The 144,179-nt window shown below is 31.9% G+C and overlaps 13 protein-coding genes across 20 annotated transcripts in view; 8 read left to right on the forward strand and 5 right to left on the reverse strand.

Moving 5' to 3' along the window:
• Positions 1-6,564: 6,564 nt before the first annotated feature.
• On the forward strand, positions 6,565-9,539 carry LOC101210284 (major pollen allergen Ole e 10). Of its 2 annotated transcripts, none has more exons than XM_011658689.2 (4): positions 6,565-6,988; positions 7,506-7,967; positions 8,484-8,514; positions 9,085-9,539. In XM_011658689.2, the coding sequence occupies exons 1-4, from the start codon at positions 6,925-6,927 to the stop codon at positions 9,251-9,253; spliced, it is 726 nt and encodes a 241-aa protein (XP_011656991.1). In that variant the 5' UTR covers positions 6,565-6,924; the 3' UTR covers positions 9,254-9,539. The 2 variants fall into 2 exon arrangements, with proteins under 2 accessions (XP_011656991.1, XP_011656992.1); XM_011658690.2 differs by having other exon boundaries at positions 6,566-6,988; positions 8,484-8,543; positions 9,085-9,221.
• An 8,048-nt stretch (positions 9,540-17,587) lies between these two features.
• On the reverse strand, positions 17,588-20,469 carry LOC101214331 (probable pyridoxal 5'-phosphate synthase subunit PDX2). The gene is made up of 7 exons (XM_004145688.3): positions 20,103-20,469; positions 19,893-20,020; positions 19,450-19,537; positions 19,251-19,324; positions 18,408-18,599; positions 18,076-18,170; positions 17,588-17,997 (listed from the first exon to the last, which is right to left on the reverse strand). The coding sequence occupies exons 1-7, from the start codon at positions 20,155-20,157 to the stop codon at positions 17,877-17,879; spliced, it is 753 nt and encodes a 250-aa protein (XP_004145736.1). The 5' UTR covers positions 20,158-20,469; the 3' UTR covers positions 17,588-17,876.
• Positions 20,470-29,560: 9,091 nt separating this feature from the next.
• Positions 29,561-36,649, forward strand: LOC101214569 (serine/threonine-protein kinase GRIK1). Its single transcript, XM_004145689.3, has 13 exons — positions 29,561-30,149; positions 30,290-30,472; positions 30,746-31,127; positions 31,877-31,951; positions 32,037-32,081; positions 32,247-32,321; positions 32,698-32,785; positions 32,889-33,013; positions 35,220-35,315; positions 35,420-35,486; positions 35,573-35,688; positions 35,775-35,853; positions 36,261-36,649. Exons 3-13 carry the CDS (start codon positions 30,810-30,812, stop codon positions 36,455-36,457), a joined length of 1,281 nt encoding a protein of 426 aa, XP_004145737.1. The 5' UTR covers positions 29,561-30,149; positions 30,290-30,472; positions 30,746-30,809; the 3' UTR covers positions 36,458-36,649.
• A 2,501-nt stretch (positions 36,650-39,150) lies between these two features.
• Positions 39,151-41,546, forward strand: LOC101214815 (F-box/kelch-repeat protein At5g60570). Its single transcript, XM_004145690.3, has 2 exons — positions 39,151-39,427; positions 39,639-41,546. The coding sequence occupies exon 2, from the start codon at positions 40,090-40,092 to the stop codon at positions 41,218-41,220; it is 1,131 nt and encodes a 376-aa protein (XP_004145738.2). The 5' UTR covers positions 39,151-39,427; positions 39,639-40,089; the 3' UTR covers positions 41,221-41,546.
• Positions 41,547-42,750: 1,204 nt separating this feature from the next.
• LOC101215053 (zinc finger CCCH domain-containing protein 24) lies at positions 42,751-47,574 on the forward strand. The gene is made up of 14 exons (XM_004145691.3): positions 42,751-43,420; positions 43,754-43,846; positions 43,932-44,237; positions 44,328-44,400; positions 44,565-44,697; positions 44,778-44,931; positions 45,037-45,120; positions 45,258-45,380; positions 45,488-45,658; positions 45,744-45,878; positions 45,981-46,076; positions 46,229-46,663; positions 46,805-46,848; positions 46,951-47,574. The coding sequence occupies exons 1-14, from the start codon at positions 42,845-42,847 to the stop codon at positions 47,195-47,197; spliced, it is 2,670 nt and encodes an 889-aa protein (XP_004145739.1). The 5' UTR covers positions 42,751-42,844; the 3' UTR covers positions 47,198-47,574.
• Positions 47,575-48,932: 1,358 nt separating this feature from the next.
• Positions 48,933-52,176, forward strand: LOC101210532 (probable E3 ubiquitin-protein ligase MARCH10). 2 transcript variants are annotated; one of them, XM_011658692.2, is made up of 8 exons: positions 48,933-49,395; positions 49,513-49,974; positions 50,074-50,236; positions 50,461-50,758; positions 50,973-51,045; positions 51,115-51,211; positions 51,447-51,526; positions 51,700-52,176. In XM_011658692.2, the coding sequence occupies exons 1-8, from the start codon at positions 49,330-49,332 to the stop codon at positions 51,946-51,948; spliced, it is 1,488 nt and encodes a 495-aa protein (XP_011656994.1). In that variant the 5' UTR covers positions 48,933-49,329; the 3' UTR covers positions 51,949-52,176. The 2 variants fall into 2 exon arrangements, with proteins under 2 accessions (XP_011656994.1, XP_004145807.1); XM_004145759.3 differs by having other exon boundaries at positions 51,121-51,211.
• A 355-nt stretch (positions 52,177-52,531) lies between these two features.
• LOC105435793 (proline-rich receptor-like protein kinase PERK9) lies at positions 52,532-53,535 on the reverse strand. The gene has a single exon (XM_011658693.2). The coding sequence runs from the start codon at positions 53,423-53,425 to the stop codon at positions 52,928-52,930; it is 498 nt and encodes a 165-aa protein (XP_011656995.1). The 5' UTR covers positions 53,426-53,535; the 3' UTR covers positions 52,532-52,927.
• Positions 53,536-63,101: 9,566 nt separating this feature from the next.
• On the reverse strand, positions 63,102-64,498 carry PIP2-4 (aquaporin PIP2-7-like). Its single transcript, NM_001287452.1, is given in 3 exon segments — positions 63,102-63,578; positions 63,666-63,806; positions 63,902-64,498. Coding segments are annotated over 3 exon segments (852 nt in total). The 3' UTR covers positions 63,102-63,464.
• Positions 64,499-78,230: 13,732 nt separating this feature from the next.
• LOC101215539 lies at positions 78,231-79,259 on the forward strand. Its single transcript, XM_004145693.3, has one exon. The coding sequence runs from the start codon at positions 78,433-78,435 to the stop codon at positions 78,928-78,930; it is 498 nt and encodes a 165-aa protein (XP_004145741.1). The 5' UTR covers positions 78,231-78,432; the 3' UTR covers positions 78,931-79,259.
• Positions 79,260-98,071: 18,812 nt separating this feature from the next.
• On the forward strand, positions 98,072-105,224 carry LOC101215773 (homeobox-leucine zipper protein REVOLUTA). Of its 2 annotated transcripts, none has more exons than XM_011658694.2 (18): positions 98,072-98,981; positions 99,312-99,471; positions 99,792-99,880; positions 99,986-100,076; positions 100,178-100,273; positions 100,348-100,461; positions 100,553-100,636; positions 100,816-100,971; positions 101,063-101,137; positions 101,731-101,837; positions 101,913-102,096; positions 102,271-102,459; positions 103,186-103,266; positions 103,350-103,484; positions 103,790-104,115; positions 104,305-104,410; positions 104,521-104,673; positions 104,777-105,224. In XM_011658694.2, exons 1-18 carry the CDS (start codon positions 98,749-98,751, stop codon positions 104,924-104,926), a joined length of 2,529 nt encoding a protein of 842 aa, XP_011656996.1. In that variant the 5' UTR covers positions 98,072-98,748; the 3' UTR covers positions 104,927-105,224. The 2 variants fall into 2 exon arrangements, with proteins under 2 accessions (XP_011656996.1, XP_011656997.1); XM_011658695.2 differs by having other exon boundaries at positions 98,217-98,981; positions 104,524-104,673.
• A 2,279-nt stretch (positions 105,225-107,503) lies between these two features.
• On the reverse strand, positions 107,504-113,591 carry LOC101216015 (CASP-like protein 5A2). The gene is made up of 3 exons (XM_004145695.3): positions 113,103-113,591; positions 112,698-112,830; positions 107,504-107,999 (listed from the first exon to the last, which is right to left on the reverse strand). Exons 1-3 carry the CDS (start codon positions 113,312-113,314, stop codon positions 107,808-107,810), a joined length of 537 nt encoding a protein of 178 aa, XP_004145743.1. The 5' UTR covers positions 113,315-113,591; the 3' UTR covers positions 107,504-107,807.
• Positions 113,592-122,547: 8,956 nt separating this feature from the next.
• On the forward strand, positions 122,548-132,625 carry LOC101216252 (serine/threonine-protein phosphatase 6 regulatory subunit 3). Of its 4 annotated transcripts, none has more exons than XR_004217391.1 (20): positions 122,548-122,824; positions 124,536-124,639; positions 124,851-124,937; positions 125,055-125,130; positions 125,243-125,317; positions 125,501-125,554; positions 125,727-125,786; positions 125,876-125,992; positions 126,093-126,187; positions 126,283-126,491; positions 126,873-126,970; positions 127,182-127,285; positions 127,451-127,616; positions 127,914-128,036; positions 129,625-129,707; positions 130,204-130,345; positions 130,481-130,510; positions 130,710-130,780; positions 131,202-131,365; positions 131,453-131,595. XR_004217391.1 is itself a non-coding variant. In XM_011658696.2 (19 exons), exons 1-19 carry the CDS (start codon positions 122,786-122,788, stop codon positions 132,270-132,272), a joined length of 2,553 nt encoding a protein of 850 aa, XP_011656998.1. In that variant the 5' UTR covers positions 122,552-122,785; the 3' UTR covers positions 132,273-132,625. The 4 variants fall into 4 exon arrangements, 2 of the variants coding, with proteins under 2 accessions (XP_011656998.1, XP_004145744.1); XR_004217390.1 differs by having other exon boundaries at positions 131,450-131,592; XM_011658696.2 differs by lacking the exon at positions 131,202-131,365 and having other exon boundaries at positions 122,552-122,824; positions 131,453-132,625.
• Positions 132,626-140,521: 7,896 nt separating this feature from the next.
• Positions 140,522-144,179, reverse strand: part of LOC101216500 (auxin response factor 18-like) — a 3,857-nt gene continuing 199 nt past the window's right edge. Inside the window, exons 1-5 of one of the 2 annotated variants that reach the window (XM_011658005.2) lie at positions 143,924-144,179; positions 142,601-143,730; positions 141,162-142,072; positions 141,009-141,074; positions 140,522-140,919 (exon numbers count right to left, since the gene is read on the reverse strand). The exon at positions 143,924-144,179 is cut by the window's right edge and continues 199 nt beyond it. In XM_011658005.2, coding sequence (XP_011656307.1) covers positions 140,838-140,919; positions 141,009-141,074; positions 141,162-142,072; positions 142,601-143,692 — 2,151 coding nt within the window. In that variant the 5' untranslated portion in view covers positions 143,693-143,730; positions 143,924-144,179 and the 3' untranslated portion in view covers positions 140,522-140,837. Of the gene's footprint in view, positions 140,920-141,008; positions 141,075-141,161; positions 142,073-142,600; positions 143,731-143,923 lie in introns of those variants that run through there. The other variant, NM_001288596.1, reaches the window with a different exon arrangement.

Genomic DNA, 144,179 nt, shown 5'->3' on the forward strand with positions numbered 1-144,179 from the left:
CACTTTTAAGTTGTAACATTGGTGACTTTAATAAAATTGACTATTTTGTTTAAAGTTATGTTTATGTAATTTAATCTTAATCTTGAGCTAACTATGAACTCATGTTCACATTTCTTAAATTTGTATAGGTGAGAGTAGCTCATTAACGTTGGTCCAATAAGCCTCCCATTTTCGGATAAGACAAGTGGATAGTTGAAGACATATGGTGCAAGACGAAATTCACTCCTACTCACTTTATAGTTAGTAGATAGATTGTTTTCTTAAGAACTGAATTCAAGTCTTGAACAAAAGACCCCACCCTCTCGTTGGCCTGAGAGGGATCCAATTTACAGGTTGCGTCTAAAACCAATTGTTCAATAGTGGATCATTGGGACCTAAGGAGCAAGATGTAGTCTCGAGGGTTAAACGACACTTTGACCCAGTCAAGATTACGAACACTTGTAAAAGATTAACTTACTTATCATGGTTATATCACATAGACACAAATATATCTATAGTGAGGGAAGTGCAACTACAAGACTTTAGTGGAATGACCTGTTAGTTGCCAAATGTTGATTAGCTCAATCTATAAGGGTTTAGCCAGTTAATCTCGGATCATTGCAGCCCACGATCTATAGGTCCATTAGGTTCCTTTGTTAGCTCATAATGAATACACTTAGAACAATATGTTGGAATAATTTGTATTGTTAGAATTAGGTAAAGAGAGAGAAACCGACGAATATATGTGATATAGTCATCGGTTATAAGTTTGAGATATAAATTTATGTTTAAATATAATTGAATATTAAAAATATGAATATGAATTCATATTCAGAAACTCATAATTGATGGAAACGGTTAAAGTTGACAAAAGTCAAAATGTTGAATTTTGACTTTAAAAAGTCAAACTTTGACCAACTTTATATTCAAATGTGATTTGAATTTTAAACAATGAATGTGAATTTATGCTTGGGAGGTCAAAATTAGTCAAAATGGATAAAATGGTAAAAAAGTCAAAATGTTGACTTTTGACTTTGACTTGAATGGTCAAATTAACTTACTTATCATAGTTATATTGAACTTTTACTTGACGCGAAAAAAACGTCAAGTAAAAGCTAATGTAAAATAGTTCGGAAAACTGTGTGAAAACTTCATTTTTTTTGAAGCTATACTTGACATATTTTCTTTAAAATGGTTAATATTTGACGTTTCTTTTAATAAAATCGTCAAATATGTAAAAGAAGCTAGTGTCAAGTAAACCCTTTTTTTGTAGTAGTGATAATCAAGAAAATGTTTGTGCTAATCGTTACTTCTAGAAAAAGTCTACATCTTTGTCACCTTTTATCATGCTAAAAAAAATATGAATATGGCCCAACCTTTAATTTTAAAATAGAAAATAATATTAGATTTTTTCAAATAAATAATAGTAATACTAATAAAATCAAAGCATGAAGAAATGTAGCTAGCTTTATGAGTGATTTTGTTGATCCATAGATTGAGTGCAATCTTGATTGAAATAGGTCAAAAGTACAAAAGAATATTGGAATATGGAATCACACCTTTAATTTTATTCAAAATATTGAAAACTAAACTTTATTTCCCATTTTTTATTTACTATATGTAATATAATTTTTTTAAAAAAAATTAATTCATTTTCCATGCTTCTAGAAATTTCGTTATATTCTTTTTTATTCAATTCAAACTTATTTGTAGTTGTTGTTTAAAAGCAAAACTCACAAAATTGTAATAAAACATTACTCGTTTAATTAATTCAAAAAACAATACTACCATTTGATCATTTTTAACTTCTAAGTTGTAACGTCTTAGACATCCTTTCTTTTAGTTAGTTTTTAAAAATATTTGCCAAAATGTTAATGTCATAGAATTACATGTTGATTTATTTGATGAAACTTGACCACTAATGTAATTAAATTATAGTTTAAAAAGATGCAGCTTGACTGCTTGAGCATGACTATATGTAAGAGGTTTTATTTTAAAATTAAAAAATTGATTAAGATTCAAGATATTCTTCTAGCAAATAAAAAAGAAGACTTAAAGAATGAGAGTCCATGAGATGGTTTTGAAATGAACAAAGTGGGCACTTATTTAATATTTTAGGGTTAAGTGAAAAGGTTGGAATTGGATAAATTTGATAAAGACAAAAGAATAGCCAAATTCTTAGTTTGAAGTATTAGGCCACATTAACCATATGACCATATTTCATCACTTTCCAATATGTTAATTAAAGTGAAAATGACACCATCTCTATAACCAATGACCATACACTATTCCAAATTTAATAATAATAATTTTTCTATAAAAGAAATAAAATTAAATATTAGAAAAGGGTTGGTAAACCAACCATATATACTTGCCTAAGATTAAGTTTTTTTTTCCCTTGAAAGAGATGTGCAAGCAATGAAACAATAGCCTTTATTTTCCTTTGCTTTTAACTTTTTTTTTTTTTCTAATTCTTTTCCTTTTTTAATAAATACTATTCTTCTCTTTATTTGTTTAACCTTCTTTTGTTGAACAAGATGTTGATTGCATTACCTCTACCCTTTTAACTTCATTTCTTAATTTGATGTTTTATCATGATGAGAATAAAGATGTAACCACAATCTTTTTTACTTTTTGTCTAATCATCATATTTTTGAACAATTATAATGTAATAATTATTTTTAATGAAAAAGGAAACAGAGAAGAGGTTTAGTTTGTAAATATGTTAGGAGATGAGTTTTGATGTAAATGGAATTAAATATTCAATTCATTAACTTAAAATTTTTGTAGATATGTGAGGAAACCAACAAAAAATAATCATATTAGGGTTGCTGGACATGACTAATAACTATTTTAAGGGTCTTTAACGCTAGGATTTTTCAAAACCATAATAACCATCTTTTTCGCTACAATGAATACAATTTTGTACTCTTCCAATAGCTATAGTTAACACAAATCAAAACCCTCAAAATACTACATTTTTTTACTAATTTACATTATAATTCTTTTATTGGCTACATGGTATACTATTTCTTTCTCAAACATATATTTAACGTTATCATTTTACATGTATTATATGTATTTGGATAGGTAAGATAATTAAAGTATAGAAGTTAAATATATGTTTGATTTACCCAATTTAATATATATATAAAAAACAAGATTATAAATCTCTCAGAAAACAAAGTTACATAGTTAACTAATTAAATGAATGAGAATAGTCATAAATTAAAATTAACATTATTGAATGTATTATCATTATAGTCCTAAACATTAATTTAATTACTAAAAATAATTAAATAAACACAAATTGCTCATAATATCAATAATGCATTTTAATATTAAATAGTTACGATAGTAAAATATTATTTGCATATATATAAGTTAAATTTATTTATAAATAATATATTTATATTTAATAACAAATGAACGAGACATTCATCTTGGCAAAAAAGAGAGAAAAAAAACCAGAAATTTATGATGTCTATCTCTTCTTGGGGCACACATGAAGTGTACTGGAAAATCCATGTCATAATCGTACAAGTTTTTAAGTTCTATAGAGTAGGATAATAGTATCATAAGAAAAAAAAAATGGAATTATGTCAATATTAAATGTAGCATATGTTATAAATAGATTATATAGAATCGGTAGATTTCAGTGTTGAGTTAAGTATCGTATTACCATCTGAATTAGCTTAAAGTAAAAGAAAAACTAGTGATTAGTATGATATGTGCTATATAAAATGAATAAAAGTATTTTTGTAAGGAAAGGATAAATGGTTAATTTTAAATATCTAAATGTTAATAATTTTGATTAGTAACCCATCTTCCCACGTTTTAAGGATATTTATCTTGATTGAGGAGATTAAATTGTTGATTTTTTCTTAAATCTATTTTTTAAAAAAATAATTAGGTGACAAAGTTTGATATTTATGTTTGTTTATTTATTTTTAGCATTTTCTTGAAAGAAAAAATGTTAATTTTCAGTTTAATATGTTTACTACTCTCACCCTAAATCAAAACAATTCTATTAAAACAAGTGCTATTTTTGAAAATGCATTAACAGTTATATTTTTATCATGTAAGAAGATATATTAGTTTGTACATGATATATTTGAAAATGCATGTAAAGTATAGGGTTTTGTTTTAAGAAAATAACAGTATTTACCTTGTCTAAAACAATTTTGAAAACGAAAAAAGTTCACAGACTCACAATGAAAAATGTCAAAAATACCTAAGTCAACATATGATTAATTGACCACATGCACACATATAATTCTTCTTCCAAACGATCATGAACCAAGATCATTTAGATATTGGTACACGATCGTGCACTAAGAGCTAAACAATCATGTACAAAATCTAAAAGATCATGGTTCAAGATCATATACTAATATCATTTATGTTTAGTACAAGATCGTGTACAAATATCGTTGAGATTTTGTACACAATTATTTAGCTTTTGGTACGTGATCGTATACCAAGATCTAAACAATTCTTGTTCAATATCGTGTACCAAGATCTTTTATATTTGGTACACGATCTTGACCCAAGATTGTTTAGATCTGAAAGTGAAAATATATGAGAGATGACGAAGATCGTTTACTAAGTGTGAATTTGAATAAGTGAAAAAAGAACAAAAAAATATGAGAGATAACGAAAAAAGAAGAAATTTTAGAAGAGAAAATGAAGAAATCACAAACAAGAACAGGTGAAAAATGAGGAAGAAGAAGTAATAACACGAACAGAAGATGAATAAATCACAAAGAAGAAGAAAAAAATGAAAAAAAAATTGTCTGCATTAACAAACATGGAATTTAGAAAAATATAATGAGTTTTATACATATTTTTTTATTTTTTTATTTTTATAAAAAATTAACCTATAAAGAGTATTTTAAAAAATAGCAAAATATTAAAACTACCCACAAAATATAGAAAAATTCAATCAACCCTCTCTAGTTTTTTTCATATCCATAACAGTTCCAAAAAATGGAAGAATAAAATGGTTTTATATAACTTTTGATGGGCAACTTCATTACAAGATCGAAGAATAAGATTAACACTCAATACGTGGGTCTGACTCATCTGATCTCCCATTTCATCGAGCTAACAAGAGAGGCAAAATAAAACGTTTTATTTTGAAAAATAACCCAAAAAAAAAAGTTCTAAAATTATTAATAATGAATAAATGTTGGACCAAAATACTACTAGCTATAATTCAAAAATTTAAGATTCACATCCTAAAAACTAAGATTTTACTACTAACTAAAAATTCTAATATTGTAAAAATATTTTCCTACAAAAACTATGGCAAAACATAATTTTCAAACATCAAATTACTTTTCATAAAACTAAACAATACACAAATTTTATTTTTCTTAAATCAACCGTTAGTTCTCACAAATACATTCTACCAACAAAAAAAAAAAAAAAAAAAAAAAACTAAATTGGTGTGGAAATCAGAAAAACAATTTAAACACGATTACCATAATTACATTTTATTTGCACCTTATTTAAAATACCAACATATAACCCTTAGTTTGTAAGTCTTAGAACCACATATACAATATATTATATAATAATTAAACACACCTATACTAAAGAGAAAAAATAACAAAAGGAGGGAATAAACTCAATATATGAGTGAGAAAGTTTAACATGAAGTAATAAACTCACTGAAAAAGTTTAACACGACATATGTAATAAACTCAATATATTACAAAATCATATGTTCGTGAAAATATACTTAAACTTTAAATTAAGAAAACACGTCAATCTATACTAGAGTTATACCAAAATATAATTATAATTATACTGTATTTTTGACAATTCAACTATTAAAAAAACTTACAGATTCATTCATTCAATTTAATTGATTATTTAAAAAATACATATGAACTTCACATTTACAAAAACAATGAGGGTAGACATTTAATGAAAATGGCTTGAAAACGTGCTTTATAAAATCGAACCACCAAATAACAAATACAAGAAAGAAAGAAACATTTTTTTAATCTCTACTCATATCCAAAATCAGTTGTTCGTTTTGTTAGATTATGAGTAATTGAACTAGTGGGTGAGTTCCAAGCAAAAACCAATTGTTTCAATTTGATCAAAACATAGGTTGTTTTGGAGAATAATTGTTAAAACTATTTATGACGAGGTAGAGAAGTTGATATGAGAATAGATTTGATAATGAAGAATAAATCTAAAAGACTTTAAATATAAATATATGGAATATACATTTTAAAACACAGAAATTAAAACAAAATTTCTGGAATGAAATCTTATTTAGGGGGAAATGAGGAATTCGCAATTTGTGGTAAATACAAATGAACCCGCAAAACTTGTCATCGCATCCAATTTCCCATTTAATCCAATGAAACCCCAATGAAGGAAGTTTAAGCTTGTATATATATATATATTTATATATATAAATCCAAATTGAGCAAATCCATCACCCCCATTTGAAACCTACAGTAAAAGCAGGAAGAAAAAGCAAAAGCAAAAGCAAAAAAAAAAAAAAAAAAAAAATCCACATCAGCAACATCATTGCATAGATCACTTGCCACCACACCCCAACATACCCAAAATTCCAAAATAATCTCCCATTTTTCTTCTTTTCCTAACCTCTTCCCCCTCTCTCCTTTTCTCCATCTTCCATTGCCTTGCACTTTCAAAATCATCCACTCAACTCTCTCCCTATTCCCATATTAAATAAAATCTTTACTGTCGTTTCAAATGTTCTCTCACTCTCACCCCATCAAGTTCCAAAAACCCCCTGTCTTTCATCTTCACTACTTCTTCTTCTTCTTCTTCTTCTTCTCTCTGTGTTTCAATCCCACACATACCCAACTCTAGAATTCCGATCAACAACCGGCCAAGTTCCGCCAACAAGTCCTCAGAGGAAAGATTTTGACGGAGGAACAAAGAGAGTTTCTTCAAATGGATGGGAGGTTCCTTTGTAGCACTCTAATTCTATTCCTATTCATTCACTGGTTTTGCCCAGGTGAGAACTAATGAAAGGACTTCTCTTCTAATTTTGCTATCTTCTTGTTTCTTCTGTTTATATTCAAACAAGGAGTTCTTTTCATGTTTTCTTGAATCAATGAACCAATCCATAGAAACCACGCAAGTTTGTTTCTTTGTTTCTTTGCTACTGTGGGAGTATTTGATTTCGTTCTAAATAAAGCTATTAAAGTAGTTCTTATCATTCTGTCTTGAGTATCTTCTTTAATGAGTTTTCATGTTGTGGAGTTAAGAATTTTGAATGCTTTTTTTTTTTTTCATTCTTCTTTATCGAAATCAGAATCTTTCACTTTTGACTAATTGTTCAATTTCTTCAACATTTAAATGATGCGTAACTAGAAAGCAAGTATATCATATCAAACACATTACAAGAAAAACAAAACAAATCAAAGAATTTCAATTCAATTCATCAATAAAGGGAAAAAAAAAAAACTAAAATCAATTTGTTTATTATGTGTGTGTGAACGTTTTCTTTTTTCCCCCCAATTCGAAATCAGGTTCATCAAGGGCAGATCCTACACAAAAACAGGGGAAGCAATTCAGAGCAGCATCAAGAAAATCTTCTACAACTCAAAAGGACATCACGACCCCAATAACAACAGTCCCAACAATCAACATCCCAACCATCCCCATCATAAACCCTGCCAGTTCCAACCCCGATACCGTCTCCCCAGCCATGACGACCCCAAGCTTTACACCGTCAACCACCATCAGCGGTGGCTCCAGCTGGTGCATTGCGAGTCAGAGTGCGTCGCAGGCGGCGCTGCAATTAGCTTTGGACTATGCGTGTGGCATAGGAGGCGCCGATTGCTCGTCGATTCAAGGCGGAGGAAACTGCTACAATCCTAATTCGGTTCGAGACCATGCTTCTTACGCGTTCAATAGCTATTATCAGAAGAATCCGCTTCCGAATAGCTGTAATTTTGGAGGCACTGCCGTGATTACTAGCACCAATCCCAGTAAGTTCTCTTTCGAGCTGTTATTCTTGCTTGCTTGCTTTTCCGTCATTGGGTTTTAGGGTTTTTCTTATGAATTTCAATGCAAATGAATTGAGTGAGCAAGCAATTGGGCATTACGCCTATTTTAAGATCATCCTCGTTTCTTGGTTTTTTCCCTTAAAGCATAGAGTTAAAGTGATGCACTAGATCTTTAATGCAATTCCTCCATTGTTTCTATTCTTCCTTTTTGCTTTCATTAAGACCACTCGCATTTCAAATCTCAATACTTTTTAAAAATAATTATACTACAATAATAATTTTGAAACATCCATAAAATATGAAAATGTAACATTACAAAATATGAAATAAATAGAGATACACTGGATGGAATTAAATAGATTTATTTTGTTGGTGAGGCAATCAAGTCATTTACATATGCATATATATGTTATTTCCTTTTTCCTTGAATTGATGGTATTGTTTTAGGTGAGTAATAAATGTAAAATTGTTTCTTTTGTCATAAAATGTTCACTGCAGGCACTGGCACGTGCGAGTACCCATCAACAAGGTGAACCCCTACAACCAATTAATATAAAGGTTTAAATACTGTTTGGTCATATATTATTTTTCTTTTCTTAACTTCAATTCCTTTTACTCTCTTACACTTCCCAAATATTTATCTTACTTCTTTTATTTTTACCTTGCTTCACTATTCATCCATATACATTTCACCCTCATTCCTTTTTTGAATTCACATTTTTAAAATACTGACTTTTGTTTCGATATTTTGCATCATTATAATTGAATCCTTAACAAAATTTTAAAAATGAAAAACTTCTTTTTTAGTTTTCAAATTGGTTTTGATTTGATATTTTAAAGCATGAGCAAAATGTAGATAGCAACCCAGAAAAAAGTTAGGGGGAATGTAGTGTATATAAACTTAGTTTATTCAAAATGGAAATGATTAACAAAGATCAAGTAAGAAAAAAAAAATAGTTGTTTTTGAAAAATAAAGTATATGTATGTATAGATAAAAATGAACCAAAATCATAAATGGAGGTAACAAAGTAGTATTTTAAATAAGGATAAAAAGAAAAAGAAAAAAAAATTTATTGAGGTTTTTGAATTTATTTTGCAGCACAAGTTCATCGGTTTTGAACACTACAAATTCAAGTGGCTCCACCGTGTTCGGCGCCGTTCCTTCCGGCCCTTCCTCCTCCTCCTCCTCCTCCTCATCGGCACTCATTTTTCCTTCTACCCAATATTTTTCCTTATTTACAAATTTTCTTCTTTTTATTGCTTTCTAAAAACTTCTCCCTAATTTCTAATCTCTCCACCATTTTGTAAATTGGGTTTTTTTTGTTCTTTTACACCACAAAAATAACTCCACACATTATATTCTAAGTCCATACCACAAACACACAAACACCCTTTTTTTTTTTTTAATCTACCTAACAGACTTAAGTAATCTTTTTCTTTCAAAATTTTAGACATGAAATTATATGATTGCTAAAATGGGTTTTCTTTGGAATGGTCGAGATCGAATCTCGGGGTTGATTATACACATTTATGGCGCTGCTCAGGTTGGTTTAATGGGTTGTTTCTTTTATGGTCAATGTATTGTGCAAGAAAAAAAATAAAAAAAAGTATGTAGTGAAAAAATAAAGGTAATTACAGTGAACATTTTAAGAATACTAATTAAAAATATAACAATATTTAAAAAAAATTGCAAATATAACAAAACTATCGCGGATAGATTTGTATGATCTATCAATCATAGAATTTGACAAATTTTGTTATATTTGTAATTTTTTTAAATGTTACTATATATTTAATTATTTTACATTTAATTGCTAAATTTGCAACTATTCCAAAATATAATGTAATACTTTTTTTATAAAAAAAAAAACTACAACAAATGGGATAATTTAGAAAATACAAAGAATATGACAGAGTGGTGAAATATTTGTAAAGATAGTAAAAATCAGTCAACTGACAATTTTTAAAATGTCTAGTTTGCCCCTTAGTGCACAAAAATCAGTCATAGCTTTCAATTTGAGAAAATTGAGAAGAGACAGTCATAATTGTGGTAAATAGAGAGTTTTCACTATCACTACTATCAATAATAATAGCTTTCATTGTGAAAGTTGAGAAGAAAAGCATAAAACTATTTACAAAATATAGTAAAATCTAAAAACTTTTGTATTATATATGAAATTATTTTATTCTTGTGTTATATATTATTCTAGGAGTTTTTTCAAAAATAGAACAAAACACAAAAATATTTACACTGTATAGAACAATTTAAAAAAAAAAAAATTTAGTTTTTGTACACAAAAATAACCACGATTAATAGGCACATATGCGTGAAAAAATGATTTTGTACCTAGTCTAAACGATCTCCTAGTCTAAACAATTTCGTACCCAGTCTAAACAATATCTTAGTAATGATTGTGGTAGCAAGTCTAAACAATCTTGTAGCGAGTTTAAATGATCCCCCTATTAACTTCTTATCCATATCATTTAATTAATCCTAACTTCCACGAAATCAAACCATTCCACCAATTATCTAAAATAACACCCAAATAATTTTAACATAATTACATTGAACTAAGATAATTAAATTTAAAATTACCCTTAATTTTTAAGGTGTTACAAACTTCTACTTATTCATTTCCACCAAGAACATGAACCATTCTCACGCATAGATTTGTGATTCATTTCACCAGCATCAAGACGTATAAACTAGGAATTCACTTCACCAGCATCTTGCACTTAGACATGGGATCACGATAAATATAAATACAACACAAGACTAAAATAGAACATTTAATCATGTATAATCTTAAGATTTAACTTAATCATGCTTAGCTTAAACACTATACGTGGCCCATTAAAAACACTTAGGAAATTCCTGGGAAGCTTCCTTACTTCTTCTCACCAAATCTTTTATCTCAAGTAGTACCTTAATCACATAGTAACACTTAAATGCCAAGAAGTCCTATCGTGTAACCTTTCCTCAACTCATACATGACTAAGTTACCAACTTCTTATCACATAAACTACTCAAAATGTCCTCTTTAAAACAATTATCTAACATTTCAGTCTTTCTTAGGTGCAGGTTTTACAGAAGGACTAATACCAATCGTCAAGTTTAGCTACATCACAATGAAAGTGAACAACACGCTCAGTCCGAAGCTCATCACAAAAGCTCTCACCGTCCACTAGAGATCGACGTAAACAAGGAGATGGTACAATAGGGTTTCAATTTGAAGTAGGGTTTTTAAATGAAAACTCCCGACGTCGACCAGCGCGACATCGAGAGTTATTCCAAAACTTTTGACGCACTACTAAAGGCGTCAAGAGTACTCTTATATCTTCTGACGTCGTGCATGTAGGCATCAAAAGATGGTTACTAAATGGAGACACTTTTTTTTTGCGTTGGGAGAAACTATATCTCTGGACATCGTTTTTTTTTTTTTTACGGTATGAAACTGCATCAAAAGATCCAGAATTTCTTGTAATGAGAATGACTTAGCTAGGGCCACAAATTATGAGCAAGGTTTAAGGTGTATACGGTCAACCATTTTAAATTGATTGTATCTGTAGATTTCAACACGCTTAAAAAAAATGGTGGGTTCGTCGTTTTCGAACAAACGGTGTAAACAATGTTGGTCAATGCAACATATGAAACAAAAGCAAGAAGTGTAAAGAAAGAAAGAAATGAGAGTAGAGTTGGCCATTTCTGCAATGAATCTAATAAATTATGATAGATTTTTATCTTTCATTGTTATTTGGATTGTAATTTTTTTTTTCATATGAATAATGGGCCCTTTAAATATAGATGGAACTTTGAAGAATACTTTATGTTAATTATCCAATGTAATTACTGTAATTGTGAAGTTTAAAATTACATTTATTTGGGAACATGTATAAATCCATAAAATTCTATAACTTATTGAATATTTTCCTTTTCGTTTCATTTAATAGAATTATAATGTAGTGCATAATATTAATGATTTTCCTTTCTTTGTTCTTGGAAGTTTAATTAATGTAACTATATTGGTTTAACAAATTAAATAGGTTATTTATTTCAATTTGATTTGATGTTTTGTATTTGTTTTGAATTATTATTGCATTATATATAACGAGTTTTAGATACATTGATAGAAAAATCACAAAAATAGCATACTTTTTTGTTTCATTTTCAAATGGAGTACTGTTTTTAAATACTTGTAAAATTATTTTCCTTTGATTATAAATGTATAAGAGTTATTTTAAAAAATATTTGATGGGTTGATATTTAATATTTTCGAGCCAACTAATAGATTAATTGTTCCATTTACGCACACACAAATTTCAATGACATCTTAGAAACATTCACTAAATAAGTACTGTCTTTCTCAGCAACCCAAATACAAGAGTCTCATAATTGCATTGTCTATCAACCAGCAAATTATAAATGTCGCTCTGACCAAAACACATCAACGCGCTACTCTTTTCTTTGATTAACTTGTTAAATCTCCCTAACCCAACCCATTTACACCCATAGAAGGAAGATCATATGATAACCCGTTTCTACACCAAAACCGAATGTTTGAGTTTGCCAAATTTCCAACTCAATTAAAATCTTCAACCCAAACCGAAAATGCAAACAAGGTTATTTATTTGTTTTCTTTTTTCTTTAACTATACTTTTGTTAACTCAAAATACTTAAATTTGTCTGCCACACATATACTAATAATTAAAACTTCATAAAACTCAAATATTAAATATGAAAATAAAACATATCAATTACAAACTTCATAATAATATAGATGAAGTATAATATTTATAAGTTATCGTGTATATATTTTAATAATATTAGAATTCTTCGGGTTGGATTGGGTTAACCCAAAATTTTAAAAATGTAGCCCCACCCAATCAAACCCTTACAATTTGGGTTGGTTAATCAGGGTTGAGTAATCAAGTTGTCGGATGATTTGAACACACCTTACTTCCTTCAACCTCCCAGATAGAAAAAGATAACAAAAAAAATAAAAAATCCTATTGTTGATATATTTTAGGTAAATTGTTTCAAATGAGAAAATCATAGAAAACGTCTACAAATATAGCCAAGTTTTTATCAATTAGTGATAGACCGTATCGCGATAGAATCAAATATATATATATATATATATATATATATATATATATATATATATATATATATATATATATATATATATATAGTAAGCTTATTGTTGTATAATAACATAGAAAAAGTATTGATTGATTTTTTTTTTCCTCAGTTTTATTTTACACACCCTTCATTATCGAAATAGAGCTAGATACCATGCTTGAATTTAACACCATAAAAAAGAGAAAAGATGCATAATGGTATATATATTATTTATTAAAAAAGAAAACAAGAGAAGTATTACATGTCACGAATATGAAAAGATTAAAGAGATCGATTTGAAGGACAGTAGGTGATAGGGTTATAAGGAAGTAGTTAGTGTTCCCAAGTATGCACAAGTTCGGAACCACCTTTAGACAAGTTTTGAATATAAATCCCTGAAGTTCGAACAATCCAATAGCAATACCTGAAATTGCACCTTGAAGCAAGCCATTCTCCCCTTTCTCTCCAAAACACTTGAAAAGCAGCATGATAATTCAACGGATGTGTGTTAAAGGTGCACCAATACAGAGTCGTTGATATCAAATTCTCTTTGAATTCCCATTCAAAACTCTGCCCAACATTGAGATTGCGTTCACCCAAATCATCATCCTTTGATTTGCAATGAATTGTTAGTGTTTGGTTTGGACCTACCATTTCATTAGAAATCCCAACTTTCCATTTACTCAATGGATGCTCGTATTTTGAACCTTCTTCCAATGATAAAGAAGCTGATGAACATGGCGTGGATCCACCTATTGCTAACATTATCAATACAATGCTACATATCGTCATAAAGCATTTATTTACCAACCCACGACTACCCATTTCTTTTTTATTCTTCTTTTTTTCTTTATGTTTCTTGCCTTGTATTGTATGATATATTTTGAGATTCACGTCTCAATTTATAGTCTAATTTTGTTCTTGTTTATGTCCAATTAACTAACTCTCAGTTTTAAACTTCTTCTCTTTCTTTAATAACAACCGTATGTTTTCTACTGTTGTAACACATGGAACAATTTTGAATGATGGTACCATCCCCAATTAATTAAATAAAAGTTTTAAATATATTATGTGCATTCAAATATATATAGTTTCGAATTAAAAACATAGAAGTCGATTTAACACTAAGTGTATACACTATTAAGAGGTTAGAGGGTTGATGTTTTTTTCTATTTCCTTTATAATCACCAAAGTGTTCGTATCCAACTTATTTGCAATTTGACTAATTTTACGGAACAACTCGCTCAACTCTTTAACATTTTGGTGTTAGGTTAATTAAAAGGTTGAAAGAAAAAAACCAACTATCCTTTTTTGTCTTGTTCTTGTTCTGTGGGGTCTTAACTAAAAGATATCATTATTACAAAAATATATTGAAAACGTTTAATAGTAATTAAAAACATATGATAATATTAAAAGTCTTAATTTGAAGGTTCTTTTTTTTTTTTTTTTCCAGTTGTACAAGAATTTGAATATTTGGTACAATTGAATGTTTTATTAAACTAAAAACGAGTGTCGATTAATTAATTGCACGATTTGTAATTAATTGAAGGTATTATTGAGGCATGCTATGATCAAATATGTTACTTTTAAGTTATGTCTAATTGAGATAAGATGTTGATGTTATGATAAGCATGTATAGGCTATAGTGTTCGTTTAGGTCTACCTGTGAGAGTCGTATTGTATGGGAGTCCCTCGAGGTCACCACCTATATATACATATGTGTGGCTAGTTTGAGATGTGATTCCACATAATCACTTACAACCCAACTCTCCTCTAGGGTTACTCCTTCGGGATCATCGAGAGCCCAAATGAGTCCCTACGGGATCATTGGATAATGTGCGTTCAGGGGCACAATAGTATGTGGTATCTTATTACAGGACTCTGACGAGAGGTTGACAGACACATAGTGAGACTAGTATGGGTCTCTTACGGATTATAAATTTATACTTACTCTTTTAAAAGTTTAATTTTCAGGTACCGGTAGAGGCAAGGGCAAGTTGGCGAATGATAAGAAGTGATCGGGGTTCGTCATAGGGAATAGTTCAATTTTCTTCCACATTTATATTTCAGTAATTATATTTTCAGAGGTTTATTTCAGAACTCAAGTTCAATTATTTTAAGTATTTCTTCTATTTTTATGCGTTCAAACTAGTATTTTGATTAGTTATTCTAATTATTTATTTACTTTTATTATTTAACGCTTTTCCTTAATTTTTTTAAAATTATTTTCTTGTATATTTAAAAATAAAAATCTATATTTATTTAAATAGTAATGACTTCAACTTAGTAGGAAAGTTGGGTCGTTACAAAAGTATTGCACACTATTGTGCTCCCGAACGCACACTATCCAGTGGTCTTATGGAGACACATCTGGACTCTCGGTGAACCTGAAGGAATCACCCTAAAGGAGAGTCGGGATGATCTACGATTGTATATTTTAATAATATTAGAATTCTTCAAGTTGGATTGGATTAAACCAAATTTTTAAAAATCTAACCCCGAACCCAATCTAAACGTTACAATTTTGGTTGAATAACCAGGGTTGAATAATCCGGTTGTTTGGTTATTTGAACACACCTTACTTCCTTCAACCTCGCAGACATAAAAAAATAACAAAAGAAAAAAATCTCACTGTTGATATATTTTATGTAAATTATTTCAAATGAGAAAATCATAGAAAATGTCTACAAATATAGTCAAGTTTTTATCAATTAGTGATAGACCGTACTGTGATAGAATAAATAAATAAATAAATATATATATATATATATATATATATATATATATATATAAGCTTATTGTTGTATATCACATATAGAAAGTATTGATTGATTTTTTTTCCTCAGTTGTATTTTACACACCATTCATTATCCTAATAGAGCTAGATACCGTGCTTGAATTTAATACCATAAAAAAGAGAAAAGATGCATAATTATATATATATTATTTATTAAAAAAGAAAACAAGAGAAGTATTACATCTCACGAATACGAAGAAGATTAAAGAGATGGATTTGAAGGACGGTAGGTGATAGGGTTAGGAGGAAGTAGTTAGTGTTCCCAAGTATGCACAAGTTCGAAACCACCTTTAGACAGATTTTGAATATAAATCCCTAAAGTTCGAACAATCCGATAGCAATACCTGAAATTGCATCTTGAAGCAAGTCATTCTCCCTTTTCTCTCCAAAACACTTGAAAAGCAGCCTGATAATTCAAAGGATGAGTGTTGAAGGTGTACCAATACATAGTGGTTGATATCAAATTCTCCTTAAATTTCCATTCAAAACTCTGCCCAACATTGAGATTGTGTTCTCCCAAATCATCGTTTTTTGATTTGCAATGAATTTTTAGTGTTTGGTTTGGACCTATCATTTCATTAGAAATCCCAACTTTTCATTTACTCAATGGATGCTCGTACTTTGAACCTTCTTCCAATGAAAAAAAAGCTGATGAACATGGTGTGGTTCCACCTATTGCTAACATTATCAATACAATGTTACATATCATCATAAAACATTTATTTACCAGCCCACAACAACCCATATATTTCTTTTTTATTCTTCTTTTTTTCTTTCTATTTCTTGCCTTGTATTGTATGATATATTTTGAGATTCTCGTCTCAATTTATAGTCTAATTTTTGTTTTTGTTTATGTCCATTTAACTAACTCTCGGTTTTAAATTTTTTCTCTCTTTAGAAAAATAGAAAAATTGCATTAGATAACAAAAAAATTTAGAAAAAACAGTTCATAACATTTTTTTTTTCATATTGCAAATTTGACAAATATGATAGTAATCAGACAGTAATCTAGTTTTAAATTTGTTATTTTTACAATTTTGAAAATGTAAGTGACATAAACTCTATTATCATAAAAAAAAATTATGTTTGCAAACTCCCCTAAAAAATAACCACATGTTTTCTATGGTTGTAACGCATGGAACAATTTTGAATGATGGTACCATCCCCAATTAATTAAATAAAAATTTTAAATACATAATGTGCATTCAAATATATATAGTTACCAAATGAAAACATTATTTAAGAGGTTAGGGGTTGGTTTTTTCTTATATTCCTTTTATAATCATAAACTGTTTATATCCAACTTATGAACTCGTTAAACTCTATAACATTTCAGTGTTAAGTTAATTAAAAGGTTGAAAGAAAAAACCAATTCTTCTTTTATTTTTCTTTTTCTTTTGGGGTCTGAATTAAAAGATATCACTATTACAAAAACATATTGAAAACGTTAATAGTAATGAAAAGCATTTGATAATATTGACAGTTTTAAATTGAAGGTTTTTTTTTTTTTTTTGTTCAGATGTACAAGAAATTGAATTTTTGGTACAATTGAATGTTTCACTAAACTAAAAATGAGTGTCGATTAATTAATTTCACAGTTAGTAATTAATTGAAGGTAGGAGATAAACGGAGTTTAGTTAACTATTCAAATTTTTCCAAATTTAAAACTTAAATACAATTCGGTAGATAAATCACCTCCATGCATTCATTCGTATTCTAAGTTTTACCCTGTTTAAGACTAATTATATTTTAGTGGTATATGAGAAAGGAGATGAATCTTTTCAAATGAAGACTCCATGTACAGCATCTCCTACACAAAGTTATAGCAAAATAAACTTAACACAGTAGAAGAATGTTGTAACTTAACGTAAGGAAGATAAAACATGGTGCAAACTACAGAATAGATAGATTAAATCTAGAATGAAACTTGAAACTGTAGATTTAGGTTGAGGAGGCGTTCAATTGGTTTAAACTAAATAAAAATCGGAAGGTCGCTCTTTGATCTTTCGAATCTTGAATTGTTAACTCCTATGCTTTCTATGCTACTTGAGGATTCTTCGACATCACCAGCCATCTTCAGGAAGTAACTGTGCCTGCATAACCCATGGTTGCAATTCACTTGAGATTATCATCACAATATGATAGAATTTCAAGTTAAAACTACATCATACCATCTATTATCTGATGTTAATTCAGGATGGAAGGCAGTTGCGAGCAAGTTCCCTTGCCTCACTGCTACAATCACTTTACTTTCTGAATCTTTTTCCTGAGATATTCAAACCACAATGTGAAGGGGTGGGAGGAAAACATAGGCAAGACGAGCAAACTCCTGTATGCCAGTGAAAACTATAATTCTACTGAACCGTTTCACAACCAACATACATACAGTTTGAAAGTTCCGGCTCATACATACAGATTATAATAATTTAGGTGTTCAAAATAGAGGCACTATCGGTATACAGATGATATGGATCTGTGAAAGCAGAAGAAAATACCAACAAACCTTTTTGCCTTCACCAGAGGAACTTGAATGCAAGTTAGAGTTTGAAGAGACAGGGCAGCGAGCCAGCACTTGGACTTCTGGTCCCACATCAAGAATTGCAGGAGCTCGGATGAAGACTCCACGAAATGTTTCTGGACCACCTTCGGAAGACACTAGCTCTGGTATCGAGAGCTCTGACTCAAAGCTTTGAAGCTATATAATCATGATCTTCTTAAATTAGGAAAATTTGAACTATAGAAATGGAAAATTAATATAAAGTGAACTTCAACGTTGAGTTAAATGGGCTTGCTATACTTATTAGTAACACTGCTAAATATGTAATTGAGGGGAAAACAGAACATCCGGAATCAACATCAAAGCAGAAATTCTTAGAATATTTGTGTTTGGATCAGCTTGTGCAAAAAAAAAAAAAAATCATCGAGAAATCTGCATTTAAAACTCCATGCTTCAACTAAAACCTCAATTAAGCAGATCTCACAATGCTTGTTACACGGAGGACTTTAAATGAAGTATGAAACTTTTCATTGGGGAAAAGTCATTAGTTGAGCCAATAGACAGATAGATTTCATAGTAACGTGGTTCAAAATTCCCAAAGGACCGTAATGACCATTAGCAAGGATCTTAGCTCCCCAAATTCTTGAGGGCTATATATTTCCAACATGCAATGGTTCAAAAAAACTTTAGACGCCAATTCGTAGGATGACCGAAAGGGTAAAGTCACGTCTGCTACAATGTCACACGAGCAGAGATAGCTTTATGCAAATTTGATCCCTAAACAAGTTTCTTCTCCAGTTATTTTCATGCATCTTGAAAATCAAAATCACAACTCAAAAGGAGAGTTACCTGACTGCCAAAGAAGTTCCTGTGAACAGTACAATCCAGACCTCCAACAAGTCCCTGTCCACCAGTTTTCTGTCCTGAAAATACATGTCCCCATATAAAGTTTAGAACACACTTCAATAATTTATTGATGTGTTGGAGGTGGGGTTTGGGAAAGAACATCCAAAGTTGAGATGTTGAGGAAAAAAGGAAGGAAATCTACCAGTAGCCTTGTTTGCCAAAAAGATAAGTCCTGCACAGGTGCCCCACACAGGCTTCCCCATTCTAACAAACTCTCGCAAAGCAGGAAACTGCAAACATACAAAAATACCAAAAGATAAATACTTCACTCGATTCTAATTCTAAGCTACATGAGAATGAGCTCAACCAAACGAACATGAGCGATTATTTCCTAAATTTGAGACGTCTGATATATCTAATTCGAGAAACAGCTTTAGCGGGTTCGTAGAAACGAGCCAGTTTCGCACCAAGTTTTAAAGATTGCATTTCTGCTTATTACACGAAATTGAATACTAGATGTTTGAACCTTTTTTTGCTTATTCATGTGGAAGCGTTTATGTAGCTATAGATGCTTGGAACAAACTAAAGAAAACCTTCAAAAACGATTACGAATGCAACATCTAGAGGAAGAAAAGAAGAACAAACCAAATTATGGAGCTCCGCAAGTTTGGCCATGGTGGTACTTTCCCCACCAGGAATAATCAGAGAAGCTACATTAAGAAGCTGCTCGGGCTTCCGTATCTCTACACCCTTCACTCCCAACCTTCTCAAAGCTGCTTAACACAAAGATAATCAGTTACTACAAAAAGGAGATAGCGACAGCGAAGAAGAAGGAGAAGGAGAAGAAGAATATGCCTGCGATGTGTTCGTTAAAAGAACCCTGCAGAGCAAGAACGCCGACGATCGTCATGGTAGCGAATTGGAGCGTTGAGTAGCCCTAGAAGCCGGAAACTCCGGCTCCGGCGAAGCAATTAAAAAGGGGGAGAAATTGAGAGAGAATCAGAAGCGTGTGTCGATTGAACACTTGGAACCTCTCATTTCGAGTGGCGGTAATTGGAACAAAGCCTCGCTGCAGCCGAGGCTGGCGGCTCGCAATCCCCACTTTTGGCAAATTGTATTGTATCTTTCAAAAAGATGCTCAACTTGCAAATTCAATCAAAACTATATTTCATTGACTATATTGTAAAGTTATTACACTACAAAAAGTATCTTGTGTAACAAAACTATAAGACTCGTACAGTTTCAAACTTAGATTTAATAATTATATTAAACTTTGAATATATTTCATTGATGTGATATAATTTAATAGTTAATAGTTTAATTGATAGTCATACATCCAAAACTTAGGAATATAAATTTAATTTTCTCTCTTCAACTATTCTACACATATATTCATAGTATAGGATAAACATAAAAAAAAAAAAAATCTATCAAACGAACTTAGTCTTTAATTATCATTAAATACAAAAAAGCTATCCATTCATGTGTTCGTATGAGGATCCAATCCTATCTTTTTAGAGATTTAAAATATATTTCTAACTATAAAATTGACTCAAACAATCCTATTTGACCAGTGAAGAATTTTGACACTAAAAAGGTGAAATAAATAACAATATATTCGTTAATAGTTTAAATTTAAAATGTATGGTTGTGGATAATACTTCCCTCTATTTATTTATACTAGTAATGTAAATATCAAGGTTTTATTCAAAATTTAAAACAATTTTTTTCAAACAAAAATTATAACTTTATTTCTTTTTTTATTTATAGCCTACTTTTATTTTTAGGTTTTGAGTTAAAAAAATATAATAAAAATTGTGTTAAAGAAAGAAAAGTTTGTGAAAAATATTTGTGTGTATTTTTTACATATTGCTCATGATCTTTTTTATACTAATAACCATAAGTTATTTATTATCTTTTTTTAGAAACAACCCATTATTATGAAATACAATAAAAAAAAAATCATAGATTCATCCCTGCCTCAAACAACTTTTGAGAGAATGATATTTTTCTAATGGACTTTGTACAGTGAATTATATTTGTAGTATGAGAAGAGAATGAAAATCATCTATTAAAATATTGACTTCACCCTCTCCGATCATCTCCTCACTGAACGACTATGGGGACATCAAAACGGATTTCGACAAAAATTGAAAATAAATCCTTCAAAACGGATTTCGACAAAAATTGAAAATAAATCCTTCTCGTGTGAGTTTGATTCGAATAGTAGAGGAATGGTGATTCGCCTAACCGAAGCTCATTTGAATAAGTCTTATACCCTTTTAGGAGAGGAAACTCTTTTTGGCTGGTTGGCTGACTCCTTGGAGGAAGTTCTGCAGACCCCGAAGCCCCAAAAATTTTTTAGAAAGACATTCTGTAATGGAGGTTTCACCTGGATTCAAAAAACGACAAACAAGAGAGGAAGCTTTTTGGAGATTTCGAAGGTGCTGAAGTAGGGAAAAAAGGAAACATAGTGGTCCCAGCTGGTGTTGATTTAAAAGGCTGGGAAAGTTTTAGGCGCTTATTGATGGATTTTTTGAATGATGAAGTCGACTCTAGGGCCTTTCACTCTGAGAAGAAATTAACCCATAAGCCTTCTTTTGGAAAGAGACTGGAAACTCATTATCAACTTCGTCATCCTTTGCGAATTTCTAACCATGGAGGGTATCCAAGGGTAATTCTTAGTCAAGAGGAAGGCAAAAGCAAAGAAGAAAAAAGAGTTAGAAAGATTTGCTGGGAGGACACACTGGTGGTCACTAAGCGCGATTTCCATGACGACTGGCAGAGGATTTTGGATGTCCTTCAGAATCAAACACAAAAAACCTTTATTATCAATCCGTTCCATGCTGATAAAGCTTTGCTCAAATGCCCTGATCAGATGATAGCTAGACTTCTCACGATGAACAAGGGTTGGGCTACCTATGGCCCTTTAACCTTGAAAATGGAATGGTGGGATCCAAAAAAACATGGGAGAATGGCGCTTGTTCCATCTTATGGAGGATGGATTAAACTAAGAAATTCTCCCCTGCATCTGTGGAACGAGGAGGTGTTTAAGAGGGTTGGTGATAAGTTTGGAGGCTTCATTGAGTTTGCGGAAGAAAATTCGAGCCTCGTTAACTGTTTGGAAGTGAATATCAAAGTTAGAGGGAACTACTACGGCTTCATTCCGGAGGATTTTGAGCTGATAGAAGGACCCGATTCTTATCTTGTGCAGGTGGCTTCCTTCCAAGATCCCAATCTTCTTATTGATAAAGTCGCCGGAATCCATGGATCCTTCTCGCCGGAACAAGCTGAGAATTTCTTCAAAGGTCCGGGCGGCCCGAATCCGAACCCGATTGATATTTGGCGTGTGGAGAAGTCGAACTCAAGGCTGGCAGTTTTCGCTTTTCAGAACTCTGAGATGGTGAGTACGGCGACAGAAGAAGCTGAGAACATCTGTCCTTCTCTGCAAACTGACGGAGATATTAGAGGAACTAATTCAAATTTACCGCCCAAGCAAACCCTAATGGATTTAACTAATAAATTGGGCTTAACCAATGAAGTGGGCCTCATTACAGATGTGGGCTTCCCTGATTTAAAAGGGAAAGGCATAGCAGTAGATGAAGTACTTACTCAACAGCCCACCAATATTAAAAAGTAAACTGGGCTTTTTATTAGAGAAAATTCCCAAGCTACCCGTGCCAACCAACCCCTTTTACTAAAATTACCCAAGCCCACCAAAATTAAGTTTGCAGAAAAGGAAGAAATTCGACCTTTCTTTAAAAACAGTGTGATTTGCTCCACAAACCAACCTGGAGGCTCTTCAACTTCAACGTTCATATCAGACCGCATTCATGGAGAAATAGATCCAACTTTGGACGTTTCTATTTCTAGCCCGGGCAGCCTCATCTCTGAAAACAAATTTGCTCCTCTTGAAGCCGAAGACGTGCAGCACATCTCGGATTTTTCTTCCGACGTCCAAAGACTCTTCCACGAGGTAAGCACCACGGAAAGAGGTAGGGAAGAGGGTCTCCAGATAATAGCTGTTGAGGATACCAGTGAGCTTCCTTTATCCAATGAAGAGTTATTTGAAATTGAAAGCGTAACCGAGTTAGAACCAGCAGCTTCTATACAGAATCCTTTTCCATTGAGTAAGGAGGTGATAGCGGCTCTACTTGAATATGATTTATGCATTCGGGCTGTAACCAGAAAAGGGAAACAACATAGGAAGGGTGGGGCATCCTCGAACAACAACAAAAAGCTTACTAGAGAAGTCAAAGCACTGCTAGGTAGTTGGGAAAGAGAAGCCCAAGCGAAAAAAGATAACAATAAGTCGGGCTGTGAGGGTGATCCATGTTAATTATCTCTTGGAATGTAAGGGGTATTAATGCTCGCCCCAAAAGAGCGCTTGTGAAAGAGCTGCTTGCGAAATTCAATCCAGATGTGGTAATTCTACAAGAAACTAAAGTAAGCAGTGTCGATCGTCAGTTGGTGAAGTCCGTTTGGAGTAGTCGGTTTGTTGGTTGGGCTTCCTTAGAGGCTTATGGTTCGTCGGGTGGTATTCTTATTTTGTGGAAAGAGGATTCACTCACGGTAGATGACTCAATTCAAGGGGAGTTCTAACAGGTGTTTACGGCCCCTCGTCTTATAGACGTAGAGACCAATTCTGGATGGAGCTTTCTAGCTTATATGGCTTGTGCAACGATAACTGGTGCGTAGGGGGTGACTTCAATGTAGTCAGATGGTTAAATGAGAAGAGCTCTAGCACTCGCCCGACTAGAAGTATGCTTCAATTTAACAACCTGATTCAGGAGTTGGATCTGGTGGATATTCCCTTCCGAAACGAAAGGTTCTCTTGGTCCCGATCAGGGGTTAGGCCCGCTGCTTCAAAACTCGACAGATTTCTTATATCCAAGCCTTGGATGGAGTTCTTTAGAGAAGTAAGTGTGGAAAGACTTCCTCGTACCACATCGGATCACTTTCCGATACTTTTAAAAATGGGGGCTCATTCCTGGGGTCCCACACCTTTTAGATTTGAAAATGCTTGGCTGGATTATCATCTTTTCTTTAAAAATGTTGAGAACTGGTGGGGCAGCTTGGAGGTTGATGGCCGGCCTATATTCTCTTTCATGGAAAAGCTAAAAGGTCTGAAAGCCATACTAAAAAGTTGGAATAAGGAGACTTTTGGTAACATTTTTCCCAAAAACAGGTGCTGATTGATAAGATTAACTCTTTTGACTCACTTGAAGAGTCAAGCTGCCTCAACGAGGAAAATGTGAAGGAAAGAGAAAACTGTAGAGGGGCTCTGCTTGATTTGATTGTGAAAGAACAGAAGTTGTGGATTCAGAAGTCGAAGCTTCACTGGCTTAGAGAGGGGAGGAAAACTCAAGCTTCTTCCACAGATGGGTTTCGGCTCGTAAAAGTAAAAGTATTATTTCTTCCTTGGTTAGTATTGATGGGAAGACTCTTGTCACAGAGAAGGAGATTGTGGATGAGATCCTTAGCTTCTTTTCAATGTTATATGGCACAAGGATCTCCTCGCTGTTTATTTGTGACGGTCTTAATTGGAGAGGCCTTAGCTTACAGGATTCGAATTTACTTGAGGCTCCCTTTACCGAAAAAGAAATTAGAGAAGCTGTCTTTGACTTGGGTTGTCTCAAGTCCCCTGGCCCTGATGGCATGACTGGAGAGTTTTATAAAAAATCATGGAACATTCTGAAGCCCGACCTCGTAAGGGTGTTCCAAGATTTTTTTAAAAACGGAGTTATTAATAGAAGATGTAACGAGACTTATATTTGCCTCATCCCCAAAAAGAAAGAGGCGGGCCGTGTCAGTGACTTCAGACCAATTAGCTTGATTACCTCCTTGTATAAAATTATCTCCAAGGTGCTTGCTTCAAGGCTTAAAAAAGTTCTTCCATCGATAATTAATGACTCTCAAATGGCTTTTGTGGAGGGAAGGCAAATCCTTGATGCTATTTTAACTGCTTCCGAGGCTGTTGACGAATGGTCTTTAAGAGGCAGAAAAGGCGTGCTTTTGAAGCTCGACCTGGAGAAAGCTTATGATAAGGTGGATTGGTCTTTTCTTGATATGATCATGAAACTTAAAGGCTTTGGTAAGAGATGGAGGAAATGGATTTGGGGATGCTTGTCGACAACTAATTTCTCCATAATTGTCAATGGGAGGCCTAGAGGAAAAATTATTGCTAAAAGGGGCATTCGTCAAGGTGATCCTCTTGCTCCTTTTCTTTTTACGATTGTGGGAGATGCTCTTAGCTGCCTTATCCACTACTGTAATGAGAAAAGGAGTTTAAAAGGCTTTCATTTTGAGAACCTGTCAGAAGATTTAACCCATCTTCAGTACGCAGACGACACGCTTCTTTTTTCTTCCTGGGAGGATGGAAATCTGGAGAACTGGTGGAAGGTGGTTAATATCTTCCTTATGGGAGCCGGTCTTTCCCTTAACAAAGCTAAAACCTCCCTGATCGGTATTAACCTTAGCAATGATGACTTAGCTCCTTTTAGTGAATCTACGGGATGCTCGGTTGATAATCTTCCCTTTAAATATTTGGGCTTCTCTATTGGAAGGGGTCATAATAGAAAAGAGATGTGGAACAATCTTGAAGAGAGATTCAGACACAAATTTGATAGGTGGAGGAATGTATCCCTCTCCAAAGGGGTAGACTAACTCTGGTGCAATCAGTTCTCAACAGCCTCCCTTGTTATCTCTTCTCCCTTGCTCAAGCTCCAGTTGGCGTTATTAATAGATTGGAACAGATGATCAGGAAGTTTGTTTGGACAGGTGGATCTACGAATCCAATTGCTCATCTCGTCAACTGGGAATGCACTTCCACCCCAACTTGTTACGGTGGTCTTGGGATTGGCTCTTTTAGGCAAAAGAATATTGCTCTTCTCACTAAATGGTTTTGGAGGTTTAGTAAGGAAGAAACCTCATTATGGAGGCGATTAATTGTGGCCATCTATGGTTTAGATGAGAATGGGTGGTCTACCAAAGATCCAAACAGGGGAAAATCTCATAGATTATGGGCTGGTATTTTAAAGCATAAGGAGATATTCTTTAATTTTTCTGCTTTTGTTTTGGGAGAAGGAACAAAAATCAAATTTTGGAAGGATAAATGGTGTGTCGCGGAAACACTTGCAGAAAAATTCCCTAACTTATTCTCTTTGGCGCTGAATAAGGAAGCTTATGTGGCTGATTGCTGGTGTACTGCTACTCATTCTTGGAATTTGGGCCTTAGAAGAAATATGCTCGACAACGAGATTGCCAATGCGGCCTCAGCTTTAGAAATTCTTCACTCTTGGGCCCCCACTGAAAGGAATGATAGTCTTAAATGGATTCCTAACATGAATGGCAACTTCACTACAAAATCTACTTTTCTTAACTTAACTAAGAGATCCCCCAACATTGCCGTTCCCTTGATTCGTCAGATTTGGAAGAATAAAATTCCGAAGAAGGTGAAGTTTTTCTTATGGTCGCTTGCTTACAGAAGCCTCAACACCCATGAGAAACTACAAAAAAAAATTCAGAACACATTGCTTAGCCCCTCGATGTGTTGCCTATGCGCTAAAGATGAGGAAACCTTGGATCATTTATTTCTACATTGTCCCTTCACAAGAAAAGCTTGGAACACTCTGTTTGGTATTTTTGATTTGGAGCTTTGCCTTCCTAGCAAGATTGATAGATGGATGATTGAAGGTCTTAACATTAGAGGTTACAGCCCTAAAGGAAACATCTTATGGAAATGTGCGACGCGTTCCCTTTTGTGGAGCATTTGGAAAGAAAGGAATAGCAGAATTTTTGAAGATAGATTTAATTCTTTTGATTCTTTTTGGACTGTGGTTCAACACACAGCCTCTTGGTGGAGTACGAATTACACCAAACACTTTTGTAATTATAGCCTTTCTATGATTTTCAACAATTGGAAGGCCATTATGTCTTAGTTCCATAGCTTCTTCCGGGGAGGGCCCTCTTGTCCCTCGCCCTTAGGATGTTCTGTTTTGTTATATGAATATACTTGTCTCTTATAAAAAAAAATAATTAATAAAAAGAAACTAAAAGAATTTTGAAATTTAAAAGAATAAAGTGTAATTAATATCTAAATAATGTATTTAGATTTTAATTGTCAATTAACTTCACAACTCATGTGACTTTACAAATTTTTTTATTATTTTTTATTTAACGCTATTCTTAGAATTACCATTTTAAAATTTAGAAAACTAGAAAAAATTTTGAATTAAAAAAAAGAATAGCAAAATAAATTAAAATATTTACAAGTTATAATAAAACTTTGGATTTTATCAATAATAGTATTCTATCACTATAGCATATCAATGACTATAAGTGATAAAATTTGTTATAGGTTGTAAATATTTCTGTAAAATTTGCTATATTTAAAAATTATCCAAAAAAGATTAAAGTGTAATTAATATATGATCAATGTTTTTAGATTTTAATCTTTAGACTTTACAGATTTTTTAAAATTTTTATTTAATAAAATTTTAAAATTATCATTAATGTTATATTTGAAATTACTTAAATGAAAGGGCAAAAATGGAGAGAGAAAATTGGCCCATTTATATATAATATAGATGTATGCATCCATTATCCCCAATTACATAAAAAAAAATATTAAAATATTGAAAGAAAATGTTAATAACAAATTGAACGTGGAATGCATAGAAATAGGTGATACCTAAAATATACATTATTTTATTTACCAAATTTGTGTGAGACAGAAGTCATAGATGTAAGTGAAACTCATTTTGGGCTTAAATAAAATATTAGAATGGATAGTAGTAAATTTAGTAATTAAATTTAAAATAATTATGTATATAGCAACATTTTAAAAAAACGGTAAATATAACAAAATTTGTCAAATTCTATTAATGATAGAGTCTATCACTGGTAGACCATGTTGTAAAAATTGGTCTACCACAAATAGATCATACGAGTCTATCAGTGATAGTTTTGCTATATTTGTAATTTATTTTAAATGTTGTTATATCTTTAATTATTATTATTCAAATGATCATCTATTACAATTACCCATATTATAAAGTTTTGCTTTAGTAATTATAAACATATTTTAAAGTCGGTAATGTACCAACTTTTAGTTAAATATATATTCATATTACTGCTTTTTCTACGGAAACGGCCATGTTTATGTAGCAGTACATAATATTATCATAGCTAAAATGATAATAAAGTATAAAAAGTAGACATTGTCGTAAATGTCAAAATTGCTGAAGATATATAGAAAATATAATAAAGTTTTAGATTTTATCATTCATAGATATTAATAAAAAGTGATAGATATATAATATTGTTTATCAATGTGATCTATCATTTACATAATTTTTATTTATTTTTTTAATAAATATTTTGATTTGTTTTGCTATATTTAAAAAAAAAATGAGATAACAACCCACAAATGGAGGGTATAACCTTGATATCAAAGGCTAAAATATCATGAGCTCAATTTATGGTAATCTATATAGAATTTAATATCACAAGGGTTTCTTTGATATTCAATTAATCGAGAGTTAGACAAATTGTTCTTTAAGATTAGTTGAGTTACACGTAAACTAATTTAAATAAAATATATAACAAGATAAAATTCATGGGTATAATCATTATATTATATAAAACAAGTAACAAAAATTTGGGTGATTTTGGAACGACTTAATAAAGATGCTTTCTTTCAACAAACTTATCTTTAAAAAAAAGTCCTTTTGATAAAAATTATTTAGATAACACCTGAAAAGCTATTTTGATTATTTACCAAACACTCTAGTCTTATTTAAAATTAGTTGTTTGTTAAATTAAATACTTCAAAACATATTTCAAATTAAATACTTAAAAACATATTCCAAACATACAGTTGTTACAAAACTCTCTATATTTGATATTCCATTTGCTCACTTCATTTGAGAATTTGAGATGGATGGTTTGAAAATGGAGTATCCATCTATTTGTAATCCACATAATGTTGGCATTGGAGCAAACCAAATGGTTACAAATTGAACAATGAAATATTGAATGATCATGAATTGGTCTCAACAATGTGAAGATTTTAATAGTCAACAAAAAGTATCAAAGGAGGTGTAAGATTCAACAATTAGGTGCTTCATATATTACATCTAATTAAAATATGAGATGAAAGTATGGAAGAATGTAGAAGTTAATAGTTAAATATATTGTATCAATTGAGGTACGTTCTTAAACCATATATTTAAGTTTTAAGGAAAAAACAAGGTAGTAATTTTGTAATTTAAGGAAAAAAGAAAGAAAATAAATTTGATGAAGAAGAAGGTGTGAATGAGTCGGTTGGGCACGAAAATAGTTAAAAGCTTGGGGGGTTTGGATCATCATCGGAGAATGGGGAAAAAGAGGGAGAAAGGGAAATTATCATCATCTGTCCTGTCTTTCTGTACCTCTCTCTCGTCTTCTTCTTCGGACGCGTCTTCTCTTTCAGCGTTCTTCTTATTATAATTCATATTTTAAACCTTTTTCGCATATTCCGTCAACTCTCTCCCTTGATTCCCATTTACCCATTCTCCATTTTAATGTAATTTCTCCAGAAAACAATAAACAATAAACAATCAACCCCCAAAACTCTATTTTCTTCTCTTCCTTTCTACACTCCTTCTTTTTCAGGTTCAGATTTCTGCAGATCCTTTCCATTAACCCCCTTTACACATTCCCATTAGGGTTTTAATTTCATCCCCCCCAACTCCCCGATCGTGATAATTGTTCGTGCTCTGGGATTTTCTACGTTTATTGTTGGTGGTGGTTGAATTCAGACCCCGTTACTTGTCGTGTGGCTCTGCAATTGCTGAATTTGATAAAGGGTGTCTAGGGTTTTCCGCCGGAGTGTTCTCTTTCAAGAATTCGTCTGATTAGGTAAGGGTTTGGATAAAATTTGTACAAATTGTATTGGGTTAGCTTTGTATTTGTTGTTGGGGTTGATGACGTTTGCAATTTATTTGAAAGCTTGACGTGGGTATTTGTTTGTTGTTTCTACCATTATGTTTTCTGATTAGGTGAATGGTCAACGTGTAAGGGTTTTGGATACAAGGCTACACTGGTTGCCCATATAAGCGATGTTAGGTCTGAATTACAACGCCTTTGCTACTACCAGCTGTTTCTTTCATCGGGCTGAATGGCATCCGTTGGAATAGCATACTGTACTTGGGCTTGCTGCCCTTCATCCCGTTGTAAATCAGGTGCAGTTCATATCTGAAAGCTGGAATGATGCGCTAGCAGAAGCTTTTTCCTTTATTTTTTTTAAATATAAACATTCCATTTCTGTGGCTTTCTCATGAGTATCTTAGAATTGTGAACAGCTTTCAATTAATATAGTTTTGTGGTATGATGACAGCCCTTCCTATTTGTTGTTTATGTCTGAAGTCGTTCTTTTTGTCCTCGTTTATGGATTATAATCTATTGAATTCGAGGGCATGTTTCCAATGAGATATTTTTTTTTTCTGGGGTTTCAGGATAGGGTTGTTTGGTTGCGGATAATTTCAATAACTAATTCAAAGTTGAGGTTCTCAAAATCTCATGTACAAAAAAAGTTTCTCTATATCCAAAATGATGGGCTGTTGTGGTTGCTTTGGGTTTACCAAAAAACCTAAAAGAGTGCTGAGACCTGCTTCTGGTTTCAACCGCCTTTCTGAGGATTTTTTGTTGGGTGAAGACATGGAAGATGAAGAAAGCTGCTCGTCTAATGATGATATGACCAGTCCTACACATGAAGAAGAAACTGAATCACATAGTCGTGTCAAAAATTCTGAAGAGATTTTGCAGCATAGAACACAGAATGGTTTGATTTGCCGGCAATTTCCTGTCAAGGAGACAAATAGAGTTATTCGCTCAGAGGTGATGTAGTAATTAATATGTTAATCTATTGTATGAAATTCAGATTCAACTTTATGCAACTTCTAAGTTCTAAGACCGTTTAACTTGAATGTGAGTCTACTGTTATTCTAGAAATTATTGCAGAATATGTTGAAGGAAGAAATTGCCCTTCCTAGACAGTTTTTAACACAAATATGTTCTGCATTTCTTTTACATTTTTAGCCACATGGACTTTGATATGGAACGATGTTTAGTTAGTTTGAGAATAGAGGGAAAAGCATAAGCTGAACTAGCTTTGAATTTCTTCTATTGCTCGCAGACGGAGGGAAACTTATTGTACCGTTCTGTGTTCATGACCTTTTGCTTCTTGTAATATCACAAGCCTCTTGTCAATACTGTAAAAGGTCCAGTAAGCAGCTCTTTTCATTTTTAAAATGAATATCTGGTCATTAAATTTTCTAATGAAGCCTGACTTTAATTCTTGGTTTTCAATTTACTGAGGTAGAAAGTTTCTTGGGTTGCTTGCAATTTATAGACAGAACACATAAAGCCTTACTTTACATAGCTCCTTGAATTAAAAGATTTGGGTAGAGACAATGCCTTCCCTCAGTTTTTGTGGAGCTTTGAACCAATCTTGTAAAGGAACTCAGCCCCATAGTCACCTCTAATTGTGTTTATGGTTTTTGTACTCCGTAGTCTGTAGCTTAATACTACTCCTGGTACTATACTATCTGTTCAAGTTATGTTTCATTTGTTGCCTTGATGTTCAGGATGAAAATGGAAACAAGATGGTCAATGAATATGTTCGTGAGTATAAGATTGGTGCTGGCAGCTATGGGAAAGTGGTAAGCATTTTCTGATAACATCATTTTGTCACATTTTTCTCAATTGATACTATTAACTAGCATTTTCCTCTTTTTATGTAAACAGGTTCTATATCGAAGCCGTATGGATGGAAAATACTATGCGATTAAGGTGTTCCTTCTGATATTTCTTTTCATTGCTTTATGTATTTGAAATAATTTGGAGATGAGGGGATTATTCTATTGCCAAGTGTTTTTTCTGTCCTTGTGATACTTACTAGAAGGTTGAGATATCAGGAGGTTTCTTTTAATCAAACTGTGCTATACATACCTGTAGGCATTTCACAAGTCTCATTTGTCAAAGCTGCGAGTTGCTCCTTCAGAGACAGCTATGACTGATGTTCTTCGTGAGGTAATGTGAATCTAAATTAGTTAGTTTCCATTTGATGTTTGATTGTTACTCTTACTTGTATTAACCAAGGGTTTTTTCCTGCTTAATGATATCTTTTTGAGCATGAACCACTAAGGCGGATAGCTTTTGCCTGATGGTGTGTTGCATTTTAACATTTTATTGGGTTTGAATGCTCAGCTCTTATTTGCATATCTTATTAAAACTAAAAAAATAAAAGAAAATTCTTACTTGCATGCAGTGTATATTTTAGTTCTTTTTCTCATTCACACAATTACTTTTGAATATGCTTGGCTGTATCTTGTATGTATATATCTTCTTTAACCCTTAATATTAGCGTAGCTGTGTTAGAATAAAATATCCTTTCTTCATTTTACAGGTTTTAATCATGAAAATGTTGGAACATCCCAACATAGTCAATCTGGTTGAAGTGATAGACGATCCGGAGGATGATCGCTTTTATATGGGTATTCATGGCATCTTTATTTTTCTGTATGGACTTGCTTGAATCATTGAAAGTACTATCTGCTTGAACATAACCTTTACTTGAGTAGTCATTCTTTGGTTTAGTTCTTGAATATGTGGAAGGCAAGTGGGCTTGTGAGGGTTATGATCCACCACGTGGTCTAGATGAAAATATTGCTCGGAAATACTTACGTGATATTGTCTCGGGACTGATCTATCTCCATGATCATGTATAATCTCGATTCTTACCTTATACCTCTTTTCATCTTTGTTCACAATAGCTTATTTACCTTGCTGGATTAATTTTGGTGTTTCTTCTTTTATTTCTTTCTTTATTTCTTTCTTTTATATAAATAAAAAAACGTACTGATGTGGTAGTAAAAGGAGTTTATATTACATTTGATAGTTATATATGTTAATTGGTTATATTATCTAGACCAAATGGCATTGAATCTTACTCGCACTGGTGTAATACCAAAGTCTATTTTTTATTTTAATGAAAATCTATCTCTCAATGTGAGAGGAGAACTTTATTTATTGAGGAAAACTTAATACAAGTTAGTTATTCAGTAACTAACTAGTCAGTTATAACGAACTATAACAGTAAAATAGTAAAATAGTAGGCTTTAGTTGTTTAAGCTGTTTGTATTACATCATTCCACCCCCTTAGCTTTAAACTCGTCCTCGAGTTGGGTTAGTAAGTTGGAATCCATCAGGAGCAATGGAGTATATGACCAAACCAACCTCCTACATTTTGAACAAAAACATTATGATCGAAGGGATAAAATTGAGACAAAAAATCAAATATGGCCACTAAAAGATGAACCTCTCCATCAGCCGTAAACCCGAAAAAGATGTTTCATTCAATCTCATTTAAAACCGTATACAAAGAATCTATTTTAAAAGAATTAACTTTCGAAGAAAATCCTTCAAGAATCATATTTCCTTTATCATTCGCTTCAAGTTATTCGACGGTTTGAAGATTAATTTCCACCGCAATCAATGTGTCGTTGTTCTTGTTCAATTTTTGTTCGGTGTTTGATACTTATTTTTCATCTTCTTCGTTGGATTTTTCATCACTTGTGACCATTTCCAAATCAATATTTCAAATTCTTGTTCTTCAATTTCATCTTCATAATTTTCTATTTGAAAATTTTTCAATCGTGATTCTTTTGTTTTTTTCTTCTTTATATGAAACCAATCCATTCCTGAACTCTTGCAAATGAATTGATAGTTGATCTACATGTTGAGTCATTTCCCCCATGAATGTTGATTCCTTGGAAAATGGGTCTGATTGGATCGTTGGGCCACTTTTCGATATTGGCGTCTTCTTATTCCGTCCTAAACTGCCTTAGAAACATCATCGGAGTCACTAGAATCAAATTTCCAATTTGGATAATGATAGGTTCTTTGAGAAAACCGAGCATGGTCAAAATTTGAATGTTGAAATTCTTCTTCCAAATCACTTGAATCAGAATTCCAGCATTGTTTGTGGAAGTAAAATTGATTTTCTTGTCTATACCAACAGCTGGTTTTTTTCTTAGACATCTTCTTTGATTGATAGTAGTCTATTCTTGCAAAATCTTGAAAGCAATCTTGAAATCTTGGGGAAACTTCTTGATACTCTTGATTAGGTCTCCTATGTTCTTGAGCTTCAAATCTCTTTTCTTGATAGATTTGTCGTTATTGTCCAGCTCCCCTAATGCCACGTTCAGCCCCATTCTTGAATAAACTCCAGTCGTTCTTCACACACAACTTGAGGAGGAGCTAAAGTTTCCAATCATTGTAGGACTTCTTGAAGTGTTGCTTCCATTCTGTCCATAGAGGCTTCCATGGACAGCAAGCGATTCATGGTAGATCTTGGAGAGAGGACATGGTTCATGGCAGCCTGATTTTGAGCAGGATGCTCTGCCATTGCCAGTTGATTAACTCGTCGGACAGCCATGGTCCCAAGAGCTTATGGTGCTCTGATACCAATTTGGTGTAATACCAGAATCCATTTTTTATTTGAATGAAAATCTCTCCTTCAATGTGAGAGGAGAACTTTATTTGTTGAGTAAAACTTAATACAAGTTAGTTATTCAGTAACTAACTAAACGGTTCTAACAAACTATAACAGTAAAATAGTAAAATAGTAGGATTTAGTTGTTTAAGCTGTTTTTATTACATCACGCACTTAAGTTAATTGATGCTTGGGGACATGGTAGCTCAATATATTTTCTTAATGGTGTGATATGGGTATAATAATGATTTATTATCTAAAAGTAGAATTTATAGGGGCGTACAACTCATGAAGTATATACCGACTTATTGCTGAGTCAGTAAAAATAGGGCCATCTACTTGGTTGGGTATAAGCTGACTGTTTACTTGATTTTGTTTCCTTTTGAGTCTTGATTGGTTTATTTATATATTTATTTCTCAAATTTTGGAAACAGAATATAGTGCACGGTGATATAAAACCAGATAATTTGTTGATAACCCTTGACGGTACCATAAAGATTGGGGACTTCAGTGTTAGCCAGGTTTTTGAGGTAATCAAAGGATTTCCTTCATCTCTTCATAGTCGATTTTTCGATGTGTAGTCGGGGTAGCATTTGAGCTTCCTGTGAGGATTATATTGATTTTTCTTTTGCAGGATGAAAATGACGAGCTTCGCCGTTCTCCTGGAACCCCTGTTTTTACTGCACCAGAATGCTGTTTAGGTCTATATTATGTTGACTTTTTATGCTTCTTAAGTAAGGTTGGGTTTACATTATGTGTCTCAACTCTTAACTTCCTCTGTTATTAGGTATTACTTATCATGGCAAAGCTGCTGACACGTGGGCAGTTGGGGTGACACTGTACTGTATGATACTTGGTCAATATCCGTTTCTTGGAGAGACACTGCAAGATACATATGATAAAGTGGGGAAACTGTTTATTTGTTCTATTGTGGCTTCATTAAAATTAATGCATTCTGATGTTAAATAGACAATGCATTTCTTTTTCAGATTGTCAATAATCCATTATTGCTGCCTGATGATATGAATCCCCATTTGAGAGATCTATTGGAAGGAATTCTATGTAAAGGTACTATGTCTCGTTCATCTTCTTTTTCTTTTTGATAAAAAACAAAGTTCATTGACATATGCTCCAACCAAAGGAGTTACAAATGACTACTCCAGTTGGTCAAAAGAGAGGAAAGATTATAAGAATTATAGGAAGATATACATCTGCATCACGTCATAGCCAGATAGATGATATTCTTTTTTTTAAAAAATGTCAGAAAGTGATTTCTTTCTCATTATAGAGGCGGCTGTTTCTTTCCTTCCACACTTTCCATAAGAAAGCAGGAATCATATGCAGCCACATAATCTTTGTGTTCCTTGAAGGGGTTACCTATTAGGAGGAGGCCCAATTAATTGTCTGATTCATTTTCAAGATCTTGGTCCCAGAATGTTGTATGGTTCTAAAATTGTTAGCCTTGTCTCTTACAGACCCTAGCCAGAGGATGACACTGAAAGCCATATCACAGCACAGCTGGGTTATTGGAGAAGAAGGTCCAATCCCACAATATCTATGCTGGTGCAAGCGCAAGAGTTTGGTGGTGGAAGAACAACAGTCAAACTTACAACCAGAAGAAAATGGGAGTAAATACAATGATTTTGACGTGGCTCCTAATTTGTCTATGTAGTGATTGGATTTGTTGGTGTAAATTAAAAAAAAAAAAAAAAAGCTAGAATAGTTTTTTGACCATTTTATTTTACAGTCCTCATCCCTTCTGTTGTGAACATGGAGTGCAATTTTATCGCCTGAGAAATTATGGGGTTTTTATGACTTCAAAATTGTTGCTTATTTTAAGATTTCTTTGAGACATTTAGTTTCATCCATGTGTATTGTTTTCTCTTAGCTCCAATGTTTTTGTTTTTTATACTACCAAATCTTTATGGTACATTACTAGTATGAATTCTTTTAAAACTTGAATAACTTTCTTTTTATATGGAAAATTGAACTTTTAACTCTGAGATAGATGATACAAGTAGGTACTCAAGCAAGACTTTGAGTGAATGAAATTGTTTTATTTGCTTGAATGAAATTGTTTTATTGCTGGCATCTATTTGCATTAATTTTTTTAGTTTTAACAAAAGAATATGAATGGATTTTTCAAGTTTTTTTCTTTCATTTACTTAAATAACTTCCTTTTTATCTTACATCAAACTTCGACAATGTGGTCTAGTAATGCAATCTATGTGTTAGTAATAGACACTACAATATTTATAAATTTTTTATCCTATGAGAACGGAAATCAAACATTCAATTCTAAATTTGAGACAAGTGTTTTAGAATAGTACAAAATCTTAAAAATTTCTTTATTCTAAAGTTGGAGTGGAATAATGGAATGACAAAGCAGGAGGTGGTAACATTATTTTATGAAGGAATAATTTGGAAGTATTTAAGTTTGATAGCAAGAAGCATTAGCACGTAAAATTTGTAGTGAAGAATATTAATACAAAGAACAAAAAACATATTATGTATTAACACATATCTTACAGCTTACTGACACGTCATTAAGAAAGAGGAAGATGCCGATTGCCAACCAAGAAAAAGGTCATATTTTCTTTTCTTTTCCTTTCCTTTTGCTTTTTGTAAGGTAAAAAAAACAAATTATTATATTATATATACCTAAAAAAAAAGAAGAAAGAGTTTATTATTAGTAAATATTAGTGAGCAGTGGCAACATTTCCCAATAAGCAAATTTGGGCCATTTTTGTGTCTTAGTTTCATTATGAAAGGGGTCCCAAAGCCAACTCATCTGATGGAACACTAACAAAATCTCAAATTATTTAAATCTCATCTTATTTTAATTTCATTTTCTTTTCCTTCTATGTATTATTTATAATTATTTTCTTTTCCAAAATAGAAATATGTAGTACAATTTCTAACGACACCATCACTTTTGTACTTATTGTTATTATTATTTATTTATTTAGATTCTATTTCTTGCTTTGCTTTTTGTATTAAACCCCAAATCCTATTGTTTCTCTTTCATTATTTTGGTATGTTCATTTTAGAAGAAAACGTAATTCAACTATACTGTAATTTGAAAAATGAGACGTATTTAATCATGATTACACCAATTTTGATGACGGGTTGGTGAACATGGCCATGATCGACCAATATTCCTTTTAATCATTTACTTTTAAAAAGTAATTATTTTTAAGATTAAAACAATTCACTTTCTCAATACTATAAGAAATTAACGAAATAAAATCAAAGTTAAAAGTACTAGACTAAAATGAATTGCGGGTTAATATGGTATAAAAGATGAAACTATGTATTCATTTTAAACAAATAACATTTAAAACCAAAAGAATCAATAATCAAAACCTAAACTGCGTAACACTGTAACTCGTTGCTAATAAAAAGATAATAACAAAACAAGTCAAAGTTGATAGATTAGAAGCAGACATCTGCTTTATTTCATCTGAAAGGATTCTTTATGCACAAAATTTGAACATTGAATTAATCCAACTAATTTGAAATTTCATAAAGTAAAACGTGGAGGCTGTGGAATAAATACCCTTTTAACGTGTGGTTTTAAAACACAAACTCCTAAGTCAAATTACACCCAAATTCTTACTTTATTTGCCTGTTGGTCATTCACCTTTTCCCACTTTTTTTTCCTTTTCTTTTTCCTTTCTTCATTTTCAAGGATTTTTATTTATTTATTGCTCATAATAATCTTATAAGAAAATTTGCAATTTTTTTAATTGCGTCTACTCATTCTTCATTACCCAACATCCCTCTACAATTATCACTTCTTTTTATTTATTTATTTATTATTATGGCTGGTAGTACCAAATTTTGAAGCTAAATGATGAGTGATTTAGTGAACTGTTTCTAGTATAATAATTATGAGATGAATAATGTGTTAGAAAGAAAAACATTTTCTCACTTATTTTCGAGCTAAATTCTTTTGTAACAGTTGATTCGACATATATGTAAAAGAAATTTGCATTTATTAAATTTGGAAGGCATTTAATACAGTAGTGGATTTTTATTTATTTACTGTTTTTCAGATATTTAATTACCATAATGTGACAATATAAAAAGAAACAAGCAATACACAACCCTAAGAAGTATTAGAAAAACACTAATAAAAAACGTTTGGAGATTGAATTTTCACTTTGTGTTTAAGCATTTGTAAATTATATATATATATATGTGTGTGTGTGTGTTATATAGAGGTAACAAATGTGTTTTTGTAAAAGAAATATAGGTATATGTATGTATATATATATAGAAACTCCAAAGTGCAAAATGGAGAGAGGGGTTAAAGTACAAATACCCAGAAGTACGGTGATGTCTGGGAGAATTTACCATATTTACTTTCTTTCTTCTTTCAATTCTTATTATATATATAAAGATTAAAAAAAGAAATTACATCAGATTGACACAACACGGGGCCGCCCCACCAATGTGATCTGGTACCGCTGTTTTGCTTCGCCAAGGCTGACTCCACTCTTCTTCTTCTTCTTCTTCTTCTTCTTCTTCTTTTTTTTCATCCGACTTTCTGTGCGACATGTTCGTCGGCAACTCTTTCAGGCAACCGCGTACATCAAACACCCAATCAATAGATCCCTCTTACTTTCCCCAATTTCAGGTTTGCCTTTTTTTAAAAAAAAAAAAAAATTATCTCTTTCTAATATGCTTAATTAATTTCCCTGTTTCTTTCTTTCTTTTATTTTCGATCCATTTCCATGCAATATCCTTCACAAATATATGGTTTTAGGAACTTGTGGATCTTTTCTGATTGTTTTCTTTCTGGGTTTTGGATTTCTCGCTAATTTGTCTTTTTAAAATAAAATTTCCAGATCGTTCTATTTGGCGGTTGGAATGATATTCAGATCGTTCGTGGTGGTTATTGGTGATTTGATTACTATTGGGTTTCTGTGAATTGGGTTTATTGGTTTTCTTAATCTGTTTGCTGAGAACTGCGAGAACTTCTCTAATTTGGTATAAGTTCGAGCGCGGAATATCTTATAAATGGAATATTATGAGTATATATGCTTCACAGATTCACACTCTGTTTTAATAAATTAATGGGAGAAGGAAATAAATGTTTATTGATTGCTGCGTTCAAGGATCGGAATTTGTTCCCTGGGTATTGGGAAGATAATCAGAGGCCGCCGGGATATTGCATTTTGAGATTGGTGGTCTTTATTGGTACAGCTTGTTGATTATTCTTTTGTTTAAAATTTAAAAATATCAATTTTTGCTGACATTGACAAACAAAGTTTCTTTGTAATACCTCATTTGGAGGAGATGGAGGATGAAGAAGTAAGTTACTCTTCAAGTGTAGATTTGATAGAAAGAACACTTGATGGTTCACAGCGCCGGCTTATATCCACTGATTCTCTACTGCCAGGGCTCAATGATGATGCAGCAATGAATTGCTTTGCGTACGTTCGAAGGTCAGATTATGCTTCTTTATCGTGTGTTAATTCAAGGTTTAACAAGCAGATTAGAAGTGGTGCCTTGGCTGAGTTGAGGAAGAAGATAGGGATTGTGGAGTACTGGGTGTATCTGGTTTGTGATCTGAAGGAGTGGGAGGCGTTTGATCCTGATAGAAATAAATGGATGGCATTACCTAAGATGCCATGTGATGAGTGTTTCAACCATGCTGATAAGGAGTCCTTAGCAGTAGGCAGCGAGTTATTGGTTTTTGGTCGGGAGTTTTACGATTTTGCTATATGGAAATATGCATTTTTTTCTCATTCTTGGGTAAAATGTCGAGGAATGAACCAGCCTCGTTGTTTGTTTGGATCAGGCAGCCTTGGTTCAATAGCCATTGTAGCAGGTGGGAGTGATAAAAAGGGGAATGTTCTAAAATCAGCAGAGTTATACGACTCATCAAAGGGTCGGTGGGAAACGTTGCCTGACATGCACATCCCACGTCGCTCATGTTCCGGTTTCTTCATGAATGAAAAATTCTACGTGATTGGTGGGATGTCGAGTCCTACAGTATCACTAACATGTGGAGAGGAGTATAATTTAAAGAAGAGAAAGTGGAGAAAAATAGAAGGCATGTATCCGTACGTGAATCAAGGTGCTCAGGCTCCTCCTCTAGTTGCAGTTGTGGAGAATGAACTATATGCAGTGGAGCATTTAACAAATATGGTTATGAAGTATGAGAAAGTGGGGAACACATGGAATGTGTTGGGAAGACTTCCAGTGAGAGCAGATTCTTCAAATGGATGGGGACTTGCTTTCAAAGCTTGTGGGAAAAAGCTTGTGGTTGTAGGAGGACAAAGAGGCCCAGAAGGTGAATCCATTGTGCTAAGTTCATGGTGTCCAAAGTCAGGAGTCAATAATGGGATTTTGGATTGGAAGATAGTAGGAGTGAAGGAACATGTTGGGGTTTTTGTCTACAACTGTGCAGTTATGGGCTGTTGAAGGAAGAATCATTCATAACTTTGATTTGACAGAAGCTAGTTTTTTTCTTGGTTTCTCTTCTATAAAAGGGATCTTCTTAGTTTTTGGTTTTCATAACTGTAGTTAATAATTGTTTACATAGTTTCACTCTTTTCTGGATTTGGCTTTTACTCAATATATGGAATTACATTATCTGCCTTTTGCTGCCTTCTGAATTGTTAAGTTATAGGTAAAATTAACCCCCCACCCATTCTCTTGTGTTCTATCTTTCTTGTAGGCAAACATTTTATGTAAAAGTCAGTTTTCAATTACTGTTTCAGAAATTAGGTACTTTCTGTTTCTGATGATATCTATTTATCGTCATTTTACAGTTATTTTTCTCTATCAAAAGAAATTCAACCCCTTCTGACTTGCTATCAACAGTGCTTTCTTGAAGCAAATGTTTCTGCTCTCTTGTTGAATTTCTGCTTTTGCTCTAAACAGTTATTGGGGGGTTTGTTATTGCGCTATTAGGTCTTTTTGTTGTGCAACTCCTGGTCTATTTTGGATTATGGAGTCTAATCAACAAATAGGTTCTGTTCAAGCGCATTAAGATGAATAAGCTTGGTTCGAGCGCAGGTTAAGCTAAAGCTTGAACCGATTGGGTCTGAACAAAAAACTCATTTGAACTGTTGCGTGATGTTTATTAATGACCATCATAACGTGCATTAGAAAGAAGTTCGCTAATTAAAGTTGTACACTCTTTTTAAATCTTCAATTCAAGGAGATTTTCAAGAGAATTTGGACGAATGGGGCTGTGAATGAGATGATGAGCTTTTCTTTTCCGTCTGTTTTCAAGCATCATTAACAGGCAAACAAAACCACTCTCATCTCTAAAGCTAGAGAAATTCCGTTCAACACATCAGTATCCCAAAAAAGCGAGAGTTTCATCTTCCAACGGGCACGAAAAAGGAAGAAAAGAACAGAGAACTGCCGCTCGAACAAGCCAGTGAGCGGCTAAGTTGCAAGAACGTGAGCACTTGGAGAAAGATTCTTGCTTCATGTCAAATCTTTTTTCATAAGCTAATTATATAAATATCTTAAGCCATATAACATTAGCTTAGCAATTTTGGGAAAACAATTTAAATCTATATAATAAAAAATGGACTGTAATATCAATGAACATGACCAACAAGAATTTAGTTTGGTTGACGTTCCAATGTATCCTCAATAGAATTTCTGATGTAATAAAAAAAATATGTCACCGTAATATTTTGTTGAACTCAAAATGAGGAAAACCTGACGAGATATATAACAAGTTCGAACGAAATTTGTCTAATTTAATATCTAGCTCCTCTTACTTATTCTCCTTATTTATTGAAACCCTTTTTTCTTAAACACATTGTATAGCAGTATGAAGAATTCAAAGAAAAGAACAAAAAATTACATTAATCTATTGGTTAATTTCACTTGTGAAAAAAAGGGAAGAAAATGTGTGCGCGAAAATTTCGACGAGTCGGTAAAAATGGGAACGTCACGTCGTAAGATAAAAACTGAATTCAATGTAAACTGCCCTAATCGAAGAATGCGTAAACAAAATAAAACGACCCAACACTTTAACTTCAACTGAGCGAACTGATTTTCTCCAGTTTTTTGGTTTCCTCCAATGGCGGCCTCTTCAATTGAAGAAACCCTTCCAACCCAGCCCCAAAAAACTTCTGACGATCATCTTCAAACCTCAATGGACGCCCAAGACGATACTGAGAACTTACCAGTCACTACCGCTCTGCAGCCGGAATCTTTAACGGACCAATCTGATTTACAATCCAACGGAGCTAGTGTCGCAGGGGAAAAGCGGAAGAGAACGGACCCCGATTCCGATGCTGCAAAGCCAAACCCGGATCCGTCTACGAACCCTCTTTGGAAAACCAGTTTATGCTCATACTTTAGGCGTCATTCGGGGTCGTGTAGCCATGGAATTGAGTGTCGCTACGCTCATGGCGAGGAGGAGTTGAGGCAACGCCCTGATAAGTCCTGGGATCCCACGTCAGAGCGGGCTAAGAAGGTGATGAAAGTGGGGGAGGAAGTTAAGGAAGAGGAGGTTATGATGACGGAGGTTGTTGTTGACGACGACGACGACGAGGTTGGCAATGATGGAAGGGATAATGAGCTTACCAAATGCTTAGTTCATTTGCCGACAAAATGGAATTCTGATAATCTGAGGAACTACTTGAATGAACTGGTTAGTAGCAACTACTTGAATCTGAGGAATTCTGCTTGCTTATATCTTGTTTGATGAATTGCAAGCCTCTCATCTCCTCTCCTCCTAGTTATCATTTGTGGAACCTTGTATGGCTATGTACCAAGTAGAATTAAAAATGTGTTGGACTTGAATAGTGTTAGAAAATTGATGGTTCATTTCAAAAGTTTATTTTTTGTGCTGTCGTTTGTTCTGTTGCTGATTTTTTTCCTTGTTGGGGTTTATGGGAGGTCTCTCATAAATTGTTTATCTCGTTGTCCCCTGGCACTGAATGTATTTTTAACCTGGTGGCACTGCTTTGTCTTCTTATTTCAGAGTGTTCTTTTTAAATCCGCAAAGAAGAAGAAAGGCATGACTGTAGGTTTTGTTAGTTTTGAAAGTACAGAACAGTTGAGAAGTTCTGTTGAGGTATCACTTGTTACAAACTTCAACTTCTTCAATCTATAAACTTTAATTGCATTTGGGATGATTCTTCAAAGTTTGGATCAAATAGGAGTTGCAAGGAAAAATTATCGGCAAAAAGAATTTGAAGGTTGCAGATGTGATTCCCAGATCATTTGAAAAGAAAATTAAATCATCGATAGATTGTGATAATAGCTCTGTATCTTCTGCGGCCTTCTCTTTATCATCAAATGATGGTGAAGATGCTGGTAATATAAACGATGGGAGTTCTACTCCTAATGATTCAGTTTTGAAGGGAAAAAGTGCCCGTGAAGTGGTGGCTCCCCTTGCTCACATGTCATACAGTGATCAATTGGATCATAAAAAGAACTCATTGTTGCATGTTCTCAAAAAACTTGTAAGAGCTTTCATCCTTTACATTTTGTATTCATTTTATAATTAATTCTCTGTCGAATATAATTCTTGACCATTCAATTTATACTGACAGACTAGGAACGCACGAAAAGCCTGTCCACACGGTGTTTCTCTTCCTGAATGGATATTGAAATCAAGGGATATAGGTACATACAATATTAGGTCTTTCTAAAAGGCTGTCTCCTATTTATACAGATTGTTTAGTCTGCATAATCAAAATTTTGTGATTGTATTGAAGTGTATGCATTCTTTCCTCTCCGATTCTGTTTACTACAAGTATAGACTGATTCTAGCTTTTTGTACCTTCAAGGTGGTATTGCATGCAGTTTTGAGGGAATCATTGAATCGCCAATTATAAATGGTTACCGTAACAAATGTGAGTTTTCGGTTGGATACTCTTTGGAAGGCAAGCCAACGGTGGGGTTTATGTTGGGAAATTTCAGGTCAATTGAACATTACCTTTTATTTGTACACTTTCCTTTTGACCTTGGAATGATTTGTGATGGATTACAATAACGGGCAGGGAGGGTGTTACAGCTGTTGAAGAACCTGAAAATTGTCCCAATGTTTCTAGAATTTCTTGCAAATATGCATCAACTTTCCAGGAATTTCTACAATCTTCAAGCTTGCCAATTTGGAATAGATTCAAGAATATTGGGTTTTGGCGTCAATTGACGGTAAGGTTGAATTGATGGATCCTGGAAAGTTTAAGAAGTGTAATTTCTGTACATAACCATCCAATCTATTTGTTGTTGACAATTCTGTTCGGTAAACCATGGAAGGTTCGAGAAGGACGGGCTCCAGGGAAGTTGATTGATTCAGATAATTCTGATGCAAGCATCAGTGAGGTCATGCTCATCGTCCAGGTTTTTTTTCCCTCATAAATCGTAACAAAAAATCTTTGCCTCTATCCTCAGTTTTCCATTAAAATGGGAAAGAAAATGAAAAACGCCTGCATCTTGCATTTTCAATCATCTGTTTTTTGTTGCCCTTCCACGTGTAGGTCTGCTCTGTAGGTGTTGAATCTGAACTAATGACCAGTGAATTCAAGAGACTTGCTCAAGCTTTTGCTGAAGGATCTGTTGCAAATTCACCACCGTTGCCACTAACTGCATTAGTCATTCAGGCATAAATTTCTTTTCTGGAGTAACTCGTTCTCAAATATAACTTAAAATATGTCACTACTTCTATGTTTTCCGTTTTCTAAATTTTGTATTCATTTCTCTTTGGCAGCACCACCAAGGAATATCAAATGCAGCACCTGCCGATACTCCACTTCAGCCCCTGACCATTCCAAAAGTCCATAGCACTGAACTGGAGGCCACTAATGATGCTGTGGAACCTAGAATCCACGATTACATTAGCAACCTTAAGTTCTGCATATCTCCAACTGCCTTTTTCCAGGTATGGCCATTAATCTTCCAGATAAACTGATTGTGTTTCTTCTTTCTGTTCATGCTGTAGTAAGTAGTGATTCTTTTTGCCCCAGGTGAATACACTTGCTGCTGAGAAACTGTATTCACTTGCTGGGGATTGGGCTGAGTTGGGCCCTGACACTTTGCTATTTGATATTTGCTGTGGAACTGGAACAATTGGTCTGACTTTAGCACATCGTGTTGGTATGGTAATATTCAAAAAACCGTTTCCCATCCAATTTCCTTTATGTGTACTCTGATTGTGACTTTCTTGATTTATTAATAGCTTTTCTGCTGTAATCATATTTCAGGTCGTTGGTATCGAAATGAATGCTTCTGCAGTGTCTGATGCCCAGAGGAATGCTGAAATCAATGGCATAAATAATTGTAAATTTATTTGTGCAAAGGTGAGTCATCCTCAAAATTTATTTGCACTATTAGCATTGATTTCATCTAAAAGGCAGCAACCTCAAATTTTTTAAACTTCAATCATACTTCTGGATCTAATTCTAAACGTGGCATTCTATTTGTTTTCTGCATTTTCTCAACGAGGGAACAGGCAGAAGATGTGATTGGATCTTTATTGAAAGAGTACCTAAAAGGAACCAAGAAAGAAGAGGAGAATGTATGCCACAGCAATGGAAATGATGGAACTTCAAGTGCCTCTAACCAAAATGAGGAAATTTCTGGGGCCCCCGAGAAAAATGAGGAAACTCCAGGTGCTTCTGAAAAAAGTGGAGAAAATCAAGGTGCGAAAGAAAAAAGTGACGAAGTTTCTGAGACTGGGGAACGAAATGCCTTAATGAGCGACAAAGATCAAGATCCTGTAGTGAACCATGTACCTGAAAATGATGCGAATGGACTCGAGACTTCAGAGGTTGCCAGTGAAAAGAATGGAAGCAAACACAACTGTTGCACTTCTGAAAGTGGGACTAAGCAGTTCAAAAATGTTGTGGCTATTGTTGACCCTCCTCGTGGTGGACTTCATCCCATCGTTAGTATTCTTTTTTATTGTCGAATCTTAAACCACAAACTGGGTTGTTAGATGTACTCAAGTCGTAATTGGGAACTTTTCAAGTGCTTAGATTTTATTTCCATCAAATTGCTAACTGTTGGTATTATGGCAACAATGCAGGTGACGAAGGTTCTGAGAACTCATACACATCTGAAGAGACTAGTGTAAGTTCTAATGACGAACTTTCTTTGCTCTTCAATTCATTCTCTATTTCTCCTTTTTCTTTTTTCGTAAGATCAACAAATATATATTACAACTTGGTGCAGTTACATTTCATGCAACCCTGAAAGTTTGATGGCAAATGCAATAGAGCTGTGTACTCCATCATCCGAGAAAATTGAGAAAGGAAACAAAAACAACCGAGGGTGGAGAAATATGGGGTGTGCTGGGCTTGCTCGTCACCGGGTCAAGTCCATGCCGATATCCGAGCCTTTTCGGCCTGTAAAAGCAATGGCTGTAGATCTTTTCCCTCATACACCCCACTGTGAGATGGTGATGCTACTGGAGAGGTAGATGAACAAAGATGCTGCCATCTTCAAAGAGTTTTGTCAATCGATTATGGAGGAAGACTAGATGATTAGTTTTGAGATACATGCTCATAGAAAATTAACAGTTAGATTCTTCCAGTTAGTTTTATTTATGTTGAGGATAATTTGTCTAATGTGATTGGATTTCTTCAAGTTAAGTTAAGAGAGCCATTGGATAAAGTATGGCTCCACTAGTCCCTTGGCTGACACCAAAGTTGAGTTTCTTTAGAATGTTTTCTTCATTACTTTTTAGTTGACATGATATGCCCCTACGGTCAAGAAACATCAAATGAAAATTGTTGAATGCTACTCTTTATATTAATAATTAAAGAAAAAGCTGAAAAGCAATTTAGATTCCTGTAATTTGAAACGCGATTCCATTTTCGTTTATCCAGATTAGGGGTTGAACACTATAACCAAACCGAACCCTTTTGAAAACTCAGTTTTTATTGAAGCCTTGTTTGGTTAAATTTAAAATACCCCTAATGGAATAATTTTTCTGAACCATGCTATATACTTTCTTTCTTTCTTTCTTTCTTTTTTTAAGGTATTACAATTTGGGAGAAAGATTTGAATCTGAAAGTTAGTTAAGCCCGTTAATCTAAACTCATATTGAGAATAGAAAGAACATAAACCAAAAGGGTTAATAAATTATACAAAATGACGAAAGAAGAGAGTTATTGGAAGCTTGAGGAGTTGAAAATGTTGCCCCAGAAAAAATATAAAAGAAATAAAAAGGTGATTAGAGATAATACTAATTCTTTCTACCTCCACCAGGAATTCTAATAAAACTTAAAATAATGGAAATTAAAATGTTTCTACCAAGAAATTTCACAAAAAAAAAAGTACTTCTACTTTTTTCCTTGCATCATATTTAATCAAGCCAAATTGAACTTGATAAAGTTGCGATTTGACAACTTCTTAGCCTTTCAAATTTGGCTTATTTATTAATTTGTAACTAATTTAACCATACACAGCTGAGAGCTCTACACATTTTTCTAATTAATATGATTTTATAGGTTATTTTTCTCAACAAAATAATATATATCAATCGAATCTTAATAAAATAAATATTAATCTTAAATTCAAGAGTGATATATAGTTGAAAATAAGTAAATGACGAAGAAAAAGAAAACCCTAAACATAAGAATTTGTCTGAGACATCTAAAACTCTCTGTGTCTTACATAAAAGCATCCTAGAATACCACAAAAAATAATGCTTCCCTCCTTACCTAGGACGTTTGTAAAACAAATTGTCCATAAAAATAAATGATACAATAATAATTTTAAAACATTTACAAAATTTTAAGAATAATATTACTTTCGAATAACAGGATCATAATTTTTTTTGTAAGCTAGCCAAAAATCTTATAGAATATATAAATGTATATATAGTAGTGACGAAGAATAAAAGAGAAAGGGGGAAGAAAGAGAGACAGAGCATGGTAAATGCCATTTGATTGGACAAAGGTCAACTATGAAACTCAATCATAAGATATGAATAACGTCTCCATTTTGGGTTACAAAATAAATATTTAGAGTTGATCTTATTAATAATAATGTCTCTCAACTCAAATCAAAAAGAGATTCCTTCCATTTCCCCTTTTTCCTTACTTTATTCATTTCATACCACTAACCAAAAAATTCCACCTCATTTAATATTTAATCTCTCTATATCTGAACTAATTCACACCTCATCATATTACTACAAAAACCAGAAAAAAACTAGAGGGTCAGTCAGTAACAGTGAAAAACTATTCAATTTACACTGCAAAGGATTGAAACCTACTTCACAAGAAAAGCTTAAACAAGCTTAATTAGTAATTTTTCAATCAAGTAAGCTCCCATGTAAAGGAGAGTACCTTGTTTTAGAGAAGAATCAGATTCTAAAGGTGGGTTTTTTTTTTGTGGTTAATTCAGCTAAGAAAATACCAAGAACAAGCTGTGGAGTGTTTTAAGGGAAGTGGTGGTGGTAGTAGGCCACCATTTCCCACCATGCTTTGCGTTCAACCCTCATGATTATTCCTTTTCCTTTTCTTTTTCCTCTTATTTTCTCTCCAAATCTCCTCCTCATCTCCATGTTTGTGTTTGCTTGATTGTAAGGAAACATATTTGAGAATGAATTTTGTTGGGGGAAATGTTATGAGTTCAAGTGATGGGGCAGTTTCAGAACATCTCCATAAGGTATTTTTTAAGTTTCTGTGATTTTTTTTTTTTTTTTTGTGCGTGTGTTTTCAATTGTCTTGTGTGTTGTAAATACATTACCAACGGTTGTGGTGTGTTATTTTGGGTCTTTTTCAGGCCGAGGACTCGGCTGGGACTAACCATTGGAAGAAAAGGAATCTTTTCCTTGAGATACCGTCGCGAACGACAGATTTTGTTGCAATAAAAATGCCGCCAACATCAAGTCCTACACCAAGGAAAGTGAATTTTGTGTTAACACCTACTTCTTCAGATGCTATAGCTAGTGGATCTTCAGGGCCATCTTCATCCAGAGGCAAATCATCTATCAAAACTCTCTTCCCGAAGCTTAGCTTCATTTACCGAAGTTCCTCGGATGTTGAGGCAGTGTCCAGTCTTGTTTCTGAGGCTTCTTCGTCTTCAGGGACACATGAAAAGTCTCAAGGCTTAAAGCCCTTGTCTGTGGCGACGATGTTTACGCCTAGGTCGAAGCAGGCTTCATCACTACCTGTAACTCCTATAGCTCATTGTAATTCAGAATCTACACATGATGAAAACAAGGAAAGTGAACAGGAATCAGTAGTAAGCACCTCCTAATTTGAGTTTTACTAAGTGGTGAAGGTGACCCATTTGACTTATTATAGCAACCACCTGACAAAGCTGGCAATTTTTTTTGTGCAGAGAAGAGGATCTCAGAAACGGATATCTCGCTCGCTTTCTCTTCCAGTCAATAACAAGTCTAGAAGTATAAGGAGAACAGATTCATTTTTCCGTGTAATTCCTTCAACTCCACGACCGAAGGAAGGGGATATGAGATCGAGTACTTCAACAACGGTAGAAAGAGGTAATTCGACTAGACTTTACACTATTTGTCCCCCATTTAATTACAGGAAAAAGGTGATTATATATTTATGGATCGTATAGTATCCAATGATCTTGCTGAGAAGGAAAAAAGAATGTACTATCAACATTCAAGGGTAAACAACTCTTAAATCCAATCTTAAGAACTAAAGCTTCTATTCTTCAATGAGTGAGTAATGTCAGTTTGATTTCAACCTCATGGTCCAGAAACTAAAGAAGCCAATGGTGAAGACATCTCTGAAGAAGACGCTATTTGTAGAATCTGCATGGTTGAATTGTGTGAAGGAGGTGAGACTCTAAAGATGGAATGCAGCTGCAAAGGAGCACTTGCTCTGGCTCACCAAGAATGTGCAGTCAAATGGTTTAGTATCAAGGGAAACAAAACGTGTGAAGTTTGCAAGAAAGAAGTTCAAAACCTTCCTGTAACTTTGCTAAAGATCCAGAGCATTCGAACTCAAGTATTTGGGGTCGCTAGAACTCAGCAGGACAATGTTAATGGATATAGGTCAGCAACTATCTGTTGTTAAAGAATTTAAATTGATCTCTATCTACTATAGGTATATTGTTCCCGAGTTACCATATGCAAAATGTTCCAAGTACTTCGTCCAATTGAGAAGAGAAAAAAGCATAGAATAGGGTTGGAGCTAAACATAAACTCTTCATCTCTCTGCCTTACATGTTAAAGTAATGTTAATATCTAATGTATTTGAATAAATCAGGGTCTGGCAGGAGTTTCCCGTGCTCGTCATTGTTAGCATACTTGCCTACTTCTGCTTTCTTGAGCAACTACTGGTAAGAGTAGCAACTGTAGAGTTTTGATTTTAAATCCATCAGTTATCATGTCTTCTGTAATATGTTCAGATGCAGGTTGCAAAAATGGGCACCAGTGCAATTGCTATTTCACTTCCTTTTTCTTGCGTTTTGGGTCTACTCTCATCAATGACCTCTTCAACTATGGGTATGTTAGCAAGATTCATAAGAAAATTTCAAGTATTTTAAACTTATTAGTGCTATAACAAAACAGAACCGTTATGCTAAAATAGAATGACCAATGGAATGATACTGAAGTAGCATCTGATATACAAGCCCCAAAAACGAGTTGTCTGATATGTGCACAGTGGGATTTACTGTGACTATCTGTTGCTATTGTAGACTGTTTACTTTGTAATCCTAAACAAATTTTTTGTTTGTAGTGAAAAGAAGATTTATATGGGTATATGCAACAGTGCAATTTGGTATGGTGGTTCTCTTCTCACACATATTTTACACTGTGGTAAGAGCTAAAGCCATCTATTTTTCCTATTAGTTCAATTGGGTGTCTTTTGCATCCACTTGTTGTATGGCAAAATCCGAAAACTAAATCTAAGAATAAGATGCTTCAAAGAATAAAACCAATAGTCATTTACATCGCTCCCCTCTATGCTAAGTTTTACAATGGCTCTACAGGTTGGTGTCCAAGCAGTTTTGGCTATCATATTGGCTACATTAACTGGGTTTGGCATCATCATGAGTGGAAGTTCAATCATTGTTGAATTTTTAAGATGGCGATCACGATGGGGGCTACCAATGGGACAACAGCACCTTGACTCTCAAAGATTAGCACAACCGGTACAACCACCTATAGCTATAAGTTCACTACATAATGCTATACCCCGCCAGCATCACCCAGTTGTCGAATCATTAAGCAGAAGTTGAATTGAAACAGTGCTGGCCAAAGTGAGGTATTCTATTTTTTTGTGCATTGTATATGGGTTTTCGATATATGTCAAGAAGTGTAGGTGGTGACTTTTGTGAACCGTAGTTTCCTTGTATAGACTGTATGCCGTGGTTCTGGAACTTATCAACTTGACACAACTTTGTGAATGTAAAAGAAACATAAAAGAAAATCACAGAATGAATTTGAGATTGATGTCGCTTTCACAAGGTGGAGACCATGTTTCTTTTTTTCTTTTTTAGGAACAAAAACATCCATGTGTCAGCCCCGACACACCCGGCCAACCAATCCGGAAAATTATCAGTCCAACACAACGCATAATGGCAATTCAAAGCAAAATGAGCTAATAAGTGCAAAGCCTCAGCATAGTCCATGTTTCTTAAGATAATATAAACAATGAAATCTAAAAGTTATGTTAGTTTGCAGTTTGCATTATTAAATCACAGGTTCTCCAATGTGAAATAGGAAAAATATTAACCCTTGATATAGATGGAAGAATGATTCTTAATTAAAAAAAATGAAAAACGCAGTTAAAAATTGAGAAATCCGAATCCACACAGACAATTCAAGTAAGAATTATAAACATATAATTCCTCAAATGTCTGAGCAATTAAACAAGAGATAAATGAGGCAGGGAGAAGATACATTATATATAGTAAGGAAATGTTTGGAAACAAAGCAGAATGACAAAGAAAGCGGCAATGCCGAACTGATTGAGCAAGAAGCTAAGAACTATAGTATGGAAAAGTAATCACACTACTACACAAAATCATCTAATAAATCGAAATGCTACTAACAACCTCCTCCTAAACAATAGGACTGCCATCCGTTTCTGATAAAACGAGTTTACCAAACTACGCAGTCAAAATAAAATGATAATGCTGTCTAATCAATAGAACTGCTATCCGTTTCTAATTAAGCAGAAATTTTCCGTACCATGGCGATTCCATTCCAAATAACTTACAAAAACGAAGACCTAGCAGCATTCCCGTACTGAGATCGACGAATGTTATCCTGACGCTTCTTGTACACAAATCCTCCTATTCCAACAAAACACAGTGCCGCAATCACTCCAACTGCAATTCCAGCCTTCTTTCCTCCATTCATCCCACCTTTAGAGACTTCGGAGTCTTCTCCACCGCCACCGGAAGTAATATTACTGGAATCACTATCAGCCGCTGGTGAAATAGAAGGAGAGGATACAGGAGGAAGAAGAGGCGCTGGAGATGGAGTATGAGGGAGATCTGAAGGAGGAGGCGCAGGAGGAGAATGCAGAGGAGATTCGACCGGAGAACTGGCTGGAGCGTGAGGGAGTGGAGTAGGAGAAGGTAGTGGAGGAGAATTTACAGGAGATGGAGATGGAGGAAGTTGCTGTGGTTGTTCCAAAGAGAAAGAGACATTGTTGAACAAAGAAACAAAGATGAAAAGAAGACAAGAGAGATGAATGGTTTTCACCATTTTCGTACTGAGAACTGAGAAGAAGAATAAGAGAAGATTTTGAGAATCTGAAAAGAGAATTATTGTAAGTCGGTGAGGGAAATTTGAAAAATGGAGATAGATCCAAGCAGTATATAAATAAAGCGGTTGAAATATATAGAGAAGAAGAGATGAAAGAGCCAATGAGAGAGGAACGCGTAAGATGTCATTTTTTTTTTTTTCTTTCTTTTCGAAAAATAAATTCGATAGTGATACGTGTACTGGATCCGCGCTGGCAGAGGAAAGCCGTGAACCGCGTAGATAATTTCTTTAACCAGAAATATAATTGACTTTAAATTTTGGGCCGTTGATTTTATAATCGGAAAAAAGAAACTTCACTCTCTTTCTTCTTCTTTTAAATAATAAATATATTATTAATGACAATAATCCCAATATAACCAATTTGGTTTTTTATTTTCTTTTTTTTCTCTATTTCAAATTTATGCAACGAATTATATTCTACTATCATCATTTCCATTTATGGTTTTTTTTTAAAAAAAATTATTCATTTTCTTTTTTATTTTATTTTTCAGGAATTTATATCTCGGGATTGAATTTTTAACTATTACTAATGATTGTAAAATCTTATTGTATTTATAGATAAATTAACCCATTTTCATATATTTATAAACATCCTTATAACCTAACAACCTAACATGTTTGTAAAATAATAAAAAAGAAGAAAAAAAAAAAATATAGAGATTGCTTACTTCTTAAGCAATCAATCAAAATTGTCGACCTAAATCGATTATGGAATCACACATAGCCGTTCTTTAGACCAGCTGAATTTTGTTTTATGTTTTCATATTCATTAAATTAGAGTATATGTATTTGACATACCATCTCAATTTTGTTTCTAAAAATATTTTAAAATTTTTGTGATTCAAACGATATAAATTCTCAAAATAACACTTTTTATGTTTTAATTGCATCCAAAATTTAAAATACAAAATTATATTAAAAAAAAACATTTAAAAATAGTGGATTTTATAAAATATTTACAACATATAGCAAATTCTTTCGATAATAGTCAATGATATGTATTATGATAGAAGACTATCCGTGATAGAATCCAAAATTTTGATATAGATTGTAAATATTTTAATTTATTTTGCTACTTTTAAAAATGTCCCTTAAAGTCCTGATTTTAACTCCATCAAAAAAAAATATTTAAAATATGTATTTATTATTATTATAAGATTTTTAAAATACCAATTTTCATCTATATGGTTTGGATAAGGTTAAAAGTTAGTCTATATAGTTTTTAAATTTATAATTTAATTCATACAGTTTGATATAACTTTATATATAGTATCTAGGTGTGTTAAATTCTCTTGAATAGATATTATATGATGTTACATATAATAATGCTATAAATTTTGTAAAGCATAAAACCATGCACACAAACTAATTATTATTAGTTTGTTGTCAACTAATATTTTGTGGTAACTACAACCAGTCTAAAAACACGATATACAATTATGCTTTCATTTAATCTATTGTTTTCAATTTTTCTATCAAACAAATTCTACGTTTTTTTATTTTTTCATTATACTTTTATTTGAGGTTTGCTTTTGAGAGCGTCGTAAAAAAAATAGTCACCTCAAACGTTTAACAAGACTAATTGTGAATATAGAATTATAATAAAATAACCACTTTTTCATACACTTAGAATGTTCGTTCTCACTGTTTTTATAGACTATTTCCTATTAGTTTTTAAAGTATTAATAAAAAATATCGATCAATCACAATTTATAATATTCTTAATTTAAACATAAATTTGAGGTTAATTACAATTTACAACTCTATACATGTCTTCGTGTTAAATTAATCTATACTATATATAAAAGTATGGATTAGGAGAAACTTTTTGTTTCCAAGTTTATCATTCTTCTTATTAGATTTGTTTGTTTTCTAATTTGGTTTATTGTAATTTGCTTTTTATTTATGTTTTAATTTGAAATTAGTTATTAATAAATAATTGGGTATTAATAATTTTAACTTTTTCTCTCCAACTAATTATATCATTAAATTTCTTTAAAACCATTCATATTCATCTATCTCCCACCTATTTACATTCTCTTATCTCATATTAATTATTTTGTATTTATTTCAATCTTTCAAATTCTTTCTCTTTTCAAATATTTAGGTATAAATATTCCATTTTTTTTCTTTTCTATTCATGTTCAAAGTCATAACAAAAAATTAGGGTAGAAACAAATTAGTCTTCCAACGAGTTCGAATGAAGATTTGTGAGCCAAAGCTACAAAAGTCCATGAACCTTTATCATATTTTTGCGATGACTAGAAACAAGCACTCAACCCAATAAAAAAGTTGATAAGAATTCAAGGATAAAGAATGTAAAAGTGGAAGACTGAAAAGAGAACGGTCAAAAGCTTCATTTTAAAAATATAACAAAGTGGCATGAGTATGCCAAAAAACTAGGTTTTTTAATTTCTATTTATTGCTTTTTAATTATGTTTTTGATCATGTAAAATGTAGACTGTGCTTATCACAATAGCATATTATGGATCTTATAATTGAGAGATAAAATGAAGAAAAAAAAATTGTCTTCTCTATCCGTATTATTTCAATAATATATTTTCATTTAAATTTAATTATTCATTTCAAAATAATAACTAAATTATAATTGTTGGAAAATTTGTTAAATAATTATACTTCTGGAATGTGATAGAAATACATAAAATATATTAGAATGATCACAAATGTCCAAATAATAATCAAGTCAATGTCGATGTTTAAAATTTCAATTCATTTAAATATTTAGTATGTAATTGATACATATAAAAAAAACTCTACTCATCAATCTAAAGTTTGATTGAATTGGTTGTTACATAGTCATACTGTCAAATTCATTATATCTTGTAGCTTATTCGATTTCTACACGCATATAACAAGTCTGGAGTAAGAGATCTCCCTAGAAATGAAGCTGAAAAATGTATTTTCAAAAATCATTTCCAAACATCAGGAGTAAAAATAAATATGACTTCATACTATTTGTGTGAAAAATTAATGTGCATAGCACGTGTTACCAACTAGTAAATATAAATGATGGCAATATTAAATAATCTGACTTGTCCATCCAACAATATTAGATAGTCTCATCAAATTATGTCACGTGGCAACGTGGAACTGAAGTTAGGTTAGTGTAGAACTTACCTAATGGGTTTGATTAAATTTAGATAAACTTATTAAATGGTATTAGATTAAGCTTGAACCTAAATACTAATTAAGTTGGCTCAAGTCCAAATAAGGTCTTCCAAAACACCCTTCATCTGGGCATTAAAAGTCAGGAAATTTCAACATCAACCCAACAATCAATCCTACCCAATCAACAAGCAAGCAATCCATTCATCTCGATCAACAAACTCAATTGTATATCCAACCTAAGCAACAAATTTAAGGTCAGTCAAATTGAAAGTCATTCAACCTAAATGTCGATCATCCAAAAAAGTCAATAACTTTAAGAATTAAAGTTTACTAATCAAAGAAAAATAGTCAAATTATGAAAATTAGAGATAGTAACATTACACTACAAATCAATAAAATCAAGTTGATTTTGGCAAGAGGAATTCATTATCATTGAAATCTGGCGTGAAACCTATATTTTTTTTTATATATTAGTTTCTTTCACGTACGTTACACGTGAATGTGAATGCTATGTTATTTTTTAAAATATAAGATTAATCATATAAGTTATAGTAGCTTTACTCATAATTATATTTTCATATTTATATAATGTAGAGCTATAACTCATCATTTTTCACTTTTATTTAGAACTATATTTCATTTTAAATTATAATTAATGACTCAGATGTTTTAAAATTAATTTCTATAAAATAGTAAATACAAACTTTTATTTTTTAAGTTAGTCTATTTATTTCAAGTTTAGTTAGATATCCTTTGAGCAAGAAATTTCGGTCACGTCATCACATCAAAATTGTGAAGTCTATAATTTGATTGAATTTTGGTAGTCAAGTTTTTCCATATCCAACCCAATGCATGCACTGATGAAAAACCGAACCAAACAAGGGGCTTGAGCCTGCCAAGAAAATTGGCCCAAGTCCAAGCTCAAGCCCAATAGGAAAATGAGTCCAAGCCCAAGCCCAACAAGCAAATGGGCCCAAGTCTAAGCCCGCCAAACAAATGGACTCAAACCCACCTAGTCCATGAAATTTCTCTATAAATAGAGACATTTGTCATTCATTTGAGAAATATTTGGTTGAAGAAAGAATTGAAACTAAGAAGAATTGAAGATTCAAACTTCTACAAGCTCAAGACGTGCAAGTTCGTATCAACCTCGAGATCAACATCTTCTGAAAGATTGAAGACTTGAATTATTAAACTTTCCTTGGATTTCAGAAGATCGAAGTTCAAATCGGCTTACAACTACAACATCCTTATTTTAATGATATCAAAATGTGATAATATTTAATTTATTTAAAAAAAACTATATTATATCTCTAAATTATAAAATGTTTTTAAATTATATTATATTATTGAAATAAGCCTTAGTTACAAAGAAGAAAGAATAAAATTAGATTTGAGTAATATATAGAAACATGAGAGCAATTACTATTGGATAATTGATGTATAAAATATCCGTATATATAAAATGTTAGATTTTTATGAGATTAAATAGTTAATTTATCATCTTTTACCATTTTAAAATTTGAATGTTCATAACGAATATTCATAAGTCGTCCATAATTGATACATATAATATAAAGGTCATATAATAAGCTAAGCTAAGAATTTGAAAATGTGTAACTAAAATCATTGATTTGAAATGTATTTTAGTTTCCTAACTCTTTTGGTTATGTGCGTATGTCTAGGTATTAAATTTTTATCATCTAAAATAATACTAATTTTTAAATTTAAAAACACACTCTAAAAAAATGTTAAGAAATTTTAGAGTGTTGGTCTAGAAAAGCATAACAAAGAGACATACTAATTTAAGATAAAATATATATAAAAAAATAAGGTCTTATGTCATTTTACTTTCTCATTTTAGCTAGAAAAATAAAAGGAAGATATAATAGAAAAGATCATAGAAGAAAATTTTTCATTCTACTCATTTATATAACTAAAAGAAAAATAGTTCCAACTAAATAGAAAAAGTGGATAATATTTACAAAGAAATGAAATAAAATATTTGCATAGTTCTTTAACACCAAAAAAATAAATCTTGTCTTCTTGCATTTTTCTCTTCTCCTATTTGATTATGTGATTTTCTAGATTCACTATTGATCTTCTCTTCTCATATTTCTTGTCTGCTTGCACTTTCATCACCACTTAACAACGATTTGTTGCTCAAGGAAGCAAAAGATATCGTACATTTATATTGAATTTTATTGGTAGAAAGTATAGGTTAGAGAAATTTAAAAGACTTCATTGAATTTATTATCATGTCGATAAAAATTCTTTCACTACCCATGAAGTTAATTAGGGTAATATTATTTTTGAATCAAATATTAAAATGATTAGAGAAATGAAGAAGAAGAGTTAAAATTCACCCAATATTCATGCACTATCAGATCAATAATAAAAATAGTTATAATTAAAGGAGTAAAAAAAAGTTCTCCATGAAAACAAATATAAAACGTGAAGTTGGTCGAACTCTATGCATCCAACTGCAACAAAGTGCTTATATCCTATGGAGTGACTAGTTATTGGGCTTATCATTACTGGGCCACTTCGTTTGATGCATCCCAATTCACGTAGGCCTAAAGACACGTAGTATGGACACTTTTCTTCGTTCTTTCTTGAAAAGTAATTCATGAGGATCAATATTTATATACCAACGTTTAACAAATTATAAATATAGCAAAGTTTAGTGTAATAAACTCTTATGATTTATCATTTGGAGGATAGTTAACTAAATATTGGTATACTCAACGTATTTATAATTATGTATTTAAAAAATGTCTGAATTTAAAATGTGTCGTTTAATTGAACTTTAATTTGATAAAATGTGTGTCAATAAATCTTTAGTCTAAACTTGAGTTTAGAGTTTTGTTAATTTCTCGAGTTGTCAACTATGTCATCATGCAGTTAACTTTTTTTTTTTTCTTTTCTCAAACTTAAACTTTATTGTTTATGTATTTTGATTGATATAATTTACATTAAAATATTATTTTGGTTTATTTATTTTGAATTTGGTTATATTATTATCATTGTTATTTTCAATACATTTTTCAAAATAAAGTCTTTATAATTAGCTTGAAGTTGATTTTTATTGAGATGGATTGAATAATGACTATTATTTTGTTCAATAGAATATACAATTAAACATATTTACAAAATTAACACAGTGGTTTCTATAGTAAATAATATTTAAAAATTTTAATTAGTTATAATAAACACTATTTAAAAACTCTTCTTTTTTTTTACAATTTTGCTAGAGTTTGTAGTATTATACTATAAATATATATTATTATAACTTAAATTAAAATAACATATACTCTAAATATAGAAAGTTGTAACTTAACTATAATAACTTACTGTTTACCTCTTAAATGTTTTTATAACATTTGTGAGAAGATGTTCGTTTTAAGAGTTTTAATGAAATTATATAAGTACCAAATTTGATATTTTAAGGTACAAAGAATAAAAAGTAAAATAAATTTAATGCACTAACTAGTGAGTACAACTTAGTGAACATAAATTGAACGAAATTATATTTCATCTTATGTATTATATAAAAAGTAGAAGATAAAAGAATAAAAATCTTTAAAATTTAAGAATTAAAATAATTTTTTTAATGTATAATTTTACATTTAATAATTAAGTTCTTGATGGGTAAAGATTTCATCTCTAGTCTTGGGATGAAGCCATAAAGATGACTCAAAAACTACCTTCAATAGTGGTTGAGCCCTAAACAAATAATTCAAATACAACATCAAACAAAAACTTTTGAACAAACAAAACAGATAACTCACATCCATGTTTCGTCTCTAGTTTTATTTTTTCAAAATTTATATTAGTTTCATTTTAATTATTATTTTTACACTCTAAAAATATATGAGACGTTCGTGGGTTGGGTTGAGTTGACAAACTTTTTAGTTTTTATAGATTGAACCACATAATGTAAAAGTATTCAACACAAATTGTCTTTATTAAAAAATGAATCCGACTCAACACAAGCATAGAGCAAGTGTAGATCACTCGAATCATTTATTTAAAATTTTATTTCAAAAATATTTAAAGTGCTTATGTGTAAAATATATATTTAATCATTTACGAAATTTGCTTTAAAAAGTTGATAAAGAATAAATTAAATAGGATTCAAAACAAATGTGTGTATATATAATTATATCATAAATGAAAGATATAGTTTTAAAAAATAATAATAAATTGGAACCCATAAATAAAAGAAAATTCCATTTATTTAAATTAAACCCAATGGAAATGAATTTAGTAGTCATACGGTAAGGATTGAATTTTGAAGTTATAGTAAAAAAATAAAATTGAAAAACAAAGAAGTAGTAATGTATGATAAATTGGAAAGGACACATTTGTATTCATAAAAGGAAAGGGTGAAATATTTGTTATTGTAAGTCTAAATAGAGAGGAAGGGGAGCCACAGATGAGCTGGCAGAAAACAGTGAGGGGACACAGTTGAGCTGGCAGAAATAGTTGATCCTAGTGGACCATGTCCCATCCACGTGAATCTTTAGGGCATGTTTGCAATGTTTGGAGGGCACTAACTCTACTAGGCCTTCCTTCCTTTTTAAACTTGTGGCTTTGGCTCTTTCTTAACCTTACCCTTCATCTATACTTTTAATTCTTTATTATATCAATAAGGATAAAGGAAGAAAATATTCTTTTTTCCATCAAATCTAATTTCTATTTCTATTTCAAATTAGGGAATTTGTCGAAAATAGCACATAAACTATTGTTTTTTTCTTTTTTCTTTTTTTCTTTTTCTTTTTAATTCTTTAGTTCTGTGTTTTGATTTAAGATTGGCCTATAAACTTTCAAATATTACAGTTTTATTTTTAAGTTTATAACTTTTATTTACCTTAATCTTTTTACTAAATGCTTACTAACGTCTATTAACTAATTCAACATTATTTGGAATTTGGAATCTTTTGAGTTTAATTTTGGAGTGAAATTAGTTATAATTTTAAATTAGCTAATAGACATGATAACTAAATAAAAAGAATGGGTATTTAGTAAAAATTTGAGAAGAACATTTGAAATATATAATTTAACCCAAGATGTGAAATTGTAATATTTCAAAACATAGATACTAAATTAAGATCAAACGCAAAATTTATGAAACTTTTGAAGCTTTGAGTTTGTTGTTATATTGAGTGTGAGTTAAACTAATTGTTGGTTATAATGAAGTGCAAAATATTAAAATCTAACTAGAAAATAGTACACCTTATAACGAATTTAATATAATAAATAGAGTAACAACTAAGAAATTAAAAATAATAATATTTAGTTAAAGTTGGACCTTAACCTCAATATTGATCAAATAAAACGTTTACATCCAAAATTCGGATGGAATAAATACTTTTTCCAAAAGGAAAAAAGGGTAGAGGAATTTTCTTGATCCTGCATACATTTCATGGGCTCACGTTTGATTCATACATATTTCCAAAAGTCTATAAGAAAGGGATATTCAGAAGTCCTAATTAGCAACTTAGTATAACACAACACACAATTGTTAAGTGTTGCGGTCTAACATGGGCACTAAGTTCGTAAATTCCCTCTCCTTTTTTCTTTTTTCCTCTCTATAAAACAAACATATTTTCTCTTTAGAAACAATAATGATTTGAAGAGAATTCTAGAGAAAACAGATAGATTAATAAATACTTCAAAAAGGAAAAAAATAAAAGAATATTAAAATGATTTCCAAAATGATAATATAATCATAATGTTTGGGGGATTTGGCTTTATCTATAGAAATGTAGGAAAATAAAATTTAAAGCTATGTTGAGAGGAGAGGGTCCTATAAAAGGAAACTCAACCACTAAATTAGATAATCAAAATTAAATTTTGTCTATTTTGTCATTGTCTTTGCTAACCAAATACAAATAATGTAATCACATAAAGAATATTCTTGAATAGCCCCCTCAGAAATAAAACCAAATTCAATACCACATTTATTTTTTTTTAAAAAAAAAATTATTATTATTATTTTCTTCTCTATCTGTTCTCATGCTCAAAGTCCAACATCAATAATTCTTCCTTTTAAAAGAAAAATGTGATACATAACAGCTAGACCTAACCTACTAAAATGAAATGATGATGTAGAACCATAAAATAAAAATATCAAGATAAGATTAATTAGTGTTCCATAAACTAGCTTTAGGAAAACTTAATGAAATTGTAGTGAGCTAACATTTTTGGGGTTTTTTTTTCTCTCTCTTTTGTACATTTGCAACCACTCTATAGGATAAGAATTCTAGAACCCACTTTTTATTTTGTTTGTTTGATTCAAATTTCAAGATGCCACATCCACCACAGATCCCTATCTATTGTAATCTGTGTGCTGTCATTTTCACTACTTTAATTTTAAGCTCAAAATTAATAAACAATCACTGCATTATGTTCTCTAATAATGGATGGATTAATATTAATGAATATTTACCATTGAAAGAGAGATAAGAAAGAGAGGAGATGATGAACATAATAGAGGAGATTCTTTTATTAAATAAAAAACAAAGGATAAGGATGAAACACGAAAGAAAAATACATGAATAACAGGAGCCCCAATTCTTTTCTTTTTTTCTTTTTCTTTCTTTTTTTTAGGGGAGAGAAATGGAAATATGTACAATTTCCAGGGCCAATAATTTAAACTTCTTGTAGAGCTCAATTCCATGACGAACAAAGGCAAGATGAGAGCAGAGCAGCAGCAAGAATTGAGTTCTGATTCAACCATTGAAAGTCTATTGAGAAGAGAGAAAAAAAGAGAACCCCAAAAACAAGAAGAAAACAAAACACAATCTGGGAGAAACCAATTAAATATATTTCCATTGAAGGATTTTCAAGCGTTGCTCCTGAAAGATCCCAGAGCTTTAATGGCGCCAGCTCTGAGCACATACTGATGGTAAATTGCAGCAATTGCAGCTCCAATAAATGGTCCAACCCAGAAGATCCACTGCCACAACACAACAAATTCACATAAGCAACAAACTCAATTAATAAATCAAACCAAGAAATCAAATTAAGTAATTAGTGAAATTACTTGATCATCCCAGGCTTTCTCTTTGTTGAAAATGACAGCAGCTCCGAAACTTCTAGCAGGGTTAATTCCAGTTCCGGTAATGGGGATTGTAGCCAAATGAACCATAAACACGGCAAACCCAATTGGGAGAGGAGCCAAAACCTTGGATTAACACAACAAAGAAACAGAGTTAATAAGTTAACCCAAGAACAAAAGAAAACTAAAAAAAAAAAACTAGGTAGGTGATGAATACATACAGGAACGTGAGAATCTCTGGCGTTTCTCTTGGGATCAGTAGCAGAGAAAACAGTGTAAACAAGAACAAAAGTCCCAATAATTTCAGCACCTAACCCAGTTCCTTTGTTGTAACCATCGCTAAGCATGTTAGCACCACCATTATATCTAACATAATAAGCAGATTGGAAGGCCTTAACCAAGCCACAGCCGCAAATAGCACCGGCACATTGAGCAATGATGTATAACAGAGCACGAACCAGAGAGACTTTACGAGCCAAGAAAAGGCCGAAAGTGACAGCAGGGTTAATGTGGCCACCGGAGATACCGGCGGTGCAGTAAACAAGAATGAAGATCATACCACCGAAGGCCCAAGCGATACCGAGGATGCCAACGCCGCTACAGGGATCAGCGTCAGTGGCCCTTCCGTGGGAGTAACCAATAACGGTCAAAACGGTGACGTAAAGGAAGAGGAGAGTGGCGATGAACTCGGCGATGGCGGCTCTGTAAAGGGACCATTTGGTGAGCTCTTCGGGATCGATAAGAGGGGCGGGAGGTGGGTCTTGGTAGTCTTTGCTTTGGAATTCACCTTGCTCAGCAACTTCAACGTCTTTCCCCATTGTAGAGGATTTAGAGTTTTTAGGGTATGGAGAATTTGGGGATGAGAAATATTTGGAGTGGGAGAGTAGTAGTGAGGAAGAAGAAGGGGGAAGAAAAGGGTATTTAAGGAGTGGGGAAGAAAGTACCAGAAGGAAGGAGATGGATTTGAGTGATGATTATAATTTTTTTTAAAATTTAATTTAGTTTTTTTTAGTGTTGAAGTGTATAATGATAAATGAAATTAGAAGGGGGGGAAATGAGATTAAGATTATTAATTATGAACCGCCCAATGAGCTTGATTGAGCTAGCAATGGGACCCAGTTCCCGCCACCAACGGCTCTTGATGGAGTTATTGTTTGTTTTGTTTTTGTTTGAGAAATTTTGGAAAATGGTCCCCTTCCTTCTTATGTTTTCATTTTTACTATTCATTGTTGTTTATTCAAATTACTATTTTCCCTTTAAATTATAAAATCAAAAACTTGAAGTGAGCCCTAGAGACACCTCACCACAAGCACTATCCCTCTTCAGTTTTTTCTTTCTTTCTTTTTCTTATTAAAACAAAACCAGTATGGTGGTTTGAGTTCATTGTAATTATAATTTTTAAGTTAAAATAAATTAAAGATCAAAGAAATTAGTATGGGTTAGAGTTGAATAAATAGTAAAAGTAGGAAGGATTAGAAATCTTATAATTTAAAGGGCTATGTGGCTATCTTACAAAAACCAATCCAACGGATCTTTGCTGTTTTACGAATGTCTTAATCACTTTGGGGGCAAAATGGCGATTTCACTCCATCCCCAACCCCACTCTAACGAATATCAACTTTAACCTAAACACAAAACAAACATAAAAACAAAACCCTCTCTACTTTTTAAATAACTTCTCTTTTTCTTCTTCATTCTTTTGTTTTTAAATATCTTTTCATCTTTTCCTTACTATTAAATTTAATCATCCTCACTCTATCATATATCTACACTACCTATAATAAGATTGCAACCTCAATTCTTTTATCTTTTCTATATACATATATTTACTTTTTTTATCTACCATCCAATTTTTTATCCTTCAATTATTATAATGACGAAAACAACTAACCATTTATATATAGCCCTAATTCAATTTTGACTTACTGAAAACAAGTGAGGTATCATTGTCAATAATTAATTGATTTGATATAAACATAATTTATTTACTCTTTTAATAAAATTTAATAATTGAAATGACTCTTTCAGGGAAAAAAATTTAAAAGGAAAACTATTGGAATGACGAATAAGATAAAACCATGTTGTATTGTATTAAAATCAATCTAAACAAAATTTAATTATATTTGATTAATAAAGAAGTACAGATTTCCACCCATATGTTTGCATATTCAAATTACCATTAATAAACTTATTATTCTAAAAGAAGAAAATTGCATTGTTTGCTCTGAAAGTAATTAAGAAGTACAAATTTCTTTCATACAAAAATTGATTGATTGATTTACTTATTTTTACATTTACTTAATTATTGATATTGGGCACTCAAGGTCTCTCTCTCTCTCTTTTTTTGTCTTTATTATTATTAATTTTTTAAAAAAATGACAGCAAATAAAAAATTAATTAATATATCACAAAAGGATGATAATCGTAAATAATTGTTAGGTGAGGATTAAGCCAGAGAAACTTATCTGGATGTGCACCTAATTTCTAATTCTTCATATTAATATTTAATTCCTATGTTTTTATGAGCCAATCATTGAGTCCAAACCATTACTCTACCCTATTTCTATTTTGCTATTTTATATATATAATTTTACTTTTCATGTTAACGATAATGAAAATATTATAATAAATGAAAACCTAGACAACAATTTACGTAAATAAAATATCCATATTTAAATGTGGAATTGCATAATATATATTATCATGATCATATTATATATTATATTTTTAAACCACAAAATTTGAGCATCTAAAGCAACAATAAATAAATAAATAAAAATAGAAGACTTCGCTTCTTTTATAAATAAAATAAGGGAGGACTTCTTCTCACTATGTAGGTAAATTATTTAAATATTTTCTTTTCGTATCCATATCCATATTATTAATTAATTTGTGCTCAAAACATGCAAATTAATACTATTTGTATTTTACTTCTTTTAATTTACTTTTCTCAAAAAAAAAAAAACATATATTCTTTCGGTAAATGGTGAGTTATGATTTCAACTCTTCATACACCTCAACACGTAACAGTATTCATATATTATTTCTCTCTTACAGTTTGTGTGTAATTCATCGTTTTGATTTGATTTGTTGTTTAAAATAAACGTTAATATTAGTTTTAACATGTTTATTTTCTGAAAACTTTAATTTTTTAAAATATTTTTTTCTTGTTTAAAAAAATCTTCTCTACTTATTTTTGAGGATTTTATGCTTTTTTTTAGCATTGAACAAACTATATTAGAATTGTTTATGTGATCTTTTTATTGTGTATATTTTAAGAGTTAGCGGATTTCATTTTTTGTTTTAACATTTTGGTTTATTCTTTGTTGTTTTTTGTATTGTTGTAACATTGTATTTAACAAGAACGTTGTGTTAGATAGTCTTAATTTCACACTAAATTTAACGAAGGTATATTTGATAGGCAACCCAAAATCTTTTTATTTTTTTAATTTGTTTTCTGATTCTTTATTCTAATATACTAACATTTCAATTTTTTTTATTGTATGTATTTAAAATATTAAGTGCAGATTTATATCAAACAAAAATTAAATGAAAACATTTGGAAATACAATATTATATAAATCATGTTTATAAATCCAATTTATTCATTATAAATTAAAATATGTATTAGGTAGTATATTGTATATTATAAAATAAAAATTATGCAACATAATCAAAGTTTATTGTCAATTAATATTCGATTATCTATAACTAGTTTTATAATTTATAAATAAATATCAAACATATTTTAAACTACTATTTAAATTATATTTAAGTTTCTAAATCTTTAACCAACACATGCATGCAAAAATGAAAACTTATTTTCACATTACTTATTACAAAAATTGTTAGAAATACTTATAAGTATAGCAAAATTTCATAATCTATTAGTATCTTGATAGATTATTATCATTTATCACTGGTAGATGTCCATCGTTAATATATGATATTTTGATTCATTTTGTTGTATTTAGAGATATTCATTTCTTATAACAGTACTATCAAATTGGAAAGATAATTTGGTTTATTCACAAATTCACTGATCAACCCATATGTGTTCACATTAAATCTCATAACATTAGGGCTATAAATGCTAATTAAGCTTTTATTTTTCATAATTAAAACAAAAGTACTTTATTATCCAACCTATTATAATTTATAAACTTTAAAATCTATAGTAATTTTAAGACTCAAAATTAAACGTTTGTAAGAACTTCTAAAAACATGCTTTTGTTAACTAAAACCATATTTGATTATCCTACTTCTCTACTTCTTTATATTCTCACATTTTTTTGTTGTTGTCTAGACAATTCATTCATTATTGGTACTTACTTTTAAAAAAAAAATTAAAAACTATGTTTTTATAAAAATGAATTTTAAAAGTTTTATTTTGATTTTGAAACAAACATATATAACACTTCATGGAAAGGCACGAAATATACTTAATTTAAAAAAAGAGGGGAAATGATGTAACTAAATATACTTGATTGTAAATTTATTTGTGGTATTTAAAAAGTGAATTTAGTTTTTAAAAAAATAATAATGTTTTCCTAAAAAGAAACCACATAAATCCATCATTATTAGTAACATTGAAGTTCGTTTTCCAATAAACTCGTGATAGAAAAATGCATAAAGAAAACGTAAAATAAGAGAGAAGAAATGATATAAAAAGGTTGAAATGAAGAGAGAAAAATGAATGATACAAACCGACTTTTGATTTAAAAAAAAGAGAAGGTTGAAATTGTTTATATGAGAAAATGGACCATTGGTAGCCGCCCACTCAACAAATTCCACACATTAAATCAATCTTATCCACAAAATATAAATCAATATTTTCAACTCTTTTTTCTTTTTTTTTTCTTTTTCTTAAAAGGACTCTCACTTTGGCTTCATGCAAAAACAAATAAAGTTGTGGTTCATAAACTGACACGTGTCATATGCAAAATACATTTTGAATACTTACATTCATATTTCATATATAATGAGTGCTAAAAATAGACCAAATTGAGTGTGACATATATATATGGTCGGTTGAGCAAGTTTAGTATAGTTTTCTGAAGTATATAGTCTAACTCATATTTTGTTTTATATATTTAATTCTATCATTATTGTTATTATTGTTATTGGGAGTTCTCTAAAATATTTGTCATAATGTGTTATAATTCACTCTCGTATTGCTTCTTCCCCTAGGCTAGCTACCATTTTTATCCAAATTTATTGCATCAAGTCTATTTATTTAGTTTATAGGGTGATGAGAAATATCATATTTTGATTATGACATATAATACATTGTTTGGATTTATTTGTTCAAAAATACTTTATTTTTCTATTGGTTGAAAGTTTTTAGAATTAAACAAGTTGAAAAGGATAGAGATGATGATATTTTGAACTACAATCAATCTATAATTATGATCATTATTATACTTATAATTGATTTGTACTTTTTTTTGTTTCATTTATGTATTTTAATATTTATTTTAGTAGTATAAGTGAAAAGGGAAGGAACCAATTTTTGTCGACAATCATATTTTACTCCAAAAAAGATTTAAATGGTAATCGACACGTACTTCTCACGTTACCATTAGATTGTTTTTGTATATAGTTAATATGATTTTAGTTTAAATGGCCAAGACACATGTTATAACATTGACAAAAGAAAAATGACGTTAAAGTATTCGATTGAGCATTATTATTGAAATATGACATACTATTATGGAAAAAAAGAAAAAGAAAAAAGTAAAATCAGCTATATTCTTAATTGATAATGAAAATTCAAATGTGCCATCACATAGCTTAACTAAGTTTTTTATTTTTTTATTTTTTTGATATGTTTTTTCAAGAACTTATTTTTTTCAGTTAAAAAAATGACATTTATTTTCTCTTCTTATTTTACTTTTACCATACCAAATTATTGGGAAATTGGACAAATTTGAGGGGTTAAAAACTTAGAGGATGATTTTATAAAGTGAAGAGTTGTTTGTGATAAATGAGTATGTGAAATGTCTGATATACCCATAAGTCATAAGCAACATCTTTTTATTAACACAATTCATGTTGTGCCTTTCAATTTCATCATTCTCCCTCTTCTCTTTTCTCCAACTTTTTTTCTTTCAATTCTCTTTAGTCATTTCCAATACCTTCATAAAAAGTTAGAGCATTCTATCAAACTTAAACTTATATTCTTTGTGGTAAGTTTTTATGAATTACATTTATTATTTATATTTCTTTTAATTATCTTCTACTCTCATTCATATTTTAGATAGGTTAAGTCTTTTTTCTACAAAATTTTTAGCTATCCAACAAAAATCTTGATACCATTTCTCTATTTTACGCATGTAAGAATCATTTTTTTTCTTCATTGCATTTCTTTTAATTCAAAATATCGCGATAGAAAAGATTTGATTTTATGTTTGATAGATCCAAATAAAATTGATAGCATAAGAGGATAATTGAAAGAAGTTCTAGAAAAGAGTAAGACGAGATCGAAGGATGAAAGTCATTTTATGTCACAAAATGTGTACAGTTATAGAAAATAAAAAGATGAATTTTCTTTTGTCACCTAAGAGCATAATTAATGGACAGTTTAAATGTTGATTCATACTAAAACTCATTATTTTGAGAGACTGTCAAAGAAATCTAACCCCCTTGAATCTGTCCTTGTTTTTTTACAATGATCCAAAATTATGGGGTACTGAATATTGACATTTAAAACGAACTTTAACTTATACAATGGTTCCAAAATATTGTAATGTGTAATTTTGAAAAACAAATATAGAAAAAAGTTGCTTTCGAAAAATAACAGTCTTGGTTTGCTCAACCTTTGCAAATGGATAAGCTTTTCATATTTCTGTTTGGCCATATTCATACTATATCTATATCTTTCTGGGTACACTAAAATACTACGGGTAAACATAAAGTTTCAAAAATCACTACAATCTCGAATGTATTAGTTTTGACAATTTTCCAAGTTCAAAAGTTTAAATTAATACAAAACAGAAAGTTTAGGTTAGGTTTAAGAGGGAAAATATTAGTCTTAACCAAACACTAAAATAAACTTCTTTAACGAATTTTCTAAAATAATTGTGATTGTCCAAGAAGATTCTTGATCTAAAATAATGGGTTTTGGCCTCAATCAAAATTACTTAAACTGAATCCAAAAATCAAAAACACTCTACACATATTTGTATTATCTCAATCAACATTTTCAGTTTTGATATATCATCCCAATCCTAATTTGAAAAACGCAACAAAAAATCTCCATAAACTCCTAATTTCCTTATCTCAAAACCATTCGCTTCACGATTCTGGACGGTCAGCTTCACTAACAAATTGGGTTGGGCAAGACTCCGAGAGGCCCGATCTTCGGAGGAATTGAACTCCCCGCTCCGACTTCACCTACGGTGACTCTAATCAAGACTTCGACGAACAGCGGCGCCGGCGGATCGAGCTTCGGCAGCCATGTTCTAATCTAATATGGAAGAAAGCGGGAAAAGATTTTAAGGAGGAAACGAAATATTTCACCAGCAAAGGCTCCATTTATGACAAAAGAATGGGGGCCTTTTTCTAATTTCTTATGGGCCCAGCCCAACTATAATCAATTATTGGGCTTCTCGTTTTGAAGGGGTCCGGCTTTTAATGAGCACAGGCCCAATTCAACAATTTACTGGGCCTATTTAGGTATTTAAGCCATAGCCACGAATACCATCAGATTTGTAATTTTAGAGATAATAATAAAGTGTTAGTAACATTTTAATTTTTTTTAAATATATTAAAGTCCATCAACATGAATGTTTATCGATAATAGACTTGTATGGTCTATTAGTTATAGACCATGATTATAAGGGTTTATAAGGATATAAAAGTCTACGGATAAACTTTACTACGATCATAATTTTTTAAACATGTTGTTGTGTATGCTAATAATTTAATTATAATTACTATATTTGCATTTGTATCCAAAAAAAAAGTGTATGCGATAGATTTCTCACGTGAAAAAAATCATTTATCTTTAAATTCTACCTATATGGTAACACATTTTATTTATTAGACATCTTACTTATAAACATGAGAAGCACATATATTTATGACGGAGAGAGAAGTTGCAAGAGATAGGGAAAAAGTTGAAGATATGATTGATGGTAGAATAAGGGATGAAGGATTTAAGAAAAAGATTTTGAAAAAATAGCAATTGAATTGAAGTATGATGCTTGGAAAATATGCTATTTATAAAAGAGTGGATAACCCTAAAATAAACTAAACTAAAGTAAAGTAAAGAGCATGAAAATGAAATGGGGGAAAATAGAGGCAATAGAGAGAGAGAGAGAGGAGAGCATAAAATGTCAAATCAAGTCCTAATTTGTGATGCTATTATTAAGTAAATGGAAATGATGAAAGTGAAGGGAGCTTTCATTGTTTCTAATGCTCTCTCTCTCTCTCTTTTTTCATTGGATTAAACAGGATGGGTTATATTTCTTTTTGTTCATTTGATACTTTAAAAAATAGTTATTTTAGTTACTTTTTAAGCACGACGATGTTCCAAAATTGAAACTAAAATGAATATCCTTGTTGCAAGAACGAAAGTAAACCAACGTTAAAAGTGTAGAAACTATGATAAACATTTTGCCAAAACGAAAGATAGAGGACCAAAGTGGTGTTTAATACCATTTTTTTTTGGGGGGGGGGGGGGGGGGGGGGGTAAGCCCACTTCCAAATATCAACTTCATCAAAAGTCACCATCTTTGTTTGAAATAAGAGGATGAGGAATTGGCCAATTGTGTATTGATGATGTCCCACCATTCCAAAAAAGAAAACCATCTCAATACAATACTCCCACTTTCCTTTCTTAACCGCTTTGCCCCTCCATTCTCTTGAGTAGCCACATAAATAACATATAGCACACATTACATCTCATCCTCTTTGATTCCATTGTGCCATTTCAATTTCTCTTTTTCTCTCCTAGGTTGGTTACTTCATATTTTCATGAATTTAGATCATCCTTGGCAAGGATTAAGACATATGTTTCTTTTTATTATAATAATAGCTAGTAAGTTTGATATATATATACCCTACGTCTATAAAAGAAAGAATAATGCTTAGTTGTCTTCCCTCGTTTTATGTATTTTTTAGTTCATGGTTTAGGCTTACACGATTAAAATTGATTTTTATTTCCATGATTAAAATTAAACTTTTGTTTGAAATGACAAACTAAATGACATCTAGGTAGGTGGAGTGGATGAACAGGCATTTATCACTTGAATAAGACTCTAATTTTGAATTTTATTAAGACATTGAAGTAAACAAACTCCCAATTTTATTATTAAATTGAGAAGAGAAAACTCACGTAAATATAGTTTTAGTTAATATACCACAAAGCCTAATCTCAACTTTGTACGTATAATTCATTAGAACAAATTTAGCCATAACTGTTTTATATCTAATAAAATTTCTTATTTGTACAAATATAACATAAATGATTGAGATGTATAGTTTGAATGAGGTGTATCCGATCAAATCTAAAACAATAACATATACACGTTAAGAATAAGTTTGATTATAAATCTAATAAAGTAGTTAGGATCAATATTACATCATTTTTTTTCTTTTTTTAAGATAAAATCACAAAAGGCTTAATTAAATGGTAAAATAATCATACAAAGAAGAAAGAGAAAGAAACTTTGATTTGATTGGAATAGACATAGTCACATTATGGCATTAACTCCCCTTAACCTTTTCCTTTTGACATTCATTTAATAATAACAACATTAGGTAGTTGTCATTTGGTACATAAACAACTTTTATAAATCAACAACTTTACATTACTAAAAACTACACTAGTATTTAAAAGTATAGAATACTCTCACAAAACCCTAATATATAAGTTTTTCAAGGTACTAATGTATGGTTTGATGCTACGTTGCTATCTAAATTATTATTCACTCAAGTGAATCCCAATTTAATGTTGAAACGAACTATAGAATAAAAAATAATGTTTACCTCAAAATAACTCTCTCTATATAAAAAAATAATACTAAATTGAAATAAACAATTCGAAAATTTTCACAAACAGAAAAATGGACAAACTTTGACTGGAAGATAAAATTAATGAAGTGTTTATAAACGTAATTTTAAAATCGGTTGTTCGTGTTCTTTTTCTAAGTATTATTTAGTTTATAATATGTTTAATTTTAGTTTTGTACTTTTAATTTTTTAATTTTAGCAATACGCTTTTAATACATTTTAAATTTAGTCACAACTATTGATTTTTTAAACAATTTTATGATTTCTTATAGCATTTTTACTATAAATCTTGAAAACATGTTCATATATTTCATTCCCTTCATGAAAATTACTATTAGTAGTAATAGTATTAATAGTTTTTTCAAAAACAGAAAAAAATTAAATTATTTAATTACACTCCATAAAAAAATCACTAAAAAACAAAATTTATTATAGGGATGTGTAAATAGTTTTTCTTTTTTTTTTCTTTCTATTTATTTGACGATTTCTCTTATTATAGTAATTATTATTTAAATCAATTTGAGTAAAAAAATTTGGGAGTTGAATTTAAATTTTATTGAAGGTACAATGATTAAAATTAATTAGATAATTCGAGGGTGTTTGACACATTAACATGAGATGAGTTGATTTAGTATAATATACCAACTCATTGTTTAGCTCCAATTAACTTTACATGTTGGTGGAGAGTTGAGTAGGTATATTATACTAACTCCTCAAAGTTTCCAATGAGTTCACCTATCAACCGCTATTGCAACAAACTTTTGCCTACAACTACAAACTTTGGCAAAAAATACATTTGATAATCAACTTCGACAACCATTTATAACTTTAGTCTCCAACAACTATCTCTACGATCAACTTCAACGAAAATCACCTTTGATAACCAACTTCAGTGACAAGTACCAACATTCACATCTCAAGCAACCAAGAACAACAAATACCACATCTAACGATCAACTTCAACAACGATCACATCTAGCAGCTAACTCTAACAAATATCTTAAGCAACTAACTTGATCCACTAATTTTGTTGTTCACTTTCAACGACTAACTTGACTACTGATACATATATATAAAGAACTTGGCTAGCAAAAATGCTTAATATAGTCGCCTTTTATAGTAACTTGAGATTGAAAAGTTGTCTAAAGATGGTCAAGTCATCCTTATAGACTTATTGTCTAACCATCTAAAAGATGGATTACTTCTTAACAACATCACCACAATTAGTATTGTTTGTGCTTACTTGGTAGGACTAAGTATTTTTATAAACAATTTTAAATATTTAAATAACAATTCTTTTGTATGCATGAATTTTTTTTTATTATTATATACACACTATTATATTTTTATTTAACTGAATTCACATCTCAAATAAGTGTTAAGAAGGTAAAGCATATATGTTGGTGAATGGTGAAACATAAAACAAAGCAAAAGCATATAAAAATAAAATATAACAAAAAATACCCCATAAAATAAAATGGAGAATTTTTAAAAAGCATTTTCTAGCCAGAGTTAGTGGAAATGAAGATATGTTCCTTGATGATTCTTCAAATTTAGAGGAATTGAATCCGAAATTGTTGAATAAATGTGGTGACATTCCACCCATTGCTAGGACGACGGAAGAGATTCAATTAAAAGAATTCATGAAAGAGGAAGAATATAAAGCAACTATAAGAAGAAAAAGGAAAATATGAGATTTGTGAAGAAAAATTAGGAATCAAAAGTTTTGATTTCTTTTTTGTTTTACATTTTATTTATTTATCTTAGTACAAAAAAATGCAGTCGTTTAATTGTCGTTCATTACAAAAAAGAAAACATACAAAAAGAAAAGAAAAGAAAAATGCAATTCATATTTTATTCCAGCAAAGATAGGGAAAATGAATGAATAAAAAATTATTCAACAAAATTAGATATAAACAAATTATTTAAAATTTTAAAAAATGCATCAAATACTTGTGACATATGAACTTAATTATACACCACACGAACATATGAACTCAAACAAAATAACATCACATAGACATATGAACTCAAACAAAATAATTCTACACTACAAATATAGACATATACATGAATTCTCTAAAAATATGAAATCTACAAATATATGAACTTCAGACATCCTATGATCTCAACAAGAGTATAGAAAGATATAAGTACTAAAAGAAAGTATGAAAATCAAAATGACATTTTAACCAAAATGTATATATGGTTGATGACTTGAAATGATCGTCCCATCGAGCAAAAATAAACAAAATATCATTTTCAATGTCGATTACTTCAAAGTCTTAATAATGTGAATATATAAGTTAAATAATTGGTCCAACCCTATGACACCTTTACTTTACCATTGAATTTGACTTGACATTCCAACATCTTAAAAAATAACCATCTTATAAACATAATTTTAAAGGTGGTACATGGGGTTGTCTTCCGCTCGTGTCATAAAGTGTTGAGCTAAGTCCCACAATAAATGCATGCAACCCTCGTGTGAAGTTGTCGATCATCGAGAGTAGAACTCTGAATAGACTTTAAGTGATAAGTTTTAAAAAGTGAAGGTGATGTGTCAAGTTACCATGCCCCTTATGTCATAGATATAAATTATCTCATAAGATTTGTAAAGTGTATTGTAATTTTCTTTTCATACCACCACAACAAAATTGGTCTATTTCATTAAAAGCATACATTTATTTGGCCCCAAAGCTTAGCTTAAAACAAAATTTTATTTGAAATGAGTTGGTGCATAAATAAATATGGATTGCCTAAAGGAACATTACTATTCCCAACAAAAACACAACTATTCAAACTTTTGGTATAATGGCAACAATTTCATTGTTCAAGAGTTGTGATTGTAAATACATATATACATATATAATACATACATACATAAATTATTGCAACAAGTTCATGTAAGTTTGAAGAGTGACTCAACAAATTAAAAACTCACAAATACGATTTTATTGGGAATTCCAAAATTAAAATATGTAGCTTTTTTTCTATCCATTTAAACAAAGAATACAATTTTATTATATAAAATTACATATTGTCTATCCTCAAATGATTGACATTAAAAAATGATTGAGAAAACAAAAGTGCAAATAATTATAGGATATATACTATTGCCCTAGGAAAAAATTTATTAAGGGTCTAAAATACGTCTAGATTAACTGGTAAAGGAACTCACACATGTCTTTATACGACATGAAGTCAATCATATCATGATATTTTGAGTTAGTATATAAAATGTCTAGTCTAGTTAAGCATTCAAAATATTGTTGTATCCCATGAAGTAGATGTATTAGAGTATTTATAAAATTCAGCGACTAACATTTATTATTTAGGACATGAACAGTATCGAAAACATAAACATAGATGATGGTGCAAGTTTTCAACTAGACTTTGATTATTAAAAGGTAAAGTAAATATTTTTTTAAAGTTGGTAGATCAAATATTAAAAAAAAAAGAAGCTAAAAGAAAATTAAAATAGAAGTGTAAAGGAATCCATTATGTAACAGGATGAAGAAGAAGAAGAAGAAGAAGAAAAAAAGAAGTATATGGCGAGATGAAAAGAAAATTAGAAAGAGATATTGAAAAATGGAAGAGAGAAATTGAAGTTGTCGCTTGTGAGAGGACAAGAGCGTAACAAAGCCAACTGGCAAGCAAACGCACGAGATCCAAGCGTGGGGCCTACTTCACGTGCAAATCATACTTCTTCCATTGCCTCTTGCCACGCGTCCTCTTCTCCCACCCAATTATATCTTTTCTCTTCAACCCCTCCCCCTCCTCCTCTCTTTTCTTTTTTTTTTCTTTGGGATACTTTGATTTATTCTTCAACTACTAGTCCATTTTTAACAATTTTCAACTGATTTTGAAATGAGAGCATAAGTTATGTAGTATTGGTAAGACACAAATCTTCCTACAACTCTATTTAATTAATTAGATTGAGAAAATAAATTTAAGAGGATATTTTTAACAATTTATTATATTGCATTAATAAATTGTAATTAATTGATTGTATGAAGATAAATAGAGGTGGATTTATTCCCTGGATATATGTACATACGTAACTCGAGATACAGCAAGTTTTAAAAAAGAAATTAAGAAAAAAGATCTCTCGTCCAATGTCCAATGTCCAATGTCCAATGTCCTTTTTACCTTTCCTCTTTATCCAAATCTCAAGTCTTGAATACCCCATCCCCCACCCAGGTCACGACAAAAATTGACTCCACCCATTTTCCTCTTCCCATAATACCCATTCCCTAATTGCTCAGCTTCATCTCCATCTCCATCTCATACGTGGCAACCATCGCCTCCATTCAATCTCCATGACGGTTGACACCGACGAACCCTCTTTCCCTATTATCATGGGATGCGATACACTAAATCCTCGCTATTAAAGAAAAAAAGGAGACCATTTTTTTATGGATAAATTGAAATATCCAACGTGTCATTTCCATGAAAATCGCAAGAGGGACACTTTAGTAAATTCATACTCACAACTAACTTAACATAGTGAAATAAATAATAAAGCCTTATCCATTATCAATCAGTAATGAAAAAAAAAAAAAAAAACCCTTTTCCTCTCTCTCTCTCTCTCTCTAACCCATCCCCCAAAAAGCTTTTATAAAAAGCACTTAACAAAATCAACTCCAAAAACCCTCAACCACTTTCTTCTCAAATCCTTTCCATAATCCCCAACTACTACTTTGATTTACATTAATCATCTTCTCTCCTTCTTATGGCGACCGGAAAAAGCTGTTACGGTCGTCGTTCCAGTTACCGTTTCCTCCCCGGCGACATCTCCGGCCACCACTCCTTCACTTCCGATTTCTCATTTGAACTAAACGAATCTGACATTTACAACTCAGGTAGTACGGCGAGATCTCCTACGCGAATCGCGAAGAAGAAAGTTTCATCGAAACGATCGGTGGAGGTGGGGGGAGGTGGAGGTGGAGGTGGAGCGTCTTCGTTGCCGGTGAATATTCCGGATTGGTCGAAGATTTTGAAGGAGGAATATAGAGAGAAGAGGAGTTTGGAATACGCGGACGATATGGAAGAGGATGAAGAGGAAGAAGAAGAAATGAGAGTTCCACCTCACGAGTTCTTGGCAAGGCAAATGGCGAGGACGAGGATCGCATCGTTTTCGGTGCACGAAGGAATTGGGAGGACGTTGAAGGGGAGAGATCTGAGTAGGGTAAGAAATGCAATTTGGGAAAAAACTGGGTTCGAGGACTGAAAGAAAATAATTATATATATATATATATTGGATGAGATTAATTAATTTAACGCAAGTAGTTTTCTTTTTTTCTATTTTAGGACGTAAATATTTGTTGTTAAAATGAAAAGGAAGGAATGATACATATATGTATGTATGTATGTAATTTCTTCCTTTTCCAATGTCGTTTTTCTTTCTTTTTAATTTGTTTTTCAGCTTTGCCATATTGGCGTAACGCTGGTTGAATTTGTGGGGAATGGATGGATGGATGGATGATATATTCCACTATATTATTAAATGATTGTAAAATATTTAAAATACTAAGCTAATTAGTAAATTTTGTTGTGTTATATTTGTGCGTGTTGGTGTAGATGGAGAGGTTGGATGTAACGTAATGGAAGAGTAGGGCTTAGGGGAGGGTCGAGGGTCGAGGGTGATGGGTACCTTATGCTACGAAAATGAAATATATGGGTCCCTTCTAAATGATTGATTTTCTTTTCTTTTTTATATATATTTATTGGTGGGGTATTCTAAGTGAAGAATAAGTTAAAAGTTTTGGGTGGTGAATTGGTTATTATATTATTATCAACATCAATCATATATAAGCTCTCTGCTTTTATATAATATGGTTGGAAACATTAACTATTATGGTTCGTGTCACTTAAATAATAAAATATTTTTTTAAAGGGGTGTTTGACTACGGTTAATATGTTAATGTTAGTAAAGGAGGTGTTTGTTACAATAAAATAAGAGTGTTGTGTTGGGTTGAAGTTGAATTGGTAATTATTGTAATAATCAATAATTCCACCATTTATGCAAATAACTAGGGTTGTTTGATAACTTTTGTAATTTTGGAGGGTTGGGTTGGGTGGGTATAAAAAAACAACCCCACATTTATTACTTCATTATTCACCTTAACTCATATTTCGATCGTTGTTTATGTTAACTTTCTGTAATTATTATCAACTAACTCATTGTTTTTACCCTTAACCAAATGTCTCAAGATGAGAAATGTGAGATAACACGAAAAACTAAGTAATGGATCTCTTCAACTATTAATTGGTGGATTTTTTTACTCAATCAATCCAACTCTACTTAAAGCCGAAGACTCTTTGTGTTAGTGCAGATTCAATGGGAAGTTCGAATTCAAAGTTTTTCAATAATTGTGAAAAATGGATTAAAAAGTTTGATTTAGTTTATTATGGAGATGGCAGTAAAGATTAATTGGACCGTATTTTCAAATGATTAAATTAAAAAATAAGTTGTTTTGAAAGAAAAAAAATAATGTGTTTGGCAACCATCTAAAATAAATTTTAGAAAAATGAATTTATAAAATAATGTGGTTTAGGATAAACACTTAAAACCAGCTTTTAGAAAAATAAATTTTGTGTGTTTAATAGTTAATCTCCTTAATTTGTATGAAACAATCCGATTAACACCTTTAGCTATCACCACCAACCGATTAACCTTCAACAATCATCTATGTCAACTGTCGTCGACCAACTTTCTTTCACTATTTTTTTGTGGTCGTTGCCCATCAGCTTTTGTTAGTCATTTTTCTGTGACGGTTATGTTGTTGACTTATTTAATTTTGTCAATTGTTTTATAGTAACCATTATCGGTCAACTTTTGTCAATCGTTTTTCTATGACTGTTATCGACCAATTGCCAACAACCTTTTTTTTTTTGTGCTTGTCATCATTTGACTTTCAATGACCACTTCGCCAACATCCGATTATCATTTTACAATGAATGTTCCCGACCACCTCAAACCACTATCTTTGATGATCTTTGTCGAACTTCTAACAAAATCTTCACAGTAAAATTATCTCTCTCTAAATATATATATATATATATATAAATCTTTTACTCTATCACAAATTAAACAAATTTTTACCAAATAACATTTATAGAAAAGAAAGTTGTGAAACACACGTGTGGTTTTCTTTCAAAGAGTCTTTTAAGAAAAAAAAATGTTTAAATAAAAATACATTTTTAGAAAACATTTGTTTTCTTGGAGTCATTCTAAACTAAATTTATTGGTAGATGTGAAAAGTATTAAAAAAATGAAAATTTGATATTGAGTTAATAAAAGTATTAATAAATGTGCTACTTATTAGCCGGAAGTTATTGAGTTGCTTACACCACATCAACCTATTAATGGACCAAATGTTTGTTTAAAAATTTGATGGTATTTAAATTTATCTATCATACTTTTATGTTAAATATTTGAACATTTTTTAGGGTCAAATTTCAACAATAAGTATAAGTTTTTTCCCCCTCAAAACCCACTTTATTATTACTCAATAATTAATGATTAATTCGCATATCAATAGATAAAGATAATGATTATAAGCTTTGTATTAAAAATAATATAATCAATGCTTATCAAGCAAGATTAACTTTTAATTTGTGTCTTGGTCATTGAAAAGATCTGTTGGATCTCAAATTTATGTTATTAAAAAGAAAAAGAAAAAAAGTCCATCTAGTTGACAAATTTGAGTGCCAGTTTCTCCATTTGAATAGAATATTTTTGAAGTATTTCGTAGGTCTCATTCTAATTCTTCTTATGCCAATAATAATGTGATCAAACCAATTTATATATACATGAAAAATAATTTTAAATCATAATCATATATTTATTTTCTAACAACAAGAAAAATTCTAGTATTATCGGGTACATACTACTTCTATTCAACATTTCACATGTCAATAAATAATCTATTATTTTATTTCACGTATAATTTTTTATTATTTTTTTTTACTATAAGTAATGAACTATTCTCCACATAAACCATATCAATAGTTCTAAAAAAATTTCATGCATAATCTTTGTTTAATTAAGTCACTCGTCCCCCCCTCTTTATCTCTATTTTTTTGATATGTTTTGAAAAGTATATTTATAATTTACCAATTGAAATGAACTTAGATTGAGGTTCAATTACCCATCCCATGATTTTTTAAATATATGTTTATATTAATTTGGTGGTAATTATTCTTTAGTTTGCTTTCTCGATATCATCATATGTCTCTGAAATTTGAGTGAACTACAAAGTTCGTTTTTTACTTATTTTTTATATAGTAGAGTATAACATTAATTTATATTAACCTGATATGGCTTTAGTTTGAATGATTAATACCCTTCATCATTGCTCTTAAGTTTAGTTAATTAAATAAATGACCTACGCTTTGGTTTATTAATCAATAGCTGCTTTTAGATTAAACAACAGACTCATAATTGAAACTTTCAACTTGTGGAATATAGATTTTTAAACTTTTAAAGGTGCTTCATGTAATATTTTATATTTAGTGCAACTTCAAACTTTAAGAAATGTTGAGTATAATATTTATAGGCTTTAATATTATTTTTATAAAATTGTGCTCCAATATAGTATAGTTCATTTTCTTTGTTTATTTTAAAATGTCTTTTTTTTTTTTTTCTATACTTGATTTTTTATTTTTTGCTAAGATTCATTTGAGTCTTTTTACTTTCAAGACATTTTTTGGTGATGGTTATCCTATTTTACACAAATTTTTATACCCAACATATATAACATAAGCCTTTTAGTATAAAGAGAGTTGTGGTTACATTTTTTTTTTTTTAAGAAAGCAATATTGGGTGCCATTGTTGTATTCAAATTATGGTGTGAATTAAATAGAAAAAATAAGAAACAAATTAAAATAGCCATTATTTACGATGGAGACATTCAAAATTACAAAAAATTATATTGAGAATATTCTAATAAAAGTGCATGCCTTGAAATAATATAAATGAACATATATTGAATGTAATCTTGAATTACTTTTGTTTTATGAAAATTAATCAAACATAAAAGTGTAATTTGAAATTAAGTAAGAAGGAACCTGCCAATTGATTTAAAAATCCATAAAATTAGCAAAAGGTGAGTCAAAATTGTGTTAAAGATAATTGAAGAAATGTAAAGAAAATTAATTTGATGTTTTGTACCAATTATTTTCCATCTAGAATTTAATACAAAGAGATCAACTTAAAAAGAGAATGGTAGTTCAAACCAGTTTGCACTGAAGAATGGAAACTCAAAACTTGAGAAACAAAAACACACCCCTTTAGTCCTATTGCTACTATAAAAGAGAGAGAGATATTTTATAGCATTGGTGTGTGTTAGATGAGATAAGACATGATTAAATGATCTAACGTACTTCACCTGTTAGGTTGGAAAAAGAGAGAGAGAGAGGGGATTGAAAAGGAGGGAGAAGAGAGTGAAATGGATGAAACTGTTTAATCTGATGATAACACCAAAGCAAAGCACAAAATGGGTAACAGAGTAAATCCCATACATAAACACACACACAAGAATGAAGCTTTTTTATGAAAGCAACAGATATTGGTGGATCTTTGTTTGTTTTTTGGGTAAAATTGGTGGAGGGCCACTAATTGGGACCAAAAATATTTAATTAATTTACAAACTTTGTCATCCTCGACAACCTTGCGTTTTATTCAACATGCGGCGTCGTTTTCGACCTTCACTTCACCCAAACCCCACACGACAAACAAATATTATTTCTATCTTCTCTTCTCAACTTTTTCCTTTTCCTTTTAATACCCTCACCTATAGTTCACCCTTTTTTGGTACACTCAACCACTTCATTCTTATTCTTATTCCCAACATTTTTTTTTTTTTTTTTTTTTTTTTTTTTTATTGTGAATCGTCTTCTCCTATATGGACAAAATGAGTTTAAAACTAACTCTTCAAATCCTTTTAAATTTCAAAATATCTATTGAGACATTCAAAATAATGAACCATGAACATGCTTTTTTATTTATCAAAGTATATGTTTATGGTTTTAAATATTATTTTGAAATTTTTGTTTTTATAACTTTTTTTTAGAATTGGATATTGATTGTTTTTATTGTCATTTTTGTAAAACCGAGACGTTGATATATTTCTTTCTACATCCAAAATCAACGTCTCAGTTTTAGAAGCTATACAAAAAGTTTGCTTCTTTTATATTTCTTTCCCCTATTTTACTTAGTTTTCATTTATATAATTTTCTCTCTCTTCTAATTAATTATTAACATTGAAAGATTTGTGTGCAAGTTACACACTAAAGACTTAATTTTTGGTTTTTGCGAGAACTTTGGTTGTTGATTTTGACGAGTGGGCTCAACAGCACGTGCTTCAACATGGATATCCCTATTCCCAAGTTTAGCACTAACACGATGTTCTATCTTTCAAGTTTGATGCGTAAGTTGATATTAACCATTCCTTCAATGTAGTTTCAACTTGAGCTTTTGATATTACATTTCAATGTATGGACCAAATGTTTTACTCAAATGTACATGCGTATGACAAATGAACTTTAAGATGATCTTGATCTTTTTTTGTCTAATATGGTCTTAGCTTGGATTAGTCAATGATTTTACTGAAGCGACAAATTGTGAGGCTTAGGATTCAAGCTTTCCTTAGGTACTTCAACTAAATATTCATCTCTACGTGGGCTGGCATCTTTCCACATGACTCGAAGTTGTAGGCATTGCGTGCACTATAAACACAAAATAAGAAACCTTTTTTATAATCTAAAATTTAATCCTTCTCACTTTTAAACTTGAAATATGATGAAAAATATATCCAACAAGTGGAAGTCAATATTAATTGGAGAGAAAATAATCCTTAATACTATATTGAATCGCAAATTGACACAATAAAACTTAAATTCACACCATTCAAGATTAAGTTTTGTTTTAAAATAAAATGTTTTATCAAAACACTGATAAGTCAATCAAGATTGATTATCCATATTTGTCAAGGCTACTAATTATTGCTCCAGTTTACTTCAAATAAAGACACTGCTTTTTATTTGATGTGTAACGTATATTAAATAGAACCCAACTAATGCCAAAGAATAATGTGTTGCAACTTTAGAAAAAGATAAATCCATCTTTAACTTTGCTATAAACAAGGAAAAGAAAGTACTTTGTTTCAAAATAATAATAATTTTAGGCACTTAAATTGAATATGTGTCTTGATTATATTGGCCATCCTTCTACATATGGAATGTAGTATTCACTATTCAATATATATATATAAACAAAGCAAAAGAAAAGCTCATAGGTTGCTATTTCCAAAGAGTATGATTGATATATGTGTACATAAGTTTCTTTTCCCAAAACTAAATTTTTAATCATTTTTTTATGATTAATTATAACTATCTTTACAAACTAAACATGCTCTTACCATTCTTTTTCATCAGCAATTAATAATATACTATTATACCATATGTACTTTTCTATGTGCTATCTATTTGTTTTTCTTCTCATCCTTAAGTAGTTTAGAGTGATGTCACTCCAAAATCTTTAATCAATGTTTATAATATATATATGATTGACGAGCCTTTATTATAATGTAACATCATACGAAACAATTCTAAAAAACTGATCATACGTAACAATAACAACAATAATATATACTTTAAAATCACTAAATGCATTCTTATAATCAACAATAATGATATATTTTATCCATTTTTATGCAAGAAAAACCAAAAGAAGAAAAAAATTAGAAGAAAAAAAACATGAAACCCAACCCTTTGAAGAGTGAGAGTTGGAATCCACGTTGAAAGAACGTTTTTTTTTTAAGAAATAAAAAAGAAAAGACCAAAAGTGCTAATTTATAGACATATTTATTTGCATCTCTAAATTTTACAAAAACCGTAAATATTAAAAGAAATCGAAGGTTTAAGAATGGAGATCGTGTCAATAACGGTGGAACTAAGTTAACTTTTTTTTATTATTATTTGTTTGTTGGGAAGGAAAAAGAGATTTAGAATAAGGAGAGATGTTTAGGAAGTGAAAGAAAGAAAATATTATTGGTTGTGAGGCAAGCAGGTAGGACATATTGACTATCAATGGTAAAAGAAAAGGCCTTCAAAGTAGGTTTATGTAAGCTTTTATCTTTTTTATCATCACGGAAAATGACTAAAGAAAATGGCCCTTTGCCCTACCTAAAGGCCATTGATTGGATTGCAATAAACAAAAATAAAATTCCTGGTTTTGGATTATATATTATATATTATATATCAATTATCTGTCACAATCTAACTCTCAATTTCATTTCCTTTTACTAATTTATTCTAATTATAACTTCACATAAATTCTGTAATTTAAGGAAAATCCATCAATATTATTCAACAATTATATTGTGCATGTACATAATTGCTTTTAGTTTTTCATATAAGAGAAAAATATTTCTTTAAATATCATGTACTATGTGTCAAAATTTTAGCATTTGTAGATATTGAAAACTGATGCAACAAATCAACTAGAACAACCTTTGAATTCAGTCTCCAAAATAGAAAGAGCTTAGTAATATAATGTTAAACAATGGTGAATAGTTCAAATCTCGAGTTCCACTCCACCAAATGAATGAGGATAGGAGAAGGCCAAGGTTTTGAAAGATAAGGCTGTCACTGACGGGCCCAAATAGCTATCTTTTGGGCTTCGTTAATTTCTCTTTAGCCCTTCGAGAGAAACAGGCTCAGCCCACTACACTTTTGTTTTGTTGAGAAAGATGATAGAGTTTCGAAGTGTCTTTGTTATTGTCCAATAACCAAAACCAATAAATATAAATATTTGGACAAAACTTACTCCCCTAAAAAAGAAAGACACCTTTCCATATCGAAAGAAGGATCTAAACAAAGAAGATTATAAGTAATTTTGTTATTCTATCTAGGGATCGTGTAAATATTACAAATATTTGCGAACAAAACCTTTCCTACCAAAGTATTAACTTCAAACAAAATAAATTAATGTCCAAAAGGTGGTTTAACAATCGAACTACCTCCACACATAATCAATCTAGTCCACCATTGGTAAAAATTTTCCATGCGGATATCTTGCCATTTTGATTGAGAAACTTGAGTGTCCAATCAATGGAAGAATTTGAGTTAAAAATTTTTGAGAAGATAAAGATTAATTAAAGTGTAGAATGATGATAAACAAAAGTTTTGAAATTGTTAAAGAAACTCACATGTAGTTTCATAAATATGATATTAAGCTCAAGAAGAGAAAAAAAAAAAACTTAGAACTATGGAGTAATATATTAAGGAGTGAACATTAAAATCAGTATTGAAAAGTAAAACAATAAAGTGACGAATGATAATTATGTCCCACGATGGGAAATGTAGATCCAATACACATAGAATAAACAAAATGGGATTTCAAATTTCAAGTGTCATATCAAATTCGGTGGAAAAAAGAAAAAAGAGAATAATTTGACATCAAATTCCCTTTTCCTCTCCTTTTTTTTTTTTAATATTACTAAATAAATAAATCTTATTTTTTTTCTCTCTTTTTGTACAATTTTTGTTGAAAACATTCTAATTGCCTTTGGATTAAAAAAAATCTCAAACACCCATTTTCTTTTTGTTCTTTTGCCAACGTGTTTGAAATGTATATGCAATGAATTATTGAAGAATTTTTGCAATGGGTGGCTATGGCTAATATCTTTTTGTCCTTTTCTCAAAGAAAAAAGAAATTTACTTTTCTAAGTTTAATAGTGAAAGATCACTAAGTTTGAAATTCGATAAAAATCAGATAGAGGTGTATATTGAGTGATTTAATTCAAAATAATTAAATATATATCAACATTTTTTAAAATACAAATATAATAAAAATACGTCAAAATTTATCAGTGATAGACTCTTACTAATCTATCACTTATAAACTATAAGAGTCTATTAGCGATATAATTAGTCTATCACGCATAGATCTTGCTATATTTGTAATTTTTTTAAAATATTGTTATTTATTATTCTAAAACTTGTTATCCATTATAATTATCCTAAATTTTATCACTTACATTTCATCAAATTTGACCCTAAACTTAAATAAGTGGGGGTAATGTTTACTTAACCTATTTTAACACAAAAATGCATGTGAACTTGTTAATCTTTTTAATAGAATATAAGTGTGAACAAAGGTAAAGTTATGAATGTTTTAAATATGTTATGTGGTGTTTCAAATGACCAAATATTGAGTCTTCCATGGTATATTAACTCTATAACAATATCGTGTCTATAGCTATAATATGTAATGTAACATATCGATTACCTCTAATGATAGATTTGTCTATTTGCTTATGGATGATGACTTTATTGACAAACTATTGGTGAACCACGTAAATTTTTATATGATTTTTATACATTTCTCACGTTTTTTGTTTGTCACTTTCCTAACAAATAAGCTTGTCAGTAAATTAACCATGGAATATTCAACAAAATTTTAGCTCGATGTTGTTTAATTCTAGAATTTTATCCATTTATGCTATATGATTATGTAACTCATAATATATTTTCTTTGAGAATATTTTGAACTAGAACTTATTAGGGGTAACATTTTTAATGTTGAAGATAAAGATTATAATGTGATAAATTTGAAATGCATAATTAAGGGTTGATTCAACAAAAAGTTTGAAGATAAAAAAGTTGATTGTTTTTCCAATAAAATAATTTAATGGATTTGACTATTATGTTAAAAGGTTGTTATTTTCTTGTTATTATCTTCATTCTTCCGCTCTAAATCATTCTCAATCAATAGGTAAAAAGAAAGACATATATATGTTAAGACAACCAATCCTCCAAACATCTTTACAATAGTATGATATTGTTAACTTTGAGTATTCACCCCATAACTTTACTTTTGATATCATCCCCAAATACCTCATATCAATAAAAATAGTTGTTCTCACTTATATGTTCAAAATTATTCATTTATCTAACGAACGTGGGACTTTGATATTTTTTAAATAATTATATTTTGTATATTGGGTCTTTTTTCATATTTTTAATTAATTATATTTTGTTTAATGTGAACTAATAATTTGTAGTTAGAAATAAGAATTTAGATTATTCCAATCTAATTGGCATGTGATAGATTTTAAATATAACAATATATTAGTGTAGGGAAAACATATATACATGTAAGTTTAATATTCTATGATTAAAATTTAAATAATTACATATAATGTTTATTTCACAAAGATATTGATTTTTTAATGCGTGAAATGAGAGAATTAAATTTTTGATTTCGAATTAAAATAATATATTTATTTTATTATACAAAATAAATTCAATTTTAAAAAATAGTTACAAAACAAGACATTAGTCGTTATTAATTTTAATTATGTGACTAATAGTTAAGACTAACCTAAACAAATACACTAATAGACCGTTTGAGGGAAGGAAAGGAATAAAGAGGAAAATGAATATAGAAAAGGGGATTAAGTTGATGAAATGATTATTATAATCTTGTTTCGAGAAATTAAGTGGAAGGATTTTATTAAAAATTATACTATTTTTTTTTCATTTGTATAAAATTCTTATTTATTTTTTTATCATAAACATAATAAAAAAAATTGTATTAATTTTTTTTCATTTGTACAGTAAACCCAATACAAAAAAGAACTGTATTGATTTTTTTCTTTTTTTTTTTGCATTTGTGTAAGAAAAAAACTTGTTCTTAGTGTAAACCCAATGCAACAAAAAGATGACACTAATTTTTGTTTCATTTGTGTAAAATAATGTTTTTATTGAATTTGTTTCCTAACCTCCTTTTGTATAAATATTTTTTTTATTGGTACTAAAAACCCAATATACACAATAAAAGTGTATTAAATTTTTTTATTTGTTACAAACAAATTATATTAATTTTTTTATTTGTGTAAAATATATTTCTTAAATTTAAACAGTAAATCCAATACACAAACAATGTGTATTAATTATTTTTCATTTTGTCTTGAATTTTTATTTTAATTTGTACAATAAAAAGATTTATTACTTTTTTTTCTTTTCATTTTAAAAAATCTGTACCGTATTTTAAGTTTACCAAAAATTGAAAATTTTATCAAAAAAACATGTTCCATTAGTTCTTATAAATACGATATCAATTTTGAACGTTTTGTACGCAAGCTTTTCGTGCCAATTAACTTATTGATATCTTTCATGCAAAAGAAATTATATCTATTTATTAAAAGCGATGTTGTAAGTGCAATATCATAAAATTGTGTATTATTAACAATTGATTTAAACAACCGACGATGAGCATAATAGCATTGAAACGAAATGAAATACGAAAAAAAAAAATATTTGAAATGCAGTTAAACAATGAACGTCGATTACATCGTACATCAATATAATGCAAAATAAAAAAAAACAATGGAAACCGAAACAAAAAAACGGTTTACTTAATTATTAGAAATTAAAATTATAGTTTCGTGGAATTAAAATTAATTAAATATTTAAGGATCGAATATTTAATTAATTATTGGATTTAGATTTTGAGGGTTAGTTGAATTTGAATTTAATTAAATTAAAGAGTGAAATTTGGTTAAAAGTTTGATCATTATATGCATAGGTGGATATATATAATATATATATATATGTTGTTGTAAAAAAGTGAAAAGATAAATATAATTATGAAAGGGAAGGATATTTATATTTTGAAAAAAGAAAAAAAAAAGTTTAGTGTGATTAGAAAATTATTTATGTAAGAAAGAAGAGATTGAGAGGAAGAAAGAGAACAAATAAGAATGAATAAAGGGAATAAATTTATTGTTTTTTCTCTTCTTAATCTTTGTCCCAAACGTGAAAATAACTTATTCATATTCTTTCCCTCTCTGAACAGTCCCCAAGTGTGATGTTTCTTCCCATAAATATTAAAATAGTGAGAGAGAAAACAAAAAAAAGAGGCAATCAAAAGGAGTTCTTCAAAAATTCAATGGTAATTGTGTTAGAAAGTGAAGATCAAACTTTGAAATACTTTAAAACGTTTTTTCCTTTTTCAAAACACAAACCATTAACAATTCTATCTTTTAAAATTGACATGAAATTACCTTTTAAATAAAACATGTCATTAAAATATTTCTTTTGACATTGTTAAAACTACATAAAAGTACCATCTTCTAAAGTCATTTCAATTTGAAACAAATCGTAATATATGTGAATGGAGTCAGAACTTAAGAAGGAAGGAAAGAAAATGGGAAAGGGAAAAGGGAGAAATGTAGATGATGAATAGAGAGTGAAAGAAAAAGTTGGTTTAATTTGGCACAACAATTTCCCCTAACTACCAATAATCGAAAAATAAAAAGAAGAAAGAAAACTCTCCCATCTCTATCCACTTTGCATTTACCCATTTGATTTTATTTTTTAACTTTTGATGGTGAAAACAACAGAGCATTGAAATGGGAAATATGATTATGGGCATTGCATTGGCCTTTTTCTTTTTTGTTTATTTATAGTTATAGAGTGTGTGTGTGTGTGTGTGTGTGTGTAGAAATAACAAAATGGTATTGTGGTTATTGGGATAAAAGTGTGCCAAAGAAGCAAAGTTAGAAAAATGTGTGGGACCAATTCACCACTAAAAATGACACCAAACTTCTCAAAGCAATGCCACGTCATCATCATCTCACTCACTTCTTTCATTTTTGATTGCATTACGCAACCCACCATTTTGTGTTGTATGTTTTTCCTTTTCTTATTTTATGGATCTTTCATCGACATATTGGGCCCATAGGCCCACTTCGCAATATTATTCCTTTCCTATGACAAAAGCAATGCCCTTCTTCACCCTAAAGGAGATGGAGAACCCTCCACCATCTCTCTCTCTATGTGTATATATATAATATTTATGTTTTTTCTTTTTTTTTTTGTTTGTGTTGAATTGAAAAAGAAATTAAAAAAAAAAAAAAAAAGTAAGGAAAAGAGGAAAGATGGAAGAGAAGTATTATAAGATTGTGGGAGGGGGGGACAAAGTGGAAGAATGTTAATCCCATCACCTAAAGTTTTGTAAAGGAAAATATACCCCATTTGACTTTCTTCTTCCCTCATCATTTGCCCTTCATTCCCTTTCTTCCATTTTCATCCTACTTTAACCTTACTTAACTCAAACATAAAACTATATGTAATTCTTAGCCTTCTAGGATTCAAAACATGAGGTGATTTGTTTGGACGAGGATGAATAAGCTAATGTCAAAGTTGATGAGTAATACATAAATGGAATGATGTCAAAAGAAAGGAAAAGTATGGTTAATAAATGCTTAAAATAGTTGAAAATTCCCACTTATATCAAAAAGATGTGTTTTGAGCAATTTTTCGTTGGAAATATTTTATATAAAAACATGTGAGCGAGAACCATGCATATTGTTAAAATAACCTACATTGGTTTGTAAAGACAGAGAGAGATGTCGTTGTCGTGTTAAAACATATGAAAAAGGAAATGACAAAGCCATAGGTACACCTTGATTCATAAATTTAGATCTAGACGTTATGAAATATATCAAAGTGATTATTTGTGGAAAATGAATTTGAATATGGTATGTAAGTACAAACATCCCTCTTTATAACGTGGTTTCTATATTTACATTTTAGAGAGACAAATAAAAGAAAAACAGTGGTTTGAACTTGAAGGGATAATCTTTCACAGCCACACATGACAATGATTTTTTTGTTAGTTTTTTTTTTTTTATTATTATTATTTTCTACTTTCCTTATAAAAACACACACACAAACAAAAGGTTATGGGGAATAAAATAGAGACAATGATTGTATCAAAAAGATTAATCCCAACCTGATGTGTAAAATGAATAAAATAATGAATACACACACTTCTCTCTTCTCTCCCCATGTTGCTTGTAATCCAATGCAACCCCCCTTTTGAATTGGATGCATCCCTTTGCTTTATTTTCCTATTCAAAATATACACAAATTCAATTCTTTCTTTCTTTCTTTCTCTTTGCTTTTTCTTTTTCCATTCTTATTGAAAAAAAAGTCAAAATTTTCCCTCTTTTTTTTTGTCCTTAAACCTCATTTTACTTCATTAATTAATATAATTCCTAACCCTCATTCCACTTTGAATCTAAAGTGATCACTCCTCTCTTTTTTATAAACATTTCTGAAATACCCCATTTATTATTTATTTATTACTATGACATGTAGATGTAGTTAGCCTCTCCACTTTTTTCTTCTCCCATTGGTTTCCAATAAACTATTCCCATTAAAAAAAAAAAAAAAAAAACAATGGTTGATTTTATATATTCAACCATGCTTTGAGATCTCCCTTTTGCATCTCATCATCCTCACTTTCTTTATAAAAAATAAATAATTATCGCAGTAACTAATTCCATTGTTATACAGTATATCTAATTAAAAAAAATGACCTGCTCCAGACATTTTAAAAGAAAATCTATAATTAACCTCAGTTTCAAATCATTTTAGTTATAATATTTTAAATTTAAATATGTTGATTGTAGTTAAAAAATTTAATTGACTTGAGTGATACAAAAACTTTAGAGAACGCTTTTGTAGTTGAGATGGAAGAGCAGAGAGCAAACAAATTATATGTGACTATAATAATTTTTTATACAGTAAATTTGTTAGGTTGGATGAAGAAAAATTTTCATAGAAAAAGTAAGTGATTTTTTGTTTTTTTTGTGAGAGGAAGGAGTTTTGTGTATTGGTAGAGTTAGAGTAGATATTGAATGTGGGTTAAGATGAAGAAAATAATAGAGAGGTTAGAAGAAAATAAGAAAATGTAATTAGGCAGTAAAGAAGACTAATTAGATGAGATTAAAAGTTTGAAAGAGGATAAAGATTAAATAAAAGAAATATATATATATAATGGGAAAAGGAAGGTAGAGTTAGTTAATTGAGAGAGAGAAGTGGGGAGCACGTGAGGTTACTTTTTGCGCGTGCCAAAAAGGAGGAAAGAGGTGAAAAAATAAAATAAATAAGCATTATTAATTTTTAAAATTGATTTGTGTGTGTTGATATTAAATATAATTTATTTATTATTCCCATAGAATAAATTAGTGGAGGAATTGGGGGTTTTATTTTGGTGGGAAAATGATAAAATAATAATAATAATAATAAGGAATGTTGGTCTGGAATTATGAAACCGCCTTCAAACTGCACATATTTTCGTCTTTATTATCTTCGGAATTTGTCCATTATGTCCTTCACATTCTCCATTTTGCCATTCACCCTCCCAAACCCCAATATTCTTTTCTTTTCTTTTCTTTTCTTTTTTTTATACATTTTGTAGATAAAAGCTATCTGATTTAATACCAAAAACAAAATTTCCAAAGTGGACTCTCTAAGTCTAAGGTGGTGTTGTCACATTATATATATATTATATGTGTGTGTCCAATGGGGTTGAAGCTTAAATTTATGTTTCTAGAAGCCCATTCTTTTTTTAAAAAAATAAAATGAATGGAAATTACAATTTTGGTTTTAAAGTTTAAACTTGTTTTTTTTTTTTTTCATAAACCCAACTAAATTTTAAAAGATTAATGATTTTTTCTAAATTTGTTTTTTAGAGTGTTTGTTGAAATTTAATGAGTGATTAGGAATAATGATTATATGAATGATATAGTTTTACACAAATTTCGATAATAAAAGATAACGATATTTTGTCTCTAATTTTTTGTATGATCGTGAATTTAAGTGTTTTTTAAAATAACTCAATTATGATTATTAATCCATCCTAAATTTATGAATTGTGAAATTGTTATTGGTTGGTTACCAATTTTTAATTAGAATTTTGCATTAATAAAAACCGTAAATACATTTTAAAGAGGAAGTTTGCATGTATCTATCATAATATAGAATTGTTGTTTGTCTTTTTAAATTGTTTGTACAGAGTTATTATATTTATATGCTTCATTTATTGTTCAATATATATGTTAATAGTTGAAATTTAAATGGTTACATGTTTTATTATAACATTATAATGAACAAGTTAATAAAATTGAGTTTGTTATACATAAAAATTACAATTGTATACATGTAACTATGTAAATTAAATCAGAATTTATGTATTTAATTTAATTATGTAGTAGGAAACAAAAGAAAAAATGTAGTTGTACTTAATAAGAGAATAAATATTTGGAAAAAAATGAAAAGAATTATTTGTAATTTAAGTAGAAAATTGTAGATGTGTAATCTAATAGTTAGATTCCAAAATTTGAAGCACCTAACTTTTTTTTCTAATATGTTGAATTATAAAAATACACATGCATTTACACGTAGTAATGAATTAGTTATATAAAAAGCATAAAGTTAAGGAGGAGCTCGAACACCGTTGGACCTATACTGAATTCACATTTGCTCATATGCTACAAGTGTATCTAATCTATCATAATAGTATATGTTATATGACTTTGTTGTTTATTTATGTTTATAGTTGAAAGAAAATGAATTGGTTTATACTCTAAATTTTGGTTATGTACGTATTATTTATGTTACAGATGTGAAGAAGAAGGTCAATGATAAAAGAAGCGTCCACATAAGGTGCAATAAGGTGGCAAACAAAACGTAATTTCCAATTTGTTTACCAACCAGATAAGTCTCAAAGTGGTTGATGCTGAAATTTCCGAGAAGGGTAAACTGAAAGTGAATTTTCATACCTTCCATATTTTTCTTAAACTCAACTTGATTCTTCCAACTCTCGTAGGTTTCCCACAAACAACCTTTGCTTTGATAACACAACCTCTGTTACTTCCTCACCTTCATTACCTCTTACTACTTAACCAAAAACTTCATCCACAATCTAGACACCATACCCTAGCTTCTTCATCTCTCACTCCAAAACTCAATTCAACCCGACCTACCTTTCATATCCATCTTCCTCAACACCGCCTCACAAAATATAGTAGAGAGTATTACAATTCACACACTTCTGTCGAAAGAAAAATGAATTAGTTTATATTCACAAATTTCTAATTTTCATTCACGTGAATCTTGTACGTAAGTAAATGTTTATAAAGCACGACATTTATTTTTAATACAATATTGCAAAGCTCACAAAAACGTCAACAAAAGTTCTAAAATTTTCACATCTAATGTCTATTTTCTTTTATAGGTCATATTGTTTTTATTTGAGGTGCCATAGTTCAACATTAATTATAATGTTAGGATCACTTTTAAATCATCTCACCACCAAAAACAATAACTACAATTACATTTATTGCTTCAAACTTAAGAATCCGTATGTACTTTTTTTTCAAGAAATAAGTTTGTTATGTCTAATTTTTTTAAAATTTTTTTTATTATCTACACCGTATAAATTGTTTAAAAGAAATCAAGTCTATTTTTTAATATTTAAAAAGTACATTTCAAATAAATCAATTATTGTAGGTAAAAAAACTTCATCGACGTATTTAAATAAGATGAAAAAATTTACAAAAATAAATAGACAAAATGGTTACCGAACAAATTCCCTTAACATTTTTGAATAATTTACATTTTGGATAGATTAAAATTGTATTATAACCATTAATATATATAGTTATACTATAGATTACCCCTTTCATACAACATTATAACTAAATATGAAATAAATCATATATATATATATATATATATGTGTGTGTGTGTGTGTCTGTGTATGTATGTATGGATTATGTATATATTTTAAAACATATATTTATATTTAGAATAAAGTAAAAATAAAATAAAGAGTTTTATAGGATTGAAAATGAGTTTGGGTGGAGAACGGAACACAATAAACTAACTTTGGATTATTATGATTGGTTTATGTATGGGCATAATTGTTTGTTCAACTCTCTTAACCATCTATATATTCCTTTTTCTAAATGGCTTCATTCATTCAAAAATATGTTATTGGACTAATGAATTTGAGTTTAACTAAAAACACTTTTTTTTTTTATAAATAAATTTGTAATTATTTTAGTTCAATTTTATTGCAAGAGAGATTTCATAATTTATTTGATATTTAATTTTTTTTAAAACTAAAAAAGTTTGACAAATCATTGACACGACTGAGCACAACCACTCACGGAATAAAATTTACTGATTGAGATTTTTTATGTGAAGGGTAAGTATTTCGTCAAATTTAATTTGATAATTTACTCATTAAAAAATGATTTAGTTCAATTATTTTTAAATCGAGTGATAAATTCATTAATATCTAGTGGTTAGAGAAACTTTCACATGTTTCTTTTAGTTAGCTTTAAATTTAGATTGAGATGAGTTGATTTCTTATAATGTTTTTTCCGAGATGGACTAGACTTGAGTTGCACTTTTTTAAAATTAGGTTTATCAAACTCTACCATTAGTGTATGCTCTATTTTAGTGATTTAAGAATCGTAATCTTAGTATGGAATTTATTCAATTATAGCAATTGCACCTTGTTATTATGGTTGTTATTTTGACATTTTGAAACATAATTATTTATTTGAAATTAAACTAAAAAATTATGGTTAATATTTTAAAGCCTAAGGATCAAATTGAAATAAAACTTAATTTTAAAAGAAAAGTTATGACATTTAAAAGATTAAATTAAAATCGAACTCAAAACTCAATTTAATATTTTAAAACCTAGTATCATATTTAAATAAAGGTTAAAAATGTGAATGATTTTGATGTTTGTATTCCAAATAAGTTACACATTGTATTTCACAATTCACTGTTGGGTTTTCAACTTATGTTGATTTGTAAATCTTTTCCAACTTAAAAATAAGAGGAGAAATGTTGAGTCTCCAACTTTGCTAAGTAGGTGTTGTGATGGATATGATGATTGAAAACTTTGTTTTCATATGAATCATAATATTATATGTGTATATCTTTATATATATATATATATTTGTAAATACGTAAGGTAGTTTATGGAAATTTTAACTAATTTTAGGAGAGAAGTTAGATTGATGTTATAATAGTTGGAGAGGAAAAAAGAAATGGGTAGAAAAGTATTTTAGTTGTTAGGAAGTGAAGAAGTGAAGAAGTGAAGAAGTGAAGAAGGAAGGGATAGTTTTGGTTATGGATTTGGTTAAGTTAGGTTAAAAGTAAATAATGAAGAAAAAAAAGGGGAAATGCTATAAAACTGACAACTCCTAGTGGCCTAACACGTCATTTCATCTCCAGAGAAGGGACAACGACGTAAATGCGCCTCCCATAAATATTTATATATATATTAAATATTAAAGAAAAGAAGAAAAGAAAAAAAGAAAAGAAAGGAAAAGAAAGGAAAGGAAAAGAAAGGAAAGGAAAGGAAAGGAAAGGAAAGGGAGGAGGAGTAGTAGTAGTAGTCCCACTGGCAAGTTTTGTCGATATGCGTGCATTTCAATTTCTCTCTCTTCTCTTCTTTTTTCCTTTTCTTTTATTCATTTTATTCTCATTTCTCTCTCACACACTCCTCTGCTCCATCCCCTTCCTCCTCCATTTCTCCTTTTCTTTTCTTTCTGATCATTAGGGCTATTTCTCTCTTTCTCAATTCCCTTCTCCACCATCTCTCTCTCTCTCTCTCATGTTTCTTTCTCTCCTCCCCCTCTCCTCCTCCTCTTCTTTCCTCCTTCTTCCTTCTTCTTCCTCCTTTTCTTCTCCCCCTTCATGTTTCTCTGTTTCCCCTCCCCATTCTTTCTATCTCCTCTGAACAATCCTCTCTTTTCTTCTAATGCTCTTTCTCTTTCCTTCCCCATGTTTACCTAAACCACCCCCCACAACCCACTCTTTTACTTTTACCTCCTCCCACTTTTCTTTTTTCTTCTACTGCTTTCACTCCCTCTCATTTTCTTTCATTTCTCGAACCAGAGTAAGGGGATAGGGGGGCGGGCGGGGTGCTGTTCTCAATTTTCTCCTCACTTTTTCTTTTACCCCTCTTCATTTTGCAACCCCATTTCCCATTTTCCTTCTCCAAGTTCTGAAGACTCAGTTTTGCGGTTACCCATTTTCTATTTGGGGGTATTTCTAAGCTTTGTAATTGAATCCCTATCAACCTCTTTTGGTTTCTGTTTTGGGGTTGTCCCCTTTTTAGCTTGGGATTTTCGATTCTACGTTTTGGGTTTTGGACCAAATGGCCATGGCTATAGCTCATCACAGAGAGAGTAGTACTGGGAGTATAACCAGGCATCTTGATAGTTCTGGGAAGTACGTTCGTTACACTTCAGAGCAGGTGGAGGCTCTTGAGAGAGTTTATGCCGAGTGCCCTAAGCCGAGTTCTCTTCGACGCCAGCAGCTTGTTAGGGACTGCCCAATTCTTTCCAACATAGAGCCCAAGCAGATCAAAGTCTGGTTTCAGAATCGCAGGTATCTCTTCTATCCTTCTTTCTCATACCTCATTAGTAGCTTTTACCCTTTCTTCTCTCTTTCGCTTCTTGATCTGATTCTATGTCTGAAATGCTTCATTTTTTTCCTGCAATTCCTATGGCTTTAATTTTTAAATATCTGGACACCGGTGGTGGCGCTCGGCAACGGTGTAATGAATGTGTATAAAACGGCCAGCTTTAATAATCCTTGGGTTTGTTTTTCTTAGTGAGCAGAAGTGAAATAATTACGTTGTGGTGGAGGGTTTTTCTCTTTGGTTTTGATTTTTTGCTGTTTTGGAATGCTGAATGGTAATGGTGTTTGGACATGCAGATGTAGGGAGAAGCAAAGGAAGGAGGCTTCTCGGCTGCAAACGGTTAACAGAAAACTGAATGCTATGAACAAGTTGTTAATGGAGGAGAATGATCGGTTGCAGAAACAAGTGTCGCAATTGGTGTGTGAAAATGGGTTTATGCGGCAGCAATTGCATACAGTAAGCATAATTATATTTTATTCATCTGCTGGTTTTAATTGTGTGCATTTATAGATATCCTAAAAGCTTAGTCTTGTTATACGGAACCCTTTCTTTTTGTTAGATTAGAAGTGACATATTTCTTATAATAAACCTATCGATGGGTTGACATTTATTGTATGTTGGCACATTTACGGCAGAACTTTGTTGATGCTGGGGGCGGTGGTAAATTTGTTTTGTAGATGGCCTAGTTGGCTATTTTCGTACCGAAGAATTTTCTACTTGATTTAAATTTCCATAAATGTCGGTTTATGATTCTATTGTTATTTCTGGTGTTGCAGGTGCCGGCAGCAGCAACTGCTGATGCAAGCTGTGATTCTGTGGTCACCACTCCTCAACCCTCTCGACGAGATGCTAATAACCCAGCTGGGTAATTTTCTAAACCAATTATAGATCTGTTCTTTCTTCTTACCTATAAATGAACATCATGTTTTCCTTGTTATCATGCCTTATATGTCTTCTATGTGCTTGGCAGACTCCTCTCCATTGCAGAGGAGACCTTGGCAGAGTTCCTTTCAAAGGCTACAGGAACTGCTGTCGATTGGGTCCAGATGCCTGGGATGAAGGTGTTAATGCGTTCTTTCAGTTCGATAGATTTTACTGCTATTGTACTCACCTTCTACTTTCTTTTCTAGAACATCATAACTAAATTATATTTTGCTGCCAGCCTGGTCCGGATTCTGTTGGGATCTTTGCCATTTCACAAAGTTGTGGTGGAGTGGCAGCAAGAGCCTGTGGTCTTGTAAGTTTGGAGCCTTCAAAGGTAAGAACGCTCATGTCAGTGAAAAATGGTCACAAGTCTGCAAATTAGAATTTTAATTGTTAGGGTTCCTGCAGATTGCAGAGATCCTTAAAGATCGTCCATCATGGTTTCGTGATTGTCGAAGCCTTGAGGTTTTTACCATGTTTCCAGCTGGAAATGGTGGGACAATTGAACTTGTTTACACACAGGTAAAATAGACTGATTCGTTTTTTCTTTCCTTGTTGCATCTTTTAGTAATGGTTTTATCGAGCACAGTCTTGAGAATTAGCTCTGTTGTAGGTGTATGCTCCAACTACCCTTGCTCCTGCACGTGATTTTTGGACTCTAAGATATACAATAACTTTAGAAAACGGGAGCCTTGTGGTAAGCATCAGTTTTATTTTGTCACATGAAATATTTATTTTATCTATTATAAATGAAACATTCGTTTTGGATGCCAAGATGCACAATCGACTGATGGTATTTGCAGGAAGTTGGTTGCTCTTGAGACTATAGGTGTGAAGGGTAATTTTTGTTATTTTCTTGACCCTCCATATTTTCAGGTCTGCGAGAGATCTCTCTCTGGTTCTGGTGCGGGTCCTAGCGAAGCTGCTGCTGCTCAGTTTGTGAGAGCTGAGATGCTCCCAAGTGGTTATCTGATTCGACCATGTGAGGGTGGTGGGTCTATCATACACATTGTTGATCACCTAAATCTTGAGGTTTGTTGTGAATGCTCTCTCAGATCTTTTCTACTCTGTAAAATCTTGATTCCTTAATTGTAACATTACTCTTATTATTTCTATATTGTAGGCATGGCATGTTCCTGAGGTGTTGCGGCCACTTTATGAATCGTCAAAAGTAGTGGCCCAGAAGATGACAATAGCAGTAAGAGGACTTGATTTTTTTGAACGTTTGGTTTCTTTAATCTAGATTTTATACTTACACACACCAGCTGAAGATTGAGGCACTAGGGACTGTTACTGAAGATACCATTAAGTAGAAATTAGTTTACAAACACCCTAGTACCTGTTAATTATCATAGTTAACATGAGTTGGTCTAGTGGTGAAAAGGAGACGGTCTCAATAAAATGGCTAAGAGGTCAAGGGTAATCTATGGTGGCCACCTACCTAAAAATTAGTTTCGTATGAGTTTTTTAGACACCCAAATGTTGTAGGATCAGACAGTTTATCCCATGAGATTAGTTTAGGTGCGCATAAGCTGGTTCGAACACTCAAGTATATATAAAAAAAACAACCATATACCTGTTAGATGTTCTACAGTTGTTCTTCTGGCTCTTACCAGAAGGTGTGGAAAGTAGAAATTGCTGAAGGGAATTTCTTTCTCAAAACCTTTCGATAGTGAGTTTTTGATGACCTGTTATGCCGTACTGCTCTTGGAAAGTGGGTGGAGAAAGTTTGATTTATCAATGGTATTTGTTTTTTATTTATCAACCGAGTGCACACTTGTCTTTGTGAAGGCACTGCGGTACGTTAGGCAAATAGCCCAGGAGACAAGTGGTGAAGTGGTTTATGGTCTTGGCCGGCAGCCTGCTGTTTTGCGAACCTTTAGCCAACGATTGAGCAGGTACATACACACTCTCTAACTAATGTATAAGATCCAGCAATATGACAAACTCATACGTGCATTATCCTCTTTCAGGGGTTTTAATGATGCAGTGAATGGTTTTAATGACAATGGATGGTCGCTGATCAATTGTGAAGGTGCTGAGGATGTGGTACTCACTGTGAATTCTACGAAAAATTTTGGCACGACTTCGAACCCTGCTAACTCCTTGACATATCCTGGGGGAGTTCTTTGTGCCAAGGCATCCATGCTGCTCCAAGTATGTTTATTTACTGGTGCAGTGTTACATAATAAACAACTTTTAGTAGCTATTTTCTTCTTGGATTTTGTTGTTGAATGTTATGAATTGCATTGATAAATGGGGTAGGATAATTCTTTCTCATTAATGAGATATGGATAGGGTAATGATTGTGTTCAATTTTTTTCTTGCTAGAACGTGCCTCCTGCTGTGTTAGTTCGTTTCTTGAGAGAACACCGCTCAGAGTGGGCTGATTTCAACATTGATGCATACTCTGCAGCAACCCTTAAAGCCAATTCATACACATATCCAGGGATGAGACCCACAAGGTTTACCGGTAGCCAAATCATCATGCCACTCGGTCACACAATCGAGCACGAAGAGGTTTGTTTTAAATGGCATCTGTTTCTTGTCATCCATTGCTGGTGAACTAGATTCCATATTGGCGAGGAGTAGCACTAACATGTTAAAAGTAAATGATTTTGACTTGGATTTAGCTATAATATTATACTTTAAGACAATCAGAATGTAGCTTGATTAATGTTATACTTGGGGTACCCATAAAAAATCTGGCTGTCAATACTCTTAAATCACCAATTCATTCAAAAGCTTAAGCTGATAGGTGAGGGTAAAATTAATACAATATTCAACATTCCTCGTCACATGTGGACTTGGAAAGACCCAACAAGTGGAAATCAATATTAAGTCAGGAGGAAATAACGTTGTAGGGACTTGAACATAGAACCTTCTTGAACCACCTGCTCTGGTACCATGTTGAAAATAATGACGAAGAATGAACAGATTTACATGGAAACCCTATTACAGAGGGAAAAACCATGGGAGAGAATTGTCTTTTTTTTTTCCCTATGCAACACGATAATACAAGAGAGGAATTAAAAGGCAACAAGAGCCAATCTAAGAAAGGAAAGAATATTTAGAGTTACATGAAATACAAAAGAACCCTTGGGCTTTCAACATACGATAAGTCCACTGTTTCTAACAAATACTGCATAAGTGTCCGTTGCTTAAGGATATGCATTTTTGTTGAACCACATCAAACACTAGTTTTTTGTTTTCTGGGTGCTGAATGCTGGTTATGGTGTATTCCAGTTGCTTGAAGTAATCCGACTTGAAGGACATCCTATGGTACAAGAAGATGCTTTTGTTTCAAGGGATATTCATCTTCTTCAGGTTGGTTTAACTATCTGATTGTCTAAATCTTTTCTGATGTTCATAAGCTTCTCTGGCTTAACAATAAGTTGCTCCTGTTCCAGATATGTAGTGGAATTGACGAGAATGCTGTTGGAGCTTGTTCAGAACTCATTTTTGCTCCTATTGATGAGATGTTTCCAGATGATGCCCCATTGTTGCCTTCTGGCTTTCGAATCATCCCATTGGATTCCAGAACAGTTGAGTATAACTGTTTCATATGAATTTGTAGTAGTTCTCCATACTTGATCAGCGGCAAATTCTTGATGTGAATATTCTAACCTTGGTTGTAAGCATAGGTTTCATTCTTGATTATTGAATTCTATAGTACAACTTTGTTCTCATTCAGTCATTTTAGAACTGGGTTTGACCATGACATTTTTTTTGTGTCACAAGGAACTTATATTTTAGGAGATGGGTATTTCCATGTCTCAAACTTGTCTTGTTCCGAATTTCATTTGCTCATATGATTGATACCTTACAACCTGTTGATTTCTTGATGCAGAGTGATGCTAAAGGTAGTCAACGGACTCTGGATCTAACATCAAGTCTTGAAGTGGGTTCTGGAACAAGCAATACTGCTGGAGATGCATCATCAAGTCAGAGTGCTAGATCAGTCTTAACTATTGCATTCCAGTTTCCTTTTGAAAGTAGCATGCAGGATAATGTTGCGAATATGGCACATCAGTATGTACGTAGCGTCATCTCCTCGGTGCAGAGAGTTGCGATGGCCATATCTCCATCTGGGGGTGGTCCAGCTCTAGGTCCAAAGCTGTCTCCTGGTTCTCCAGAAGCTCTCACTTTAGCACATTGGATATGCAAAAGTTATAGGTATCTTCTGATAGCAATTTTTCATTGGAAAAGATGCTCTAATTTGTTATGTAGAGCCAGAAAAAGAAAATCTTGGGGATACAATGAAGGCTTGTGGAAATTTTCAGAGTTTAGCAGTGTCATTTCAAGGCCTTTGTGGATAGATGATGCTGTGGTTTTATTAATCTCTTTTAAACATCATTGTTTCAGTTTACAATTGGGAACGGAGTTGATCAAGTCAGATTCCTTGGAAGGTGATTCCCTGTTGAAAAATCTCTGGAATCATCAGGATGCAATATTGTGCTGTTCCCTGAAGGTACATTTGACAAAAGTGGCATATCAATAATTTACTTTTTCAGTAGTTTGATTGATTCGAAATAGCAATCACAAACTAAATGGATAATTTTTGTCTGGTTTTGCTTGCAGCAGTCTCTGCCTGTTTTCCTGTTTGCCAACCAAGCTGGGCTTGACATGTTGGAGACAACTCTAGTAGCCTTACAAGACATCACATTGGACAAGATTTTCGACGAGTCGGGTCGAAAAGCTTTATGTGCTGATTTCCCCAAGTTAATGCAGCAGGTAGATTTTACTTACTCCTTGCACCAAGCTGCTGCTAGTTTTGTATTTGGTATGGCACCAAATACGTATATATTTTCTTAACTGTGTTTGGCTTTACAATCAGGGATTTGCATACTTGCCTGGAGGAATCTGTGCATCAACAATGGGACGGCACGTTTCATATGAACAAGCTGTTGCATGGAAAGTCCTCGAGGCAGACGAAACAACAGTCCATTGCCTTGCCTTCTCATTCATAAACTGGTCTTTTGTTTGATTGTGAAGCTTTTCTCGATGGCTCTCCTTGACCTCAACTATTGGAACTGGAAGAATGAAGATGATGATGAGGATGAAGTTGAAGTTGAAGATGTTTGTTTCAATGTCTAATGGCAATGCCTCTGCTTCCAAAGTAATTTAATTAAATTGTTAATTAATTGCTTTCCATCTTATTTTCTTCCTTTCAAAATCCCCATTTTGATTCATGTAAATATTGGCGAGCCCATTAGATTACAAAAATACATGATCCATTAAGGAGACAGTTTTGAAGCTTCAGTCTATGATTCTTTTCCTCATCATCCACCAACTCTTGTCCTCTTGTTTTTCAATTATGGCCTACGAAAAGTTAGATTATTTCTAAAATTTCAGCCGATCTTGATTTCAATAATGAGTTGGATGGATGGCGGGCACTTACTCTAGCATGGAACGTAATAAATCAACAATAATCTAAAATTTTTTGTAGGGTGATTTGATTACATGGGTAGAGATAGCTTCGCACTTGTATTGACATCTACAGTTCACTTCCAAATCGATAATGATAACAAAATTTGATTGATAAATGGAGAGTGATTCATTTAGAATTATCCTTACTGTTTAAAAATCTTTGGTTAACTTCAATCAATACCATTTTCAAATTTTTATTTACTACCATTTTTACTATTTTATATTCATAGTTTCTTTTATTATTTTTCTAATTTTTATTTGCTACCATTTTTACAATTTTATATTCACGGTTTCTTTTATTATTTGTCATAGTGTTTGTTATTTTCTTTCCAAATTATCTTCATCGAACATATATTATTATAACTTACACTAAAACAAATCCTTAACACAAATTATTATAATCTAACACAAATTATTATAATCTAACCAATTCCTTCCTCCAAATACTCTTTTAAATTGTTGTTATATGAGAAGTATGTATTTGTGACATTTGTCGTTAATATTAGTCTTCATTTAGCTTTAAACAGTAAATGTGGTAAATTCATAATTGTAAAGGTGAATAAAATGAAAGAAAAAAAACAATATTAATTACATTGTGATATGTTACGATTGAAATCAATGAAATTCTCTTGCGATTAGAATTGGTAAACGTGACGTGAAGATCAAAATGTATTTAATAATTGAAATATAAATCTATTTGCTGAATTAGAACAGCTGTGGCCACCGAAAGTTTCCAAGGATCGGCTACCAACTAAGATTTGTGCATTGCTTTGGTGGGAAGGGAATGAGTAACCTTTTTACATTGTTGGGTTTGACTTTTCTTTTTAAAGTATTCAATCATTCTCTTTTTAACCATAAATGGAAGAGCATTCATTGAGATTATGTTCTGAAATAATCAAACATTTTTTTTGTAGTATCTGTATTAATGTCATTTATTGTGCAACAATACTATAGAGGTTGACATTTATCTGTCCTTTTACTAAGTTTAAGAAGAAAAAAAAAAGTCTTGATGGGTAGGACTTTGCATCAATTGTGGAGTTGGTTTGGTACTTGAGGTAGTGAAATTAGTAGTCAAAGAGCAACATTGTTTGGCTAACATGATTAGAGGGAGTTTGTGGAATGAAATTTGAGAATTATGGATGCAATTTTGTTTGCCTAAAGCAGTGGATTTTCAGTTTTTAAATTAGTTGTTATTGTGTTTTGAATAAGGTGTCCATATTTAGCATTTAGTATAATTTACTGTTAAATTTTGAATATATGTTCTTGTTATCTTTTCTTGTATAAACTTTATTATTATAATTTTTATTTGAACAAATTGCAAAAACCACCTGTAAAGAGTGGGATAGTTGCAATTTCACTCTTAAATTTACACTTATAAAATTTGAACCTTCAAACTTACCTTAGTTGTATAAATTAAACCCTCAAATGAAAAAAAAAAATTAATAAAGTTTTGCAATTTGCCCTTATTATTTTATCAAATTTGTGATAAAAATGTTGTATTCAAACCAACAAGTTAATGACCAGTTACAAGAACATTTGAAAATACAAACGAGTCCTAAAACAAATGGACTAAATAGTATTTATATTTAAATATAAAGTGAGTCTAATCATTCCAAAATAAAGAATTTGGAACGAATCAGATCTCCAAAAAATAATAAGCTTCAATAGGCCTAAGCTTAATTCTTATGTCCCCTGGAGAATTATATCTCAAGTTTTTAGCATGTGCATCTAGGATTTCTAGAAAACTGTGTTTAACAAATGAAAGACTATAACCAATCAACATGAATATAACTCAAAATTGACAAATTGAATGATCAAATAATGATGTTCCATGCTAAAGTATACCTCACTAGTAATCAACACGTACTATTTCCTTTAAGATTCAAATCTCTGACTTCCAAGAAAGAGGATAAAATGGACAAACAAAAACATACGTTACCTAGTCCAACATATCAATCCAAAACCACATTTACACAAGAAGAAGAATATCGTTCTGTTTCTATCCAAGACTGGGAAACATGTACGCGCTTTTGGGATGAAAGTCACAATAGAGAAATGATTCTTTCCCAATACACACATAAGAAAATGACAATACGTTTCCCATTTTCAATTAATGGACAGGACAAGCAGGAGAGAGAAAAAAAATCAACTTTTCTTAAGACAATAACATTGGATTCTACATCCCTCAGAGAATAATATCATAAACAATGAAAGAACACCACCAGACTAATATGTTTTATAGTGAACATAGATAGTATCGCATCTACACAACTAAAGTGTATATTATAATCTTGGATATCGACTCAGTAACACCATCGATACCAGCCAAGCATATTCAAACAAAACTGACAGATAAAAGGGGAAAAAAAATTACAATTGAATGTAAGGGGAAGGGGTATTTACAAATGGGATTATCACTGTTTGCTTGAGTTACCTTTCTATCGCGATGCGAGTGACCAGTAGTTGAAGAAAAAGGAAGGCAATGTAGTGAACCAGCAAAGGAATGCCATTGCAGTTGCAGACTGAAGCTGTACACATTTATTCACAGAACAAAGGTCAAGGTCATTGTCTATTAGAACTGTGATGCCAGCACAAGCACATGCTGCAGCAAATGTGAGCGTGGTAGTGATCTGTAGGAAGAGACAAGAGAAGCAACTATTTCACTGTTAGTAGCCAACATAGCAACCACTTTATACTCAAAATTTGATGATGGTAATAATGATAAAGTTTATCAACATGGGTCAGCGGATTCAACTTAAAACATTGGTAATTGGTAGCTTTTCTTTTCAGCATCTTACTTGTATTATTATTAGACAGTTAGTATGTTAAGAGTTAGTTATCAGTTTTCTTCAACCTCCAGCTTGTTAAAGGAGTTTCATTTCTATTACAACCATTGTTAAAACTCCCATGTACAGACTTGTACAAATTCCCTCACTTGTTCATAAATAAATCGAGTGAAAGATTCTTGAAAACTCTGTTCAATATGGTATCAGAGCACACCCTTTCCTCCCAAACTTTCCGGTGGTCGAACTTTGTTCATACCACTGAAACCTTCCGCTGCGACGACTCCGACTCCGACCATCAATGTGTCACACACCTCGCGGGAAAACCAAGAAAATCCCAATTCGAATCAGTATGATACCTCTGCCCAAACCTCTTTCGATCATAACCAAGGATATTTGAATCCTTATTTCCTTCATCACAACGATAATACGAACTTGGTACTTGTCACGGAACAGTTGACTGAGGAGAATTACATCTCTTGGAGCGATGACCATTGGACTCTCTGTGAAGAATAAAATCGGCTTCGTTGATGGAACTATCACACGACCAACCAGAGATCTCCTTCCAGCTTGGATCAGAAATAACAACATTGTTATTTCTTGGATATTAAACTTAGTCTCTAAACCCATCTCAGCCAGTATTCTCTTCTCAAACTCTGCAAGAACAATATGGGTAGACCTCAAGGAAAGATTCCAAAAGAAGAATGCACCAAGGATATTTCAATTGAAACGATCCCTGGCAACACTGTCACAGAACCAAGACTCCATTGGTATCTATTTTACTAAGTTCAAGACTTTGATTGATGAATTGAATACATACAGACCAGCCTGCAACTGTGGAACTTATACTTGTGATGGCCTAAAAGAAATGGCAGACTTCCTTCAGATGGAATATCTCATGGATTTTCAGTAACAGCAACAGCAGAGAAATAATAACGCTGCCAATTCAGTAACAACTCAGAATGATGAGACTACACCTCAAGGGACCACGGAACTCAGTTCAATTCCAAAGATTAACAACACTGCAGAAGCCTGATACAATGTCAAAATCTTCTTAACTTCAGTCCCAAATAAACACTTCCAGTCAACAAACTACCTCTCACATAGCAGGTACTTCTTATTCATCTCCTTTATGGATAATAGACTCTGGAGCATCTACTCATATCTCTTGTTGCAAGTCTCTTTTTGCATCAATTCAACCATGCTCTACATCAATTTGTTTGCCAAACAAACAAGTTTTTGAAATTAAAATTCTGGTATGAGCTGCATAATGTATTGTACATACCAGAATTTTCATTCAATCTTATATCAGTGAGTGCGTTGACAAAGGACATGCCAGTAAATATTAGCTTCTCCAATAACACTTGTGTGATTTAGGACAAGTTCACTTTGAAGAAGATTGGCAGTGCTGAACTTCTATACGGTCTCTATGTCTTCAGTTTTGGAAGAGACTCCACTGTGCATTTACCTATCTGTACTGTAACTAATAATGATGCTTCTTTGTGGCATCAAAGACTTGGTCATCCATCTTTTGATACATTGAAATCTCTGCAAAGTTTGTTGCATTTGAAATCTTTTTGTTCTCATCATTGTACTACTTGTCCTTTAGCAAAACAAAGAAAACTCTCTTTTCCTTCAAATAATCATTTGTCTTCTAATGCTTTTGATCTCATTCATGTTGATATCTGGGGTCCTATGTCTACTGCTACTCATGCTGGATACTGTTATTTTCTTACCATAGTAGATGATGCTACTCCTTTTACATGGGTCTTCATGCTTAAACAGAAATCTGATGTCAAGCTTGTCATACCTCAGTTTTTCAAACTCATTGAAACTCAACATGGTAAAAGAATCAAGCAAACTTAATGCCCCTGAGCTTATGTTCACTGATTTCTTTAAAGAGAAAGGAGTGTTGCATCAATTCTCTTGTGTTAGTTGCCCTCAACAGAACTCAGTGGTTGAAAGAAAGCATCAACACATACTCAATACAGCCCGAGCACTATTCTTCCAATCAGGTATTCCATTAACCTTTTAGGGAGAATGCTTTTTTTATCAAAAGAACTCCTTCGAAGTTGCTAAGTTGGAAGTCTCCATTCCAATTGCTTAACAACTTGCCCGACTATAAACCTCTAAAGGTATTCGGATGTCTTTGCTATGCTTCCACACTTCCACACAATCGCTCTAAGTTTCAACCAAGAGCAATACCGACCGTTCTCATAGGCTATCCACAAGGCATGAAGGTATACAAACTATACAACATTCACCAAAAGAAGTTTTTCATCTCAAGAGATGTAATTTTCCAAGAGGAAATCTTCCCATTCAAAGGCTCCCCTATTTCACAGCCCATGGAAGACCCATTTCCAGGTTTTTCCCTACCTAAAACCTTCCATGAGTCTACTGACTATCATCATCCTCCACCAATTACACCTACTGTTCCTTCCCCATCAGTTCTCAATTATGACAGCACCTCAGAACCCATAGATCAGCCCACAAATGAACCATCCCCAAACCAACAACATAACCAAAATCCATCTCAGACTTCTAACCCCATAGTAAGATCAACTCGTGTCATCAAACAACCCTCTTATCTACAAGCCTACCACTGCAGCCTTCTTACCTCATAAACTTCCCACCAAGACTCCACTAAATATCCTTTGAACCAATATCTATCATACCAAGCCCTCTCCCCTTCCTTCAAACATTCAATACTACAAATGTCCACCTTAAAAGAACCTACATTTTACCATGAGGCTGTGATACATGATGATTGGAAAAAGGCCATGGAAGTCGAACTAAAGGCTATGGAAGCCAATCATACGTGGATCATAGTTCCCTTACCAACTGGCAAGAATACTGTTGGCTGCCAGTGGATATACAAAATTAAACACAAAGCTGATGGCACCATTGAACATTATAAAGCCAGACTTGTTGCAAAAGGCTTTACACAGCAAGAAGGCCTGGATTACTTTGAAACCTTTTCACCTGTAGCCAAGATGGTTACTGTCAAGACATTGTTAACTATTGTTGTATCAAAGAACTGGCGACTAACTCAGCTAGATGTGAATAATGCCTTTCTCCATGGAGACTTGTTTGAGGAAGTGTACATGGACTTACCACTTGGTTATAAACCAAATCTCACCATTCAGGGGGAGAAAATGGTCTGCAAACTTCACAGGTCCATATCTGGTCTAAAGCAAGCCTCTCGTCAAGGGTTTGCTAAGTTCTCTCAGTTTCTTATCTCAATAGGCTTCCGACAATCAAAAGCAGATTATTCACTCTTCATAAAAGGCCAAGGTAACAACTTTATTGCTCTACTTGTCTATGTTGATGACATTATTATCACGGGAGCAAATGACGGCCACCTTCGTGATCTACAAACTGAACTCAACCATAAATTCCTACTCAAAGACTTGGGATCCCTTAAATTCTTTCTTGGCCTTGAACTAGCCCAATCTTCAACCGGCATTCTCTTGTCACAGAGACATTATGCCTTGCGTTTATTGGAAGAAGCAGGCTTACTTGGTGCCAAACCAACCTCAGTACCTATGAATCTCATTGCCAACTGCTTATAGAAGATTAGTTGGGAAGCGTCTATATTTGACCATTTCAAGACCAGACATCACGTTTGTTGTTCACAAACTTAGCCAGTTCATGGAAAAACCCAACAAGATACATATGGATGCCGCAAATCATCTCTTGAGATATATCAAAGGCTCACCTGGTCAAGGAATCTTCTTGTCCAAAACAGATGATTTATCCCTGAAAGCCTTTGCAGATGTGGATAGGGGATCATGTTCTGACACTCGTCGCTCAATTACTGGGTTTTGTGTCTTCCTTGGAAAGTCTTTAGTATCGTGGAAGTCAAAGAAACAGCAAACAGTTTCTCGGTCACCGGCTGAAGCAGAGTATCGAGCATTGGCCACAGTGTCCTGTGAAGTTGTATGGCTCAAAAGTCTCCTCAAAGAACTTCAAATTGAATTAGATACACCAGCCATTGTTACTGTGATAACCAGGCTGCCATTTACATAGCTAATAACCCTATGTTTCATGAGAGAACCAAACACATAGAACTTGATTGCCACTTTGTCCAAGATAGGGTCACTAATGGATCAATCAAATTACTCCCTATTCACTCTGCTCATCAACTTGTTGATGCTCTTACTAAGCCCCTCAATGCCACAACCTTGTCTCTTCACATGTGCAAGATGGGAGTCAAAGATATATTTTCTCCATCTTGAGGGGGAGTATTAGACAATTAGTATGTTAAGAGTTAGTTATCAGTTTTCTTCAACCTCCAGCTTGTTAAAGGAGTTTCATTTCTGTTACAACCATTGTTAAAACTCCCATGTACAGACTTGTATAAATTCCCTCACTTATTCATAAATAAATTGAGTGAAAGATTCTTGAAAACTCTGTTCAATAATTATTAGTGATGGAACAGACATGGTAAGAAATAATTGATGCAGGATTAGTTCAAAATGGACAAACAGAAGTAGATTATAAGAGCATTTCAACAAGCCAATTGGTTTTAATGAATGGACTTACCCCATCGCCTACAGCAAAAAAACTAACAATTGAGCGATTTTGCAAGGTTCGCTTCACTAACAGAGCATAAGTGTCAATAATTGCTAGGGCAAAACTCCATACACCCTGTAAACTGGCAGCTGCGACAAGGTAGCTGATGCAAAGATAAACGTACAGTGTATCAGTATCGTGAATGTTCTTCGCAACAGCGATCGCATGTAGAAATTAACTACGTAATTACAGGAAGTTTAGTAGCGGGTTAGATTTAAGGGATTCTGTGGATGCAAGTGGCGAAAACCGAAATTCATGTGGGAACTGCCTTGCAAGGCCGAGTTTGAAACTTCTTTATGCTATCAAACGAGTTAGAATAAGAATTCGACGGAATTAGAGGGAAAAATGGAATTGATCGAGTGAATGAAAAATCACCTAAATGCAGAAACAGAAGAAAAGTCGCGGGAGGCGGCCATGACAGAAAAGGCAGCAATGGCGAACCCTAATTGGATGCAACGAAGAGCGAGACCACCGCGAGTACCGGGCATTCCTTCTATGTCCTTCATTCTGATTACCGGCGCAGCATCTCCGACATCGGTCGTCGGAATTTCTTCCACCGGATGAACTGACCCATGGCTCCCGTTCATCTCTCTCCCAACAATCCAATCAATTCATTTCTCCTTGGACCATAAACGCCGCAATTCGGCGATTACAGACCTAGTTTTCAACGAAATCCGCTTCTGATCCTGATCGCTTTCGTCCTAGAACTGATAAAAACAGTAGAAATCAAACGAATCAAACTGTTTGCGATTCAAAATTCTTCTCTGGTTGAGTTAATTACGGAATTATCTAATCGGAAAAATGAAAGGTCATCAGTTTTTCGATGAAACGGAAAGGGCCGGCGACGAATGCTTTATAACGGAAATACAACAGTCTTTGATCGGTCAGCTTTGACTTTTAGACGAGCTTTGTGTACTGTCGCTGTGATATTATTGGTCGAAGGGTTTTGGTGGGGTCAGTTTGGTGAACTCATTCATACGTGGCATTACTTCAAGAAATATTGTCCATTAAATATATAGGCAACTTTAATTTCACTTTATTATTTATTAATTTTTATAACAATTTTTTTAAATTTCGATATTTATATTTATTTTTTTCTAATTTCATCCATGTATTTATTACTATTTTCTTCTTCATTTCATCTATACATTCTTTTATTCTTTTCATTTAAGTTATTATTGTTCATAACGACTTTCAACTCCATCCCATTTTGAGATGTCCTCCAAATTTTTTATAGATTGGACATAACATAACAAACAAATTATGTAGTCATGTCAACCTTGGCCATCTATTTAATGTATGTTGAAAGAAATATTGTAATAAAAAAAATTGTTATAAGACTATTTATATTTAAATTAACTTAAGCAGTTTAGACTAAACTAGCTACGGTTAATTGTGTTTACCAAAATCTATAAATCGAGGAGTATTGTCAATTTATTTAATGAAATAATTACGCTTAGTTAATGATAACTAAACTTTGTTTTTTATTTAAAAACATCCTATGTGCTCTCTCTTTTACCCTATAACAATTTTCTTTGAAACATTATTTAACAAACTACTTTAATAGAATTAAACAAATCGAACAATTAAAGGTACATCTGATAGAGCCAAAATTTTAAGTTACGAAGCACAGTTTCATACAAGATTTTCTGAATTTGTTTACGTATTTTGACCACTGAATATTAAAAATGGGTATAATAAGCATCAAAATTCGTTGTTGTTTGTTTGATAGATTTCTATGTTTCAAGTTTATATCTAATAATATGTCTCTTATACATATATATTAAAAAATACTTGTTAAAATGGGTATAAGAAATTCTCATGATATCGTATTTGATAGATTCATATGATTCAAGTTTATATCAAATACACCTTTTATATAAAAAAGTAAAAAAGAAAATTTTTATATCATATATAAAATTAACTTTGTGCCTGACAAATCACAAATTCTATGTTTTCTTTGTTAAATGAAACATATATTACTAACTAATTAAAAAATAAATAAAACTCAATTAGATGCACAGTTAATTCTTTTTGTTTTTAACATATTAGACGGATCTTCAAAATTTTAGATACTAAGTTTAATTATAAGAAAAATAGTCAAAATATTTATACTTGAGAGAAAAAAAATAGTTGTATTAAATTAGATCAACCATGAAATTATAAAAGTTTGAAATTAAATTCATATGCAATTAATGAGCCAAAAAGTTAGCAACTCATATGTGTAGTTCACATGACCTGAAATCCAAAATTGTCTTTCTTTTTTTCTTAAGAAAAATCCTAAAATATACTAAATAAGAAAAAATATTAAAATATTAAAAAAATATAATAATTTTCCTAGAAATAAAATAATTGTGCTTTGATGGCTTGGGACTACAAAGACAGCGGACATGCATTAAACAGCTATATGTATTGATATGAAATAAACAACTATATGACATATATATACAAACTCTCTATATAAATTAGTTCATTTCGACCAATGCCATGGGGCACTTTCCCCCTTGCCCCAACCTGACTCCCCTATGGTGTGTATATATATATATATTTGAATGTGACTTTGATGCTTGATAAGACACCATCTCGTTCTAAATGTCATTTGGTTGAATCTTTTACCACAATCATTTTACTATTATATATATATTTTTAAAAAATATTGGAATTATAGAAAGAATTAGGATTATTTTAGTGTGTGCATTTTATACTTATTTGCAAATTCAAAACCTCTTCTCAAAATTCTTACGATAGTTTTGTTTTTATACTTAGGATTATTTTGGTTTTATGGTTTCATATTCCCTTTTAACCTTTCATTTGGATTAAAATTTTATTTTATTTAATTTGGACATCCGTATAAATATTAGATGTAAATGTATCGTAATAGTAGTTATATTCATTTTTTTATCTTGATAAACTTAGAAAGAGAATACATATCCTTATATGCTAGCCAATGAATTGACAATGTTATATACCTCATATAAAATATTTTACAACAATTTCATGAACCCAACACTTGCAAGTGTGTAAATTTTATTGAAATGAAGTATGTGATGGTTATTATAAATATTATTAAATAGATGTCAATTATGTTCTATACGTGAGTCTCTCCATCTCACCTAAAATGTCATATGTGTTGAATAGTGTCAATTGTCATGTGTCACTTCCTTACATCTCATTTTAGCGAATGTTTTGAAGATACAAACTTAGTGGTCATATAATCCATGAAGTTTGTAAGTTACACGTATTGGTGAAATTTTCAAATAGATGGAAGGAAGTGATTTATTTTATTTTATATTTCTTATTGTTATTTATGTATTATATTTTATTTATTTTCTTGATTTTTTTGTTTGTGTTGTGACTTATTTTTACTTCAATAACTAAGAACATGTTTGGTAGAAAATCTGAAATATATTTTATGTTTTAAGATTCAATGAATTCAGCATATATGTGTTTGGCAAATAATTTGAATTATATTTCTGAAAATTGTTTTTCAGATTTCATGATTCACATAGTTTAAATTATGAGAAATAACATTTGAATGTTCTGATTTTATTCTTAATTTATACTTTACATCTTAAAAAGAGCATAATTATATTAAATACATATAAAAACATTTAGAAGAACAATATGTAAGATATAAACTCAATTCATTTTTTTAAAATATAATATGTATTATGAAATGTATTATAATTATATTATAATACAAAATAATGATTAGGTTAATTTTTTAGGTTAAATTACAAATTTAGTCTTTGTGATTTTAAAAAATAGAATTTAGTTTTAATGGTTTATAACTTCAATTTAGTCATTTTTGTTTAATAGAATAATGGAAAATAGTCTGGCACGTAGGAACTATTTATGAATGTATGAGGTTTGATCAAATATATAGGCTAAAGTCTAACTTTCACAAACTATTTATACTTGAGAGAATATTTTTCTTTCGTCCCCTCAATTATAAGATCTATAATATACTAGTGTCACACGTTCTACATTTTTACATAAAAACCATACTTAATTACAAAGCAATAATTAAAAACTAAAAAACCTAATTTTTTGGCGTCCTCATGTCACTTCGTTTTTTTTTTAAATGATGCTTCTTACCGTTATCTCTCTAGTCTTCCACTTTTACATTTTTCATCTTTTAATTCTCATCAATTTCTCTTCATCTTTTTTATTGGGTTGATTGCTTCTCCTAGACATGGCAAAAATTTGATGAAGGTTTGTGGGCTTTTATAGCAACTTTGTCTCATAAATTTTCATTTAAACTTGTTGAAAGACTAATTTCTTCACACTTTTAACTTTTTGTTGTGAACTGAATGAAAAATAATTTAAAAGGTTGAAATAAATACAAAATAGTTAATATATGAGAGAAGACAATGTGAATAGATGGTAGATAGAGAGATGTGAATGGTTTTAGAGAAATTTTAACGATGTAATTAATGAGAGATTAATTTTTTAATTTATCAATACTTAAGTATTTATTAATTAATTTTAAATTAAAAAATATAAACAAATTACAATAAAATGAAAGTATGAAACAAATAAATCTACTAAAAGCTATATAAAATTGAAAACAAAAAGTTTATGCTCATCCATTCTTTTATATATACCATAGAGAAGTAATACTAGTTTTAAAATTTATAAATATATAGTGTGAAATACATCTATTTTTAAAAAAACTAGAATCCAATTTTTCAACTTGTCACAAAACACATATTTAAAAACATAAAATACAACTATGTTCTTATTAAATCACTTGCTTTAAAATTTTTGTTTTCATAAAACACCTCAGTTTTTAGTACAACTATTACAATATTGGCAAATTTTAACATCTAAATTTTAGGATGAAACATCATGACAATTATCTTTTAGATGGACTTATTTAAATATAAACATTTGAGTTAATTTCAATTGTTTAGAAAAAGAAGAAAGCTAATTTAAAAAAATAAAACTTGAGAAATATATTTTTGTTTTTAGAGGATCATCTTTGTTATTTATTTGATTTTGTTCCTACAATTTTAAAAAAATATCCATTCTGTCCTTTATTTTTATTTGTATTTAATTTTCAAGAAATCAAAAGGATCATTTTAATATTTAAGTATAAAATTCGAAAGTTAAAAGCACATCGACCAAAATAAAATTTTTAAAAATACATAAATCAAAATCAACCATAAAAAATACCAAAACAATATTTAAACTATTTTCTAAAATTATTTTAATTATCATTCAACATTAAACTATACCTTAGTCATCGTTGAACGTTTGAATACATGTACTGGTTACATATTTGTTGTAAGCATCGTATTGATGTCACTCTCATTAACCAAATCTCCAAAACACCCTTATTGCCACGTCAGCAATCCCAATGCAATATGTCCTATTCAAAATTAAATCAAACGACAATGAAAATAAATGATTTTGAAATCAACCATCAATTCCATCAAGAACTCATCATACGATATTGGGCTAGGACTTCACTATTCAAAAATAAAACACTGCATGACATAATAATTATGTATTTCTTTGAGTAATGCCATCATGTCAGTATCATAGATTAAAATTCAAATCTAAACTTCTCTTTCACATCATATTAAAAAACTAAATTAGTGGCAAACATTTTTATAAAAATAATACTCTTGAGAGTGAAACTTTGGTCAAATTCAGCAGGCAACAACAATGGCATATACATACATGTGTGTGCATATATATATATATATATATATATATATATATATATATATATATTTCTAGATGTGACTTAAACTAATAATAGAAATAAGATAGTTATATGTTTGTTTTTTTAAGGACACAAGGCATGAAAATGGTTTTACCAAAGTGGAAGGTTATCAAATGTAACGATTGGATATAAATAAAATAAGTAGTTTGTTTTAGTGTATATCAAATGTGAGTATGGAGGTAGAAAGTTGGATAGCAATTAGCTCTTCTTTTAACAAAATAGTTATTTCATACGAAATATTATTTCTACTCTATATTTAATTAATTTTCATTATATTTTTAAAATATTCATTTCATGCATATATTTTAACGAATGTTTTTTTTTTCATGTTCTAAATTTTATTTATTTTCTTTTATATTATTGTTAAAATTAGATCACTAGCTATGTCTATTTAGAACTAGGAGATTCAAATTATATTGAATATATTATGTTGTCTATATCAAAATGTATCTCATTGTCTCCTTTAAAGCTTCTTGTGATTGTTTTTTTTTCATTTACGAGGGAACGGTTTTTAGATTCATGAGTGAACTTTCATTGTGTGTATTTTGAAAATAATATCGTGTTAGAAAGTTAATTCATAGTTGTAAAACATTTACTAACATGCGTTTTTTGGAAATCAATATTATTATATAATTTGTAAGTTGAATGGTAGGGAAGACTAAAAGGGTAATTTGGATAAGGCTTTTGAGTAAAGTAAGAGGCTATTGACCATTCATGTAAAAAAAGAGAAAATTTAGACAATTGTCTAATTTGATTTGTTTATTGGACAATTGGAGAAAATGATAAATTTAGGGCGTGTCCCGGATCTATTAGGTTTTAGAGCAATTCACTTGACACACATGCCACATTTTTTCAAAATTGTCTTTTTAAACCTTAATATGATTGGGTGTTTGTGACGAGATCATGCATCAATTTTTTAACGGTAAGCATCAAATATGTGTTTCAAACGGAATGAATTAGAAGGAAAATGTTGCATCTATTTTGAATTGTTTATTTTATATTAGATTTGATTTTACTTAAGTTAATAGCTTGTTGACGATGTACAACATTTAATTTGTTTTATTTTTTTCTTAAATATTGTAATAATTCAATTAACCAACTTTAGCTTAGGAATTCAAATTTCTTTAATTTGTTTGTTTTTTCCATAAACTTCAAAATATCTCATTAATCAACTTTTTTTAAGTAAATATTATACGAACATAACTAACACAGGTAATGTATTATGCTGTCTATACATCATTGAAAATGAGTGGTATGATTTGTTGCAATTTCAGTAATATTTGATTTTTAAAAAATTAAGAACTTTCAACTTTTCAATTAAAGTTGTTGATACTTGAAAGATGATTTTTTTAGTAAACTTTTCAAATAAGATAGTTTGATATATTATATTATTTTTATAACATTACAACACATTTTTTAGTAATCTTAACAAGTTGATGAAACTCACTTAGCACGAATTCCATCATTTTTTCTCTCCCATTTAATTTACAACTTGCTTTCTCATGTTTTGTGTATATTATTTTTATAACATTACAACATATCTTTTAGATGCAAGTCGGTATATTATTATAGATTAAAAAAACATTTGTTTTTTTAAAATCATTTACTAATTTTTTCTTTAAAAAAAAAGAGGAAAAACAACCTTAGATTTAAACTAGCCACATGAAATTGAAGACCCAGCATGTTTACTTTGACAAGTTTGTAGATTCTATCATTCATTTTCAAGGTTTTGTTCATCCTTCACGACCTTTGTGGCCTTCACGGTTTCACAAATTTTGACCATACGGTTTCTTCTTCCAAACAAGGGAGAGCTTTCCGTCTTCACAAATTTCGACTACAGGGCTTCATACACGATGATTTTATTTTTGGGTGGAATAGGTTAAAGGTAGAAATAAGCAAAAGACACCCACAAAGAAAGAGAGACTCATGAGTTGTGTATTGGGATCCTAGTCCATCAATTGAGGTTGGTTTGAGGCTTGACAAATACATTAATTAATTACTTACGTTGGTATGCATTTTATTATTGTGTCTAGGTGAGTTTTTAACTTTTGCGAGGCTCTTTATTTGAATGTTAGGTTTTTAGTTTAAGTGGAGTTATTTATGTGAACTCATATTATATGTTTTGAATTGTCTTTTAGATTTTTTTCATTTGTATATTTATTTATTTTACTATTTAGATAGTTGTCCATTGTTTATTTAGCTATTTTTGTGTAGAATGCCATTAACAAAAGTAATGTAAAGGGTTGCTTTGGGCAAGACCCAAAGTTCAAGGGTGAGCCCAAGCCTAACAGAAACTAGGACGTGACATAGGGGAACACACACCCTGTAAAAGAAAAGTTGAAATTTCATGTTCTAGGCTACATGAACAACTCATGGAATAATCAAGCCAAGTTCAATGATAGGAACTGATTATATGAGCTCCAATGTTACTCCCCTGCAATCTTGAGGGACAATCTTTCTGACACTATATGTAACAATATATGTAATGCCATGAGTTTCGAAGGGAGACATGAATAAACCGATATCATATATGAATGATAGAGATCTTGAGGGCATGAAAGTAAGGTTAAGGAAGAATTAAAAGTTACTACTTATATCAACAAAATGTCTCTTTGGTGACTCAATTATAGGAACTTCAAAGTTAAACGTGCAATTATATGTTTGGGTGACCTCTTGAAATTTTTTCTAGGATGCATGTGAGTGAGAACAAAACATGTTGAAAAAACTCGTGTTGGTTTATATGAGGAACTTTCACTCTAATAAGCCCTTAAGACAAGTAAGAATGATGTTGCCAAGTTGCAGGAGATGCAAGAGAATGTCGAAGATTCGAATTATGAATCCCGGTCCTAGTCCTGGGCCTAGAGCATTACAATATACCAATGCCCTAAGAAGAATATTATAAATACCCCCATTCGACAATCCCAAGAGGAGCGAGTAAAAAATTTTCAAATGCAAATATACCTTATCTACGTGTCCAAATCGAATGGCATGTACACCATTAAATACTTTAAATCATACAATAGATTAACCAAAGATCATTCATACATAAAATAAATTAGATTCCATTAAAGAATGAATGATGACTATAAAATGACTATTGTCTTTCTCGACTAAAACTATGAATGTCTTTAGTAGAATCTTCCTATGAATGACCCCAGTAAGATCTTTCTCTTTATGGGATACAAAAAAGACTCTTGTTATTTTGGTGTGTTGGGAACCGAGAGAGCAAGTTTCTTTATATACTAATTTAATTAGGGTTACCATTAATCCTGATTAATCTAGAAACAAGCTTCTACTCATTTAACCATACTCAATTAGGAATCTATGACCGTACTTAAATAAATCACACAATAGACCAAACCTATTAAAATAATTCAATATAATAAATTATTGGTCCACGCCCACATATAGAGCACAAACATATGTATTATTATTTAAGTACGTCTAACACACATGGTGGTAAATACAAAGTACATTTTTATGGTGAATATTATTTTTGAAGTTTCATCTAAAAATAGTGATCATGATTTTAAAATCAAAATTATAAATCTAATTTTTACAATTCGAAGAAAGTGTGAATGTAGTTTTTATCATTTTAAAATGTAGATTCTAATCATTATGATTTGAAAAATAAAATAAAAAAAAACTCTTATGTTTCAATAAAATTATCATAAAATGTAAATTTTAATTACAAATGGAAGGAATTATTTTGAAATAGACAAAATTTACAAATGAGCAAAAAGAAATTTTAAAAGTAGGAATGTAGTGTATATATTTAGCAAAAAGTAGTATGAAAACATTGATTTTACCTTTTTATTTAAGAAGGAAAAAAGGAACAAAAAAGAGGATAAATTTTTACGAAAAATTATGGTGAGGCGCAGGTGCATCTCATGTAATGTTGTGCACTTTTGCGCCACCAAAACCAAACTTGGACTAAGAAGATATTTTTCCTTTTAATTTTTATAAATTTCATTTACAACCCCTTACTTTAATTCAATAATATACTTTGTATTTCCCATATTTATATATTATTATTATTATTATTATTATTATTATTATTATTATTTTTTCGTCCCCTTGTTTGTCAGAATTTTGAAAATAAAAATTTTCATTCGTGGCTCTGTCTCTCTATTCCTCTCGATCTTTACGGACTTGCCTCCTGCCGATCTCCATCTCCCTTAAAATTAGGGTTTCCAGATTTACAGCTCCTCTCTCTCAGCTGCTGCTCTTCTCTTCCTTGATTCTCCATCTCCATCTTATCCTCTTTTCTTCAACTAAACCCTTCCGTCCTAATAGGGTTCGCAGATCTACGAATTTCCTCAACATGTTTTGGAGGCTAACTTCCCTTTCTACTTCCTCTCCTGTAAGTCATTCTATCCCATCTAATTACACCCACTATACCTCCCCAATTCACTCTTTCTGCTTTTTAATTGGTTCCCAAGATGCACGGACTTTTTTTTCCCATTCATTTCAGATTCGCTGGAGGATTTCTGCTTTTCCTTTTTGTTGTTGCTGTTGTTGTTGATGCGTATTGTTTTCTACCTCTACCAATTACTTTGTTTTCAATTTAATTCGTTGGCCATTTTTTCTTTTTCTAGTTCCTTAATTGAATATGGGTTTTATCAATCCGGTCATACTTTTTAGGAAATTGTTTGCTGTTTGGACTGATTGAGTTGGACTGCCAGCAGGTTTTAGTGCATATCTTCGTCGTTGTTTTTAATTCTTATTACATGCACATATTATATGTTGAGAAATGGAAAATGGTTCTGCTCTATGTGGGTCTCTCTCTCTCTTTTGTCCCTATGAACTGTTTCAGAATTTGAATCATGTTAGCACTCGTTGTCAGTTTCGGTTTTTCCATTTGAAGTTTTTTTTTTTTTTTTTAATATTTATAATTAAGTTTGGTTTAAGTCCGACTGATGAGGAGTTGACTTGTTATGTTGATATGCGTTTGTTTCCCTAAAGAATTATAGAGTTACGCTGTATGATTGTGTAGATACTTCTTGATTTATATAGCTTGTTCGCTAACTTTTTGATTTAGTTTAAGTCTAACCGATTAAGAGTTGACCTGTTATGTTCATTTGCACTCTGTTTCCAAAGAAATTCCAGAATTAGGCTGTATGGATACTTCTTGAATTGAATAACATTTCTGCTATGATAAAGTCTGCCCATAGTTCGTGGAACACAATAGTTTTCTTGAAAACAAATATCGCTCAATGGAAACAAAAATATCAATCAGATGTAATTGGGTTGGATGGATGATTGAATTAGATGTAACTTGCTTGGTTCCTCAACATACACCACATTATTAACAACCTTTTTCAAAGGCTAAGGGTAGCTTTGAGGCTTTTCCTCTTGAGGAAGTGGGGTGTATGAGGCTCAAGCCTCAATATTATAAGCATTTTACAAATTCGAAATTGGCATGACCAAGTATTTCCTCAACTTAACAGCCACTAAAGTATAAAAAAGCCACCTCTGTGTCACTTAAACAATAATTCTAAAAGGATGCCTTTAACCTATACTATTAATTAGATAGACATATGCTAGAAAGTTCGTCTTCAATACTTTTAAAGTCTCAATAGAAAAAGTAGTAATAGTTCAAATTGTCACAATTAATACTTTTGTGTTTTTGGAGGCAAATTCATATTATTTTTCTGCATTATATGATGTGCGGAGGCTTTATGTCTGAGTGTGTTTTTATAGAGGCACAAGTCTCTAAATCTGTCATGAGAGGAGATAGCCTCTTATAGTCAAAGCTAAATCTCGGGGCTAAAAGTTAGAGCCTTGTATTGAGACAAGTCTTATGGTGTAAGTTAAGATATTGAGTATTGGAATTTAATTTTAAAGTCTTAGGGCCTTTAAAACATTGATATCAAATAGATTTCCATTGTTCCTGAGGAAAGTGCTGCGTTGTAGGCTTACAAAATCTTTCTTTAGTATGATGTTTCTTTAAATAGAGGCATTTAAATTGAAGTAAACCTCAAAGCCTTAACAATAAAACTGATGTTCTTACAAATGTATACTTGCAACACCTAATTATATCTTTTGTTCTTTTTCATATGTTTCATTTTCAGGTGGAATCAATTTTAGACAAAGAGAACTTCTCCTTGGAAGAGCTCCTTGATGAAGAAGAAATAATCCAAGAATGCAAAGCCCTGAACAGTCGTTTAGTTAACTTGTAGGGCTCCTTTTCCATTATATCATTACCATGTTCTTTTATTACTAATCTGATTCTTTTTGTCATCATTTATGGCCTATTTCAAGATTGTTCAATGTTCTTGTCTTATGGGCTTGGGTGTTAGAATTGTATCATGTTTGATCAATAGGAGCAGGAATGGGTCTTTATAATTCACCCAGATCTTTTAATGGACAATTGTTTTTGCCTTCAGTCTACGAGACAGAGCCCAGGTGGAACAACTCTTGCGCTACGTTGTTGAAGAACCTCCAGAGGATTCTGAAAGCAAACGGGCATTCAAGTAATAATTTTTTCTAATTATTTACGTACATACGCCACACACATGCATGCATTGCTCATATTTTTCTTTCTACACCTTGATTTCATACTGTTTTATTGATTACTGATTGTGAATTAGGTTCCCGTTTATTGCCTGTGAGATCTTTACTTGTGAAATTGATGTTATCTTGAAGACTCTAGTAGAGGAGGAAGAGGTACAGGCTCATAGGTTCTTTTTTGTTTTGTCGATTAGCTGTTTGATAATATGGTTGATGTTTCATGTGTTTAACACAAATAATGACATTGTTATCTTACTTTTGACTACAGCTAATGGACATGCTTTTCTCCTTCTTGGAACCAGACCGACCTCACAGTGCTTTGTTAGCTGGTTATTTCAGCAAGGTACCTTGAAATTTTATTGTAAAAATAGATTAAGCTCATTCTCCTTAAATTTCATTATAAGTTCTAGGTTATCGTATTATTATTATTATTTTTGGTTTGGATTGGGTTGGGGAACTCTGTATTCTTGACCTCGTAACTTCTCACGATTTTAATGAATATTTGTTTTGTTTTCAAATAAATCAGGTAATCATATGCCTCATGATAAGGAAGACGGTTCCACTTATGCACTATGTCCAGGTATGTCAATCCATATAAGATCATTTCAGATAATGCTTACTAAGATAGATGGTTGTAGGGTGTTATAATCTTATCAAAATACAGCTATGTTTTAGACTAATTTTTCTTTTGAATTTTTTGTTTTACCGTTTAGCAATTAAACTGCCATCTCATGCGTTCCCCCCTTTTGTAGGCTCATCGAGATGTATTGCGCCAATTAGTTGATTTAATTGGAATTACATCCATTATGGAGGTAATATAGGCTTTGAAGGCTTCCCCGTCAATAAAACCTTAAATGCTGCTTAGTTTACACTCTGATAAGAAATGGAGTTTTCTTTGCAGGTTTTGGTTAGACTTGTTGGTGCTGATGATCATGTCTATCCAAATTTTATGGATGTGATGCAATGGTTGTCTGAGAGTGATATGCTGGAAATGATAGTTGATAAGCTGAGTCCATCTGTGAGTGAAAAATTGAAGTTTCATCAACATTTGGCCTTTTGTGGGATTATATATATGTGTGATATTTTGGTTGTAATATTAATTTTTCTCCTTGGATCAGAGTCTGCCTGAGGTTCATGCAAATGCAGCAGAAACATTATGTGCTATAGCCCGTAATGTACCGTCTGCTCTTGCTACCAAACTTTCTAGTCCCAGGTTGATCAAGAAATGCTTCTTTACACTAAAGTTTCCATGTTAGTCTGTAGATAAGTTGTAGTTGTTTTAACTCCTCGATCTCTTCTGTGATGCAGTTTTGTTGCAAGGATATTTGATCATGCTTTGGAAGATTCACATTCTAAGTCTGGCCTTGTGCACTCACTTTCTGTATGCATTTCTTTGTTGGATCCAAAGAGATCTTCGGCATATTCTCCTTTGTTTCACTCTTTCCGAAGTCAACATATGTATGAATGTCCAGTTCCTGTTGATTCAGAAACTGTTGGTGCAATGCTCCCTAAACTTGGTTAGTGTATGATGCTAGTTTCACTTATTTGTTGCTGTCTTAGTTCACACTTGTGCTCCCGATATTTTCTCTAAAACAATGGGCTAAATGTATAAAGAAACCACAAAAGACAAGCACCTATCAATATCAGGTCAATAATCATCAAATTTTCAAAGAAATATTTAATTATTACTGATCTGATATTGATAGGCATATTACACTTTGTGGTTTTTCTTATACATCTAGCCCATTGATTTGGCATGCATGTACACAGCAGGAAAGCAGCATTGTGAGTAGCACCATGAATACAGCAACATGGTTTCCATGGTTGCAAATATTTGAGTTACATACATGTAGGAAGTAAAATTCTCCTATTAGTTTCTGATAGCACTTCTCTCACAGGTGATTTGTTAAAACTCTTAAACTTGTCATCTGATGATAAAGTATTACCCACAACATATGGAGAATTACGGCCTCCACTTGGAAAACATCGTTTGAAGGTAGTAACTGAATTTGTGTTGTATAAATTTATATGTTCAAGCTATGTGACTGTACGGCTCTCTGCTAGAAGTTAGGTATCAGAGAATTTTATTTTAGAGCTTGATATTTCTTGTGTGTTGTGGTGTGTGTTTACTACTACTCATCATTATATATCTTCTCATTATTATATATCTATTTCTAAACCTAAATGAATTCTGTGTACTATTGTAGATTGTGGAGTTCATTTCAGTGCTTCTGAAAACGGGCAATGTAGCTGCAGAGAAAGAATTAATTAACTCGGGCACCATTAAACGTGTCATTGATCTATTCTTCGAGTAAGCAATTCCTCGTGTCATAATATTCAAGTCTCGGAAGGCCTTAAATAATTTTTTTTTGCAGGACCTTTGTATGTAATTGCAGGATCTTTTGTATTTGACAGCTGCTTAGTTGTTGAAGTTACATTGATTTCTATCAATGCTTTTCTATGTTCTTTGATGCAGGTACCCTTGTAATAATTTTTTGCACCATCATGTAGAGAACATTATATTGTCTTGTTTGGAGAGTAAGAAAGACGACATCGTCGATCATCTTCTTCGAGAGTGCAATTTGATAGGGAAGATTCTTCAAACAGAGAAGAATCCAATTATTTTGGCTGATTCTAATCAGGTAGAGAATTTCTTTGTTTGTTGGCTGAGATGAATCATTGGGTTTAATATAATACAGGTTATGTTATTGGAAACATTTGATTACATTGATATCGACATGAGAAAAGTATAATTATTCAAATTAGCATTCATTCATGGTCTCTTTTATATGTTAAAATCCAATTTGCACTGATTCTCTTTTTCCTTGATGTTAGTGGTTGACATGAAACGTAATATTCTTGGTTGTAGTACTTTATTCCATGGAAACCAAATAAATCTATGAAAGCTTAAAGATATGTAATGTTTCTTACTCTTGCAGCCAACAATTCCCGCTGTTGGAAAACGGGCACCACGGGTATGCAACTTAGGACATACTACACGAATCTCCAATAAGATTCTTCAGATGGCAAACAGTCAAAGTTGTATTCGGGCATATCTTCTGGTATGGATGGCTTGCTTTAGTATCTCTACTATTCTGGAATTGTTACAGCCACACTCAATATGACGTTCACATATTTTTTTTTCATCCAGCAGTGCTGTGTTGATTTGCATTTACTATTTTCTAGATAATTACAAAGTTTAAAATAGCCATTTTCTTTTTCCCTACACTACCAATATGTTTATTATGGCCTTTTTCAATCATTTCCTGGCCTTTCTCAAAGAGAGACTCTGCAACTTTCTTGCCAAGGAGTAATGCCTTGTTAATTTTCAAACCTGTGGCTGTGATACTTAGAAATCCATTAGATGAATGTGATTCCTTTTTGAATTTGCCCGCCTTAAAAGTGGAAGGCCTTAACTTTCCTAAAGATTATAAAATTTAGGAAGTATCTGCCGAGTTGAAGCTCTGATACATGGGTAACATTGAGAAGCGTAGGTTATTCTGTTCCATTTATATGTTGGGTTATGCATTGTTGGAGAAAAAACTGTTCCAATTTAGATTTTTTTTTTTTTAATTTGCTCTTGGGGATGATGATGTCTTAAAGTATTTTTTCCAACGTTAGATCATAGTGTTATTGAGGCGCAGCCGTTGCTCGCCTATGGCTAGAGGTAAGGTGAGTGGAGGCCTTGATCCCTTGAGTACTTAGGGCAAGCACCTTCAATGAGGCACTCACCTTTTGCTTCAAGGCGATATGCTCACTATTTTCAATTGTTCAACCTTTTCTCCTCAAACTTACTTCCTTAATTCTTTTATTATGAAGTACCAAAGTTTGCCAAGGTAAAATTCAAGAAAAATCTAAAAAGCAAGGAAGAAGAATTGAAGAAAAGGAAAAGTCAAGTAGAAACAGAATAAAAAGTGTCATCTCTCTCTTTGTTCAGCCACTTATCAGCTATTAACAAAAAAGAAGAAAAGGAAGAAGGGTTGCAATTCGAAAGGAAGAAAAGAAAAAGCTGATGAAGAAGCTCTTGTTTCTTTCATACATTCCTAGAAGAATTGAAGGGTTGGCTGCCAACTTCCAAGAGTTGGCTGGGAGGAATAAAGAAATTCTAAGTGCATGCTAGCCAAACTTCCAAATGGAAATATTTTTACTCTAATAAGGAGTTCTCAGACCACTATCTTTTTACCTGTTTAAAAAACATTTCTATTTTTATATCTTTTTTCAAATATCTGTTTTTTCCTCAACATTAGTTGATTCAATTTCATTTTGATCTTAAATTATTTTTTTGTTGATATTTTCACAATTTGATAATTAAGTATTCTCTTATCAATAATAGTGCTATTTATTATTTTATTAAGTGGGCCTCCCTTCAACCAGACGATGGCTTTAAGTTGCCTCTTGCATGTGCCAGTTACAAAGTTTGTTTCCTTAGAGTGCACCTTGTACTTTGAAATCACAATTTAGTTTAGTTCAAAATTTCTTTTCTTTGCTTTAAGTGCTTTTTGTTATCAACCTAAGTTTAGAATGATTCTTGGATAAATTATGCCAGAACAGACTCATCTTGCTTTTATCTATTTGCTTGGGCCAATTACATTCTCTGTAATAACCACATTGCATTTTGGTTTGGTTGACTTAACTCTAAATTCCTTGCAGGAAAATACTGAATGGAACGAGTGGCAAGCTACGACTTTGCATGACCGCAATGTGGTTGAAAATGTCTATCGGTGGGCTTGTGGGTATGTTTTATCATATGTTTTTTCCATGTTTATATTCATGATCATAGATTCATTTCTTCAGATCAGGATTTTTGTTTATCTGAAACAGATTTTTACCCGGTATTTTCCCAAAACTTCGAAAACATGCATCCTCAGTATCCACAATCTTATTTTTGCCAGTTATATGAGAGTTATTTAGTGCAGAATGTTTTTGTTTAATATTTTCACTTTCAAGCATATATCAATAGAAGATGGAGATACTTTTTCAACAAAGCTTATGACTAATAATTTGCAAGTCTGTGTCTTCTTGCTTCCTCCTTGCGTTCATTTTATGTTTGATTCTCTTCTCTATTTGGGCTGAGAGCAAGCGTTTAGTTCTTTGAATTTATTTCATGTAAAAATTATTTGCCTAAAGGTTTTCAATGTCCATGCTATATATAGCTCTCTTCTTGGCGATGAGATTTTAACCTCTTGGACTATTCTTGGATTTTTCAACAATTCTTCTCTGAATTTTCAGTCGCCCAACTGCATTGCAAGACAGGACAAGGGATAGTGATGAGGATGATCTTCATGATAGAGATTATGATGTGGCAGCATTAGCAAATAATTTAAACCAGGCTTTTAGATATAAATCGTATGGGAATATCGATACTGTGGAGGTATACATCATGCACATACATTCACCAGGCCGCTATTGTTTATGTTCTTTTTGTGGAGGAATTGTATTGGTATTTTTTCTGTGAAGGATTGAACTTTTGATTTATTTATGTATTCTTTTTTTGGTTTTGTTGCAGGACCCTAGATCTCTTGCTCAAGATGATGAGGTAATAATGTTGTTTTAGTTGATGGGGCTTTGAGTTTATAGTTAGTGTGGGAAGTTGATTTTAGGTTAGAACACAGACTTAATTTTGGTGAAGATCTTTAGGATACCATGTTTAAGCTAGGTGGTTGGTGCAGGACATCTTTTCATTTCCTTGTTTAATTCTCCTCAATTCTTATTGTGCTGCTCTCTTGTGAGTACAGGATGTCTATTTTGATGATGAATCTGCCGAGGTGGTTATATCATCGCTTAGGCTTGGTGATGATCAAGGAAGGTGAGTTTCAAATCATCTTTTGTTGATATGCGAAACATCATATGAATAAAGCGAGAAAAATGCATGTTTCTTTCTCTATGATCATACTTTCATATTTAGGTTTGTCTATGTGTGGCCTGTGGCCAAGAAACCTTCCAAGTGAGAAAAGTTCATAGATGCTCTTTTATTTGATCAATCCTTTCCTTTCTGGAAATGGCTTTGGAGTAAAATGTGTGCTGATTGGATGTGACATCAACCATTAACCATATTCGGATTGACAATTGACGTATGAAAATGTTTAGCCCTTCCAACTACTGCCTGGAAAATTTGTTGCATGGCAGTGTGCTATCCAAAGCCTGGTCTTTATTATGTAGATGATCTGATCTGTTCTAATGTGAACGATTTTGTTCTTATACCAACATTCTTCTTGTTGAATCTTCAGGCTTGTTTCCTATGGTTCATTGGCCCTTTGTGGGCATATTTACTGATATGCTTGAACACTTAGGATGGGATGTTGGGCGTGAAGAGGGAACTTTTCTTCATTATAATTCATCATATATTGATTCATATCTTTATAATGGCTATGAGAAAGTTCATCTAGGAAGTGTATGTGAACTTCTATTTGTGTCTGCTTTTTATGGGCTAACCTATCGAGTGGAATACATAATCTGCTGTATTTCATTCTTGCAGCAGTCTATTCACAAACTCCAATTGGTTCGCGTTCCAAGACGACAGAGTTAGTAGTGAGGCTGCAGGCACAGCACCACCTGAGAGGATGGATGAGATTAATCTGAATGGATCTTCTAATGGTGGTAACAGCAGTAGTGATGATGAGGTGGTGATTGGCGAGGAGGAGATGACTGTTAGCAAGAATTCTGTGGTTGACACTTCCTGTTCCAAGTCCGGGCTTCCTAGTAGATTTTCTGAGGCTGAACCTGCTGGTGATGGCATCTCGAACTCTGGGTCGAGTGCATCTAATGATTTGGGATTCTTCAGGTTTGAGACACCAGATGCAGAGGACGCATATGGAGACAGGCCTCTGCCTGACTGGGTAGGATGGGGAGAAGCATCAGATTTGCAAGTTGGGGGTTCAAGTATGAACCCGTTTGAGGACAGTGATAAATCTGATATTAATGATTCCTCTCAAGTTGAATTAGCAGCTCCTAATGTCAACTCTCCAACAAGAGGAGAAGCCTTTCTTCCAAATGGCTCTCCAACTACGACAGGATCAAGCGATGGATCAGAGGGCAGTGATCACAGTCAGAAAACTACAGCTGTACCCTCATTGTTCGAAGAGGATGTTGAGTTTGTTGGTGTGGAATTAGAAGGCACTGAAAAGGCTATGGAGCAGGCCCTCAAGGAGGGGATTGTTGGGGAAGCAGGTCCACTGAAGAGGAGTGTTGTCCCTAAGGTGCCAGAAAAGGAGAATTCCGATGAGAATGGGGCTGGGATCAAGGAGTTCAATGATGCAAATTATTGGAGAGTGGATCACGAGGTTGCTGTTTTGGAATGATCGTGGGGTTAATCACATTGCGTAATCTTAAGCCTGAAAAGGTTGCTTCCGACGGTCATGGACACCATTGCGGTTGGCATGAGCATCGGTGCATGGGGCGGACATATGTACAGTATATTTTTGTTTCTATGTGGAGATTGGATGGTAGAATGCGTTGTGGCTGTCACTATTTACCTGTTACTGACTGTTATGCTGATTATTCAAGGTTTTTTTTTCCTTTTGTTTCTGATTCATGGGATTTCCCTGATCCATCATACTTCATATTTAATTTATAAGAACAGCATTCTTGATTCTTGATGTCAAAATTTTAACATATTCAAATAGCTGGATGTATTGCCATGGTTCAAATTTGACGACTGCTGCTACCTTCTGTAGTTCTCTGGGTAAAAGGAAAACTTAAGTGATAGATGTGAATCTTTGCCGAGAGAGTTTGGCGAACAGCTTTCAGAACTTTGGGTCTTGCCTTCTGGCTAATGATCTCATTAGTGCCCGAAGTTCATGTTCTTTATCGTTTCACACGTATGTACATCTGTAACAACAGTTCCACGAAAACTGTAGACTGCTTTTTAATGAATTAGAGGCATCTTTCTTATAAATTAAACATTCTATGCTATGCTTCTTTGTTGGAAAGTTATTTGGCCACTATCCGAGCACACCCTACGGTGACTTTGATTATGCATTATCAGCAGTTCCCTGCCAGGTTTGCTATTATCTTCTCATCCATCTATATTATCTTTTATTTCAAATTAGGGATGACAGACACCATGTTCTGTTTTACGTATTAAATGCTTATGTTATGTAGCTTATAGTCATTAGTTGGGTTGAGGCTCGCATTATTGTATTCCTTCGTCTGTATCTTGTATTGGGTTCTTTGCTCCTAAGCTACCATTACATTCATAGCTTGATTTGCTTTAGGGATTGAGACGTAGACGATCTTACATATTTTGGGTGGATGTGGATTCGTAATTTGTATCTGGCGAATTGTATTTGGTTTAATGTAGGGTAATTGGTAGGATATGAAGACAGTATTGGAGCCATGAAAGAGAAACCTTATGAAAAGCAAATGATTATTAAACATTTGATGTAGATATCTAAATCTTAAGATCTCCTAATTTCAAGTACAAATTAGGCATCCATTCTGACTATAACCGCCAAACAATGCTTCTAAAAAAGGAGTTTAGAATATTAATCCATCCCATCGGAAGAGATAGAAATGATGGGGCAATAACAAACCTGTCTCCACCGTAACATAAACCCCATGAAACCAAATCCTATAGAGATTTTATGCAAACATTATCATTATAATTTTGATTGCCGTCTCAATAACACTCAAGTACACCGTCCCTTCATGACGGCAATCACTATTGTTCATTCTGGATTCCCATTTCCATTTGGCAGTGTTTTAATACTTCAATAGCTGCATCATTGTCTGTTTCAAATGTGTTTTATCAATCTCTAATTGGCTTTAGTAATATTGTTTGTTTGTGTATATATATATATATATAGTTGTGTCTTTTCTCGACCCATGCAAGTGGGGTTTGATTATATGGTGCTAGTTGAGACGGAAATGATTTCAACTACCACTATATGTTAAAAAAAGTCATTCATTTTGCATAGATACATAATACGTAGGGTTGACAAAAAAATTCACGAATGTACCCAATTGGAATGGAGAATCCTTGGTTTTCCAGGGATGAGTGTCAAGCTGAGGACATTACGTAGATTTTTGATAGGGCAGGATGAGGAGCTCCCCGACCCCGCCCCCGCCCCGTTTAACCCTAATAATAAGCAGTTGATTAAATTGAATAGTTTGAACTACCTAGCTAGAAGAGCCAGAAGGGCTAAAGTAGGCATGGACTAGAGCTGCCACTGTGACCAAACCCAAGTGGACAGTGTCTTCTCTTTTCACCAAACAAGAAAGAGTTTTCTTTTTTCTGTTTATATGAAATTGATTGGACATGGCAGACAAGTTGCAGTGTGGTGTGTCCTGTTTGTAGGGTTCCCCCATTCCATTCCATTTCATGTCAATGTTATTATCATTACTATTATTATTATTATCATATTTCATATTATGTATGTTCTCTGTTGTGTTGGGGCCAAGCAGGTACGGTTGCCGCCTGCAAATGCCTTTACTTTTTTCCATCTCCTTTTGTAAGCTTTTAGTGAACATTTATTCGGTATATGCTACAGTTTACTCAGCAGAAAAACCCCAACTCTATTTCTTTCTCCTATCAATAGCCATTAGCCAATCTTTTACTTTTAGGTCACTATTTCTCACTAAAAAGCCTCTGTTTGTCTTAACTCCTTACCGTACTATCCCCCTCTTCTTTACTGTATAAACCATCACCTCATACATTATTTATTTCACATTCTAATTTTTACTCTCTACCTCTATGGTTGCGTTACTTTGAACTTCACTTTAATTAGTTGTTTGTGTTTTGATTTGACGTGTTTGTTATTCTATATCGAGGAATGTTTGATTATCTTTATTGGTTGGAATTTAGGATATTGTTTTGATTGAAAAGTTAAGAGGGTGAATAATACTTGTTTTGTAGTGTAACCAATGATTTTTGTGATTGTTTTTAACTTAAATTATACTTAACTTTACGTTGAGAAGTAAATTTTGTTTTTAATAGGTCTCTTCAATCTAGAAGTGGTTAATTACTCCTTAATTCTTCAGAATATGAATGTTCATCGCTAAACATATTCCTTATTCAAAAAATAAATGGATAATTCTTTATTAATACTGAAAAATGTTAATATAAAATTCGGAAGAACTCCTAGCTCTTCTCTACAATTTAGATATAAGTTATGAAAGTAGATGAAGCACTAAAAACATATTGTATATATATAAATTTTACAAGATACCTCATAAAAAGTGAACTTGAGCACAGAATAATCTTTTAGAACATAAAAAAAACAGAGGAATAAGCTAATGAATAGTATAAAAAACCACAAGCATATAACACCAGGCCTTAAAAACAAATGCTAATTAACAAAACCAAAAGGTATTTTTTTTTCAATATATAAAAGATCTCTTTAAGCATAGTTTGTGAGTCAATTTTGAGCATATTCCTTTTCCTTTTACAAATCCAAGTGTTGACCTAAATAGTTAGTGAGATTAATACTGTTGCAAAACTACAATTGAAAAAATTGTTTCAGTACAAACTAACAGTATTTTCAACCAAGTGAAATAGGTGTGCCAACTGAACTGTTTGAGCATTCAAGACTAACATCAAAATCAAGTAGGTAGAAAACCCTAAAAAATTCAAAACCAGTTATCAAATCTAAACATGAAAAAGAAAATATCAATTGATAAGCTCATTTAGCCCACAAGAAATATACAAGTCATAATTTCGAGTGGAAATCTGATTTTTCTGTTTTCTTATTAGATTTTTTTCTAACTTCGATCATGGAAAATATCTTATCAGTCTTGAGTAGAAGTGATGTTTTTTTTATACCTATATATTTAAGTAAAGCTAGAAATACACTATATTTAATTTCAACTAAATCAAGACAAGTATTTTCTTAATCTTAAATAAAGAAAAGCAAGAGACGTTTCCCTAGTCTACATTCATAAGTTAAGAGTGTAAGAAAATAAAATTATGGTCCCATTCTGCAAATGACTAATTCAATTATGTGTCTTTAATACACTTTTTAATAATCAGCAAATACATCAAATTGTGAAAGAAAGAAAGGAAAAAAAAAAAAGAAAAAGAAAAACCAAAATTTTCTCAACATTGTCATTACTCCTTAGTGCTTTCACTTATAATATCTTAATAAACCTCTTAATTTGACTTTTACTCACAGTCTTGAAGATGGATTTTTATACAACATAATCAAGAAAAGCATTAATGAAATATTGAATCACATTCATAAAAGTAGAGTCAATATTATGTCTCAAAAAGTTAATTTTATAGGAAAAAAGAAAAGACATAAAGTTAAAGAGAGTGTAATGGGACATAATATAAATGCTTTCCCAACATCATAATGATAAAATGGTAGAGATCGCTTTTAGTTGTAGACATCCCTCAACATAAATAAAACTAATTTTCATCACTTACCAACACTTCTTTTGGTTTTTCATAATATATATATATATATTATATAAAGATTCAATATTACATTTCTTTCCCCTTGGAGTGATATATATATATATATATATATATTGTTGACTAAGAAATAAAAAAAGTTAACCAGTTATTCATTTTTCTTAATAATAATAATTTTTAAAGTTGTGATCAATAAAATCATTACACTAAATTGTGTTTTTTTGAGTACAATGAGAGTGAGGATGAAGGTTTAAGGTTTAAGGAAAAAAAGATTGATAATTATTGTTGAGGTAAACAGAAATTGAGATATACATAATTTATGAATTGAGAGGAAAGAAATGAGTAATTGAATTTGGAATGTGAATTGAAAGGGAGATGTAATTATGTTAAGGGAAGTGGAAGAATTGATTGGGAGGGAAGGGAATTGTTATACTAAAAAGGAAATTAAAGAAGAAGAAGAAGAGGTGTTAATCATTAATTACAACACAAATTTAAAAATAACCGTCTTTTCTGTTTCCCTCTAAAAACGACAAAGGCTTTCAATTCTTTTTTCTGCCTAAACACCAAACCTAAAATGTTAACAAAAACCAAATTATCGTAAGAAGAAAATAAAAAGCAAAAAAGATGCTTATCGCGAGAACTATAAATACCGCGGGCTCCACAAAATTGATTTAAACTTTGGGCCCAAAAGGTTTAATTAAAATCCAATTTTACGGCCACATCATCTCTACCCTACACGTAATACCCTTTTAGATTACGTACACGTCACGCGCCGAATGTGTTCTCTTTCTCTTTTTTCTTTTTTCTTTTTTCTTTTTTATTTTTATGGGTTCGTTAGGAGTGTGATAGAGAGAGATAGAGAGAGATAGAGAGAGTTATTTTATTTTACAAATAAATAAATAAATAAAAGAAGAAAAGAAATAAAAACGCACCGCACGGGTGGGTATAGAGGCCACGTCATCAAATCTCTGTCGCTTCTTGCTAATTGACCACTTTGCCCATGAAACGACAATACATCTTTACTATTATTATTATTAGTTAATTACCCCCGTGAACCCTTTACTCTAATTATTCATTTTTTCTTCCCTACAAATTTGGGACTTTCATTTCTTTACTTACCTATTCAACCCTTCCCAATACTACATTTCTATCTCAATCCAAACTTACCCACAACTATCCATTATATTCCAATCCTCTTTACTCTTCTAATTTCACAACTTTCTGTTTATTATATTATTATTGAAGTTTGTATCTCATAATTTTCCGTTGAAATATAAGATTTTTAGTTCTAAACTAAAAACGAAAAATAAAATGATTATCAAACGCAGTCTTAATAATTCAAATTTATTTTTAAAAAGTATATATGAAAATTATACAAATCAAATACGAAAACGAAGGGATTGTAATAATAATTGCAAAATCACCCCAAAAGGTGCTCCCTTTACTTTTTCAACTTACTTAGATTGATAACATTAATTTTTACCAAGTTTGAGTTTGACAAAGGAGTAATAATGTGTGGTAAAAGTTGCGAGTATATACACTAACACAACGCATTTATTTCATGTTACATTATATTATATAGTTTTAATTTCTTTCTAATGTACTATCTGATCATCTATCAATTATACATACCAAGTAGTCATTTAAATATTATTCTCTACATCTCTCTTCATTTTCAACTTTACATTCATTAACACGCAATTTTCTTTTTAACTTTTTTTTAATGAATATTGAAAGAAATGAATAATTATATGTGGCATGCACTACAAAAATTGTTATATGTTTTTTTGGGATAAAGGTTATGTGTCACGTGTGGTTCTTGGATCACGTGTAAAAACATACAAGTTGCTTCATGTCAAAGTGATATGTTGTATATATATATATATAAATAAAATGGAGCCATGTTGAAGAAATTAATTAATAGAATACTTAAGGAAAGAAGTTCACATTGGGAAATAATACATATGAAAATGACAGCCATGTAACACTCATTAACACATGCAAACACACCCTTAAATACCTCTTTCTTCTCTCAATATCATTTCTTTTTTCTTCTTCAATTCCATCACCCCATTATTCATCTTTTCTTTCTCATCTCCCCCAAAACCATTAATTTTTTATTTATTATATTATTACATTTAGTTTCACTTAACTCTTGTTAATTTAATAAGAGACCATCTTCTATTCCAACCCATGCAATCTTATTTATAATTTGTCACTCTTTTTAACTAATTGTTTTAAAAGATAAAACTATTCAAGTATAGCAAAATGTCATATTTTGATTCATTTTACTACATTTGAAAACATTTTTTATATTAATTTTTTTATTCTAACAAAGAAGTCACATGGGCAAAATTTGCACACAAGTCCATTTGTACTTGGTTTACAATCTACCTTTTATATTAAAATCAAAATTTACTCTTTTATCAATTTTTTTTACTATTATGTCAAGTATATTTCCTTCTATATCATCAAAATTTTGAATGGTTCAATACTTTTATAACAACTGTTTTCCTGAACTTGTAGAAATAATCTGTATTAAATAAAATATCTTACACTTTACTCATGTAATTTCTTTTCTAAAAAAATGAACATATATTAAAATATTAAAAACTGAAAACAATTATATAAATGTAATTTAAAAATACGAATATAGAATTTGTATTTCAGACTATAAAAATCAGAAATAATTAAGGACGAAATTCATTAAATTAAACATCATCAATAACTTATACACATATTATATGTATCCACGGAATAACAATTAATTAGAGAGGTCCAATTATAATGTGAAACCGAGTCTTAAAAAATGACATGATGATGATAGAGGGATGGATTGAAATAAAAAAAAAATGATTGGGTTTGGCCCTAAGTTCAAAACCATTGACCAATTGTCTACTTTAAGTTGGGTACACATGGACATGTTAACATTGGGATCTTCATAAGGGTTTTGTTTGGTAACCTCAACAATTATGAAATTAAATGTTGTGTTAATTAAATGTAATATAAAAGTATAAAGGCAATAAATAAAGTTTGAATGAAAAAGAGGAAAGGGAGAGGGAGAGGGAGAGGGAGAGGTGGGGAGTTTGGGTCAAATCTCCAACTCCAAAACTGAGCAGCGAAGAGAGACAAGCACAAGCACCAAAACGGCGACACAAAATGGTGGACGGCACATGACTATTCCCTCAATCCCACGTGTGCTTGCATTGAACGTGCAACTTTAACTCACTCACTAATTCTATAAATAATTGTTCTTATTATTCTTCAATGGCTTCGCTAATGTGTTTTCTTTGGGATTTGCAAAAGAAAAAAGAAAAAAAAAAATCCCCTTTTTCTTGGTCTTCAAATTTCAAAACAAAGCCATGAAATTTTTGAATGGATTTGGAGTTGGGTGTAGAAAATGTTACCCCAGGTGCATTAGGGGGGGTTTAGGTTGGACCATGATTTGGTTCCACCATTAACATTATGCATTAAATTCTTTCCCCATTCCATGTGCAAAGGTTCCACATTTATGACTCAAAGCTACAACTTTGGTTATTATAACCCATCTCAAAAAGGGACAACATCAGAATAGAAACTTTGGATCTGAAAAAATTTTCCATTGAAAATGAAATGTTTGTATTCGATTCGGGAGAGATCTATCTAAACCCTATTCTTAAAATCTCTACTCTACAAAATTTATTCAATGTGTGTGGTTTGCCTCTTAGTAGTCATCACTAAATATTAAGTTTGAAATTCAATTCTCGTTCTCTCCTTTATCCCTTCCCACATGACTATGATGTTATCTATTTATCTTAAAATGCTTATTCTCAAAAGGTAATCAACAAAGGTTTGCTTCAAGTTATTTTTCTTCAATTTACACCATAATTTCACAAGACAACCCACATTCTACGATGATTTAATAGATGACCGCTATGAGTTGAATTCATGAGCTAATAGTACTTTATCAAAATTATACCCTGTTTATCTCCAAAAAGAAAAAAAAAAAAAAAACAACACAACTATGAGTAGACTAAGCATGCATAACTTAAAGAGCTTTTATATTTATGCCGCCATGATAAAGAAAAGTGTATTTTTTTTTCTTTTTTCTTTCTGTATAAGTAGTAACTTCAAACTATTTTAAGCATTTATTAATAATCTCAATGAACTTGTACATTCCTCCTAAACTCAATGTTCCATGTACAGATAAAAGCAGAATTATCAACCACGTGGTAGCAGTCTCCAAAATCAATTTTCATTAGGTTTGGGGTTGTGTAAGGCAAAATTCAATACCATTGACAGAGATCTTTGAGGCGAGTCATTAACATGCATAATGTTGACATCAAGTAAGATCCGGTTAAGACATAATATTTATAGACAGTTACATTTGATAATGATACACAGTAAGACAAAAACATGATTAATAAAATGATTGAGATTTGAGTCTTTTTTTTTCCCAGGAAACAAGCAGAATTCTGGAGCAGATACATTTCTTGGGTTCATTTTCCCTTGTCATCAACACAATCACGAAAGACTATGCAAATATGCTCAAAGGGCCAGTCTTGTTTGAAGCATCTAATCCATTTTCACCACTTCTCATTCCATCCATCAATGTCCTACAAAATCAAAATCTCAATTTTCATTCATTGTTTTTCTTGATTCAAACACAAATGTGCAGAGCAAGAAATGGAAAGTTCATCCATACCTTCCCAGCTTGTCTGAACCCGAGTCCGTTAGTATCGTCAATCTTCTAGCTGTTTTGATGAAATCACTGAAGTGACAAGGAAGAAGACTTGATATATAAGTTGATTGAGAGTGAGTGTATCTGTGATCAATAAACTATCAGATTTGTTGATACCTGAATGGTTTATCTCCAGCTTGTTTCACAGCACCTGTTGCATCTTGGTATAAAACATGGCTAAGAATGTCTGGTTTTTCCATTCCGAACATATTCGCAAGCCTCCTGTATAGTTCTTCATATGAACTGATGACCGAAAGGTTGAGTGTCCGGCCCACGTCTTCTGACTCCATAAATACCTTGCAGTGACCGATGTCTAGGCCCAGTTCAGTGGCTTGATAACCCTGGTACCATGGAAATCCTACTCCTGGTGATTTGTTTGGAGAAACTTGCTGCTTGAAAGTGGATCCTGAGCCATGGGAGAGAAACTTCACTCTCTCCAGATTCACATCTGAGGAACTTTTCTCGGTAGGAGGTGAGCGAATGTCACTGGAAGAGCTGCAAGTGATTTGCTGTTCAGTGAGTATAGGTTGACCAAAGAGTAAAAATTGATGCTTCTTCACCGAATCGGATCTTTCCAACTTTGGACCAGTCTTTTCCCCGTTTTGCAACACCGAAGAGTTATGACTGCTGCTGTCTCTGTGGTCTGTAACTGATCTATTAGAAATCCTAGAGTGAAAATCAATCTGCTGAAAACTGGACGGAACCAGCCCTAATTGCAGTTTGTTGTTGAGATGGAAATCTGATAAAGATATTCCAAATTGAGTATGCCTGGCTCCCTGTATGCCTACAGAAGTGTTATCAGATAAACAACACATGGGACTGCTTGGCCTAAGGGTATTGCTTGAAAACGATGACGACAGTGGGAATTGGCTGTCGAGGGGAAAGTCTGGATGTTGTGGTAGTCGAAATTTCTTTCTTGGTGGAGAAAACGGTGATAATTGAATGACGGGCATGTTCGATACCAGTTCAACCAACCATGGACTAACACGCTTCACATTCTGTAACAAATCTGGTTCATCCCATGTCACCTGCAGGTAGGGTTTTACCGTATAAATTCAAGAACAAAATTACACTATGAACCACACTACTTTAACAATGCAATCGGATCATCCATCAGGAAGCAGAAATGAAGGCCTGACGACATAGGAAAAGGAAAATGACTTCGAGATAAAGCATGACGAAAATATGATATAATGAAGGAGGCATTCTTCTACCAAAATCAAACCTGAACCGCATTCACCAGAATAGAAGAACTTGCCCCACATTCTATCAGCCACACACATAAGATCAAATCCTATTTATCCCACATTGATAAATTCTCAAAGAACAAAAGTGCAAAAGAGGGGTAACCTATTGAACCCAGAAAGAGTATCTTCTTTCTGAGCACCTAGAAATCTTCCAGATCACGGGAATAAATGAAACCAGACAAAATCAAATCTTTGGTACTAAACAGCCAGCTTCTCAGGTGAATTAATGCACTTCAATAACAGTATCCGGAGCAGAAGAAATTGTAAAGGAAAATGAATGAAACAGAGAGAAGACGAAGGAGGAGATACCTGAAGAAGCCGCCATGGAGAATTAGGCCAACGGATAGGATCAGCAACTTGAACAGAAGAAATGGTGCCCATAAACCAACTAATCCGAGAAGAATCCTCAGTCTCAAATGGCATCTTGAACCTCATACCAGAGCACCATTGGATCCTCATGGCGGCTCTCACCGATGAGGCCTTAACACAAAACTCCGGCGTGCTGGCACGTGGGTAATAAACCACCTCAAAAGGCTGTCCACTCGCCGCAAGCGCTGCCGCTTCCATCACTGATTCCGGCCTGACTTTACCTTTTCCCCTCAAATTCCCACCACTACCACTGGAACTTAAAGACCCTTTTCTACTCAACTTGTTGTCATCATCTCTCAAAAACATCGTCAATCCACCGTAAGGTGGGATGCAATTTCCACCGCCGGGATTCCATCCGTACGGGTGATCGGAGGCACACCCAATTGCGCGTTTGGCTCGCCGGATTCCGACACAGAGGTCGCCATTTTTGGATCTTAGAAAAACAATCGAATCACCGGCGACGAGCTTCTTCTGATTCACAAAAGTACTCCACCCAGTAGTCAACAAATGCCGGCGAGGCGTCCCCCTGTATATATGGCGGAACTTCCAAACCTCGCCATGAACATCCTTGGCAATCACCGTCTGAACCGGCGGATCCGCCGTGTAATCCAGCCGTGGAAAAATCGTCTCTGCACAGTACCTCGGAACCGAGAACCCACCGCCGTTGTTGGCATCGGATTGAGTCAACGTCTTGGCAAAGGAAGCCGGTTTCTCCATATTGTTCTCAGACCCACTACTCCCAAACCCACCTTCTTCCTCAAAATTAAGGTCGCTGTTCGGCAGTGGAACCATTCTTACGTTAGCAAAAACCTCATCTGTTTCAAGGTCAGCCAAGAACTTGACGGCGAGCACTCGGCAAGGAATAAGAGGCGGGATTCTAAGCGAAGACGTGAAATCGACAGTGGCCTGAGCGTGCTCGGCGTGACCCTGAGGAAAGTAGAAAACCTTGGAGTTAATCGCCGGCATCTGAACCATACCTCCAGCACAGGCATGCCATAGTTGAGGATCTAAAATTTTCTCTGCTTCTTTCATTCGAATGATTGCGTTTTCCCCCAAATGTAAAATAAACCCTGAGGAAAAGGAATCAAAGAAAACTAATGAGAAAAACAGAGCCCCTCTTCAAACTAGAATGAGCATTCAACATCAAGGGTGTTTAATAACTGACCAAGAAAAAGAGACGAAACGAATAAAATTAAATGAAGAAAACAGAGAACCCCATTTTCATTAGCATGAAATAATAATTGAATCAGAATTAATTGTTACCTTAAGATCAGTCTCACCCTCTCAAACAAACCCAAACCCAGTTTTGTTTGTCGTCAATAATACAGCTTCCTTTACTGAAGAGGTGAAGAAGAAGCTCAGAGTGGGAATGCAATAACCAAGCCCAAAACCCTCAGATTCAGCATCTTGGATTACTAAAAGTTGAAGTCAAAATAAAACCCAGAAAATGAAATTTGAAAAGAAACCCAAGTGAGAAGATGAAGAAGAAAGAACAAATCGTCACAGGTCGGAGGTTGTT

Source organism: Cucumis sativus, chromosome 6 (genome assembly GCF_000004075.3).
Source record: "Cucumis sativus cultivar 9930 chromosome 6, Cucumber_9930_V3, whole genome shotgun sequence".
NCBI classification, from domain to species: domain Eukaryota; kingdom Viridiplantae; phylum Streptophyta; class Magnoliopsida; order Cucurbitales; family Cucurbitaceae; genus Cucumis; species Cucumis sativus.

Coding starts and splice junctions, on each gene's coding strand:
- LOC101216252 (XM_004145696.3), top strand. CDS start 122,786: ATGTTTTGGAGGCTAACTTCCCTTTCTACTTCCTCTCCT. Junction 124,938..125,054: donor GAAAGCAAACGGGCATTCAA/GTAATAATTTTT, acceptor ATTGTGAATTAG/GTTCCCGTTTATTGCCTGTG. Junction 130,346..130,480: donor GGAATATCGATACTGTGGAG/GTATACATCATG, acceptor GTTTTGTTGCAG/GACCCTAGATCTCTTGCTCA.
- LOC101215539 (XM_004145693.3), top strand. CDS start 78,433: ATGGCGACCGGAAAAAGCTGTTACGGTCGTCGTTCCAGTTACCGTTTC.
- LOC101216015 (XM_004145695.3), bottom strand. CDS start 113,314: ATGAACGGGAGCCATGGGTCAGTTCATCCGGTGGAAGAAATTCCGACG. Junction 112,831..113,102: donor TCTTCTGTTTCTGCATTTAG/GTGATTTTTCAT, acceptor TCTTTGCATCAG/CTACCTTGTCGCAGCTGCCA. Junction 108,000..112,697: donor TTTTTGCTGTAGGCGATGGG/GTAAGTCCATTC, acceptor CTCTTCCTACAG/ATCACTACCACGCTCACATT.
- LOC101215053 (XM_004145691.3), top strand. CDS start 42,845: ATGGCGGCCTCTTCAATTGAAGAAACCCTTCCAACCCAGCCCCAAAAA. Junction 45,879..45,980: donor TAGCACATCGTGTTGGTATG/GTAATATTCAAA, acceptor ATCATATTTCAG/GTCGTTGGTATCGAAATGAA. Junction 46,849..46,950: donor ACACATCTGAAGAGACTAGT/GTAAGTTCTAAT, acceptor AACTTGGTGCAG/TTACATTTCATGCAACCCTG.
- LOC101210284 (XM_011658689.2), top strand. CDS start 6,925: ATGGATGGGAGGTTCCTTTGTAGCACTCTAATTCTATTCCTATTCATT. Junction 6,989..7,505: donor CATTCACTGGTTTTGCCCAG/GTGAGAACTAAT, acceptor ATTCGAAATCAG/GTTCATCAAGGGCAGATCCT. Junction 8,515..9,084: donor TGCGAGTACCCATCAACAAG/GTGAACCCCTAC, acceptor TTTATTTTGCAG/CACAAGTTCATCGGTTTTGA.
- LOC101214569 (XM_004145689.3), top strand. CDS start 30,810: ATGTACAAAAAAAGTTTCTCTATATCCAAAATGATGGGCTGTTGTGGT. Junction 31,128..31,876: donor ATAGAGTTATTCGCTCAGAG/GTGATGTAGTAA, acceptor CTTGATGTTCAG/GATGAAAATGGAAACAAGAT. Junction 33,014..35,219: donor TGATCTATCTCCATGATCAT/GTATAATCTCGA, acceptor TTTTGGAAACAG/AATATAGTGCACGGTGATAT.
- LOC101210532 (XM_011658692.2), top strand. CDS start 49,330: ATGAATTTTGTTGGGGGAAATGTTATGAGTTCAAGTGATGGGGCAGTT. Junction 49,975..50,073: donor AAAGTGAACAGGAATCAGTA/GTAAGCACCTCC, acceptor TTTTTTGTGCAG/AGAAGAGGATCTCAGAAACG. Junction 50,237..50,460: donor TTCAACAACGGTAGAAAGAG/GTAATTCGACTA, acceptor CTCATGGTCCAG/AAACTAAAGAAGCCAATGGT.
- LOC101214331 (XM_004145688.3), bottom strand. CDS start 20,157: ATGACGATCGTCGGCGTTCTTGCTCTGCAGGGTTCTTTTAACGAACAC. Junction 19,538..19,892: donor TTGCGGAGCTCCATAATTTG/GTTTGTTCTTCT, acceptor GTATGTTTGCAG/TTTCCTGCTTTGCGAGAGTT. Junction 18,171..18,407: donor CCTCTGGTGAAGGCAAAAAG/GTTTGTTGGTAT, acceptor TGAATATCTCAG/GAAAAAGATTCAGAAAGTAA.
- LOC101214815 (XM_004145690.3), top strand. CDS start 40,090: ATGGAGGATGAAGAAGTAAGTTACTCTTCAAGTGTAGATTTGATAGAA.
- LOC105435793 (XM_011658693.2), bottom strand. CDS start 53,425: ATGGTGAAAACCATTCATCTCTCTTGTCTTCTTTTCATCTTTGTTTCT.
- LOC101215773 (XM_011658694.2), top strand. CDS start 98,749: ATGGCCATGGCTATAGCTCATCACAGAGAGAGTAGTACTGGGAGTATA. Junction 98,982..99,311: donor GTCTGGTTTCAGAATCGCAG/GTATCTCTTCTA, acceptor TTGGACATGCAG/ATGTAGGGAGAAGCAAAGGA. Junction 99,472..99,791: donor TGCGGCAGCAATTGCATACA/GTAAGCATAATT, acceptor CTGGTGTTGCAG/GTGCCGGCAGCAGCAACTGC.